This window comes from Notamacropus eugenii, chromosome 5 (genome assembly GCF_028372415.1).
Source record: "Notamacropus eugenii isolate mMacEug1 chromosome 5, mMacEug1.pri_v2, whole genome shotgun sequence".
Taxonomy (NCBI): domain Eukaryota; kingdom Metazoa; phylum Chordata; class Mammalia; order Diprotodontia; family Macropodidae; genus Notamacropus; species Notamacropus eugenii.
The window spans coordinates 170,491,644-170,635,822 of record NC_092876.1 but is presented as its reverse complement, the minus strand read 5'-3'; the positions used below and the strand labels follow the sequence as shown (position 1 = coordinate 170,635,822).

General features: G+C 36.5%; 8 protein-coding genes and 2 pseudogenes across 8 annotated transcripts; all 10 read right to left on the bottom strand.

The window, feature by feature from the left end:
- Nucleotides 1-482: 482 nt before the first annotated feature.
- Nucleotides 483-1,445, bottom strand: LOC140509019 (olfactory receptor 8G50-like). The gene has a single exon (XM_072616931.1). It carries the CDS (start codon nucleotides 1,413-1,415, stop codon nucleotides 483-485), a length of 933 nt encoding a protein of 310 aa, XP_072473032.1. The 5' UTR covers nucleotides 1,416-1,445.
- Nucleotides 1,446-15,133: 13,688 nt separating this feature from the next.
- On the bottom strand, nucleotides 15,134-16,065 carry LOC140507749 (olfactory receptor 8G1-like; annotated as a pseudogene).
- Nucleotides 16,066-31,702: 15,637 nt separating this feature from the next.
- Nucleotides 31,703-34,489, bottom strand: LOC140507748 (olfactory receptor 8G1-like). Its single transcript, XM_072615688.1, has 2 exons — nucleotides 33,581-34,489; nucleotides 31,703-31,828 (listed from the first exon to the last, which is right to left on the bottom strand). The coding sequence occupies exons 1-2, from the start codon at nucleotides 34,487-34,489 to the stop codon at nucleotides 31,703-31,705; spliced, it is 1,035 nt and encodes a 344-aa protein (XP_072471789.1).
- A 22,280-nt stretch (nucleotides 34,490-56,769) lies between these two features.
- On the bottom strand, nucleotides 56,770-57,693 carry LOC140509018 (olfactory receptor 8G50-like; annotated as a pseudogene).
- Nucleotides 57,694-71,590: 13,897 nt separating this feature from the next.
- LOC140509017 (olfactory receptor 8G1-like) lies at nucleotides 71,591-72,562 on the bottom strand. The gene has a single exon (XM_072616930.1). The coding sequence runs from the start codon at nucleotides 72,524-72,526 to the stop codon at nucleotides 71,591-71,593; it is 936 nt and encodes a 311-aa protein (XP_072473031.1). The 5' UTR covers nucleotides 72,527-72,562.
- A 16,170-nt stretch (nucleotides 72,563-88,732) lies between these two features.
- On the bottom strand, nucleotides 88,733-89,680 carry LOC140509016 (olfactory receptor 8G50-like). The gene has a single exon (XM_072616929.1). The coding sequence runs from the start codon at nucleotides 89,663-89,665 to the stop codon at nucleotides 88,733-88,735; it is 933 nt and encodes a 310-aa protein (XP_072473030.1). The 5' UTR covers nucleotides 89,666-89,680.
- An 8,835-nt stretch (nucleotides 89,681-98,515) lies between these two features.
- LOC140509015 (olfactory receptor 8G50-like) lies at nucleotides 98,516-99,451 on the bottom strand. The gene has a single exon (XM_072616928.1). The coding sequence runs from the start codon at nucleotides 99,446-99,448 to the stop codon at nucleotides 98,516-98,518; it is 933 nt and encodes a 310-aa protein (XP_072473029.1). The 5' UTR covers nucleotides 99,449-99,451.
- A 15,828-nt stretch (nucleotides 99,452-115,279) lies between these two features.
- Nucleotides 115,280-118,299, bottom strand: LOC140509014 (olfactory receptor 8G50-like). The gene is made up of 2 exons (XM_072616927.1): nucleotides 118,236-118,299; nucleotides 115,280-116,217 (listed from the first exon to the last, which is right to left on the bottom strand). The coding sequence occupies exons 1-2, from the start codon at nucleotides 118,294-118,296 to the stop codon at nucleotides 115,280-115,282; spliced, it is 999 nt and encodes a 332-aa protein (XP_072473028.1). The 5' UTR covers nucleotides 118,297-118,299.
- Nucleotides 118,300-125,890: 7,591 nt separating this feature from the next.
- LOC140509013 (olfactory receptor 8G50-like) lies at nucleotides 125,891-126,838 on the bottom strand. Its single transcript, XM_072616926.1, has one exon. It carries the CDS (start codon nucleotides 126,821-126,823, stop codon nucleotides 125,891-125,893), a length of 933 nt encoding a protein of 310 aa, XP_072473027.1. The 5' UTR covers nucleotides 126,824-126,838.
- Nucleotides 126,839-136,970: 10,132 nt separating this feature from the next.
- On the bottom strand, nucleotides 136,971-137,918 carry LOC140509012 (olfactory receptor 8G50-like). Its single transcript, XM_072616924.1, has one exon. The coding sequence runs from the start codon at nucleotides 137,901-137,903 to the stop codon at nucleotides 136,971-136,973; it is 933 nt and encodes a 310-aa protein (XP_072473025.1). The 5' UTR covers nucleotides 137,904-137,918.
- Between the last annotated feature and the right edge of the window lie 6,261 nt (nucleotides 137,919-144,179).

Genomic DNA, 144,179 nt, shown 5'->3' with positions numbered 1-144,179 from the left:
AACTGATGGGTATCCCTTCCATTTCCAATACTTAGCCACAAAAAGAGTTGATATAAATAATTTTGTACAAATAGGTCTTTAACTGATTTTTGTATATCTTTGGGATATACACCAAGCATGCATATAGATTTTTAAACTAGAAAAACTCTCTTTTTAAATATCAGAAGTAGTTTAATCAATGATTAACTTTCATAGGTACTGTACTAATTTGATATGCAAGATAGAGAGGTAGGACAAAAGTAGAAACAGAGACTCAGCCTATACTGGTTGGAGAAATGTTTCCAAAACAGCTCTGAGTTGGGCTTCTTAGTCTTTACAACTGTGGGAGTACAGTATTTGATTGATACAAAGCAAGTTATTCTCTTTGTTTCCCTCTATCTCTGTCTCTGTCTGTCTGTCTGTCTCTCTCTCTGTCTCTCTCCTTCTCTCTTCTTTCCTGCATACAGTATAGCCATCAACATATAATTGTAATATTTCTCCATTCACTGGAATGTTCCTTCAATAAATTTATTCAAGGCAATTTTGACATCCTTATTTCTCAGACTGTAGATGAGGGGGTTTACCATGGGCACAATGATAGTGTAAAACACAGCGGACACTTTTTCCTGATCCATGGAACTGACTGTAGATGGTTGCAGATACATGAATGAACCAGAGCCAAAGAAGACACCAACTGCTACAATATGGGAGCTGCAGGTCCTGAAGGCTTTTGATCCACCTTCAGTGGATTTAATTTTTAAAATGCTAGCAATGATGAAAACATAAGAGCAAATAATGATAAGTGTTGGAAAAAGCACATTAAATGAACTGAATGCCAGATTCAAGACTTCATTCATATAAGTATCAGAACAAGAGAGCTTCAAGAGTGGAAGGATATCACAAAAGTAATGATTGATAGCATTTTCCTTACAGAAGACTACTCTAAGCAAGCAGCCTGTGTGAATTGTGGCCCCCACCACGCCCAATGCATACACCCCACTTATCAACCCTAAGCACATCTGATAGGTCATGGTAAGACTATAAAGAAGGGGATGACATATAGCAACATAGCGGTCATATGCCATCACAGCCAACATTTGACACTCAGAAATTACAAAAATAATAAAAAAATATAACTGAGTAATGCACTCAGGGTAGGAGATAGTATTCTTCTCTGAGACAAAGTTCATCAGCATTTTGGGAGTGAGGATAGTTGATTGACAGAGATCAATGAAGGACAAACTACAAAGAAAATAGTACATAGGGGTGTGAAGATGAGAGCTGAATCTAATCAATATGATCATGCCCAGGTTCCCAACCACAGTGACCACATAGATGCTAAGGAATAGGAGGAAGAGGGGCAGTTGGAGCTCTGGTTGGTCTGTCAGTCCTATAAGGATAAACTCAGTCACTAGTGAGTAATTTGCTGTAGCCATTTTTTCTGAGTGCAGAGTAAGAGGAGACAAGAACCTATTTATGTAAAAGGGAAAAAAAAATCCTCATTATTACAAGTCTCAAATGAGAGATCAGACAGAACCTTAAAATTATAATATCTATTTTAATTTTTTTATCTTTACTTCCAAAAATACACCTTTAGACATCATGAACCTAAATTTTGGCAAAATATGTGTTCATCAGTTTTTTATGTTAATATCAAAATTTATGTATCATCTTGATCAACGTCTTACACAACAACATCAATGGTATGCATATCAAATTTAAACATGACAAAGCTTGAAGACACCATAAACTTGCAGTTTAATCAACACATTTTCTGAAAGCAACCTGACAGTTTTGGACAATGGACTGAATCTAATATGATGAAATTTAATAAAGATAAGTGTAAAATCATTCACGCCACTTACAAACATTAATTTCAAGGCCACAATAATATGGAGGCATGTTTGAAACAAGCAGATGCTTGTTTAGTAAAGATCTAGTATTCTTAATAGACTAGAAATTCCATATGTCTCATCTATATACTATGGCAGCCAAAAATTAGTGTAATCTTTGGCTACTTGAAGAGAGGTATAGATGCTGGGAATAAGGGGGTAATAATTGCACTGCATTCTACCTTGTTCAAAACACACATTAGAACTTTTGTCCAGTTCTGTTTGCCTTAATTGGGGATAGACCTTGACAAAGTGGAGAACATCCAGAAAAGGGCAATGAAGGCCATGAATGATCTGAACTTCATGCTGTAAAAGGACAATTTGAACAGCTTGTAAAATTTTAGCCTAGAGAGGGGAATGATCAATGGGATATGATAATTGTTTTCATATGTTTATAAGGGCTAGATATGAAAAAGAAATTCTCCTCCTTTAGTTTTTGCCTAAGAGCAATGCATGAAAGTTACAAAAAGACAAATTTAGTCTTTATGTGAGGGTGAAATGTACAAGAATTGTAAGGAGCCCACAGTAACCTGGGCTGTCTGGGCAGGAATAAGCTCCCTGTCAGTGCACATCTTCAAGCAAATGCTGAAACCACTACTACTGTAGTAGGTGTTGGGGAGAGGTTATGTGGTATGGTTTAAACTAGATGCAAGGTCCCTTCCAACTATAAAATTCTGCTCCTCTATAATTCTGAAGTGTAGTTGTTTATCCCACCGAAGTCTCTATTTTTTCAGGCACCTCTTTCCAGTCTTCAGTCCTGTGCCATTGTCAGAGATTAGGAGAATGGAATGTGGAGAAAAATTTCTTTGACAAAGTTCTGAGGTTCTATGAATTTCTGTGCAGGAGGCAGAATCATGTCAAATTAATCAAAGACTTACCCTCCTGCTTTGGATCTCACAGCCTCTTCACTCACTTCCTGGAAGATAAATGTTTTCTATGAAGGTTATTATGGTCCTTTCACAGAGTCTTCTAATCCTGTTAATGTGGATGGGTATTAGGGCATGTAATTTAGTCTCTGAAATGCTCTGGTAATAGGTTTGATCTGAAGACAATTATTTCTAATTGTGATTTTATCCAGAGCATCCTCTTCAGCCATAGGGAAAGAAAGTGTTTGTCAGTGTCAATGTAGATTCTGATGATGCAATTTAAGAAATTTATGGCTGTTTATAAGATTCTTGGGACTTCATTAGTAATTCACAGACAGAGGCTTCCACTGGGACTCATCTCACAAGGGAATTTACCTTTTCTGGGAAGAAACCAATGATATTATCTTCTTGCTCTCAATTCTTTCCTTTTGATTTTCCATACAATTGCATAATGACCTTTTCAGGACATGATTCCTAATCATTTACCTAGGAATTCTGGCATCTGGAACTAATTTATCTGAATTGTGGATTGGGAGTCTTAGCCAGTATCTAAGTAATGAATAATATTTTTCTTGATTAAAGTAGCTCAAATTCACATTCACAGAAATTGAAGAAGTTGTGTAACTGACAGGCTTAAGGATTTAAGGGAGCAATGAGAAGAGGTAGGAAATAAATATGAATGTCATGCACTGAACTTATCAGAGAAGAGATAAATTTATTGGAGAAGAAGATGAAATGGAGATCCATAGCTGTCAGCAACAAAGATTTTTATAAAATAGTTGATGAATGAGAGGGAGAGCCTGAAAGTTTGGATGTGGCAGGGCCAAGCAAAGAATACATTAAATTTTCCTTGTGCTGTGTATTAGAAGGTGTGTGAGAAGGTACTTAAATCCTTGAAAAGGCTGCCTAAAGATAACATGTCTTCAAGAGTATGATAGGTTTCAGTGAGCACCAGAAAATAGAATATAAATAGCAAGAAAGATTTAAGTTGTAGCAAATTTATTAATAATACAGAAAAGTTCTAGAGTGCACAGTGAAAAGGGAAGAGCTGTGATAGCTTAGGGATACATTAGCAGTAGGTGGCAGCACTTCTTTAAGGGCTAATTTCCCCTGTGACTATGTTTACTGATCTTTGGTGCCTAGTGCATCAGTGCTTTGGGAGGATGTTGTTCCTGTTGGTGAGCCCTGGTAAAGATCTATGGTGCTCAAGGTATCTTGGAAGATAGACTCACTTTTTGTCTATGTAAGGGAGCAAGTGGAGTGGGTGGTAAGATTATCTACCAAAAAAAAAAATCTAACAACAACGAAAAGAAAGAAATGTGTGCCTATTGAATGTCCGGACCTGGGAAAAAGCTCTGGTGTCCTTGTGCTAGTAAAGTTCCGAGTATTCTTTTCTGTCCCTGGCTAGGTAGAAGAAGATTAGATATATAGAACTAAAGGATAAAGGAGTATGTCTTATAACATTCTAGTAGACATAAGAATTTTTTTGAAATCACGAAAGCATTGTTATAATTATAACCTTAAAATAACAGAAGTTGTCATTTTCATGATGAGAATCGATACTGGTACTAGCATTGCATTCTCAGGAGGCCAAATGATCAATTGTTTCAGACACTATTGAGTGGATTTCTGGTGATCTGGTAGGCAATAGTAACCTTCTCCAAGTGTTGCTGTCAGAGCTCTGCCCAACATTCTGAAAAGGTTTTTTTTTTTTTTTTTTATGGAATTAAGCAACACCAGTTAATGATAGATTAATACGCTTTGAAGCCTCAGGCTCATTGTTTCCACTACTCTGTTTCTTAATACACTGTTGTCCTGGTGTTCCCAAGCTACCACTGAGAAACAATGGAGCCAGGAGGGAAGGACTTCAGTATAAATTCTGCAAATTCTATTCATCTTGGAAATTTTGATGTTGAGATTATAATTCAAAATGATGTGATAAAATATTGATTCTGTCTCAATAAAATTCTATCTCTGATATTATTCTAACTGCTCAAGAAGTGACTATCACCAGGATATATCTCTCTTTTATCCTTCCTTCATTTTTTTCCTATCTACTTTCATTCTCTGAATGCAAAAAAAAGTTTGATCCCATGCTTCTCTCTGCAAAATGAGTGACTCCATTGAGAAAGAAGCCATGATGATGCCTTATCGGTCTCAATTTGTACTTAGTCCAACAGACAGAATTAAGGTAGAGTCTTTCTTAATGTATTGAGAGCTAACACAGATATTTCTTGTCAGCCAAGGAAATGATAAATTTCTTTCAGAAGTTGAGTATTTGAAATTTACTTAGTGTTTTAAGGTTTTAAAGTATTAAGCTCTCTAAGCAAATGCTATTCTTATGCCTATTATACACATCAGAAAACTGTCATAGAGAGATTACATGACTTGTCAACATTTGGTAAGTGCTGAAGGTAGGATTCTAACCTAATTCTTTCTTAACTCCAAGGGCAAGCATGCTCTCTCTGCCATTTCATTTAGCCCTTTAGTCCATTTGATTATAAACTCCTTGAGAGTATGAAATGTCTTTTGCCTCTTTTTTTATTCTCAGCTCTTAGCATAGCACATGGCACATAGAAGGCACTTATTGAACATTTATTGATCAATTGATATTGACTCTTATAATTGTTGTGGATGATGGACCTGTTCTAACTTTATCCTATTGTTCCTCAATGATTATGGTTATTTTTCCTATTCCTTATAGTAAATGGATAGGTTCACATTTGGAGGCAAGTTAAAGAATAAGTTGTATTTTTTCTACATGATCCTACATGACCCTATTCTAAGGAATCTCCACCTATATAAAGGAAAGACCTCCAGTTTGTTGGAAGGGACAGAAAAAAATAGTCAGTGAGCCTATTATAAATAAAGCCTGAGGCTTAAAGTCTTTGACTTTTAAATCCTTTTTTTCCCTGATGCCCCTTTCATCTAAATTGTTACCTGATATATTATCCAAAATTCATTTCACCTCCTTTCATATCCCCAATTCACAAGCATGATCCTCTTTTAAATGATCTATTCTTGTTGTTGTTCAGTTATTTCAATCATGTCCAACTCTCTGTGACCCCATTTAATGTTTTCTTGGCAAAGGCACTAGAGTGGCTTGCCATTTCCTTCTCCAGTTCATTTCACAGATACAAAGAAGAAACCAAGGTGAACAAGGTTAAGCGACTTGCTAGTGTCATATTGAGAGTAAGTGTTTGAGGTCAAATTGGAACTCAGGTCCTTCTGACTCCAGGTCTCTTTGTCTATCCAGTGTACCACATAACTGCCCTATATGATCGTAGGGACTCAGTTTCATAAAAATTCAAAGGAAAGAGGGTGAAGAGTTTGCTTTCAGTTCTCTATAGTTCCTTTGATTCCTATGCAAATTAGCTCAAGAGCAAAACTCACAAAATTGTGATGGGTTGATGGTGACTACAAACTTTGTCTTAACATCTGGCAATCCAAAATCATTGCATTCCCTATATCTTTGTTTCAAATTTCATGAAAAAAGATAGTGTTCCCAGGGTCATCAGATTTAATGCAGGAAGTGATTTGGGAAGTCATTTATTTTATTTATTTTTTACATGTATATATACACACATATTTATATGTATAATAAACTTTTTATTTTAGAGATCACTTAGTTCAAACATCTCATTATATAGATGGAGAAAGTGAAACCCAGAGTTAGTGTTTTGCTTACACAGGGAGTAGATCATTTTCAAACCCAATATTTCAATAATTTTCAATTCAATTCTTCAATATGAAGAAATATCTGTTCTTCATAAATGGTTCTGGAATCAGTATGAATGCCAACTGCTCTAGTGTGTGTACTATGGAACTTTGGCCAGGATTTTGACTCCTCTTTCATGGAAGAAAAATGAAAAGCTACTGTTTGAAAGGAGTTCTGTGGTTGCTGTTACTATGTGATATAGTCAGAGTTTTGTCTTTAGAATATAATGTATTTTATTCCAGAAGTTGTTTTCAATTTGTCTCTGTGTTTCTAGTGCTAGCACGGAACCTTACATACAGAAATTACATAAAATGCATTTAGTTTATTGAATTAGTCACAATAACCAGAATTTTTGACTCTTTACTGTCTCATTTCCATTGACTATGATGAGGATAGCATGAAAATAACCTTTTTTATCAATTGGCGGAAGATAATGGATACCTACCTGATATAATTTCCAGTATATACAATATGCAGTCATTTATTCACCCCACCCTTTGTGGTCAGAAAGTACGTAGATCCTTTGTACCTTTCCTGTCATCTATTACAAGGCAGTGCTCTCTGTAAATAGTCAATAAATGCTTTTTGGAAGAAATCAATGAATAAGTTGAATAAATGAGTTTTCCTTTAAACCACCTCCAATGCTTTATTTGCTGAGAAGTGTTTTTTTCTTCGCATGAATTTAAGTCAACCTGCAAGTCAGTTTTGTTCTTTTCCCAACTACTTTTTCATTTATAACTCTGGGTTTCCAACATATAAAGTTTCAAAGTGAACCCGTGCTCATGGAAAGGTCAAGAATAAAAGACTAATCAAAGGCTAGAAGAGTTTCTTCTGACACATTTCTCACTGTCTCACTCATGTTGATATACATGTGTATACATTTATGTTTGTATAAGTATATTATATACGTATGTATTTGCTATGTGAATATGAATGTGAGTGTTTACTATGCATCTGTGTGTAAGCAAGAGTGTGCCAGAATCTTCATTAAAGGACTCTGAGTCAATTGTTCAATTTTTCTTGTGAGCATTTAAACTTCAGAAACTGAAAAATGCTACAAACCAGGGCATGATATATTATTTTGTTGGTTAAATAAACTTTAAAAAATGCTAAAAATTGCAGGTTAAACTTAAATGTGTGTCACGTATATAAATATGAGATCCAGTTTTTAATCATTTGCCTGTACCACACTGCATGCTTGTAAACCTATATGCAATGAATTATGTAATACTAGAGGAGAATATCTTCATGCCATAGAAGTGTAATAGACCTTAGATGACAGTCAGTCCAATCTTCTCACCTTATAAGTAAATGTATTGAAGCTTAAAAATATTAAGTTATTTGCTCACACTCACATAGGCAGCATAAAAGTTGTATTTATATAGAACTTTGATATCTTCAAGATATTTTACGTTTCTTGTATCATCTCATATTTATATCAATCATTCAAAATCAATGCAATTTTTATCCCTATTTTTTTTTGGTAAAGAAACTGAGTCAGAGCTTGAGCAACTTGACTTGGGTCAAACAGTTAGTAAGTCAAACAGGTGGTAGTTACAATCATAATTACAATCAACAAGCATTAATTAGCACCTATTTTGTATCAGACACAATGCCTAACAATGGAGACACAAAAACAATGAAGAAGTCCCTTGATCTTACATCCTGTTGGATGTGACAACACCCACGTATACAAAAAATGTAGGGATATGGATTGAACCTGTGATTTTACTGGTGTGTGGAAATCTGAAGGGAAGAAACTTCCTCTGCCAAATATGAGTTGACACCTTCTCTGTAATTGATAGTCTTAGAGAATTTCTCGGGGATATGAAAGGTTAAGTGATAGTCAGGGTCACAACATGTATCACTCAGAGGCATGATTTAAGTGCTGATTTTCCTAGCTTCCAGAAAAGCCTTGGTTTCATGTATACAGTGTGATTTAACCTGCATTATCAGCATTCATAGCACACACCTCCTCAAACTGTTCTCTCCAAAGTTAACCGTGATCTCTTAGATTTCTTAGACTCTTAATTGCTAAATCCAATGACCTTTTCTCAATCCTCATTTCTTTTGATCTCTCTACAGCTTTTGGCATTGTTAGGTGTGTTCCTCTTCTTGATATGCTCTTCTCTCTATGTTTTCCAAACAGTGTTCTCTTCTGTTTCTCCTCCTATAAATCAGACTGCTTCTTCACAGTCTGCTCAGTTAAATTATTGTCATGGCCTGCTTGGTGGATTTACTCACCTCAAATTTCCCCCCTTTTGAATTCATCACACATTTAACTAGTAAAGTGATTTTCCAAGACCCCAAGTCTGACCATGTCATTCATTTTCCCACTCCTACTCAACATAGTTGAGTTTTGTTCTCTATTATCTCCAGATTTGACATTCAAAACCCTTTATGACCTAACCCTGCACACCTCATCTTTCTTTTCTAGGTCTTCTTACACCGTGCCCAAGTCACACTCTTTGATACAGTGAAACTGGCATTATTTCTGTTCCTAAAACAAAATGTTGGATCTCTCAGTTTGGACATTTTCTTTGGCTGCTCCCATGCCTTGAATACTCTTACTTCTCATGTGTGCTTCTCGGCATCCTTCAAGTCCCAACTCAAATTTCATAATTTACATGAAGCCTTTTTCAGCTCTTCTTAATTCTAGATGGTGCATCTGATTCCTCCAGGTGCTAATACCTTAATTCTAGTGTCTTCCTGGTTCTAATTATTTTTATTTTTCATATATCTATATATATATGTGTGTTTATGTATATATATATGTACATATATATATTTTGTTTGTACATACTTGATTATTTTACATAAACTAATCTACTTATTCAATGCCATTCCATTCAAATTACCAAAAAGATGTTTTTATTAATCTATAAATAATAATAAAAGTCATTCTGAAGAAGAGAAGGTCAAAGATATCAAAGGAATTAATAAAACAATGTAAAGGAAGGGGGTTTAGCAGTACCAGATCTTAAACATTATTAAGTAGTAGTTTTCAAACCTATTTGGTACTGGCTAAGAAAGAGAAAGTTAGATCAGTAGAAGAGAGTTCATGTACAATACATAGTAGCAAACAATTATAGTAATCTTATGGTTGAGAAATGTAGAAAACTAAGCTTTGGAAATAACAATTCATTATTTGCTAAAAAAATTGTTGGGAAGGTAAAAAGCAGTCTGGCAGAAATTGGATATTGACCAATATCTTACACCATTTACAAAAATAAGGTCAAAGTGGATATATGACCTAGATACAAAGGAGATATCAGACTCATGGATAGGAGAACAATGGGTGAGTAAACAAGAAACAGCACTGTGAAATGTAAAATGGATAATTTTGGTTACATTAAATTAAAAGGTCTTTGTATAAATAAAACTAATGTTGCCAAGATTATAAGGAAAGCATAAAATTCAGAATAATTTTATAGTTTATTAAAAGAAAACTTCTCATATCTTAAATGTATAAAGAACTTTATTAAATTTGTAAGAATATGAGTCATTCACCAACTGATAAACGCTCAAAGGATATGAACAGTCAGTTTTTTGATGAAGAAATCAAAACTATATATAGTCATATAAAATGCTCTAAATCATTATTAATTAGAGATATGTAAATCAAAACAACTTTTAAATGTCATCTTACATCTATCAGGGTCAGAAGAGAAAAGTGACAAATAATAAAGTGACAAATAGTAAAGACAAATGAGGAGAACCAAGAGAACATTGTACACAGTAACACCAATATTTTTCTAAGAACAACTTTTAAAGATTTGTCATTTTGAGTATTATAAAAAGAAAAGTCAACTACAAAGGACCTATGAAGGAAGATGTTATCCACATCCAGAGAAAGAATTGGCAAATAGAAAAAGGTATAGTATGGGTTTACATATACACACATTATTGTATGTATGTATATTGTGTGTATGTATGTGTGTATATATATATTTTGTGTGTATATATGTGTGTGTAAACACATATATGTACTGAATATTTACATCTAATATTAGCCCTCTTGGGGGTGAAGGGAGGGAGAAAATATAAGAGAAAAAAGTACATAGCAGAGAATAAAAACTAAACTTGGAAAGAAGCACAGAAAAGCACGGCACCTTTGAAAAAGTTGCATAGTATTGTATAATTTATTTTTAAAAAGTATACAGTTTGAAATGAAAATTCATGACTTTATGTTGAATATTTTTTTATCTTGTGCTGTGTACATGGAAATGTTCTTCTTTTGTCTTTTTGTATTTAAATTGAAAATAAAGAAAAAAACAGACACTATACTAAATTAAACTTTAAGCCATACACAATTTAAAAAAAAAAACAGCACCATTTTAAATTTATTACACATCAGGAAGGCTATAAACAAACCTAAGACAATGGACTTCTTGGAACTGAAGCAAGGGTGCTTGAGGACACTCAATAATGATGCAGAAAACATTGGAACACTACTGATGAAATACACACATATACAAATACAGACACAAATATATATATACACATATATACATTAACATACAGACAGACAAGTTTATTTACTTTTTTGCAACATTTAACCATCAGTAATTATTGCTGTATTCCTATAAATGGGTTGCTACATAGAGGATATGTCATTTGATAATTGGAATATCAGTTAGTGATTCATTAAGGTAACAGTATTCCTCATTACATTAAAGGGAGTAATTGAAATGACCAAATTAATATTACCACCAGTTTCTACTGTAATGATTCTACACTGCAAATGGTTTTTGCTATACTGATGTTTATAATTAAGTCTGAATCTTCCTAATGCCACATTTCTATTTCTATTTTGTTAAACTCTGGAATACAGCTTTCCCTCTGAGTTTAAAGTTATAATTAATGGGAAAACCTGTTACCTACCAAACCTTTGCATCCTGGGAAAATTCCAGCACATCTGTTTTTATCTATAAAGGGCTAGAAACCTATCTGGTATATTTCCACAAGGTCTATTGTCCATCCTGGGCATTCCTTATAAAGTTAAGGAAGATTTTATCTCTATAACAAATGTTCCTAGGAGCCAGGGAGTATTCTATCTCTGACCTACTAAAAATGTTCCCAGGGTGTAGATACCATCAATACATCCCTCATTACTTAATGATAGAGAGGGTGATTTCTAGCTCTACATGAGTGTTAATCCTTCTTTCCTTGATGTAACAATCATGTTGTCCCCATTCCCAAGATTCCGTTTGTGCTGAAAACAATTGCATTGCTTTCCCCACCTACTCCAACTCTGTTCTCTGTTCTCTTGTACTTTCCCAATTTATATGGAAGCTAGGAAGCCCTACCTCATGTTCTTGATCATTCTGGGACGCCATTGACACATTTTATCGGTTATTGATAGCCAAACTAATAATTTGACTTTGTTTTGTTATTTGTGTTTCTGTTTACCTTAATTGTCAAATGTAACACTTTTAAGTGGACTACTCCATATTATGGTGGATAAAAGAGGTCACTGGAAGTCAAGACGTCAGGTTTAAAATCTGGCTTTACTACTGCCTAGCCATGTGACCTTGGGCAAGTAATTTCTACTTTTGGAGATACAATTTTCTGAGCTGCAAAACAAAAAAAAAATTAGACATCTTTAGTTTGTCTTGTATGTCCAACAATCTCTCTATAATTTTTCTTGTGAATTTACATTACTGAATCAAATATCTTCCCTCTAAGGGGAAATCTCTCTGCTAGTTTCAGCAATCTCCTCCCTTTTGTGGGGCATTCAGGCAAACTACATTACCATGTTTATTTTTCATAGTAACAAAAAACAGGAGAAAGTCAAGCAATGGGCAATAATACATAGTCAGCCTACTTCTCCTTAATTCTAGACAGAATATTCCCCAAAGCTTCTCTATGGCAAGTTTATCTTCATTAACTATAGGTGGTAGCAGCATGTCTGGTGTTTGCACATGTAGACAGGTGTCTCATTTAGCATTGTCGTCTTTTTAAGAAAAAAACAATTTCATTTTAGAGGAATTTATATTGATATAATTTTTTTACATTGCCTAGGTTTCCCCTAGATCCACTTCTCCTCCACTCCCAGAGAGCCAACCTTTATAACAAAGAATTTTTTCTAAAGTGTTGTTGTGTTCAAGCTTAAAATATGATGTACTAAAAAAATTTTAAAAACCTTTAAAAACAATATGGTGTACTGCAATATGGTGCTAACTGAGAAAGTTGGAAGACTAGATATTGTCTCTAGTCCTTAATAACCCTCAAAAGTTCCAAAAGAAAAGTACCATGTGACAAAAGAAGAATTATAGCAGTCTCTGCAGGCCTAAACAAGAAGCTTGACAAGGGACCAGCCTTATGAATTAGCAGTAGAAAATATTAATTCCTACCCTATTCATCTACCTCCATGCTCTGGTAGAGGGTACAACTGAACTCCCAGACTTGTGTTCTAGTATATGATAAATCATTTCTTGGATGTCATTGCCCTCTCTGCCAGCTTACCCTAGTTTCCCCTCATCCCAACGTTCCTTTGCAACAAGCCAAAATATTTTGACTCTGCCCTCTTATGCATTTTTTGTAGTAAGGTTAACTACTGTGGATTCAAGTCTTTCTATGCTGCAAATTATTTCTGCCGTGTAGACCATAAATTTTGTCATTCGGTCCCTTTTAACTGCTTTAAATACTGTGATTTCTCTCATGAGTTGTGAATATTTGCTATATAGTTCCATACTTCTTTGGGAATCCTCATAGTTCTTTGTTTTATCAGGTACTCATTCAGTTCCCTTTTTCTTACAACATGTAATTGAAATGTTAGCAGTTATCCAATATTTTAGTTTGTAGTCACACAAATAGATTTGGTGCCTAGAGGGCTTCTGTTACCTTGATTCCAATCTGTAATTCTGTGGGTCTGTATTCCTAGCACTGTAGTTAACAAGCTTCCAGTCAGTGTGCTTTTTGTCAACATTCAACCTGTAGACATAGTGCTCTCTATTATTATTATTAGTATTAAATATAACAGAGTAAGAACATTGCTGTCCTTCAAGTTAAACCTTGGGTAAACTGTCATATAAATCCAAAAGACATAAACTGAAGATCAGTTTTTCTATTGACATGTTTTGTGACTTTGGATAAATCATTTGTCCTTTTGGGGCTATGGTTTCTTAAACTAAAAAAAAAATGGGTTATACTATTAGGTTTGTAGCGCAATGAGATCATAAAAACAGGAAAAAGATCTCCAAGTAAACAATATTTACAGCAGCTCTTTTTGTGGTATCAAAGAATTGGAAACTGAGGGGATACCCATCAATGTTGGAATTGTTGAAAAAGTTATGGTATATGTATTTAACGTAATACTATTGTTCTGTAAGAAAAGAAAAGCAGATGGATTTCAGAAAATCCTGGAGAAACTTACGTGAACTATAGCTGAGTGAAGTGAGCAGAATCAAGAGAACGTTGTACACAGGAACAGCAACTTTGGCAATGGATGATCAATTATGATAGCCTTAGTTCTTCTCAGCAGTGCAGGGATCCAAGAAAATTCTCAAAGATTCATGATGGAAAAAGCTATCCACATCCAGGGGGAAAAAGTACAGTCTGAATTCTTGTGTTTGTCCTTTATTTTCAAAGAAGACCATGACATCAAAGAAATGATGCCATGACTTGCACTTGACTTTGTTTTGAGTGCTGGAGGGCTGCGTAAGTTCACCAATATAACTTTTTTCACCTGGGCCATCTGGATCCAGTAACCAGATATTCATCAGAATGACTAGAGACATTTTAGGCTAAGGCCTATTCAGGTACTGACTTAGAGGGAGGTAACACCCATTCAGTGAATAGGCCTCTTTAAAAAGTAGTCAGGGAATGGCCCCTTGGATGAGCAAAAGAAAAAAAAAACTAATCAAACTGGAAGGGAAAGGGAAACAGTTCCTGTTGTTAATCACTCTAAGCCAGGAGGGCCCAGAGAACAGTCATTAAGTAATATTACTATTTTCCTTTTTTTCTCATAGTTTTTCCCTTTTGTTCTGATTCTTCTTTTACAACGTGACTTATGGGGAAATATGTTTAACATGATTTTCTATATATAACCTATATCAGAATGCATGTTGGCTTGGGGAGGGAAGAAAGGAAAGGAGAAAAATTTAGAGCTCAAAATTTTACAAAAAATAATGTTGAAAACTATCTTTACATGTAATTGGGAAAAAAACATCTATTTATAAATAGTAGAAAAAATGAAAAGAAAAGAATGAGTTAGATTTATAAAAGTGTAAATTTTCTCACTCAGAATTCTCTTTCATTTATATTTTGAAATTTGGGGATTTAATTACTACTTATAATAGTAATCGTCCCAAAGATGGAAATCAAGAAAAATTCATTTCCATACAGATTTTTGAACTAGAAAAGACATATCTTTAAATATCAGAAGCAGGTTAATCTGTAATTGAATTTCATAGGTACTCTACCAATCTCAGATGAAGATACAGAGGTAATAAATAATTCAACAAAAGTAGGAAGAGATATCCAGCCTACAATGTGTGAGAAACGTCTCCAAAGCAACTCTGAGATGGACTTCTCAGTAATCAGCCCTATTGGGCAGAGTATCTAGTTGGTATAAATCAAAGATATCTCTCTTCTCTCACCCTCTTTCTCTCCTTGCTTTAGCATCACAGAATCTACGAACCCCATTACTCATTATTCTAATATTTCTGCTTTCACTAGCATACTCTTTTTTCTACCATTTGCTTCAAGGCAATTTTGACATCCTTATTTCTCAGACTGTAGATGAGGGGGTTTAGCATGGGCACAGCAATAGTGTAAAAGACAGAGGACACTTTCCCCTGATCCACAGAGCTGACTGAAGATGGTTGCAGGTACATAAATGCACCAGAGACAAAGAAGACACAAACTGCTACAATATGGGAGCTGCAGGTCTTGAAGGCTTTGGATCTCCCTTCAGTGGATTGTATTTTTAAAATGCCAGCAATGATCAAAACATAAGAGCAAATAATGATCAGAGTTGGGCAAAAGATATTAAATGTCCTGGAGGCCAGGTTCACCACTTCGTTGACATAGGTACTAGAACAAGAGAGCTTCAAGAGTGGGAGGAGATCACAGAAGTGATGATTGATAGCATTTTCCTTACAGAAGATCACTCTAAGCAGGCAGCTTATGTGAGCTGTGGCTACTACCAGGCCCAATGAATACACCCCACCCACCAAACATGAGCACACCTGAGAGGACATAACAAGATTACAAAGAAGGGGATGACATATAGCTATATAGTGGTCATATGCCATCACAGTGAGCATTTGACATTCAGAAATTAAAAAAAAGACAAAAAATAGAACTGAGTCATGCACTCAGGGTAGGAAATGTTGTTTTGCTCTGAGACAAAGTTCCCTAGCATTTTGGGAATGATGATAGTTGATTGACAGAGATCAATGAAGGACAAACTGCACAGGAAATAGTACATGGGGGTGTGAAGATGAGAACTTAGTGTAGTCAATATGATAATTCCCAGGTTCCCCACCACACTGATGACATAGATACCCAGGAACAGGAAGAAGAGGGGCAGTTGGAGCTCTGACTGATCTGTGAGCCCTATGAGGATAAATTGCATCACTAATGAGTAATTTGCTTCAACCATTTTTTTAGAGTGCAGAGTAAGAGGAGACCAGAACCTGTAGATAGGAGGGAAAAAAGGAAGTCCTTATCATCACAAGTTTCAGGTGTAGGCTCAGAGAGAACAAATGAAATTATAATGATTTTTAATTATCTTTTTCTGTCTCTATATAAAAGATAAAGATAATCACAATGATAAAATAAAGACTGTAGATAAAATGTACCTAAATTTTGGCAAAGTATTTGTTGATCAATATTTGAAATCAATATCAAAATTTGTGTCTCACCTTGATCAATATCTTACATAAAAGCATAGATTATATCCATGCCTAATTTGAAGGTAAAGCTAGGAGAGATGGCTAACTTTCAGTCTGATCAATATATGATTCAAATCATCACAAAAAGGACAATGGACTGAGTCTAATCAATGTAAAATCCTGCAGAGGACTTGAAGAGTTTTCAATACCACAGAAATATGGGGGTATCTTTAAATGTTAATCTGACAAAGGTTTGGGATTTTTTTGTTGCAGATAAGGTTTGGGATCCTTAGCAGACTGCAAACTGACAATGACACAATATAATGAGGCAGTCAAAATACTAAACATAATCTTGGAGGAAAGCATAGATTATAGGAATAATGAGTAGATAAGAGTGCCATACTGTATCTTGCTCAAACTACATCTTCAGTATTATTTCTGGTTGTTTCCCATAATTGAGGAAGGGGATTGACCAGATGGAAAACATCCAGAAAAGGGCAATGAGGGTCATGAATGATCTCAGTAGATGCCACATAAAGATGACTTAAATGGTCTGTAAAATTTTAGCATGGAGAGTGGAAGGATCAATGGGAAATGAGAATTGTTTCTAAGTTTGTGCAAGGGCTACCTGTATAAAAGGAATTTAACTTAGTTGAGTTCCACTTGTTTATTGCCCAAGAGCAATGCATGAAAATTCCAAAAATGTAAGTTTAAACTTCATGTGAGAATGAAATCCATAACAATTCTATGGAACCCAAAGGGACCAAGGCTGCCTGGGCAGGAGTAAGGTCCCCCTCAGTGTATGTCTTTCAAACAGAGACTGTATGACCACCAATGTTGTTGGGGGTGCGTTTGTGGAGGTGTGCTTTAGACTAAAATCAAGATCTCTCCTAACACTCAAATTCTGCCATTCCATAATTCTGAGTTGCAGTCACTCATACCTCCAAAGTCTCCTTCTATTTTTAAGCCACTTGTTTGCAGTCTTCAGTTCCATGTCAGTGTCAGTGATAGGTAGAATGAAATGTGGAAATGCCCTTTCTTTTGAAAATTTCTGAGGTTCCATGAATCTCTATTTAGAAAGAAGAAAAATGTCAAATTAATCAAATATTCACCATTTTTCATTGAATTTCAGAGTGCTTTTGTCAGTGTTCTGGCAGATAAACGTCTTCTATAAAGATTCTTATGATCCTGTCATAGAGACTTCTAATCCTTTTAATGTTGATAGGAATTGGGGCACAGAACTGAATCTCTGAAATGCTCTGGTAATTAGTTTGATCTAAAGATGATTATTTCTAATTGTGACTTTAGCCAGAGTGTACTCTTCAGCCTGGAGCAGGGGGAACAGTATTAATCAGTGGTAGCAGAGCTTCTGATGATCTATTTTTTAAGTATCCTGGGACCTCATTAGTAATACACAGACAGAGGTTCCCACTGGGACTCATGTCATAAGCAACCCATCTTTTCCATGAGGAATCCATTGATACTTATTTGAAACATCTCTATTGGGATATAGAAGGCAAGATTTGGTGAGGTACTCATCACCAATTTAGGGAGCACAGACATTTTCTTCCCTCAAGTCTAGTGCAAGTTCCCCTAACATCTGCAGGTGATCAATCTTTGTCTTTCAGGATGCAAGCTGAATAGAATCTGGATTTGAGGAAAGAGTTCCATCCATATTATTAAATTTTCCCAGTGGCCAGGTGCATTGGGGGTTGTGAGTCTGTCCCTGAAACATCTGAATTAGGCTTTTGTTACCAGAATATTTTGATATTTTGATTTTCTCCTGGAGGAACAGAGTTTGTTATATTGTCCAAACCAACCATGTATATTCTAGCTACTATGGGTATCACATTGGCTTTAAAGAGAGTCAGGACACAAACAAAAGTCTAATTTCAGAATAAAGAAAATGGCATGTGCACATGGAAGCCCCATGTCTTAAAAAGAAGGACTTTACATGCTAGATAGAAGTCAGGTCTTTTACAAATCCTGGGCTGGATTATGATGTAATCATTTTTAGATGTTCAGCTAGTTCTTATGTTTAGCATTTCTTGGGACAACACAGATATTCTTGGGTGCCATGGGAACAGTCATTGCCTCAAGCCTTGAGGACTGTGACCACCCTGCCAGTTACAGAAATCAAAGTTCTGTGATGGGAACAGTAGTACTGTACCTGTCAATGACAAGGAATAGGGATTGTGAATATGTGATAGATGGCCCTGGGAAATAAAGGAAACTGAATTCCTCAATGAACACCTGATGCTGACCTGAGCAATGAACTGCCAGAGGGTGATGTTACCCTGATTACAAAGGACTATTATGAGCCCAAGCTTTCTGGGCCTTAGCACTGGAAAACATGATATCTCCAAAGTATATTGATAAGTTCCAGCCCTTTATTTTAACTTTGTGTGTTTTTTTGTTTCGTACACAGCATATTGTTGGATTCTGGTTTCAAATCTGCTATCCATTTCCATTGTATAAGTTAGCTCATCCCATTCACATGCACAGTTATGATTACAAACTCTTCATTTCCCTCCATCTTACATTCTCCTGTTTGTCCATCTTTCTTTTTATTCAGGACCTCCTCATAAGTCTGTTTTCCAGCTGACCACTGCCTCTCTTAATCTGCCCTCCCATTTATCACCCCCCCCCATCTCTTTCACCCTTCTTCTCATTGTTCCCTTTTGAATAAGATAAATTTCTATACCCAAAGGAGTAACACTTTATGAAACATTTTATCTCAGTTTTCTTATCTGTAAAATGAGCTTGAGAAGAAAATGAGAAACTATTCCAGTATCTTTACCAATAAAATGCCAAATAGAGTCATAGAAATTCTGCAACACCTGAACAACAAAAATTTCCTATGTAGCTAGCAACTCTGAAGAACAAATGGAGATATGTATTAATTGCATTTTAGGTAACACTGTTGAGGGGAGTCTATCAGTGAGATTCTTCAGTCACTTTCTTTATTTGAGAGGTTGATTCATAGGGATAAGATGTTAGGTGATTGAGTGGGGAGGGGGGCATAAACCTTAGGGTTATGACTTGTTAATCTTATAGTCTTGGAGTTGGTTCAGTTCTATTCTGGTGGGGATCTTTCCCAGTAGTTAATCTCTTCAGACTCTCTTTTAGAGGCAGAAAGTCTCTATTAATTACTTCATATTTGCAGGTAGAGGTGTAGAGTGTGTTCAGGGAGGATCAGTACCTTTGGTGTGATAGCTACTGAGCACTTTCTGAGGTTCTTTTCACCTTTGATGTCCATCTGTTCTACCTCTCACCTGTGGCTCCAAGAAGCTGCAGCATGTGCAGTGTCCACACCCCAGTAAACCATTTCGAGAGACAGACAAAATCAGGTTGAGGGTAAGCAAGTGTTCTCAAACTCATTAATGAGTTAGGGGGGTGTCTACTCCATGCATGTGAAGACATCCTCTGGTAGAATGGGCGGATGAGAACAATTTGCTCCAACGACCACGAAGGCAGATGAAGCAGGCGATATGGAGTGCTCAGAGCTTGGTTAGACATGGAAGATGCCAAGGTCATCCACTGCATCCTGAGCCATTGCCAGGCATCTTGATTCTGTCCTGCCACTGGACTATGATGACTCTGGAGTAGAGAGTAAGGCTGACGGATTTGTGCAACTCTGCCTCACTTAAATCCAATTTATGCATGAATCAAAAGACATCACCTATACCATTTCACTATTATTCTTTAGTCCTGTGGCAACAGGCAAGTGATGAAGCAGCAGTTGTGGATGAACTGGGAGCTGTAGTCACAACCCTGTACACAGGCGGTCCAAGCCATAGGTTTTTTTCTCACTGGAAGCAGCAGTGGGATTCAACAGTCCCTTGGGTGTCTGAGCAGCCTTTTAAGGATTGCACTGCTCACCTCCTGGTGTGAGGAAGGGGCTAGAACAGGTGCCCTAAACATTGTCTGCTTATCCAACCCTGGCCTGATTACCACGGCAGATGGGGAATCCCACTGTGTGGTCAAAACACACACACACAAAATGTACAAAATGTATGAAAACATCTGCAAAGATGACTCCACTCACCATTGGCACATGGAATGTGTGTACACTAATATGCAACAGAAAATCCAGTAGAACTGAAAGAAGAACTGCTCTTGCTCAACAGGTATCACATCCAAATAGCAGCCCTGAGTGAAACAACGTTGTCAAATAAAGGCCAGTTTACTAAAGCTGGAACTGGATACACCTTTTTCTGGAGTAGGTGCAGTGAAGGGCAGTATCATGAAACTTGTGTGGGTTTTGCAATCAAAACTAATCTAATCAGCAGGGTGGTATGCCTGACAAATGGAGTGAATGACAGGCTCACGAAAATGTGATTACTATTCACAGAAAAATGCCATGCCACCATCATCAGTGCCTATGCTCCCATTATGACAAACCCTAATGAAGTCAAAGAAAAATTTTATGAAGACCTAGAGACCCTTATCATCAATGTGCCAAAAGAGGAAAAGCTTATAATTCTGGGTGACTCTAATGCTAGAGTAGGTTCTGATTACCAGACTTGGCAGGGAGTCCTAGGGAGGAATGGAGTTGGAAATAGCAATAGCAATGGTCATTTACTGTTAAAAACTTGTGCATCCTATGGCCTTCTCATCACCAACATTGTCTTCTGTTTACCTAAACGCAATAAAACTACTTGGATGCATCCTCACAGCAAACACTGGCATCTAATAGACTGTGCTTTTAAGGAGAAGATACAGACAAGATGTGAGAGTGACAAAGAAAATGTGTGGTGCAGAGTGCTGGACTGATCATAGACTTATCCTTTTCAAGTTAAATGTTTGCATTCATCCAAAACACCTCCCCCAAGCCAAAATGACTACCAGAAGAATTAATGTCAACAAAGTAGAAATCTTTGAGCATGAACAGTTTGTTGCTAACTTAGAGGGAACCGACACACATGTGGCAAAAGTGGAGCAGAAAAGGAGTGGGCAGTTTTCAGAGATTTGGTGTACAGCACGACTTTTGCTCATCCAGGTCAGAACTCACAAACACCAAGACTGGTTTGATGAAAATGATGGGGAAATTCAGAAGCTGCTAAATGAAAAACGAGAACTCCACAGGATTTACCAGCAGGACAGTTCATCCACCTCTAAGAAGGCAGTATTTAATTCCATCAAAAGCAAAGTACAAGCAAAGCTTAGAGAGATGCAAGATTCCTGAATCAGTAAAAAGGCAGATGAAATTCAGTTTTATGCTGATAGTAGCAATGCAAAACGTTTTTATGATTCCCTGAAAGCTATTTATGGTTCAAAAACCTATGGTGCTTCACAACTTCTCAGTGCCAATGGAGCCACATTGATTAGTGATAAGGACATGATCCTAGAGAGATGGGTTGACCACTTCCATAGTGTTCTCAACAGACCATCATCAATCAATGCTGAGGCCATTGACCATTTACCTCAGGTTGAAGTCAATCCTTCCTTAGCTGAAGTTCCACCTGAAGAAGAGGTTTTGAGGGCCATTAGGCTTCCTTTCAGGTGATAAAGCACCTGGTGCTGATTCTATTCCAGCTGAGATTTACCAGGTAGGGGGACCATTGCTCATACAAAAGGTGACTGAAATTTTCCAGGTTATATAGCAAGAGAAGGTTATCCCCCAGGTTTTCAAGGATGCCTCCATTGCCCATCTCTACAAAGGTAGAGGGAATAGATTGTCCTGCAACAATCACAGGGGAATCTCTCTCTTAGTCATTGCTGGCAAAATTCTTGCTGGAGTCCTCCTTAATAGACTGATCCTTCACCTGGAAGATAGTCATATACCTGAGAGTCAGTGTGGCTTCAGAACGCCGCAGCAAGAGGGATCCCTCTTTGTGATTTTCCTTGATTTTGTCCTTTGCCTGTATTTTCTTTTGTAATTATTAAATTATACGTAAGTTACACTTCTTTGTCTCTGAATTTAGTTTAGAAATTTAATCTAATGGATTAAATATAAAAATCCAGCTCGCCTGATAATCATTGATCCATTCTTGCCTTAAGGAATTTAGCTGACTTTAGGGCTATGGGTAAATACAAGGGAGTCAACCTGATGTATTTATATCATCAAGCTTTTAGCCTCTACATCTCACAAGTGGACTCAGACAATGAACTTTTCTTAGTCTCAAAAGAGAATAAGGAAGGAGCTCATTGCTAGCCCTATTGCCAAATTTACAAGAAATCATGTTATTCACTGTACCTCATCTCTGTAACCAATCATGTTGTCATCTCCCTGATTTGTTCTTCTGCTTTTCTCAAAACCTGTAAGGTGGATTATCTTTTTCAAGGTTTTTGGCACGAATGGAACCAACCCATTAATCCATTTATTGGTAGTCAGCATGGGGCCATTAAAAAATTTTTATCTTGCTTAAAGAATTGCCTCATTTTACCTCCTTGCTACATTTCAAATTTGATACTATGGTGTAGTGGTGTGATGGAACTAGTGGGTATGGTCCCCCCCACTGGTTAATTTCACTTTGAGGACTATAGGTGGAGATCTGGCTCTCTCCTCTATCTTAAATTCTACAGGTCTGACTCTGACCTCAAGGTAAGCATCTTTGTTCAGAAAATTTCAGCTTTTTGTCTGGAGTGCTGTTTGTGTTTACTGTGATAATATATTTTTCTGAATGTTTTATTAAATTTGCAACTTTATTAATTCAGAGTTAATTTTATATATATGTATATATAAATATACATCCATATCCATGTTTATGTATATATACACATGTGTGCATATACACATACATATATATGCTTCCATGTGTGTGCATGCACACACACATGTGCAGGGCTGGTTGGGTTGGGACATATTCTAGACCACAGTCACAGGAATTTTTACCTCCCAGACAGTGTGTGTGGGGTCAGGTGCTGTTTGAAGGAAGATCAAAGCAACCTCTTCTGATAAGGAATACCAGGGCCAGTTATGCTTTTGAGATGTGGTCCAGTGAGAGAAGGAATCAGCATGTTCTGGTTTGTGCAAAAGTAATAGAGTGGGAGCACTGCTAGATGTGGGCACTTACAAGAGGACAGAATTCTTGGTTTCAGTTCCAGGCCACAGAGAATAACTGAAGGAGGATGTGAGGCCAGAGGCACAATCTCACATTCCCCAGGATTAGAGGTGATTACAATAATAAGGTGCTATAAATAAAAAGAAAATGAGCAGCCCAAGGAGAAAAAGCTCAAACATAGAAAGTTACCATGGAAATAGAGGAGTCTGGGATTTGTTTTCAGAGGAGAATACTGAAGCAAAAAACAACCCAAAACTCTCCTACCCCAAAGAATAATGTCAAATAGTTACCTGCCCCAAAAGAATTCACAGAGGAACTTAAAAAAACTTTAAATTAGAATATAATAAGAAGAATACAAGGAAAATAAGAAGACTATGAAAAGAAAGTCATGCAAATGGAAAAGGAAATCCAGAATCTTAGGGGTAAAAGCCCCTTAAAATTAGAATTGGGCAAAGGGAAACCATCAAAGCTATAAGAAATCAAGAAATAATAAAACAAAATACAAAATATAAAGAATGAAAAAAAAAACAAAAGAGACCATGAAACATCTCATAAGATTCCAAATCTTTTGATCTGGAGAACAGAACAAGTGAAAACATATGAATAATTAGACTACCTGAAAGCTAGAATTAAGAAATGAATATTGGAGCAATACTACAAGAAAGAAGGTAAAGAAAATTGTCCTGAAACAATACAACAAGAGGGGAAAGTAGAAATAGAAAAAAAATCCACTGATCACTACCTGGAAGAGATCCTGCAAGGAAAACCCCACAGGAATATCACAGTCAAAATCTTCAAACTCTCAGCTCAAAGTGAACATATTAGGTACCACAAGAAACAAAATTCAAATACGACAGAAATGCAATTAGAATTATACAATACCTAGCAGTGGGTACACCAAAAGACTGCAAGTCTTGGAAACAAAATATCAAAGAGTGAAAAACTAGGGTTGTTGCAGAAAATATTATACCCAACAAGGCTAAGTAATCTTCAATGATAAAAAACGATATTCTATGAATTGAAAAACTTTCAGGATTCTGCTGTAAAAACCACTGAACATAATAGAAAATTTGATTTAAAATGTACAAGAGAAATGCAAGGTACACATCAAAGACTGAGGAACTCAATAAGGAGAGACTGTTTATTTTTTATATGAAGAAATGTGAAACATGAGTCTAAAATTTTTACTAGAAATTGGGTATTTTTTTTCATTTAACTCAACATTCATTTTCACAAAATTTTGGGTTCAAATTTTCTCCCCTTTTGTCCCCTCCCCCCACCCCAAAACACCTAGCATTCGAATTGCCCCTATCACCAATCTGCTCTCTCTTCTATCATCCCTCTCTGCTCTTGTCTCCATCTTCTCTTTTGTCCTTCAATGCCAAATAACTTTCTATACCCCTTTACCTGTATTTCTTACTTCCTATTAGCAAGAACAGTACTTGATAGTTGTTCCTAACACTTTGAGTTCCAACATCTCTTCCTCCCTCCCTCCCTACCCCTTCCCTTTGGAAGGCAAGCAATTCAATATAGGCCATATCTGTGTAGTTTTGCAAAAGACTTCCATAATAGTTGTGTTGTATAGGACTAACTATATTTCCCTCCATCCTATCCTGCCCCCCATTGCTTCTATTCTCTCTTTTGATCCTGTCCCTCCCCATGAGTGTTGACCTCAAATTGCTCCCTCCTCCCCATACCCTCCCTTCCATCATCCCCCCCACCCTTCTTATCCCCTTATCCCCCACTTTCCTGTACTGTAAGATAGGTTTTCATACCAAAATGAGTGTGCATTTTATTTCTTCCTTTAGTGGAATGTGATGAGAGTAAACTTCACGTTTTTCTCTCACCTCCCCTTTTTCCCTCCAGTTTTTTTTGCTTGCCTCTTTTATGAGAGATAATTTGCCCCATTCCATTTCTCCCTTTCTCCTCCCAATATATTTCTCTCTCACTGCTTGATTTCATTTTTTTAAGATATGATCCCATCCTCTTCAATTCACTCTGTGCACTCTGTCTCTATGTGTGTGCATGTGTGCATGTGTGTGTGTAATCCCACCGGGTACCCAGATACTGAAAAGTTTCAAGAGTTACAAATATTGTCTTTCCATGTAGGAATGTAAACAGTTCAATTTTAGTAAGTCCCTTATGACTTCTCTTTGCTGTTTACCTTTTCATGCTTCTCTTGATTCTTGTGTTTGAAAGTCATATTTTCTCTTCAGCTCTGGTCTTTTCATCAAGAATGCTTGAAAGTCCTCAATTTCATTGAAAGACCAATTTTTCTTTTTTTTTTTCTTTTTCTTTTTTTTATTATTATTTTTTAATGTTTAACAATCACTGCCATACAATTGAGATTTTATCCCCCCCACACCTACCCCCCACTAACCCCCTCCCTCCCCACGACTGCATACAATTCTGTATAGGTTGTACATATACTTTCCTATTGAGTATATTTTCACTATAGTCATGCTATGTAGTCAGACTAAAATAAATGAAAGAAATCATATAACAAATCAAAACATGATACGCAAACACATACACATACACAAACATGATCTGCTACATTTTGTGAATGACTTCCATATTTCTTTCTCTGAGTGTGGAAGGCATTTTGCCTTGAGAACCACCTTTGGGTTTGTTTTTTTTTTTTATAAGAAGTTTTTGCGTTATTACAAAATTCCAAGTCTACCAGAAAAAACTCTCGCACACTGTGGTCGTTGCTGTGCACAAAGTTCTCCTGGTTCTGCTCCTTTCACTCAGCATCAGATCATATAAGTCGTTCCAGGCCTCTCTGAAGTCTTCTTGTTCATCATTTCTTATGGCACAATAGTACTCCATTACATTCATATACCATAATTAATTCAGTCATTCCCCAATTGATGGACATCTCTTTCTATCTCTTGCTGTTGGACTTTGTTGCTAATATATAGGAATGCAGAAGATTTGTGTGGGTTTATTTTGTAACCTGCAACTTTGCCAAAGTTGTTTATTAATTCAAGTAATTTTTTACTTGAATCTCTGGGATTCTCTAGGTAAATCATCATATCATCTGCAAAGAGTGATAACTTAGTTTCTTCTTTGGCTATTCTTATTCCTTGAATATCTTTATCTTGTCTAATTGCTACAGCTAACATTTCTAGTAACATATTGAATAATAGTGGTGATAATGGACAACCTTGTTTCACCCCTGATCTTATTGGGAATGCATCTAGCTTATCCCCATTGCATATAATGCTTGCTGAAGGTTTTAGATAGATACTGCTTATTATTTTATGGAAAGTTCCTTTATTCCTACGTTCTCCAGTGTTTTTAGTAGGAATGGGTGTTGTATTTTGTCAAAAGCTTTTTCTGCATCTATTGAGATAATCATGTGGTTTTTGTTAGCTTTCTTGTTGATGTGATCGATAATGATAATAGTTTTCCTAATATTGAACCAGCCTTGTAATCTTGGTATGAATCCTACCTGATCATAATGTATTAATCTCATGATAAGATGCTGTATTCGTTTTGCTAAAATCTTATTTAAAATTTTTGCATCTATATTCATTAGGGAAATTGGTCTATAACTTTCTTTCTCTGTTTTGTCTCTTCCTGGTTTGGGTATCAAAACCATATTTGTATCATAGAAAGAATTTGGGAGGACTCCTTCTTCCCCAATTTTAGAAAATAGTCTATATAGTATTGGAATTAACTGTTCTTTAAGTGTTTGATAGAATTCACTTGTGAATCTATCTGGCCCTGGAGATTTTTTCCTAGGGAGTTCACTGATGGCTTGTTCAATTTCTTTTTCTGAGATGGGGTTGTTTAAGTATTCAACTTCCTCTTCTGTTAATCTGGGCAATTTGTATTTTTTAAAATATTCATCCATCTCATTTAGATTATCGAATTTGTGGGCATAAAGTTGGGCAAAGTAGTTTCTAATTATTTTAATTTCCTCCTCATTGGAGGTGAGTTCACCCCTTTCATTTTTAATATTAGTAATTTGATTTTCTTCTTTCTTTTTTTAAATCAGATTGACCAAAGGTTTATCAATTTTATTAGTTTTTTCATAAAACCAACTATTGGTTTTATTTATTAATTCAATAGTTTTCTTAATTTCAATTTTATTAATCTCTCCTTTGGTTTTCAGTATTTCTAATTTGGTATTTACTTGGGGATTTTCAATTTGTTCTTTTTGTAGCTTTTTCAACTGCAAGCCTAAGTCATTGATCTCCTCTTTCTCTATTTTATTTATGTAAGCATTCAAAGATATAAAACTTCCCCTAATAACTGCTTTTGCAGTATCCCATAAGTTTTGGTATGTTGTCTTCCTATTGTGATTCTCTTGAATGAAATTGTTGATTGTTTCTATGATTTCTTCTTTAACCCAACCCTTCTTTAGAACTAGATTATTTAGTTTCCAATTGATTTTTGGTTTCTCTTTCCATGGCCTTTTATTACATGTAATTTTTAATGCATTATGATCTGAAAAGGATGCATTGATTATCTCTACCTTTCTGCACTGGATTGTGAGATTTTTATGTCCTAGTACATGGTCAATTTTTGTAAATGTTCCATGTACCGCTGAGAAAAAGGTATATTCCTTTCTATTCCCATTTAATTTTCTCCAAAGATCTATCATATCTACCTTATCCAGAGTTTTATTTACCTCCTTAACCTCTTTCTTGTTTATTTTGAGGTTAGATTTATCGAGTTCAGAGAGGGGGAGGTTGAGGTCCCCCACCAGTATAGTTTTGCTATCAATTTCTTCCTTCAACTCCCCCAACCTCTCCTCTAAGAATTTGGATGCTATACCACTTGGAGCATACATGTTTAGTAATGATATTGCTTCATTGTCTATGGTGCCTTTTAGCAGGATATAGTTTCCATCCTTATCCCTTTTGATTAGATCTATTTCTGCTTTTGCTTTGTCTGAGATTAGGATTCCTACTCCTGCCTTTCTTAAATGAGCTGAAGCACAATATATTCTACTCCATCCTTTGACCTTTATCCTATGTGTATCCCCCCGTTACAAATGTGTTTCTTGTAAGCAGCATATTGTTGGATTATAGCTTTTAATCCATTCTGCTATCCGTCTCCGTTTTATTGGAGAGTTCATTCCATTCACATTCACAGTTATGATTACAATCTGTGTATTTCCCTCCAACCTCTTTCCCACCATTTGTGCTGTTAGCTCTCCTGTCTCCCTTCCCCTCCTCAATAGTATTCACCTCCTCAATAGTATTCACTTTTCTCCCCCTCCTCCTGCAGCCCTCCCCTCCTTCTTTTAGCCCCCTTCCCTTTTACTCCCCTTTACTCTTATTGCTTCTTTCCTCCCTTTTAGCCACCCTCCCCTTTCTTCCCCCTTCCCCTCCTACTACCTATAGAGCCAGTTAGGATTATCTACTTAAGATTATTGTTCCCTCCTTTAAACAAATCAGATGAGAGTACCTCTCAAACAATGCTCATCTCCCTCCCCTCCTTCCCTCTACTATAGTTTTGTACTTCTTCCTGTGATATAATTTGCCATTTTCTGCTTCCCCCTTTTCACACCTCCTATTACAATCCCTTCTCATACTTAAATCATATTTTTGACATGACATCATTTACTTTATACCCGTTCCCTCTACATATATCCCTTTTATCATAATAGCTGCACAGTTCTCAAGATTAAAAGGTATCATCTTCCCTTATAGGGAGGTAAACAGTTTGCCCTAATTGAGTAGTAAGTTTTTGTTTTTGTTTTTTCCCCCCTGTTTACCTTTTTATGATTCTCTGGAGACCTGCATTTGAAGATCAAGTTGCCTATTGAGCTCTGGTGTTTTGGTCAGGAAGCTCTGGAAATCCCTTATTTCGTTGAATGACTTTCTTCTTGCCTGAAATGTTATGCTGAACTTTGCTGGGTAGTTGATCCTTGGTTGAAGTCCCAACTCCTTTGCCTTATGGAATATTGGGTTCCAATTCTTTTGATCTTTTAATGTAGAAGCTGCAAGGTCCTGTGTGATCCTGACTGTATGTCCTTAATATTTGAATTGTTTCTTTCTGGCTGCTTGTAGTATTTTCTCCTTCACTTGATAGCTCTGGAATTTGGCAACGATATTTCTTGGGGTTTTGAGTTTGGGATCCCTTTCATGAGGGGAACGGTGGATTCTTTCGATGACTATTTTGCCCTCTGGGTCTAGTACGTCTGGGCAGTTTTCCTTGATGATTTCCTGGAAGATATTGTCCAGACTCTTTTCTTCATCATGGGTTTCTGGCAGGCCAATAATTCTTAAATTTTCTCTCCTGGATCTATTTTCCAGGTCAGTTGTTTTTCCAATTAAATATTTTAGATTTTCTTCTATCTTTTCATTCTTTAGATTTTGTTTGACTGATTCTTGTTGCCTCATTGAGTCATTAGTTTCTACTTGCCCAATTCTAATCTTCATTGTATTGTTTTCTTCAGTTAACTTTTGCATCTCCTTTTCCATCTGACCAATTTTTCCCTTTAAGGAGTTATTTTCTCCATTTAATTTTTGTACTTCTTTTTCCATTCAACCATTTTCCCAGTTAGGTTTTGTGTTTCCTTTTCCATTTGATCAATTTTCCCAATTAGGTTTTGGGTTTCCTTTTCTGTTTGATTAACTCTTCCTTTTAGGGAATTGTTCTCTCCAGTTAATTTTTGAACTTCTTTTTTCCATTTGTTCAATTTTCCTTTTCAGAGTGATGTTCTTATCAGTGAATTCTTTTTTTATAATTTTAAAATCATTGGCCAGTTTTTCTTTTATTTCCTTCTTCTGCTGTTCCAGGTAATCTAGTTGAGCTTGCGAGAAATTCATAGTCCCTTCTGAGGTTTCAGATGGAAGTACAGTCTCAGCTCTGACCTCTTTGGTGTTTGTGTTTTGGTCCTTATCCCCATAGAAAGATTCTATGGTTTTTTCACCTTTCGTCTGCCTTTTCCTGTTCATGATGTTGCCTGAGTGTTGTAGCTTCTGGTTCTTTCATTCAGAAGGTACAAATCTTTGTGTTGAGCTGATGTGTGTCAAGGCTAAAAGCAGGTTTTTGTTTTTTGTTTCCCAGATCAACCCTGGGGTTAGCTTGTTAGGTGTGTGGGAGGGGTGGTCTGGTCTCAGGAGATCTCCTCAGCTGACCTGAGGCAAAGGCAAGGTCAGGGGATGGTGATCCCAACTTCCCTATTGTCTTCTCTTTTCCCCTGAAGGGCTGGGGCACGCCTAGATGCTAATGCGTGTTCCCACCCCTCCTGGGGCTCATCTCCCGGCGCTGAGGCTTGCCTGGGTCTCAGTGCGAATTTTCTCTGCCCTGGGTCATCTGTCCTTCCAGATCGCCTCTGCCACACTAGGAAGAATCCCACTTTGCTATTTTTCTAGCCTCTGTTGTTATGAGACTATTTGCCCCCTTCTGCTGTTCCCGCTGATCCAGGATTTATCTGGGGAAATATTTTATGGTTCTTTCACAGTCATCCGGGGGGAGGAGAGAGCATTTACTGATCACTCTGCCATCCTGGCTCCCAGAATTTCAAGTAGGTGACTTACCGAAGTTTAGTCTTCAGGCTGAAGGTTTCAAAGGCTGCTGCGCTGATATCTGGTGCTCAGCGGCTCTCACTGGTTCGGTTTGGCTTGTCTCCTGCTCCGCTGGTTTCGCCCACCACTCTTGGGCTTCTCAGGTCCCTTCCACCCTGCTGCGCTGACTGTGCTGCGCTGTGCGCTGGGGACTTACCCCCGCAGAACAGATCCTTCCTGTGGACCTTCCAGTCTAACCTGGGCTCCGAATCTGTCAAAGTCTGTCACCCACTGGATTCCACACCTCCAAAGTTTGGTCAGATTCTCCTTTCAGAGACATCCAGAGGAGTTTGTCCAGGAGCTTAGGTGAGTCGTTGCTTTCACTCCGCCATCTTGGCTCCGCCCTCTGAAAGACCAATTTTTCCCCTGAAGTATTATACTCAGTTTTGCTGGGTAGGTGATTCTTAGTTTTAGTGCTAGTTCCTTTGACTTCTGGAATATCCTATTCCATGCCCTTTGATCCCTTAATGTAGATGCTGCTAGATCTTGTGTTATCCTGATTGTATTCCCACAATACTTGAATTGTTTCTTTCTAGCTGCTTGCAATATTTTCTCCTTGGCCTGGGAAATCTGGACTTTGGCCACAATGTTCCTAGGAGTTTCTCTTTTTGGATCTCCTTCAGGTGGTGATCTGTGGATTCCTTGAATATTTATTTTGTCCTCTGGTTCTAAAATCTCAGGGCAGTTTTCCTTGATACTTTCATGAAAGATGATCTTTTTTTGATCATGGCTTTCAGGTAGTCCCATAATTTTTAAATTGTCTCTCCTGGATCTATGTTCCAGGTCAGTTGTTTTTCCAATGAGATATTTCACATTATCTTCCATTTTTTCATTCTTTTGGTTTTGTTTTGTGATTTCTTGGTCTCTCATGAAGTCATTAGCCTCCATCTGTTCCATTCTAATTTTGAAAGAACTATTTTCTTCAGTGAGTTTTTGAACCTCCTTTTCCATTTGGCTAATTCTGCTTTTGAAAGCATTCTTCTCCTCATTGGCTTTTTGAACCTCTTTTGCCAATTGAGTTAGCCTATTTTTCAAGGTGTTATTTTCTTCAGCATTTTTTTGGGACTCCTTTAGCAGGGTGTGGACCTGCTTTTCATGCTTTTCTTCCATCTTTCTCATTTCTCTTCCCAGTTTTTCCTCCACCTCTCTAACTTGATTTTCAAAATCCTTTTTGAGCTCTTCCATGGCCTGAGCCCATTGGGTGGGCTGGGATACAGAAGCTTTGACTGCTGTGTCTTTCCCTGATGATAAGCATTATTCTTCCTCATCAGAAAGGAAGGGAGGAAATGCCTGTTCACCAAGAAAGTAACCTTCTATGGTCTTATTTTTTTTCCCTTTTCTGGGCATTTTCCTAGCCAGTGACTTGACTTCTGAGTATTCTCTTCACACCCACTTTGCCTCCAGATCCTCCCAGCCAGAGCTTGGGGCCTGAAATTCAAATGCTGCTTCCCAGCCTCAGGGCTTTTGGTGGGGGCAGGTCTGCTATTCAGTGTGAAATTAAGTTCAGGTGTTCAGGTGGGGACAGGGCTGCCTCACAGGACTCAGTTCCCTCAGGGGTTTATGTGGAGACTTTCAACAATGGATCCGAGCTAATGCCTGCTTGGGGAGCCCTGGTCTGCTGCCCCCTCCTCTTCTGCCTTCTGTGGGGGCCTGAGTTATGGAGGGACCCCACTCCCCTCTCAGCAAGCCAAGAAGACCCTCTCACCAACCTTTGGAGCTTGTGGGTGGAGGGACCTGTGTGGCTGCTGGAGATTCTGTCCCTGAAGCCTGCTTGGATTTGCTCCTCTTGGTGCGGTGCAGCCCAGGCAAGGCTGGGCTCAGCTCCAGGTCTGGGACGCGACAGACCTTTTGCAAGAGGTTTTCAGGGCTCTCTGGAACAGAAATCTCCTCCACTCTGTTGTTCTGTGGCTTCTGCTGCTCCAGAATTTGTTGGGAGTTCTTTACAGATATTTTATGGGCTGTGGGTTCGGAGCTAGCGTATGTGTGTCTTTCTACTCTGCCATCTTGGCTCTGCCTGTTTTCCACCTTCTAATTCTTTCACATTGATGACCACATAATGTTTAGGAGAGGATAAAAAGACCAAGAGTTAAAAGACGAAGTACAAGAATTTGGTTTGTTGTTAACTTGTTCTGTGACTTGGACAACTCACTTATCCTCTTTGTGGTATGATTTCTTCAACTGAAAAACAAGTGGGCAGATATTGCAATTCTTAAAATCCTCATCTAGGTCTAATATTATCTGTATCATTCATGTTGTGAAAGCTTGGAAATTTAACCTCTAGTTGTTGCAACCATTGCTCCACAGAAGGTTATCCATGATAATTACATTTCCATACATCTTTTTTAAGCTAGAAGAACCATCTCTTTCAATATAAGGAGTAGATCAATCCATGGATGACTTTCACAGGCATTTTGATATTCAAGTCAGAGTTATAAGAAGAATACAAGTGTGGGAAGAGAAATCCAGTTTAATATGGTTTAAGATATGTCTTCAAAGCATTTCTCACTTGGAATTGAAATTGATTATTTGTGTAGCATGTGATATCTACTTTGTACAAATGTCTCATTCTCTCTCTCCCTCTCCCTCTCCCTCTCTTCCTCCCTCCCTCCCTCTACCTCTCCTCCCACCTCTCTCCCTGTCTTTCTCTGTCACTATATTTCTCTGTCTCTCTCCTCAGAATTCCAACTTCCATTACACCAGTTACTCTGATATTGTTCCTTTCAAAAGAATGTTCTTTTCATCACTTTCTTCAAGGCAATTTTGACATCCTTGTTTCTCACACTATAAATAAGGGGGTTTAGCATGGGCACTACGATTGTATAAAACACAGAGGACACTTTCCTCTGATCCATGGAACTGACTGAAGATGGCTGCAGGTACATGAATACACCAGAGCCAAAGAAGACACCAACTGCTGCAGTATGGGAGCTGCAGGTGTTGAAGACTTTTGATCTTCCTCCAGTGGATTGAATTTTTAAAATGCTAGCAATGATAAAAACATAAGAGCAAATAATTGTTAATGTTGGAAAAAGGATATTAAATGTGCAGAGTGACAGAAGTACCACTTCATTGACATAGGTACTAGAACAAGAGAGCTCCAAGAGTGGAAGGAGATCACAGAAGTAATGATTAATGGCATTATTCTTACAGAAGAGCAGTTTAAGCAAGCAGCCTGTGTGAGCTGTGGCCCCCACCAGACCCAATGTATACACTCCACTCACCAACAATGAGCACACTTGATGAGACATCATAAGACTATAAAGAAGGGGATGGCATATAGCAACATAACGGTCATATGCCATCACAGCCAACATTTGACATTCAGAAATCACAAAAAAGGTAAAAAAATAGAACTGTGTCATGCAGTCAAGATAAGAGATGGTGCTTTTCTTTGATAAAAAGTTCACCAACATTTTGGGAGTGATGACAGTTGATTGAGAGAGATCAATGAAGGACAAACTGCAGAGGAAATAGTACATGGGGGTGTGAAGGTTAGAACTGAGTCTAATCAATATTATCACACCCAGGTTTCCCACCACTGTGATAATGTAAATCCCCAGGAAAAAGAAGAAGAATTGCATCTGGAGCTCCGGCTGGTCTGTTAGCCCTATGAGGATGAACTCAGTCACTAGTGAATAATTTCCTTTCTCCATTCTTTTTGATTGTTGAGTAGATTGAGGCAAGAAACTCTAAACATGAAGAAAAAACAGAAACAACAACAAAGAGGATGACCTCATTCTTACCAATCTCAAAAATAACTTCAGACAGAAGAATAAAATTGCATACAGTCATCTAATCTTTTTATCTAATTTTGTTTTCCTTCAAACAGCTAATGACTATCAACTTTCACAATTACATAATTCATGTATACCAGCCTGGTGGCAAAATCCATGCCTGATCTTCTCTCCAATATATCATGATGATTATTTTTATTCTTATAACCATTCATAGCTTCAAATTCCATTGCTTGCAACCTATGGTGTGTGCAGCAAATATTGAAGTGGGTATTACATGTATAAAAATCTTAGAGAATATTAAGGCTCTAATTCTCACAGATAGTAAAGCATAAAAGACATAACTTAAAATTAATTATCATTTGATGCCAATAATGGTAGTGGTTATGCTGAATTTTAAATAATGCCTTTCTACAGTTGTTATAATAGCAGTCAGGATAAGAAAGACAATGTTAATATCATCCATTGTCTTATACTCATGCAGTTCAGGAAGAGGTACATTTCTTTCATCTCTTCAATTGAGCTATTTGATATTAAATCTTGTAAATTCTCTCCATAGCTAATGAACTGTCCGGAAAATATGTTTGGAGGTTTCTAAATTGAGGACCGTGGACTCTGTCTCCTTTTTGATGATAGTGAGAAAAAAGTGTTAGAGAAACACAGTTATTGCTAAGACAAGCACTTGAAAATCAATGAACTGAGAAGGAAATCTGGTTGTCCTCTGTGGAGATAGTTCTTAAGGACTCAAAATAGATAGTTTTTTCTAGAACTGCATGTTAATATGATGTCCAGTGAGGAAACTGCTATAGTATGCAATAGGCCTAAATTTATCAAACATTTCACAAGAAGCCTATTGGAGAAAAATCTAGGGTTATGGATTGGACAGAATTGCAATTTAGTAGATGCACAAAAAGTGAACAAAATTTTTAAAAGTTACCTTGAAAGGCAGTCTCTAATAAAATGTGTCAGCAATTTTTGCTTGGTCTTGTTTGGTTATGTATGACATAAGCATAGATGATAAGTTTACCAAATCCAAACACTACTCAAAATTTGGACAGGTGAGTAACTTACAGCTGCTGTAAATTTATAGTTTTCTCTATACATGAGCCAACAGTATCATGACAGTTTACAAAACTGGGCTGAATTTAATGTGATGAAACTTAATAAAGACATCGTGATGTAAATTTTTGAAAGATAAAATGTGCATCAATAATCCAAACAGAGAGATATTTTTAAAAGTCAGTTTGTTTGACAAAGATGTGGGTTTTTTAGTTGACTATAAACTCAATATAATTAAGAAATATAATGCGGTAGCCAAAAAAGAAACAAGCAAACAAAAAAATGAATGTACTTCTGGACTACATGAAGAGAGTCTTAACTTCCAGGAATCAAAAGTGTGATCAAAATTGCTGCTGATATATCTTAAAGGTTTTATGATTGTTTCCAGTATTCCTGGGAATTCATTACTAATACGCAGACAGAGGCTTCTGTGATAGTTCTGTTGGTTCTACCATACTTTGCTTTGGTCAATCCACAATGGGGACATTTTATTCAGTTCTATTTGCCATAGTTTAGGAAGGACATTCACAAGTTGGAGAACATTCAGAAAAGATCAGTGATGATCACGAATGAATATGTGAATTAGTACATTGTAAGAATAATTTCAACTACTTTGCAAATTTTGAGGGGAAAAATCAGAGGAATATGGCAATTGTTTCCAAGTATTTTAAGGGCTCTAATGTTGGAAAGGGATTAGCCTTGTTCAGTTTGTCTCCAAAGAATAGAACCAAGCACAATGTATGAAAGTACAAAGAAACAAATTTAGATTTGATGTGAGCACATACATCTCGACCAAATATACACAACCCAAAGTGACGTCTGTTGCCTTGGTAGTAGTAGATTATCCCCTCAGAGCAGGTCTTCAAGACTACCACTGCTGTATGGGTATTGGGGGAAGCGTAGCGTATGGCTTGGACTAGATGGAAGTTCCCTAATAACTCTAAAAGATGACAGTTCCATCATTCTGAGCTTGAGTTCCTCACACCTCCAAAATCTCTGCTATCGAAACCACCTGTTTCCAGTCTTCAGCTTCATGCTTTGTCAGTGACACAATATGAAGATGCCTTTTACTTAGTAAAGTCCTGAGGTTCCATAAATCTCTGTTTAGAGGGAAGAACAATTTTGAAATGATCAAATACTTACCCTCTAGCATTGGATCTTAGAGTCTCTTTATGCAGAGTCCAGAAAGATCAATGTCTTATATTAAGGTTGTTACGGTCCAAGTATAGAGGCTTCTACAGCTTTTAGTGATGATGAGAATTAGGGCACAGAACTATCTCTGAAATGCTTTGGTAATTGATTTGATTTGTAGATGATTATTCCTAACTGCAACTTTATCCAGAGTATCCTTTTCAGATACAGGGAAATAAACAGTGTTTATCACTGTCAAGAGAGCTCCTGATGATGTTTCTTAAGATTTTATGGTGGTTGATAAGAAGCTTGGGACTTCATTAGTAATACAGACACAGGTTTCCATAGAGATTTATCTCATAAGGGATTCCCCCATTTTTTGGAAGAAGTCATTAATATTTTTCTCTACCTCTTAAGTTTTTTTTCATCTTAATTTTTTTATTATATTTTAATTTATTTTAAATTTAAGTACTACATAAAAAAAGCAAAAAATCATTTTGACATGCACAGCAGAACATAAGAGAGGATTCAACATAAAGCAATAGATTTCCATTTCAAGAAGAGATATGCAATGAATGTTACACATTATTTCTAAAACTGTCAGTCTTTACTTTCCTTCTATGTTTTCTTTTGTCCTGTGCTGTTCATCTTTCCTCTTTTTCTCCCCACTTCCTCCCCCACCTGAAGGTTATAATGAAATGTAGACGACATACACACACATGTATATATGTGTGTATATATGTGTACATACATATATGCACAATCACACACACATGTATATATGTATATGCACACACATGTGTGTCTGTGCCTATATATACACACACATACACATACATACAATTATCTATGTACTGACATATATCAGTTTACATAGATATGCACATATATACATGTGTACATTCAAATGCATATACTTATGACTGCATTATGCTTATATCCACTTGTCATCTGTTGGTTTTTAAGTGGATAGCATCTTCCTTCATAAGCCTTAATCTTTCCATATTTTTCTAAATGCACAAGGTCATCATTTCCTACACCATAAAAATATTACAAACTAATTGCATTCTATCTGGGAGATTCTTTATGAAATTTTCCCCCCTGATTTTTCTGCATTCCCTCTATTTTTTAATTTTCTTTTTTTATGTTTATTTATTTTTAGTTTTCAATATTCATTTCCACAATATTTTGAGTTCCAAATTTTCTCCCTGTCTCTCCCCTCTCCCACTCCATAACCCCTTGCATTCTGATTACCCCTTCCCTCAATATGCCCTCCCTTCTATCACACCCCTCCCTTCTCATATACCATTCTCTCTTTTCTTGCAGGGCAAGATAGGATTATCTGTATTTCTTATTTTCCACATGTATGTAAAAACAGTTCTCAACATTCATTCCTAATACTTTGAATTCCAGCTTCTCTCTCTTCCTCCTTCCCCACTCATCCCCACTGAAAAGGCAGGCAATTCAATATAGGATATATATAAGTGTAGTTTTGCAAAAGATTTCTATAATAGTTACATTGTGTAAGACTGACTATATTTCCCTCCATCCTATCCTGCTCCCCATTTATTCTATTCTCTCTTTTGACTTTGTCCCTCCCCAAAAGTGTTTACTTCTGATTACTCCCTTTTCCCATTTGCCCTCTCTTCTATCATCTCCCTCATCCCACTTGTCCCCTTCTCCACTAGCCTTCTGTAGTGCAAGATATACTTTCATACCAAACTGAGTGAGCATGTCATTCTCTCAAGCCAAATGCGAAAAGAGTAAGCTTCCTTTTTTCTGTCTCACATTGTCCCTTTTCTCCTCCACTAAAGAAGTTTTTTCTTGCCTCTTTGATGTGTAACAATTTACCTCATTTCATCTCTCCCTTTCTCCTTCCAAAATATTCCTTTCTCACCCCTCAATTTTATTTTGTTTTTTAGTTATCATCACTTCTTATTCGACTCATGCTGTTTTCTCCATCTATGTGGTGTGTGTGTGGGTGTGGGTGTGTGTGCGCGTGTGTGTGTGTAATTCTTCCAACAACCCAAGGACTGAAAAAAGTCTCACGAGTTACAAATATTATCTTTCCATGTAGGAATGTAAACAGTTCAACTTTAGAAAATCCTTTATGTTTTTTCTTTCCTGTTTACCTTTTCATGCCTTTCTTAATTCTTGTGTTTGAAAGCCAAATTTTCTATTCAGTTCCGGTCTTTTCATCATGAATACATGAAAGTCCTCTATTTCATTGAATGACCATTTTTTTCCCCTGAAGTATTATTTTCAGTTTTGCTGGGTAGGTGATTGGAGGGGATTGTATTTCCACAATACTCAAACTGTTTCTTTCTAGCTGCTTGCATTATTTTGTCCTTGACCTGGGAACTCTGGAATTTGCCTACAATATTCCTGGGAGTTTCTCTTTTTTGATCTCTTTCAGGAAGTGATCTGTGGATTTTTTCAACATTTTGCCCTCCGGTTCTAGAATATCAGGACAGTTTTCCATGGTAATTACATGAAAGATGATGTCTGGGCTCTTTTTTTGATCATGGCAATTTTTAAATTGTCTCTCATGGATTTATTTTCCAGGTCAATTGTTTTTCCAATGAGGTATTTCACATTATCTTCTATGTTTTCTTTCTTTTGGTTTTGTTTTGTAATTTCTTGATTTCTCATGAAGTCATTAACTTCCATCTGTTCCATTCTAATTTTTAAAGAACCATTTTCTTCAGTGAGCTTTTGAACCTCCTTTTCCATTTGACTAATTCTGCTTTTTAAACCGTTATTCTCCTCATTGGCTTTTTGGACCTCTTTCACCAATTGAGTTAGTCTATTTTTAAAGGTCTTATTTTCTTCAGCATTTTTTGAGTCCCCTTTAGCAAGCTGCTTACTTACTTCTCATGATTTTCTTGCATCACTCTCATTTCTTTTCCCAATTTTTCCTCCACTTCTCTTACTTGATTTTCAAAATCCTTTTTGACCTCTTCCATGGCCTGAGACCAATTGCGTATTCATTTTGGCAGTTTTAGACACAGAAGCCTTAACTTCCTCTGATGCTATGTTCTGTTCTTCCTCATCTGAAAGGATGGAATAAAATACCTGTTTAACCAAAATATAACCTTCTTCAGAAGTTTTGGACACAGAAGCCTTGACTTCCTCTGATGTTAAGTTTTGTTCTTCCTCATCTGAAAGGATGGAATAAAATACCTGTTCACCAAGAAAATAACCTTCTATAGTCTTTTTTTCTCCCTTTTGGGGGCATTTTCACTTCCAGTTACTTGACTTTTGAGACTTTTGTGAAGAAGAAAGTATATTCTGGGGACCTATAAGGTCTTAGTTCCTCCAAGGTGGCACAGTCCGGGGAGAGGTGTTTACTCCTCTCCTGACTTGCACACTGCTCTGGGAACAATCAAAATCTTTTCTGCTTAGAATCTGCAGTTGAATTTCTGCACCGTAGCAGCCTCCAACTCCACAGTCAGTGCTTCTCCTCACCCCTGGGTCGAGCTGAGGGATGAGAATCAGATCACTGCCTCAATTTCCCCAGGGGCTTTAGGTAGAGGTCTCCCAGGGCTGCCACTCAGGGCTGAGATTAGATAAATCCTTCAAGTCCCCCAAGGGCTCTAGGTGGAGGACTCTGAAAATGGCAGCTGCCAGAGCCTTTCCACTGACCTTTGAAGCTATCTGTGGCATTTGTGGGTTGAGGAATCAAGGAACTCCTGCCAGTGGCACCATGAATCCTGTTCTGGGTCCTGTCCCTGTTGCTCTATGCTGGTCTGTGCTCCATGCTGGTCTGCATGCCATGCTAGTCTGTGCTCACTGCTAGTCTGCGCTCTGCACTGGTCTGCATCTGTCCCATTCCCTCTATTCTTGTTAACAAAAGTTTTACTGATAGAAGAAATTTTAGTTTAAAATAATCAAAATTATTCATTTTATTCATTCAACACTACTCTCACTTTATTATATGGATTAAAGTCTGATCCTACTGAATCTAGTTCCATCAGATCTTTTCCCCCTGGTTTCCTTGAAGTCCTTGACACTTGCTCTTCCTGTTCAACCCTTAATAGTAAACCCTGATTATTTTTTTCTGGCTCATTAAGATATATATATATATATTTTTAGTAATTTAATTAGTATGATACTACATCAATAAATCAATTAGGTATAATTACCATTAAAAATAGATAAGCTTTACCTACCCATTCACAATAAATATTACTTCAATTATTTAAATCTACTTTCTATAAAAAGTCTTTATGTTTATAATCATTGAGATCCTGTGTCTGTTTTGGACGCATACTATCATATTTTTACACCATCTAGCTCTTTTATATGATCTACAATTATTATTAATAGGGCTGACACATAGTGTAGATTTCTTCTCCAGCTTTTTTACATAAAATCTACTCCTGATCTTTATATTATATTTGTGTATCTCATTGTTATATAATTTCCTGAAAGCAAGTTATTGTTGAATTCAAGTTCTTATCTGCTGTCAGTTTATGAGTAAATTCATCCCATTCACATTCTAAGCTATAATTATTTGTATATTTTGCTCCTTCCTATTTTCCTCACTCTCCTTTCACTCAATTCGTATCCCTTCTCACTTCTCTACTTTACTTCTCCCTACTAACTTGCTCTCTTATACTTTATCCTATCCCCTCCAATAATTCCTCTTTTATCCTTTTCCTATACCCCATCCCTTGGCCCTCTTATTTCTCTTCAAATTTAAAAGATTTTTATACCCTTCTAAATTCTATGTTGTTCCCACTTTTTCCCATTTCTTTTTTCTTCCAATTTCTGTTAATTTACACACCTTTCTATACCCCATCTTATCCTATTACTTATCTTGTCCTTATCCTTTCCCTCCCCCCATCCCTTTATCTAAATATTTATTTTTCAATTTAGAAGACTAGTATACCTTTGCAGATATATTGTTCCCTCTTTAACCAATTCCAGATGAGAAGTGGCTTTCAGAAATGTTCACACTCCTCCCCTATATATATATATACACATACATACATACATACATACATACATACATACATATATATATATACCTCCCCCTCTCTGAACTTGATAAATCTAACCTCAATATAAACAAAAAAGAAGTTAAGGAGGTGAATAGAACTCTGGATAAGTTAGATATGATAGATCACTGAGGAAAATTGAATGAGGACAGAAAGGAATATACCTTTTTTTCAGAGGTACATGGCACATTTACAAAAATTGACCATGTACTAGGACATCAAAACCTCACAATTCAGCGCAGAAAGGCAGAGATAATCAATGCATCCTTCTCAGATCATAATGAAATGAAAATTATATGTAATAAAAGGTCATGGAAAGAGGACAAAAAATTAATAGTAAACTAAATAATATAATACTAAAGAATTAGGGGGTTGAAAAACAAATCATAGAAACAATCAAGAACTTCATTCAAGAGAATGTCAATAATGAGACAACCTACCAAATCTTATGGGATACTGCAAAAGCAGTTCTTACAGGAAGTTTTATATGTTTGAATGCTTATAAGAATGAAATAGAGAAAGAAGAGGTCAGTAAATTGCGGATGCAACTGATAAAGCTAGAAAAAGAATAAATTGAAAATCCTCTAGGAAATACCAAATTAGAAATACTGAAAACCAAAGGAGAGATTAATAAAATTGAAATTAAGAAAACTATTGAACTAATAAATAAACTAATAAATGACTAAACTAATAAATAAAAAGAAAAACATTTTATGAAAAAACCTATAAAAATCAGTAAACTTTTGGTCAATTTGATTAAAAAAAAAGGAAAGAAAAAAATTAAATTACCAATGTCAAAAATGAAAAGGGGGAACTCACCTCCAACTAGGAGGAAATTAAAACAATGATTAGAAATGCCTTGCCCAACTGTATGCCCATAAATTCTACAATCGAAATGAGATGAATGATTATTTTAAAAAATATAAATTGCCCAGAGTAACTGAAGAGAAAATTGGATACTTAAATAATCCCATCTCAGAAAAAGCAATTGAACAAACCATCAATGTACTTCCTAGGGAAAAATCTCCAGGGCTAGATGGATTTACAAGTGAATTCTATGAAACCTTTAAAGAACAGTTAATTCCAATACTATTTAGACTATTTAGAGCAACCGGGGGAAAAGGAGTCCTCCCAAATTCCTTTTATGATACAAATATGGTTTTGATACCTAAACAAGAAAAAATCAAAAGAGAGAAAGAAAATTAAATTATGGATCAATTGCTCTAATGAATATAGAGGCAAAAATTTTAAATAAGATTTAACAAAAAGAATACAGCAATTTATCATGAGAATAATACATTATGATCAGGTGGGATTTATATCAAGAATTCAGGGCTGGTTCAATATTAGGAAAACTATTAGCATTATTGATCATATCAACAATAAAATGAACAGAAACCACAGGATTATCTCAATAGATGGAGAAAAAGCTTTTGAAAAAATTCAACACCCATTCCTGTTGAAAACAATGGAGAGCATAGGAATAAATGGAACTCTCCATAAAATAATAAGCGGTATCTACCTGAAATTTTCAGTAAACATTATATGCAATGGAGATAAGCTAGATGCATTTCCAAAAGATCAGAGGTAGGACAAAGATGTCCATTATAACCACTCAATATTACCATTATCATTATCACCATTCAATATGGTACTAGAAATGTTAGTTGTAGCAATAAGAGAAGAAAAAGAAATTGAAGGAATTAGAATAAGCAAAAAAGAAACTCAGTTATCACTTTTTGCAGATGTTATGATGATATATAGAGAGAATCCAAGAGATTCAAGTAAAAAACTACTTGAAATAATAAACAACCTTGGCAAAGCTTCAGATTACAAAGTAAACCCACACCAATCTTTTGCATTTCTGAATATTAGTAACAAAACTCAACAGCAAGGGATAGAAAGAGAAATCCCATTTAAAGCTAGGGTAAACACTATAAAATATTTCGGAGTCTACCTGCCAAATCAAATCCAGGGAGTATATGACCACAATTACAAAACACTTTTTCCACAAGTAAACTCAGATCTAAGTAAGTGGTCTATCTAAGTAAGTGATAAGATCTATCTCAGTTGCTCATGGGTAGGCCAAGCAAATATAATAAAAATGACAATTCTACCTAAATTAATCTACTTAATCAGTGCCATGCCAATCAAAGTATCAGATAATTATTCTGAAAAGCTAGAAAAAATAATATCAAAATTCATCTGGAAGAACAAAATGTCCAGAATAGCAAGGAAACTAATGAAAAAAATGCTAGGGAAGGTGGCCTACTTTTACCAGATCGCAATTGTATTACAAAGTAGCAATTATCAAAACCACTTGGTACTGTCTAAGAAACAGAAGAGTAGACAAGTGGAAAATCTCGGTACTCAAGATACAGTAGGCAATGAATATAGAACTCTACTGTTTGATAAACCCAAGAACCCCAGCTTCTGGGATAAAAACTCATTGTTCCACAAAAATTGCTGTGAAAACTGTATAACAGTGTGGCAGAAACTAGGCATAGACCAATGCCTGACACTGTACACAGCAATAAAGTCCAAATGGGTACATGATCTAGGTATAAAGATTAATACTATAAACAAATTAATGGAGCAAGAAATAATGTATTTATCAGATTTGTGGAGAAGGGAAGAATTTTTGACTAAACAAGAGACAAAAAGCATTATAAAATGCAAAATGGATAATTTTGATTACATTAAACTGCAAAGTTTTTGCACAACCAAGCCCAATGTAAGCAAGATTAGGAGGGAAGCAGAAAATTGGAAAAGAATTTCTGCAAAAATGTCTGTGATAAAGACCTCATTTCTAAAATAAATAGAGAACTGAGTCAAATGTACAAGAATACAAGTCAACCCCCAACTGATAAATGGTCAAAGGATATGAAGAGGCAGTTTTCAGAGGGAGAAATTAAAGCTCTCTATAGTCAAATGAAAAAATGCTCTACATCAGTATTAATTAAAGAGATGCGAATCAAAACAACTCTGAGATACCATATCACAACTATCAGATTGGTTAACATGACAAAACAGGAAGATGATAAATGGTGGAGAAGATTTGGGAGAGTTGAACACTAATTCATTGGTGGTGGAGCTGTGAGCTGATCCAACCATTCTAGAGAGCAAATTGGAACTATGCCCAAAGGGCTATAAAAAATGTGCATACCCTTTGACCCAGCAATACTGCTTCTAGGACTGTATCCCCAAGGGATCATAAAAGTCAGAAAGAGCCCCACATGTATAAAAATATTTATAACAGCTCTATTTGTGGTGGCCAAAAATTGGAAATCGAGAGGATGCCCATAAATTGGGGAATGGCTGAATAAACTGTGGTATATTAATAAAATGGAATACTATTGTGTTCTAAAAAGTGATGAACAGGAAGACTTCAAAAGACTTATATGAACTGATGCTGAGTGAAAGGAGCTGAATGAGGAGAACTTTGTACACAGCAACAACCACAGTGTGCAAGAAATTTTTCTGGTAAACTTAGTACTTCGCATTGCAATGCAAGGAATTAAAAAATTCCCAAATTTTCCCAAAATGCCTTCCACACCCAGGGAAAGAAATATGGAGTTTGATTGCACATTAAAGGAGATCATTTTCTTTTGTACTATATTTTGGTTTGTTTTATGATTTTAATTCTTCTATGTAACAAGACTAAAGTGAAAATGTATTTAATAGAAATGTATGTGTAGAACCTATATAAAACTGTATGCCAATGGGGATGTAGTCAGACACACTGAGATTTCACTTTATCATGGTGGTGTCATTTTAGTCCTCTTTGAAGATGAAGGACAATAACCAGCCAACCAACCATTTACAGGTGTGACTAGAGGTCTCCATGGTGGTAGAGTTTTCTTGCAACAGAGAATTAGGTTTAAGAGTCTACATTTACCCCACTCAGTAGTCTCTATTTTTTGACTTCAATGGTTACTTTTATAGTAACTTACAGAATGCAGGTTTTATCCATTTTCTTATGTTATTACTTATTTTTATATTCTTCATAGCACCAATCTCCTGCTTCATCAGGCTCTTTTGAGGACGGAGGAGAGGAGGCCCTAGAGAAATCTCTTCTCACCTGTATGTTAATCACTTCTAGACAGATTTATGTGGACCCACATAATGTACATAGGCACATAAAAACCCTCTACATAGTAGCAAATCCGTAGAAATAGAGCAACAATTCATGATAGATAATTTTTGTAAATCACATATGTGTGTGTGCACCTATACATATAAATATATGTGTATATATATGTATGCATGCATACATATAATCATGAAATTCATGATATATATATATATACACACTCATATATATATATATATACACTCATAAGTAAATCGACATATACGTAGATATCCATAAATATGCAGATTATATCTCACTTACTTAAACACATATGTGTAAGACTGCATGACTACATTATGTTTATTTCTACTTGTCATCTGTTTTGCTGTAGGTAGATAGTATCTTCCTTCATAAGTCCAAGTCTTTCCATATTTTTCTAAATAAAGCAGCTCATCATTTCTTTCTCTTTCCATGGCCTTTTATTACATGTAATTTTTAATGCATTATGATCTGAAAAGGATGCATTGATTATCTCTACCTTTCTGCACTGGATTGTGAGATTTTTATGTCCTAGTACATGGTCAATTTTTGTAAATGTTCCATGTACCGCTGAGAAAAAGGTATATTCCTTTCTATTCCCATTTAATTTTCTCCAAAGATCTATCATATCTACCTTATCCAGAGTTTTATTTACCTCCTTAACCTCTTTCTTGTTTATTTTAAGGTTGGATTTATCTAGTTCAGAGAGGGGGAGGTTGAGGTCCCCCACTAGTATAGTTTTGCTATCAATTTCTTCCTTCAACTCCCCCAACCTCTCCTCTAAGAATCTGGATGCTATACCACTTGGAGCATACATGTTTAGTAATGATATTGCTTCATTGTCTATGGTGCCTTTTAGTAGGATATAGTTTCCATCCTTGTCCCTTTTGATTAGATCTATTTCTGCTTTTGCTTTGTCTGAGATTAGGATTGCTACTCCTGCCTTTCTTACATGAGCTGAAGCACAATATATTCTGCTCCATCCTTTGACCTTTATCCTATGTGTATCCCCCCGTTTCAAATGTGTTTCTTGTAAGCAGCATATTGTTGGATTATGGCTTTTAATCCATTCTGCTATCCGTCTCCGTTTTATGGGAGAGTTCATCCCATTCACATTCACAGTTATGATTACAATCTGTGTATTTCCCTCCACCCTCTTTCCCACCATTTGTGCTTTTAACTCTCCCGTCTCCCTTCCCCTCCTCAATAGTATTCACTTTTCTCCCCCTCCTCCTGCAGCCTTCCCCTCCTTCTTTTAGCCCCCCTCCCTTTTAGTCCCCTTTACTCTTATTGCTTCTTTCCTCCCTTTTAGCCACCCTCCCCTTTCTTCCCCCTTCCCCTCCTACTACCTATAGAGCTAGTTAGGATTATCTGCTTAAGGTTATTGTTCCCTCCTTTGAACAAATCAGATGAGAGTACCTCTCAAACAATGCTCATCTCCCTCCCCTCCTTCCCTCTACTATGGTTTTGTACTTCTTCCTGTGATATAATTTGCCATTTTCTGCTTCCCCCTTTCCACACCTCCTATTACATTCCCTTCTCATACTTAAATCATATTTTTGCCATGACATCATTTACTTTATGCCCGTTCCCTCTACATATATCCCTTTTATCATAATAGCTGCACAGTTCTCAAGATTAACAGGTATCATCTTCCCTTACAGGGAGGTAAACAGATTGCCCTAATTGAGTTGCAAGTTTTTGTTTTTGTTTTTTCCCCTCTGTTTACCTTTTTATGATTCTCTGGAGACCTGCATTTGAAGATCAAATTGTCTATTGAGTTCTGGTGTTTTGGTCAGGAAGCTCTGGAAATCCCTTATTTCGTTGAATGACTTTCTCCTTGCCTGAAATGTTATGCTGAACTTTGCTGGGTAGTTGATCCTCGGTTGGAGTCCCAACTCCTTTGCCTTACGGAATATTGGGTTCCAATTCTTTCGATCTTTTAATGTAGAAGCTGCAAGGTCCTGTGTGATCCTGACTGTGTGACCTTGATATTTAAATTGTTTCTTTCTGGCTGCTTGTAGTATTTTCTCCTTCACTTGATAGCTCTGGAATTTGGCAACTATATTTCTTGGGGTTTTGAGTTTGGGATCCCTTTCCAGTGGGGAACGGTGGATTCTTTCGATGACTATTTTGCCCTCTGAGTCTAGTACTTCTGGGCAGTTTTCCTTGATGATTTCCTGGAAGATATTGTCCAGACTCTTTTCTTCATCATGGGTTTCTGGCAGGCCAATAATTCTTAGATTTTCTCTCCTGGATCTATTTTCCAGGTCAGTTGTTTTTCCAATTAAATATTTTAGATTTTCTTCCATCTTTTCATTCTTTAGATTTTGTTTGACTGACTCTTGTTGCCTCATTGAGTCATTAGTTTCTACTTGCCCAATTCTAATCTTGATCGTATTGTTTTCTTCAGTTAGCTTTCGCATCTCCTTTTCCATCTGGCCAATTTTTCCCTTTAAGGAGCTATTTTCTCCATTTAATTTTTGTACTTCTTTTTCCATTCGACCAGTTTTCCCAGTTAGGTTTTGGGTTTCCTTTTCCATCTGATCAATTTTCCCTATTAGGTTTTGAGTTTCCTTTTCCGTTTGATTAACTCTTCCTTTTAGGGAATTATTCTCTCCAGTTAATTTTTGAACTTCCTTTTCCATTTCTTCAATTTTCTTTTTCAGATTGATGTTCTCATCAGTGAATTCTTTTTTTATGGTTTTAAAATCATTGGCCAGTTTTTCTTTTATATCCTTCTTCAGACGTTCCAGGTAATCTAGTTGTGCTTGCGAGAAATTCATAGTCCCATCTGAGGTTTCAGATGGAAGTACAGTCTCAGCTCTGACCTCTTTGGTGTTTGTGTTTTGGTCCTTATCCCCATAGAAAGATTCTATGGTTTTTTCACTTTTCGTCTGCTTTTTCCGATTCATGATGTTGGCTGAGTGTTGTAGCTTTTGGTTCTTTCAGTCAGAAGATACAGATCTTTTAAGTTGAGTTGATGTTTGTCTAGGCTAAAAGCAGGCTTTTTTTGTTGTTGTTGTTGTTGTTTCCCAAATCAACCCTGGGTTTAGCTTGATAGGTGTGTGGGAGGTGTGGTCTGGTCTCAGGATATCTCCTCAGCTGGCCTGAGGCAAAGGCAAGGTCCGGGGATGGTGATCCCAGCTTCCCTATTGTCTTCCCTTTCCCCTGGAGGGCTGGGGCACGCCTAGAGGCTAATGCGTGTTCCCGCCCCTCCTGGGGCTCGTCTCCAGGGCTGAGGTTTGCTTGGGTCTCAGTGCGGATTTTTCTCTGCCCTGGGTTGTCTGACCCTCCAGATAGCCTCCACCACGGTAGGAAGAATCCCCCTTTGCCACCTCTCCAGCCTCTGGTGTTATGAGACCACCCGCCCCCTTCTGCTGCTCCCACTGATCCGGGATCAATCTGGGGAAGAATTTTATGGTTCCCTCATGGTCATCGGGGGGGAGGGGAGAGCACTTACTGATCACTACGGCATCCCAGCTCCTGGATGTTCAAGTAGTGACCCACTGAAGTCCCGTCTTTAGGCTGAAGATTTCAAAGGCTGTTGCGCTGATATCGTTGGCTCGGCCTGGCTTATCTCCTGCTCCGCTGGTCTCGCCCGCCACTCTCGGGCCCCTTGGGTCGCCTCCGCCCTGCCGCGCCGACCGCGCTGCGCTGTGCGCCGGGGTCTTACCCCAGCGGAACAGATCCCTCCCGTGGACCTTCCAGTCCAGCCTGGGCTCCGAATCTGTCAAAGTCCGTCTCCCACTGGATTCTACACCTCCAAAGTCTGGTCAGACTCTCCCCTCAGATATATCCAGAGGAGTTTTTCCAGGAGCTTAGGTGAGTCGTTGCTTTCACTCCGCCATCTTGGCTCCGCCCCCAGCTCATCATTTCTTACACCACAGGAATATTCCCTTCTAATTTCATTCTATCTGGAAGATTCTCTATGACTTCCCCTCCCCCAATTTTCCCCCATTCCTGCTATTCATGGCAACAGTAATTTTACTGATAAAGCAAATTTTAATGTAAAATACAAAAATTATTCAGTTTATACTTCATCACTGTTCTCACCTTATAATATGGATTAAGGTCTGATACTACTGAATTTAGTTCCTTCAGGTCTTTTACCTTTGGTTTCCTTGAAGTTCTGACTCACTGAGATAAATTTTAGTAGTTTAATTGGTATGATATTGCATAAATAGATTAATTAGGTTAAACTGCCATTTTAAATATTATATTAGCTTTGCCTACCTATGCACAATAAATATCACTTCAATTATTTAGATCTAAACTATTATTTAAGGTGTTTTGTGTTTATATTCATTTAATTCCTGTTTGTGTTTTGGTAGGCATGCTATCATTTTTTAATACTGTTTAGCTATTTCATATGATCTAAAACTATTATTAATATGACTTGCACATGGTTTAGTTTACATTTTCTCTTTTGATTAAATTTGATTTTAGCTTCAGCTTTTTCATGATTACTCTCTGTTTCTTTTGACATAATAAATTCTCCTCCTGATCTTTGTATGCTTATATGTATCTCATTTATATAGCATTTCCTGAAAGCAATATATTGTTGAATTCAAATATTTAATCTACTGTCAATTTTTATTTTATAGGTAAATTCATCCCATTGACATTATAAACTCTAGTTATTTGTATATTTTCCTCACTATCCTCAACCAATTCCTTTCTCTCCTCACTACCGTACTTTAGTTCTCCCTGCTACCTTGCCCTCTTATTCCCTAATCTAACCCATCAATTATCCTCTACCCTCACCCTATCCCCTTACCCTCTTATTTCTTTCCAAATTTAAAAGATTTTTATTCCCTTCTAAAATATGCATACATATACATATGCATATATGTGTGTGTGGGGGCATCATACACTGTTTTACCATTTCTGTTAAACTACACACCCTTCTGTGCCCCATCTTATCCTATTCCATATCCCCCACTTATACTCTCCCTCCACCCCACACTCTTACCTTCATATTTCTTACTCAGTTTAAAAGAATTTTATATTCTTCCAGATGTATATGTATAATTCCCTCTTTAATCAATTCCCTCCCCCATCTTATTCCTCTGAGTCAGTTTTTCCTCTCACACTTGATTTGTATGAAATAATTACTCTTTTTCGACATCATTTTGCTTTTTATAATCACATCATATTCCAGTCTACTTCACTATTTCTTTTGAATTACCCAATTATTAACGACAATCTTAAACATATTGTTTACATTTCCGTGTTTGTAAAGTAAACAATTTATCCTTATTGAGTTTCTTATAATTAGTCTTTGATGTTTACCTTATATTTCTCTTGGATGTTGTCTGTCATATTTTCTACTAAATGTTGGGGCTTTTTTGCAATAAAATCCTGAAAACCTTTGAAGTCATTGAATTCCATTTTCTCCATTCATTTTCATTTCATTATTTCATTCAAAAAACTAATTCATTTTTTTCATTGCTTAACTTTGCTGAGTATGATATTATTGGCTGTAACCCCAGTTCTTTGGTTTCTCCATGTAAAACATTCCAAGATCTGCAGTCTTTAAAGGTGCCTGATGCTAGGTCTTATGTAATTCTAATTGTGGTTCTCCCATATTACATTTTTTTTTCTTGTTGTGCATAATATTTTCTCTTTGAGCCAGGAGTTTTGGAATTTGAAAATAATATTCCTATAGGTTTTCCTCGCAGAATCTCTTTCAGATGGTTATCAGTGGATTTTTTTCTGTTTCTTCTTTTGACACTTGTTCTAATGTTTCAGTACAGTTTTCTTTAATTATTTCTTATATATTGTGTGAAGATTATGTTTTTGATTGTAACTTTTGGTGGTCTGATTATTCTTATATTTTCTCTCTTGACCTTTTCCTTAGAGAAGATGTTTTTTTCTTGCAAGATGCTATGCATTCTCTTTTTTTTACATTCATTATATTTTGTTTTATTATTTCTTGGTCTCTTATAACTTCACTGGTTTTCTCTTGTCCAATTCTAACTTTTAAGGAATCATTTTCTTCAAGATTCTGGATCTACTTTTCCAGTTGGCTCATTTTCTTTTTAGAATATTCCTGTTTTCTTAGATTCTTCTTAGTTTTATCTTCAATTTTTCCTTTATGTCTCTTATTTGATTTTTGAATTTTGTTGTGTTTTTCTGTGAATTCCTTTTGGACTGGTGACCATTTGACATTACTCTTTCGGGGAAGGAAAGGCATTTTTTGCTTCAGAATTGCTGTCTAAAGACCAGCACTATTTTCTCTATCTCATAGTTATTGTCCATGGTTGAGTTCTTTCCCCTTTGTCTGCTCATTAAAAAAATAACAGCTTATTATTGTAATCACTGTTTAATACTGTGATGTGGTAGATTGTGCCTCTGCCCCATATCCCTCATACTGTTATTTTCTGAGTTTTGTCTTGGACCCATACTGTGTGCTTTCCCCTTCAATTCACAAGTGGGGCCTCCTAGGACACTATGGAAGTTCTCTTGTTACCTGAGAATGCTCCAGTGACTACAACCTTCAGTTGTCCCCTGTGACCTGGCACCAAAACCAAGAACTCAACTTTCCTTCAAGTGCCCACAGCCAGCAGCATACCTGCCCTTGCTTCTAAACTCACTGGTTGTGTGCTGATTTCTTTTTTCCCAGGACTACATCATGGCAGCACATCTAGGCTTAGCATTCCTTGCCAGCAGAGACTCCCTCAATCTCCTTCTCCTCAGACATCTGATACTCCACACTGTCTAGGAGGTGAAAATTGCTGCCACTGAAGTTGAGGCTACCTTTCAACCTAGCTGCTGTTTAGGAACTGGGTCAACTCAGAGCACTAAAAGTTTATGATGGGGAGAAGAAGAGGTATAAGAAGTGTAAAAATCAGATGCTGAACTTATTGGGAAAGAGATAAATAAAACTAGAGTTCCATAGCTGACAAGAATAAGGGTCTTGAGAAGATAGTACCTGAGTGAAAGAGATAAATTAAATATGTTAAGGTGGCAAGGCCAAGTAAAGAATATACTAAGTTCTCTTCTTGATCCTGTATGTGAGAGAGCACTCATAACCTTGATAAGGGTGTCCAGAGAGATGGTTTCTGTACAAGAGTGCTAGTTTTCAGTAAACAGCAGCCAATGGATGAAATTATGAAAAGCAAGCTTAGGATAAAAGGGATAATAGAGAAGGGTTCTAGAACATGTAGTGAAAAGGGGTGAAATGAGATAGCTTTTGGCTTAGTAAAACATGTCCAGCAGCACTTCCTTAGCTGGTGATCTCTCCTGTAAATGCATTTATTGATTCTTGGTGTCTAGTATATGAGCCTTTTGTTGAAGCAGTACATTAGAAGGACATTGTTTCTAGAGGTGTGCTGCCACAGAGAGCTGTAGTTCTCAATGTCCCCTGGTATATCTTGGGGTATTCATCAATATTTTTTAAGCAAGGGAGTAAATAGGCTGAGTGGCAAGTTTTGCAACCCCAAAAAGGTGTGTTTCCTACACATTAAGACCTGGGACAAAGCTCTGACATCCTTGTATTTATATACATCAGGGTGTTTTTGTCTATCCCTGGCTAGATAGAAGATTGATTAACCAAAGCTCAAGGAAAGTGTCTTATTCCGTAATAGAGATTAAAAAATTGCCAATTATTAAAGTATTATTATACCCATAGAAACAAAAATAGCAATAGTTTGAAGTTTTATGATGAGAATCAACAGTGATACCCACAATTATATTCCTCATACTTGGAACTGCTGAAGAAAAGGTTCAATGGCCAATTGTTGTCAGCATTATAGAAAGAATTTTTCATTCAGTGATTTGTTCAGGTATGCTGCTTATCCAGCTGCTACTCTCAGAGCTCTGCACAGCCTGCTGAAAACATTCTTTATGGGTCAATATTTCTTGAGGCTTCACCTACTTGCCCATTTGTTCTCACAACTGATTCTTACCAGGTCGTTTTCCTGTGGTACCTAAGCTACCAAACTGAGAAACAATGGATCCAGGAGGGGAGGACTCCATTGATATACAGGGAATAACACTGTGTTAGGAATTCATGTTACTCAGAAATAAATCTGGTGAGGCATATACAGGGGGAACATAAGTGAATGATTCAAATTATATCAGTTTCAGCATAACTGATGTCTTTGGTTGATTTCATCAGTGAAACTGCTTTCTCCATTGAGTTGAATTCTTTTGCAGTTACATTCTTTTTTCTCCTGTGCTCTCTACTGGATATCTATTGACATTCTATTTATAGCTCTTTTCTTATACTTTCCTTTGAGCTGTTTTCTTCTGAGTATCTCTATGCTGCTCTCTGCTACCACTTCATGGACTCCAACATAGGAAGAGAGTTCAGTGTTTGTAGTCATAGTTCCAAAGTTATTTATAGGTACCTACAGCCAGGCAACCAGCAAAAGTCAGCAAACCTCAGACCCCAATACTCCTTTTCTTAAATTTGCTTTCTCCTTGTTTCCCTTTAGAATCCTTTCATCTAAGCATGTGTCTAATTTATTTTTCATTTTAGCTTTTGTAATATCCCTGTTTAAATGATACTAGGAACTCTTCTAAAGAAAACTGCAAATACACAGCTTCAAAGATGAGAGGGTGAAAAGTTTGAAGAATTCTGGTGTGGATAGAATTTCCATCGGTAGACAGTATGCACAGAAATTATAGAACCTCAGTGTTGGATTTGACCCTAGGATTATCTATTCTAACTTCTGTACTCAGGCAGAAAAATGATCCACAAAATTCCTACCAGGTATTTATTTGACCTTTGTCATAATACTTCAGTTGATGATGCCCTCACAACCTCCAAAGGCAGCCCCAGCATTTGCAGGAGTGTGAAAGGGAGAATTGCATAAAATGTAATTCTTTTCCATGTCCATAGTTTCTATCTACTGGAAAATGGCCAGAGGAAATCACACTGAGAGATGGAGTTCATTTTTTTTTCTTTCTTTTCCCAATTTTAAAAACAGTTTTATTTGAAGTTTGATTATCAAATTCTATCCTTCTCTCTCTCCTCCCCCCACCCTTCCTGAGATTGTAAGCAATCATATAAATGTTAAACATGTGCAGTTATGTAAAGCATTTCAATATTAGTCATTTTGCACAAAATCATTCAAGTAAGAGAAAAAATGAAAATGAAAAATAGCATGTTTCATTCTATATTTAAGCACTATCACTGTTTTCTCTGGATGTGGATATTACACTTCATCATCAGTCCTTTGGATTGTCTTGGATCATTGTGCTGCTGAGAATAACTAAGTCATTCATGGTTCTTCATTGAACAATATTGATGTTGCTGTGTATAATGTTCTCCTGCTTCTGTTCACTTCAGTATGCATCAATTGATGTAAGTCTTTCCAGATTTTTTAAATCACTCAGCTTACAGTTTCTTATCACACAATACTATTGCACTGCAATGATATACCATAGTTTGTTTAGCCAGTCTTCAACTGATGGGCATCCTTTCAATTTCCAATAGTTAGCCACGAAAAGAGCTGATATAAATATTATTGTACAAATATGTCCTTTACTGTTATGTCCTTTACTGTTTTTTGAATGCCTTTGGAATATAGCCTAAGCACTAACATAGATTTTTAAACTAGAAAAATCTCTTTTTAAATATCAGAAGCAGTTTGATCAATGATTAACTTTCACAGGTACTCTACTAATTTGGAATGCAACTTGTAGAGGTATTAAATAATAGGACAAAAGTAGGAACAGAGACCCATCCTACACTGGCTTGAGAAATTTTTCAAAAGCAGGTCTGGATTGTGCTTCTTAGTTTTTATAGGTGTGGGGCAAGAGTATCTGATTGGTACAAAGCAAAGTTTCTTTGTGTCCCTCTGTCACTGTCTCTGTCTCTGTCTTTCTCCTCTCTTCGTTTTTTTTAAAATATTGTACTTTTTTTAATGTTCTACAATCACTACCATAAAACTTAGATTTTTACCCCCCCCCCCCATCATCCCCCTCCCTCCCCAAGACAGCATACAATTCTGTATAGGATCTACATATACTTTTCTACTGAATACATTTTTACTATAGTCATGCTGTGTAGACGAATTAAAATAGAAGAAATTGTATAACAAATAAAAACATAATACACACACACACACACACACACACACACAGACACATGTTCTGCAACATTCTGTGAATGAATTCCATAGTTCTTTCTCTGAGGGTGGAAGGCATTTTGCCTTAGAAAACCATTGCGTTATTACGAAGTTCCAAGTGTACCAGAAAAAACTCTCACACTGTGGTCATTGCTGTACACAAAGTTCTCCTGGTTCTGCTCCTTTTGCTCAGCATCAGATCATATAACTCCTTCTAGGACTCCCTGAAGTCTTCTTGTTCATCATTTCTTATAGCACAATAGTATTCCATTACATTCATATACCATAATTTATTCAGCCATTCCCCAAGTGATGGGCATCCCCTTGACTTCCAGTTGTTGTCAATACAAAGAGTGGCGCTATAAATATTTTTGTACATGTGAGACCCTTTCCCATTTTTATGATCTCTTGAGGATACAGTCCTAGTAGCGATATTGCTGGGTCACAGGGTATGCACATTTTTGTAGCCTTTTGGGCATAGTTCCAAACTACTCTCCAGAATGGTTGGATGAGCTTAAAACTCCACCAACAATGAACTGGTTTTCCAACTCTCCAACATTTATCATTTTCTTGTTCTGTCATGTTTGCCAATCTTATAGGTGTGATGTGGTACCTCAGAGATGTTTTGATTTGCATTTCTCCAATCAAAAGTGATTTAGAGCATTTTTTCATATGATTATAGATATCTTTAATTTCTTCCTCTGAAAATTGTCTGTTCATATCCCTTGACCATTTATCAATTGGGGTCTCTCCCCTCTTTTTTCCTGCATGCACTAAAGTCATTAACTCATTATTCTAATAGTTCTCCTTTCACTGGAATGTTCTTTTGATAATTTTGTTCAAGGCAATTTTGACATCCCTATTTCTCAGACTGTAGATGAGAAGATTTAACATGGGCACAATGATAATGTAAAAGACAGACGACACTTTTCCCTGATCCATGGAAATGACTGAAGATAGTTCCAGGTACTCCAGAGCCAAAGAAGGCACCAACTGCTACAATATGAGAGCTGCAGGTCCTAAAGGTTTTTGATCTGCCTTCAGTGGATTGAATTTTTAAAATGCTAGAAATGATCAAAACATAAGAGCAAATAATGATGAGGGTTGGGAAAAGGATGTTAAATGAACTAAAGGCCAAATTCAAGACTTCATTGACATAGGTACTAGAACAAGAAAGCTTCAAGAGTGGAAGGAGCTCACAGAAGTAATGATTAATGGCATTTTCCTTACAGAATAGCACTCTAAGCGAGCAACCTATGTGAGCTGTGGCCCCCACCAGACCCAATGCATACACCTGATGTGTCATGATAAGCACACCTGATAGGTCATGAAAAGACTATAAAGAAGGGGATGACATATAGCAACATAGTGGTCATATGCCATCACAGGCAGCATTTGACATTCAGAAATTACAAAAATGACAAAAAAATAGAACTGAGTCATGCACTCAGCATAGGAGATAGTATTCTTCTCTGAGACAAAGGTCACCAGCATTTTGGGAATGGTGATAGTTAATTGACAGAGATCAATGAAGGACAAACTACAAAGAAAATAGTACATGGGGGTGTGAAGGTGAGAACTGAGTCTAATCAATATGATCAGGCCTAGGTTCCCAACCGCAGTGACCACAAAGATGCTAAGGAATAGGAGGAAGAGGGGCAGCTGGAGCTCTGGCTGGTCTGTCAGTCCTATAAGTCTAAACTCAGTAATCAGTGAGTAATTTGCTGTAGCCATTCTTTTTGAGTACAGAGTAAGAAGAGGCAAGAACCTGTTTATGGAAAAAGGAAAAAAATCCTCATTATTATAAGTCTTAAGTGAGAACTCAGAATAGTAAATTATAATATCTATTTTAATTTTCTTTTTTTGGGGGGGGGTCTTTATTTCCCAAAACACAGCTATCGGGCAAAGTTTTAGATACCATGTACCTGAATTTTGGCAAAATATTTGTTCATCAATTTTTGATATTAATATCAAAATTTATCTGTCATCTTGACCAATATCTTACATAACACATCAGTGGTATGCATATGAAACTTAAACATGACAAAACTTCAATAGATCACTAACTTGCAATTGGATCACAACATTTTCTAAAGGTAACATGACAGGTTTGGATTATTGGTTGAATCTAATATGATGAAATTTAATAAGGAAAAATGTAAAATCATTCACAATTATTAAAAACATTAATTTCCAGACCACAACAATATGGAGGCACATTTGAAAATCTACTTGTTTCAGAAAGATCTCGTATTCTTAATAGGCGATGTATTCCACATGTCTAAGCAATGTATTATTGCAGTCAAAAATTAGTGTAATCTTTGGCTACTTGAAGGAAGGTGTAGATTCTGGGAATAAGGAGGTGATAATTGTACTGTTCTCTACCTTGTTCTAAATACACATTAGGACTTTTATCCAGTTTTGTTTGCATTAACTGGGGATAGAGGGGATAGACCTTAACAAAGTGGAGAACATCCAGAAAAGGGCAACGAAGGTCAGGCATGATCTTAAATTCATGTCGTAAAAGGAGAATTTGAATGGCTTGTAAAATTTTAGCCTGGAGATGGGAAGGACCAATGGGACCCGATAATAGTTTCTATGTGTTTATAAAGGTTGGATATGAAAAAGAAATGGTCCACCTTTAGTTTATGCATAAGAGAAATGCATGAAAGTTGTGAAAAGACACCGTTTAGGCTTTTTGTGAGATTGAAATGTACAAGAATTGTAAGTAACCCATAGTAACCTGGGCTGTCTGGGAAGGATTGAATTACCCCTCAGTGATGGATGACCACCACTACTGTAGTGGGTGTTGGGGAGAAGTTATGTGGTATGGTTTAGACTAGATGCAAGTTCTCTTCCCACTATAAAATTCTGCTGTTCTATAATTCTGAGGTGTACTTACGCATGGCACCAAAGTCTCTATTTTTTCAAGCATCTCTTTCCAGACTTCAGTTCCATGCCATTGTCAGAGATAGGGAGAATGGAATGTGGAGATGCCCTTTCTTTGGCAAAGTCCTGAAATTTCATGAATTTCTATTTAGGAGGCAGGATGATGTCAAATTAATGATAGGCTCACCCTCCTGCATTGATTCTCACAGCCTCTTCACTTACTTCCTGGAAGATAAATGTCTTCTGTGAATGTTGTTTTGGTCCTTTCATAGAGACTTCTAATCATTTTAATGTTGATGATAATTAGGGCACAGAATTTAGTCTCTGAAAAGCTGTGGTAATTGATTTCTTCTGAAGATGATTATTTCTAATTGTAATTTTATCCATAGCATACTCTTCAGCCATAGGGGGAAAAAAAAAACCTGTTTGTCAGTGTCAATGGAGTTTCTGATGATGTATTTTAAGGATTTTGTGACTGTTCATGAGATTCTTGGGACCTCATTAGTAGTTCACGGACAGAGACTTCCATTGAGACTCATCTCTTAAGGGATCTACTTTTTCTGGAAAGAAGTCATTGATATTTTCTTCTTACTCTCAATTCTTCCCTTTTTTTCTCTTCAATTGCATGATGAGCTTTTCAGGATATGATCTCAATGCTTTACCTAGAAATTCTGGCATCTAGAACTAATTTATTTAAGTCGTGGATTGGGAATCTTAGGCAGTATCTAAGTAATGAATGATGTTTTTTATGATTAATGTAGTTCAAATTCATATATCACAGAAATTGAGAAAGTTGGGTAACTGGCAGATCTGAGGATTCAAGGGAGGGATGAGAAGGGGTTGAAAATAAGTATGAATGTCATGCACTGAACTTATTGCAGAAGAGATAAAGTGAACTGGAAATCCACAGTCGTCAACAACAAAGATTTTATAAAATAATTGATGAATGAGAGGGATTGCCTGAAAGTTTGAAAGTGGCAGTGCCAAGAAAAGAATATATTAAATTTTCCTTGTTCTGTGTTTTAGAAGGTGTGTGAGAAGGTACTTACATCTTTGAAAAGGGTACCCAAAGACAAGGTGTCTTCAAGGATATGATAGGTTTCAATGAACACCAAAAAATAGAAGATATATGACAAGAAAGATTTAAGTTAAAGCAGAATTTATTAACACTAGAGAAGAGTTCTGGAGTGCACAGTGAAAAGGGAAGAGCTGTGATAGCTTAGGGATACATTAACAGTAGTTGGCAGCATTTCTTTAACTGCAGATTTCCCCTGTGAATGTGTTTACTGAGCTTTGGTGCCAAGTGCATCAGTACATTGGGAGGATGTTGTTCCTGTAGGTGAGCCCTGGTAAATGTGTTCAAGGTATCCTGGAAGATACGCTCACTTTTTGTCTATGTAAGGGAGCAAATAAGTTGGGTAGCAAAGTTATCTACCAAAAAACCTAACAATAACAACAATGAAAAGAAAGAAATGTATGTCTATTGCATGTCAGGACCTGGGACAAAGCTCTGTTGTCCTTGTGCTAGTAAAGATCTGGATGCTCTTGTCTATCCATGGCTAGGTAGATGAAGATTAGACATGTAGACCTAATGGATTAGGGAGTCTTTCTTACAAGGCTCTAGTAGAGATAAGAATTTTGTTTTGAAATCTTGAAGCCATTGTTATAATTACATCCTTAAAAATAATAAAAGTTGCATTTTTATGATGAGATTTGTTACTGGCACCAATATTGCATTCTCAGGGTGCCAGATGAGCATTTGTCATAGACACTATAGAGGGTATTTCTGATGATCTGGTAGGCTATGGTAACCTTATCCAGTTGTTGGTCTCAGAGCTCCACCCAATAGTCTGCAAAATCTTTTTATGGACTGAGGAACACCAGTTAATGGTGGATTAATACCTTTTGAGGCCTCAGGGCTCATTTATTTTCACAACTCTGTTTCTTAATACACTGTTTCCCAAGTGGTCCTAAGTGACCAAAGTGAGAAATGATGGAGACAGGAGGAAAGGACCTCAGTATAACTTCTACAAATTCTATTAATCTTGGAAATTTTGGTGTTGAGATTATGATTCAAAATGATGTCATAAGATATAGATTCTGTCCTGATAAAATTCGATCTCTGATATTCTTCCAACTCCTCAAGAAGTGGCTAACACGAGCACATATATTTAATCCTTTTTTCATTTTTTTTCCATCTGCTTTCATTCTTCAATGAAATTAAATTTGATCCCATGCTTCTCCGTGAGAAATGAGTGACTCCAGTGAGAAATGTCATGATGATGCTTCCCAGGTCTCATTACTACTTTGTACTGAATCAAACACACAGAATTGAGATAGAGTCCTTCGTAACATATCGAGAGTTCTCTCTTAACTCCAAGGGCAAACGTGCTTTCTCTGCCATTTTCTCTTTAGTTCTTTGGTCCATTTGATTATAAACTTCATGGCCAAAAGGTGCCTTTTTTCCCTTAGGTTTACTGGCTCCAGTTCTTGCTCAAAGATCAAGCTTTAAACTCAATTCACTCTGGAGTTCATAGACTGGACATATCTCCACCCACCTAGCACAGAGTGGGTGTAATCACTAAAGTAATTGTTTTTCTTTTACCTTGGAGACCTGAGGGTCTTCCTCTCCCTGTTTGATTTATTTTTGAGGGCTAAATGGGTCATCCCTTGAGTAACTTAAAGAAACCTATTCATTGAATGGGTGTATCTCACTCAAAGTGAGAATGTGATAGGACCTTAGCCTGAAAAGGCTAGGGTTTTGCTTTGCATCTTGGGCCAACTTCAGTCGTTCTGATGCTTATCAGGCCGCTGGACCCAGATAGCTCAGGAGAAGAAAGTGAGGTTGGGAACCTTGCACACTCCTCCCTCACTCAAATCAAAGTCAACTGCAAATCATGTCATCATCTTGATGTCATGGTCCTCTTCAAGAACAAAAGACAAAGAAAACAATTTAGAGCTAATACAGGTATTTCATGCCAGCCAGAGAAATGGTAAATTTCATTCAGAAGTTAACAGTATTTGAAATTTATTTAGTGTTTTAAGGTTTATAAAACATATTCACTCATTAATTCTTCACCCTAGTTCTCTAAGTAAATGCTATTGTTATGCCCACTAAACCCATCAAAAAATACTGACTTGGAGAGATTAAATGACTTGTCCACATTTGATAAGTGCTGAAATTAGGATTCCAATCTAATTCTCTCAGCTCCAAGGGCAAACATGTTTTCTCTGCCATTTTCTGTTTATTTCTTTAGTCCATTTGATTATAAACTCCTTGAGGGTATGAAAAGTCTTTTGCCTCTTGTTTTATCCACAGCTCTTAGCATAGCACATGGCACATAGGAGGTGCTTAATGAACATTTATGCATTCAGTGATGTGTTGATATTAACTCATAACTGTTGTGGATGATGGACTTCTAGTTTTATCCTATTGTTCCTCAGTGATTATGGTTCTTTTTCCTATTCCTTATAGTGAATGGGTAGGTTCACATTGGAGGCAAGTTAAGGAATGAATTGAACATTTTCTTCATGATTCTGCTCTCAGAAATCTCCACCTATAAAAAGGAAAGATCTCCAGTTTGTTGAGAGGGACAGCAAAAAAGAGTCAATGAGGGTATTATGAATAAAGCCTGAGGCTTAAAGTCTTTGACTTTTGAATCCTTTTTTTTCCTGTTGTCCCTTTCATCTAAATTGTTACCTGATATATTATTCAAAATTTCTTTCAACTCCTATCATGTCCAAATCACAAGCCTGATTCTCTTTAAAATTATCTATTCTTGTTTTTGTTGAATTATTTCAGTCATGTGCAACTCTCTGTGGCCTCATTTAATATTTTCTTGGCAAAGGCACTAGAGTGGCTTGCCACATCCTTCTCTAGTTCATTTTACAGATAAAAAAAAACTGAGGTGAACAAGGTTAAGAGACTTTCTAGGGTCACACTGATAAGAAGTGTTTGAAGCCAAAAAGAACCCAGGTATTTTTGACTCCAGGTCTCTTTGTCTGTCCAGTATATCATATAACTGCCCCATATGATCCTAGGGACTCAATTTCATAAAAATTCAAAGGAAGTGGTGTGAAGAGTTTGCTTTCAGTTCAGTTCCCTATAATTCCTTTGATTCCTATGTAAATCAGCTCAAGAGCAATACTCACAAAAACGTGATATGGTTGGTTGTGACTATAAACTTTGTCTTAACCTCTGGCAATCCAAAATCATTGTATTCCCTATACCTTTGTTTCAAATTCCATGAAAAAGATAGTGTTAATGAGAAGTCATTTATTATATTTATTTTTAATATTATATATATACACACATATTTTATACATAATAAACTATTTTTATTTCAGTTATCCTTTAGTTCAAACATCTTATATTACAGATGGAGAAAGTGTAACCCAGAGAGTTAGAGTGATTTGCTTACATAGGAAGTAAATCATGTTGAAACCCAGGTTCTCTGTCTCAGAAGTTTTCCCATTATATCTGTGTCTGGGATCAGCATGAATGCCAACTGCTCTAGTGTGTGTACTATGGAACTTTGGCCAGCACTTTGCCTCCTCTTTTGTGTAAGAAGTCTGCACAGCTACTGTTTGAAAGGAGTTCTGTGGTTGCTGTCAAAATGTGATATAGCCAGAGCTGTGTCTTCAGAATATAACGTTGTTTTTTTTATTCCAAAAGTTGTTTTTAATTTGTCTTTGTATTTCTAGTGCTAGCACAGAGCCTTATGTTCAGAATTACATAATATATATTTAAAGTGTTGAATTGAATTAGTCACAATAACCAGAACTTTTGACTCCTTACTCTCTCTCACTTATTTCCATCGACTATGATGAGGATTGCATGAAAATACCCTTTTTTTTCAATTGGCTGAAGATATTGGATACCTAACTGATATAATTTCCAGTACATACACTATGCAGTCATTTATTCATTCCACCCCTTGTGGTCAGAAATTATGTAGATCTTTTATGCCTTTCCTGTCATATATTACAAGGCAGTGCTCTCTGTAAACAGTCAATAAATGCTTGTTGAAAAAATCAATGAATAAGTTGAACAAATGAGTTTTCCTTCAAATCACCTCCAATGCTTTACTTGCTGAGAAGTGTTTTTTTTTCTTCCCAGGGATTTAGGTTAAGCTGCAAGTCAGTTTTGTTCTTTTCCCAACTACTTATTAATTTATAGCTCTGGGTTTCCAACATACGAAGTTTCGAAGGGAGTCAGTGATCATGGAAAGGCCAAGAGGAAAAGACTGATCAAAGACTAGAAGTGTTTCCTCTGACACATTTCTTACTGTCTTACTCTTGTTTATGTAGATGTGCATATATTTCAGTTTGTATATACACATATACATATATGTATGTATATATATATATATATTTCTGTATGTGAATGAGAATGTGAGTGGGTATTATGCATCTATGTGTAAGCAAGGGTATGCTAGAACCTGCACTAAGGAATCTGAACCAATTGTTCAGTTTTCCTTGTGAGAATTTAAACCTCAGAAACTGGCAAATGCTACAGACCAGGGCATAATATATTATTTTGTTCATTAAACAGACTTAAGAAAATGTTAAAATTGCAGGTTAAACTTAAATGTGTGTCATACATATAAATATATGAGCCAGTTTTTAATCATTTGCCAGTACACCATGTATTGCGTGTGTGCATACCTATATGCAATGGATTATGTAGTATTAGAACAACATAGCTTCATATCCCTAGAAGTGTAATAGACCTTAGATAACATTTAGTCCAACTTTCTCATGTTGTAAGTAAATGTACTGAGGCTTAAAGATATTAAACAATTTGCTCACACTCACACAAGTAGAAAGCATAAAACCTGAGAAGTATTAACAGCACCAGCACTACCAACAATGCCTTGTATTTATATAGAGCTTTACTATCTTCAAAACATTTCCTATGTTATCTTATCTCATCTCATCTTTATACCAATCATTCAAAATCAATAAAAATTTTATCTCTATTTTTTTTTTTTTGGTAAAAAACTGAATCAGAGAGAGGTTGAGCAACTTGGCTTGGGTCAAACAGTAAGTGGAACAGCTGGTAGTTATAATAATAATAATAATCGACAAGAATTAATTAGCATCTATTTTGTATCAGAAAAATGCCAAACAATGAAGCAGTCCCTTGAGCTTACATTCTAGTGGATGTGACAACATTCATGTATATACAAAATATAAGGATGTGGATTGAACCTATGATTGTATTGGTATATGAAAATCTGAGAGGAAGACACTTCCTCTACCAAATATAGGAAGAAACTTCCTCTACCAACTCCTTCTACTTAGAGAATTTCTTTGGGACATAAAAGGTTAAGTGATGGCCAGGGTCACAACTTGTATCACTCAGAGGCAAGATTTAAGCCCTGGTTTTCCTAGCTTCCAGAAAAGGCCTGCTTTCATATTTACAATGTGATTTAACCTGCATTATCAACATTCATAGCACACACCTCCCCCAACTCTTCTCTCCAAAGTTAACAGTGATCTCTTAGATATCTTAGACTCTTAATTATCAAATCCAATGACCTTTTCTCAATCCTTAGTTCTTTTGATCTCTCTACAGCTTTTGACATTGGTAGGTGCATTCTTCTCCTTGATAAACTCCTCTCTATTTTTTTCAGGACAGTGCTCTCTTCTATTTCTCTTCCCATAAATCAGACTGCTTCTTTTCAGTCTGATCACGTAAATTATTGTCAAGGCTTGCTTGGTGGGTTTGTTAACCTCAAATTTCGTCCCATTTTAATCCATCATACATTTACCTGGCAAAGTGATTTTCCAAGACCCTAAGTCTGACTATATCACCATTTCCCCACCCCTGCTCAATAGATTTGAGTTTTCTTCCCTATTGCATCTAGATTTAAATTTTAAAAAATTCTTTTTTTTTTGTCATTCAAGCCCTTTGTTACCTATTTCCCCACTCGCCGTCTTTCCATTTTAGGTCTTCTTACACCTTCCTCAAGTCACACTCTTTGACACAGTGACACTGGTATCACTCCTGTTCCTAAAACAAAATATTGGATCTCTCACCTTTGGGTATTTTCTTTGGCTTCCCCCATGCCTTGAATACTCTCACTCCTCATGTGTGGTTCTTGGCATCTTTCAAGTCCCAACTCAAATTTCATCCCTTACATGAAACCTTTTCCAACTCTTCCTAATTCTAGATGGTACAGCTGATTCTCTCAGGTGCTAATACCTTGATTGTAGTGTCTTCTTTGTGATGATTATTTTTGTTTTTCCTATATATAGCTTGTTTGTACATATTTGTTGACTATTTTACCTAAACTAATCTACTTATTCAATGCCATTCCACTCAAATTACCAAAAAATTGATTTTATTGAGCTAGAAATAATAACAGCAAAAGTCATTTGAAAGAACAAAAGATCAATAATATCAAAGGAATTAATTAATGCAGTATAAAGGAAGGAGGTTTAGCAGTACCAGATCTTAAATATTATAAAGCAGCAATTTTCAAGACTATCTGGTACTGGTGAAGAAATAGAAAGCTAGATCAGTACAAAAGAGTTTACGTACAATACACAGTACCAAATAATTATAGTAATGTTATGCTTGACATGTAAAAAATTAAGCTTTGGGGATAAGAATTCATTATTTCCTAAAAATTGTCAGGAAAGGTAAAAAGCAGTCTGGCAGAAACTGGGGATAGACCAATATCTTACACCATTTACAAAAATAAGGTCAAAGTGGATATATGACCTAGATACAAAGGAGATATCAGGTTTATGCATGGGAGAACAATTTATGAATAAACAAGGGACTGCACTGTGAAATGTAAAATGGATAATTTTGATTACATTATTTTAAAAGTTCTTTGCACAAATAAAACCAACATAACCAAGATTAGAAGAAAAGCAGAAAATTAAAAAAAAAATTTCATAGTTTCTTAAACTTCTCATATCTTAAATGTATAAAGCTTTGTTAATCTTTTTTAAGAATGAGTCATTCCTCAAGTGATAAATGATCAAATGATATGAATAGTCAGTTTCTTCATGAAGAAGTCAATACTTATATATTAATATAAAAATGCTCTAAATCATTAATTAGAGAAATGCAAGTCAAACCAGCTTTTAGATGTCATCTTACACTTATCAGGTCAGTTAAAATTATAGACAAGTAAAGTGACAAACAATGAAGACTGAAATAGCAGAATCAAGAGAACCTTGTATACAGTAAAAACAGGATTATTCTAAGAACAACTTTGCATGACTTAAGTCATTTTGAATATTATAAAAATAAAAATCAACTACAAAGGACATATCAAAGAAGATGCCATTCACCTCCAGAAACGGAATGGAAATATAGAAGAATGTACGGTATCGTTCTACATATACACACATGGTTATACATATGTATATTGTGGGTATGTATGTGTGTGTGTGTGTATATATAGTGAGTATATATGTTTGTGTACATACACACATGTAATGAATATTTACATCTAATGTTAACATTCTCTGTAGTGGGGAGAGGGACAAAGAAAAAATAAGAGGAAAAAATGTGCATAGCAGAGAAACAAACTTAGAAGCACAGAAAGGCAGGGTAGCTTTGAAAAACTTGTGTAGTATTTATTGCATAATTTATTTTAAAAAGTAGACAGTTTGAAATGAAAATTCATGTCTTTATATTGAATACTTTTTTATCTTGTGCTGTGTACATGGAAATGTTCCTCTACTGTGTTTTTGTATTTAAGTTCAAAGTGAAGGAAAAAAAAAAACCCAGAATGTATGTAAATTTAAACTTCAAGCCATATATAAATAAAAGAGAAACCCAACATTTTTAATTTATCCCAGGTCAGGAAGGTGATAAACAAGACTAAAACAATGGGCTTCTTAGAACTGAAACATGGGTGCTTGGGGACATTCAATAATGATGGTATGCCAAATCAGAAAACAATGGAACATTACTCATGAAATACACACACACACACACACACACACACAAACACAAGCATATATGCACATATATATATATATATACACACACACATTAAAATATAGATAGGTGTATGTGCTTTTTTTGCAACATTTAACCATCAGGAATTATTGCTGTGTACCTGTAGATGAGTTGCTACACAGAGGATTCATCATTTGATAATTGAAATATCAGTTGGTGATTCATTGAGGTAACAGTATTCCTCACTGGATCAAAGGGAGGAATTAGGAAGACCAAATTAATATTACCACCAACTTCTACTGTATTGATTCTACACTGTAAATAATTTTATGCTGTGCTGATGTTTATAATTCAGTCTAAATCTTCCTAAAGCCACATTTCTATTTCCTTGAGTTAAACTCTGGAATACAGCTTTCCTTCTGAGTTCAAAGTTATAATTAATGGGAAAGCCTGTTACCTACCATACCTTTACATCTTGGGAAAATTCTAGCACATCTGTTTGTTATCTATAAAGGGCTAAAAACTTATCTGGTGTATTTCCACAAGGTATATTGCCCATTCTGGCCATTGCTTGTAAAGTTAAGGAAGATTTTATCCCCATAACAAATGTTCCTAGGAGCCAGGGAATATCTAATCTCTGGTCCACTAAAACTGTTCTCAAGTTGCAGATCCCATCAATCCATCCTTCATTCCTTAATGACAGAGAGAGGTGATTTTTAGCCCCATATGGGTGCTAATCCTTCTTTCCTTGATGTAACAATCATGTTGTCCCCATGACCATGATTCTGTTTACCCTGAAACCAATTGCATTGTTTCCCCCACCTACCCCAACTCTGTTCTCTTGTATTTCCCCAATTTATATGAAAGCTAGGAAGCCCTACCTCATGTTTTTGGTCATTCTGGGAGACCACTGACATATTTTCTTGGTTAGTATTAGCCAAACTCATAATTTGATTGTGCTCTGACCTTTGTTTCTCAGTTTATCTTAATTTTCAAATGTAACACTTTTATGTGGACTACTCCAAATTTTGGTAGATAAAAGAGGTGAGTGGGAGTCAAGATATCTGGGACTAAGATCTGGCTTTACTACTGTCTAGCCATGTAGCCTTTGGAATTAATTTCTACTTAAGGAGATACAATTTTCTCAGCTGCAAAACAAAGAAAATTAGACATCTTTAGGTTTTCTTGTATGTCCAACAAGCTCTCCATAATTTATCTTATGAATTTGCATTACTGAAGCAAATATCTCCCCTCTAAGGGGAAATCTGTCTGCTAGCTTCAGCAGTCTCCTCCCTTTTGTAGGACATTCAGGCAAACTGTATTACCATGTTGATTTTTCATATTAACAAAAAGAGGAGAAAGTCAGGCACTTGGTAATAATACATAGTCAGTCTACTATTCCCTAATTATGGACAGAGTATTCCCAAAGCTGCTCTAGGGCAAGTTTATCTTCATTAACTGGAGTTGGTAGCAGTATATCTGGTGTTTGCACAGACAGATGGGTGTCTCATTTAGAATTGTTTTCTTTTTAAATTTTTTTTAAAAATTAATTTTTTTTAGAGAAATTTATACTGATATAAATTGTTTTGACATTGCCAAGGTTTTCCCTATATCCTTCTCTCCTCCACTGACAGAGAGTCAACCTTTATTATAAGGAATTTTTTTCTAAAGCCCTATTGTCTTCAGCTTAAAATATGATGTACTGCAATATGGTGCTAACTGAACAAGCTAGAAGATTAGATTTTATCTCTAGTCCTCAATAACTCTCAAAAGTTCCAAAAGAAAAGTACCATGTGATAATACAAGAATTATTGCTGTCTCTGCAGGCCTAAACAAGAAGCTTGGCAAAAGACCAGGCTTATGAATTAACAGTAGAAAATAATAATTCCCACCCTATTCATCTAACTCCATGCTCTGGCAGAGGGCACAACTGAACTTCCAGACTTGTGTTCTAGTATATGATGAACCATTCATTTCCTGGATGTCATTGCCATCTCTGCCAGCTTACTCTGGTTTCCCCTCATCCCAATGTTTCTTTGCAACAAGTCAAAGATTTTGACTCTGCTCATCTATGTGTCTTTTGTGGGAAGGCTCACTATTGTGGATTCAAGTCTTCCTATGCTGCAAATTATTTCTGCTATGCAGGTCATAAATTTTCTCATTTATTCCCTTTTAACTGCTTTCAATGTTGTTATTTGTCTTATGAGCTGTGAATCTTCTGCTATATAGTTCTACCCTTCTTTGGAAATCCACATAGTTCTCTATTTTATCAGGTATTAGTTGAATTCCCTTTTTCTTATAACATTTAATTAAAATGTTAACAGTTATGCAATATTTTGGTAGCTGTATTCCTTTCAGTTTATACTCACACGAACAGATTTTGTGCCTAGAGGGCTTCTGTTACCTTGATTCCAATCTATAAGCCTGTGGATCTGTATTCTTAATACTGTAGCTCACAAACTTCCAATCAGTGTGCTTTCTGTTAACATTCATCTTGTAGAAATAGTGCTTGCTATTATTATTATAAAATGCAAAATAAAAATAATATTGTTGTCCTCTGAGTTAAACCTTGGGTAAGCTGTCATATACATCCAAAAGACATAAATTGAAGACCTAGTTTTTCTATTGCCTTGCTTTGTGACTTTGAATAAATCATTTGTCGTTTTGGGGACAAAGATTTTTAAGCTTCCTGCACTTAAAAAAAACAACTTCTACTACAAAGTTTGTATTACTACAAGATCATAAAAACAGGAAAAGGACCCCCAAGTAAACAGTATTTATGGCAACTCTTTTTATGGTTTTGAAGAATTGGAAACTGAGGGGATGCCCATCAATAGTGGAATGGTTGAATAAGTCATGGTATATGAATTTGAAGCAGGCAGATTTCAGAAAAAACCTGGAAAAGCTTACATGAACTAAAACTGAGTGAAATAAGCAGAGTCAAGAGAATACTGCACACAGTAACAGCAACATTGTGCAATGATAAACTCTGATTGATTTAGCTCTTCTCAGCAATGCAGGAATACAAGATAACTGTAAAAGTTTCACAAAGGAAAAGGCTAGCCACATCCAGAGGAAAAAAAGCTCTCAAGTCTGAATACATATTGAAGCCTACTATTGTCATTTTTTTTTTGTTTTTTGCTTTCTTTTTCATGGTGTTCCCCTTTTGTTCTGATTGTTCTTTCACAACTTGACTTATGGTGAAATATGTTTAATATAACTGTACATGTATAACCTATATCAGACTGCTTGCTGGATTGTGGAGAGAATAATTTAGAGCTCAAAATTTTACAAATATGAATATTGAATACTATCTACTTGGTATTGGAAAAATGTTTATTAAGTAAAACAAGAAAGAAAGAAAAAGAAAATAAAAAATGAGTAAGATTTACAAAATTGAAAATTTTCTCACTCCAAATTCTTCCTCATTTATCTTTTTGCCCCAAAGATTGATATCAAGAAAAATTCATTTCCACACAGATTTTTGAACTGGAAAAACCATCTCGTTAAATATCAGGAGGATAATGTATAACTTAATTTCATCAGTACTCTACTAATCTCAAATGAAAATAAAGAGGTATTAAATGATTCAAAAAAAGGAGAAAGAGATATCTAGCTTACACTGTGTGAGAAATGTCTCCAAAGCAGTTCTGGGGTGGGCTTCTCAGTCGTCATCCCTGTGGAGCAGAATATTTGGTTGGTACAAATCAAAGATCTCTCTCTCTCTCACTCTCCTCCCATCCTCTTTCTCTCTTTGCTTAACATCACAGAATCTACTACCCCCATTAACTCACTATTCTGATATTTCTGCTTTCAGTAACGTGCTCTTCTTTCTATCACTTGTTTGAAGGCAAATTTGACATCCTTATTTCTCAGACTGTAGATGAGGGGGTTTAGCATGGGCACAGCAATAGTGTAAAAGACAGAGGACACTTTCCCCTGATCCACAGAGATGACTGAAGATGGTTGCAGGTACATAAATGCACCAGAGCCAAAGAAGACACAAACTGCTACAATATGGGAGCTGCAGGTCTTGAAGTCTTTGGATCTCCCTTCAGTGGATTGTATTTTTAAAATGCCAGCAATGATCAAAACATAAGAGCAAATAATGATCAGAGTTGGGCAAAAGATATTAAATGTACTGGTGGCCAGGATCACCACTTCATTGACATAGGTACTAGAACAAGAGAGCTTCAAGAGTGGGAGGAGATCACAGAAGTAATGATTGATAGCATTTTCCTTACAGAAGATCACTCTAAGCAGGCAGCTTATGTGAGCTGTGGCTGCTACCAGGCCCAATGAATACACACCACCCACCAAACATGAGCACACCTGAGAGGACATAATAAGATTATAAAGAAGGGGGTGACATATAGCTACATAGCGGTCATATGCCATCACAGCAAGCATTTGACATTCAGAAGTTCCAAAAATGACAAAAAAATAGAACTGAGTCATGCACTCATGGTAGGAAATGTTGTTTTGCTCTGAGACAAAGTTCCCTAGCATTTTGGGAATGATGATAGTTGATTGACAGAGATCAATGAAGGACAAACTGCACAGGAAATAGTACATGGGGGTGTGAAGATGAGAACTTAGTGTAGTCAATATGATAATTCCCAGGTTCCCCACCACAGTGATGACATAGATACACAGGAACAGGAAGAAGAGGGGCAGTTGGAGCTCTGACTGATCTGTGAGCCCTATGAGGATAAATTGCATCACTAATGAGTAATTTGCTTCAACCATTTTTTTAGAGTGCAGAGTAAGAGGAGACCAGAACCTGTAGATAGGAGGGAAAAAAGGAAGTCCTTATCATCACAAGTTTCAGGTGTAGGCTCAGAGAGAACAAATGAAATTATAATGATTTTTAATTATCTTTTTCTGTCTCTATATAAAAGATAAAGATAATCACAATGATAAAATAAAGACTGTAGATAAAATGTACCTAAATTTTGGCAAAGTATTTGTTGATCAATATTTGAAATCAATATCAAAATTTGTGTCTCACCTTGATCAATATCTTACATAAAAGCATAGATTATATCCATGCCTAATTTGAAGGTAAACTAGGAGAGATGACTAACTTTCAGTCTGATCAATATATGATTCAAATCATCACAAAAAGGACAATGGACTGAGTCTAATCAATGTAAAATCCTGCACAAGACTTGAAGAGTTTTCAATACCACAAAAATATGGGGGTATCTTTAAATGTTAATCTGACAAAGGTTTGGGATTTTTTTGTTGCAGATAAGGTTTGGGATTCTTAGCAGACTGCAAACTGACAATGACACAATATAATGAGGCAGTCAAAATACTAAACATAATCTTGGAGGAAAGCATAGATTATAGGAATAATGAGTAGATAAGAGTGCCATACTGTATCTTGCTCAAACTACATCTTCAGTATTATTTCTGGTTGTTTCCCATAATTGAGGAAGGGGATTGACCAGATGGAAAACATCCAGAAAAGGGCAATGAGGGTCATAAATGATCTCAGTAGATGCCACATAAAGATGACTTAAGTGGCCAGTAAAATTTTAGCATGGAGAGTGGAAGGATCAATGGGAAATGATAATTGTTTCTAAGTTTGTGCAAGGGCTACCTGTATAAAAGGAATTTGGCTTAGTTGAGTTCTACTTGTTTATTGCCCAAGAGCAATGCATGAAAATTCCAAAAATGTAAGTTTAAACTTCATGTGAGAATGAAATCCATAACAATTCTATGGAACCCAAAAGGACCAAGGCTGCCTGGGCAGGAGTAAGGTCCCCCTCAGTGTATGTCTTTCAAGCAGAGGCTGTATGACCACCACTGCTATTGGGAGCAGGTTGCGGGAGTGTGCTTTAGACTAACTTGAAAATCCTTTCCTGCTCTCAATTTCTGCCATTCTATAATTCTGAGCTGCAGCCAATCATACCTCCAAAGTCTCCTTCTATTTTTTAAACCATCTGTTTGCAGTCTTCAGTTCCATGTCAGTGTCAGTGATAGGTAGAATGAAATGTGGAAATGCCCTTTCTTTTGCAAATTCCTGAGGTTCCATGAATCTCTATTTAGAAAGAAGAAAAATGTCAAATTAATCAAATACTCACCATTTTTCATTGAATCTTAGAGTCCCTTTGCCAGTGTTCTGGCTGAGAAATGTCTTCTGTAAAGTTTCTTATGATCCTGTCATAGAGCCTTCTAATCCTTTTAATGTTGATGGGAATTAGGGCAGAAAACTTAATCTCTGAAATGCTCTGGTAATTAAATTGATCTAAAGATGATTATCTCTAGTTGTGAGTTTATCCAGAGAGTCTTTTTCAGGTATGGAGGGGAAACAGTGTTCATCAGTATTATTAGAGCTTGTGATGTTCTGTTTATAAGATTCCTGGGACCTCATTAGTAAAACACAGACAGAGTTTCCCACTGGGACTCATATCATATGGGACCCCTTTTTTTCTGGGAAGAAGTCATTGATATTTTCCTCTTGCTCTCAATTCTTTCTTTTTTCTTTACTTTCCAAGTGAATAATGATCTTTTCTGGACATGATCTCAGTGCTGTACCTAGGAATTCTGGCATCTGGCACCAATTTATTTGAGCTGGAAGTTATGAGTCTTGAAGGAATATCTAAGTAATGAAAGTCTTTCTCATAGTAAAGTAACATATTAAGAGGCCATAGTAGTTGAAGAAGTGTGTTCAAGGGATGTTTCACAAGAGGTAGAGAAGAAGTGTGAAAATCTGATAGTGAATTCATTGGAGAAGAGATAAAGTGAACAGAAGGTCCATAGTGAAAGCAAGACATTTATATATGATACTTGCTCAGCGATGAGGATAAACTCGAAGTTTGGAAGTGGTAGGACTAAGTAAAAAATATATTAACTTCTCTTCCTGATCTTGTGTGTTAGAAGGCACTTAACTCCTTGAAAGGGGTGCCCAAAGATACCCTGTGTTCAGGAGCACGGCTAGGTTACAGTAGGCACCAAAAACAGAAGTAATATAAGCTGAAAAATTTAGGTTGAAGTGGAATTCATTAATAATCGAGAAAAGTCCTAGAGTGCACAGTGGAAAGATGATCTGGGTTAACTTAGCGACAGATTAGCAATAGCTCGCAACACCTCCTTAACTGCTGAATTCCCCTATAAATAAGTTTATTGATCTTTGGTGTCTAGTGCATGAGTCTTGTTTATAGATTATGCACTGGGATAACTTTGTTCCTGCAAATGATCCCTGGTAAAAAGCTGTAGCTGTCAAGATACCCAGGTATAGACAGAGGGATGGGAAATTCCTTTCAGCAGCTAATAATTACTGACATTTTCTTGGTGTTTTAATGTTTACAAAGCATACTGACACACATACATATACACACATGTATATGTGTATATATATATATGTACATGTGTGTGTGCTTTATTTTTCACAACAGTTCTGTAAGTAGCTGTTGTTGTTATGCCTATTACACACATTAAGAAATGCTATCTTGGAGAGATTAAATGGCTTGTCTATGTGTGCGCCTTTGAGAAATGCTGAAGGTAGGATTCTATCTTAGATCTCTCAACGCCAGGGCAAGAATGTTTTCTCTGACATTTTCCTTTTAGTCCTTTAATTTATTAGATTGTAAGCTCCTAGAGGTCAGAGAATCTTTTTCCTCTTTTTAAAATCACCAGTCCTTAGTATAGTATTCAGCACATAGTAGGTGCTCAAGTTGTGGATGTTGAGCCTTATCTAACTTTAAACCATGGGTCCTTGATAATTGCTTCTTTTACCTGATTCCTTATGGTGAATGGGCAGTTTCAAGCTTTGCTGTCAAGTTAAGGTGTGAGTTGAAATTTGATCTTCATTTTCCTGTTTTCAGGAATCTCACATAAAAAGGAAAAATCTCCAGTTCAAGGTAGGAAGCAATTGAAGCTAACCACTTCACTTCCTCTATACATATAGGACCCTCATGAAATAAGCCTCATAAAACAATTCAGCGTAGAGATGAATTACAATAGGACTGGAGTTCTTGTTGTTCGGTCATTCAGTTGTATTCAGCTGAATGACCCCACGGACCACAACACTCCAGGTCCTTCTATCCTCTACTCTGTCTTGAAGTTTGTACAGGTTCATATATGTTGCTTCCATTATACTATATATCCATTTTATCCTCTCCTATCTCCTTTTCCTTTTGCCTTCAATCTTTCCCAATATCAGTGTCTTTTAATGTTTTCATTATGTGGCCAAAGTATTTAAGCTTCAGCTTCAGTATGGAGCCTTCCAGTGAATAGATTAAAGTAATATAAGGATTGACTTATTTGATCTCCTTGCTCTCCAAGGGACTCTCAAAAATCTTCTCCAGCACCACAATTTCAAAGCGTTGATTGTGTGGTGATCAGCTTTTCTAATAGTCCAACTCTCACAGCCTTACATTGCTACTGGAAAAAACATAGGTTTGACTATATGAACCTTTATCAGGAACATGTTGTATCTGCTGTGCCATTCAGATTTGCCATAGCTTTCCTTCCAAGGAACAAGCATCTTTTAATTTCTTCACTACAGTCACCATGTGCAGTCATCTTTGAGCCCAAGAACATAAATATCTGGCACTGCTTCTTTTTCTTCTCCTTCTATTTGCAATGAGCCATGTACAGCATTTCCAAAAGTCTTACATAGGTGTCAACATTTGACATCTATGTATCAAGTAAAATGATAGTGCTGTGAATTACTCCAATCTGGTCAGGAGCGATATACAATACATGATGTTTATTGTAAAGGTAGGTGTAAATGTCTCGTTCCATGGATAGTAGTGTTGGACAAGACTGAAGGAAACTATCTGCCCAGAGCTGTTCATACTTACAAGGTTTACCGGAAGGTCCCCCAAATTCAGATCATTACTCCTCTTGGGCAAAGTCAAGTGGGCTTCCCCATATCACTAGCAAGTCAGCCTCAGTGACCAAGCTGGCTGGTCTGCTCTGGCTAAGGCTGGTTAACTGGTAGACAAAACCATGGCTTTTTTTTTAATGCAGTTTTTAGAAGCATATAGCTATGTATAAGAGGAAGAGGTTGGAGCTTTACCTGGGGTACACACACAGTGTGAGTTTATTCAGTGCCTTGGGGCTGCCTAAGCTTATCTTTATGCACCTTAAGCCTAGAGTGTGTAACCACCAGGTGTGACTATGACACATATCCTTTTTTATATAAAGAAAAGAGTTATTCTGAGGTACCACATCATACATATTGGAAAGGTGGGAAAATTGGAACACTAATGCATTGATGGTGGAGTTTTAAACTGATCAAACCATTATGGATAGTAATTTGGATCTATGCCCAAAGGGCTATAAATTGTGCATACCCTTTGATCCAGCAATACCACTTCTAGGTCTATGTTCCAAAAAGATTATAAAAATGAGAAAAGGACCCACATTATCAAAAATATTTATGGCAGCTTTTTTTGTAGTCCTAAAGAATTGGAAGTTGAGGGGATGCCCATCAATTAGGGAATGGCTGAACAAGTTGTTGTTTATAAATGTAATGGAAAGCAATTGTTCCTAAAAAATGATTAGCAGGTGGACTTCAGAAAACCTGGAGAGACTTACATGAACTGACGCTGAGTGAATTGAGCAGAACCAGAAGAATATCATCCATAGTAACAGCAACATTGTGTGATGACCAGCTTTGATAGACTTAACTCTTCTCAGCAATGCGAGGATCAAAGACAATTCCAAAAGACTCATGGTGAAAAATATTACCCACATACAGAGAAAGAGCTATAGAGCCAGCAGATCAAAGCATATTATTTTCTCTTTTTTTTAAGTTTCTTCTTCCTTGTGTTTTTCTTTCTGGTTCTAGTTCTTCTTAATAACATGCCTAATGTGGAAATATGTTTAAGACTGTACATGTATAGCCAACATCAGATTACATGCTCTCTTGGGGAAGTAGGGTGGCATGAGGAGGAAATATTTAGAACTCAAAATCTTATAGAAACAAATATCAAAAACTAAAACCAAATATATAAAATTTTAAAAAATAAAGGAATTATTTTGCTAAGGGAAGGGCACATGCCTTGTATTTACACTCATAATATGGGGGCTTTAGGAATCTTTTTTGAGAGGTGGTTGTAAGTTTCACATAGGACAAAGCAGGATATTTACAAGTGTAATTTTGATGAAGGACAAGAGGGGAAGTTAAAATTTACCCACCAAAGAACCAATCACAGAAAGGGAAAATGTTCCTTAGGTGAAATCATTAAGTGATCAGCAAACACTGGAGCTAAAGCTAAAGCTGAAATTTTGTAAACATACAAAGTAGTAACTCAAAAGATAGGACTAGGGTTCTAGGTAGTCTCAGCTTAAGTAAGTAGGGGTAATAAAACTGAGCCAGAAATTCTCTTATTACTTGTCAGTGAACTACCTGAGTTAACATTTGTTGATTCAATTACATTCTTCATGCTGAGGCTGTGATATAACTAGCTATCTTAAGGAAATAACAGTCACAAAACAAATAGAGAAAACCCATTTTCTCACTACATAATAAAGAAAGAAAATGCAGATAAAATATGTTTTTCTGAATAAGAAAAGTAAATCCATTTTTGTGACAAAATTGACCATGACACAAATATCTGAAACTAAGTCAAAAGATCCTTCTACTTATAGTGTTAATCTAAGGCCACAACTCCTTGAAGGACAGAAAGGTAGATATTCACTACCAGAAAAAAAAAAAATCATTTAAATATGTATTTTTTAAAACTGCTTTAAAAAAAATAGAAAATATACAAACTTTACCTTCAGGCCATTTAGATTTTAGAAAGCAAATTCCAGTTTAAATATGTTCCAAGCTGGGAAGAGTATGAACACCTTAAACAAATGTCTCTGAGAATTAAAGGCTGGGTGCTTGGGGACATTCAATACTGATGATATGCCTATCCAGAAAGCAATGGGATACTCCTAAGGCAAAAAACTACAGATTCTCAGTTATACAATTAAAAAATGAATTAGTGTTCTGACTCTTCCACATCTTCTCCAACATGCATGATTTTCCTGTTTTGTCATGTTAGCCAGTCTGATTGGTGTGATATAGTACCTCAGAGTTATTTTGATTTGCATCTCTCAGATCAACAGTGATTTAGAGCATTTTTTCATGACTATAGATAGCTTTAGTACTTTCTTCTGAAAACTGCCTATTCATATCTTTTGACCACTTATCAATTGGGAATGACATATTCTTGTAAATTTGACTCAATTCTCTATATTTATTTTAGGACTGAGGTGTTTATCATAGAAACTAGTTGTAAAAATTCTTTCTCAATTTTATGCTCCTCTCCTAATCTTGGCTGCATTAGCTTTGGGCAAAAATTTTTCAATTAAATGTAATCAAAATTATCCATATTGCATTTAATAATGTCATCTCGTTTGATCAAAAATGCCTTGATTCTCTATAAATTTAACAAAAAAAAAACCCGATTCCTTGCTTCCCTAATTTGTTTATAACATCAGCCTTTATGTGTAGATTGTGTATCCATTTGGATTTTATTCTGTTATTTGGTGTCAGGCATTTGTCTATGCCCAGTTTCCACCACACTCTTTTCCGGTTTTCCCAGCAATTTTTTCTTAAACAGTCAGTTCTTATCCCAGAAGCTGGGGTCTTTGGGTTTATCAAATAGTAGATTGCTATATTTGTTGACTACTATGTCTTGTGTACCTAGCCTATTTCACTGACCTACCCCTCTATTTCTTAGCCACTACCAAGTGATTTTGACGATTGCTGCTTTATAATACAATATAAGATTGGGTATGGTTGGGCCACCTTCCCTAGTATTTCCTTTTATTAATTATTCTGGACCTTTTGTTCTTCCAGATGAATTTTAATATTATTTTTTCTAGCTCTATAAACTGTTTTTTGGAAGTTTGATTTGTATGGTCTGTGAGTAAGCACCCCAACATACATAGGGGGGTCTGCTACAACAGGTTCTTTGATTCCCTTCTCTAAAAGGAAAGGCAACTTTTGAGATGTTAACAATCACTTTAATTAAGCACAGGTATCAGAAAAAATCAAAATCAAAATTTCAGAGAAATAAAAAATCAACAGACAGCACTTCCAAAATGCCTGACCATTAACATGCATATACCTTTACCAGAGAGGGAAGAACCAACATCTGGATTTTCAAAGCTGTGGGAGATGCTGAAGAGAGTGGGTCTGCTTAGCCATCTTCCCAGCTTCTCATCTGGCACTCAAACCTTGTTCCAAAATCTAAGCCCCAAAGTAAAATGTCACACTTTTCAAAGAGAGAGGGCATGACGCTCGGACCTAGTGCATCAATAGAATAAAGAAAAGATGAGACCTTCCTACAAAACAGCTCCCCTAATCAAGCTTCCCTCAATGGACAGGTCCATCAGTGGGTGGGGAAGGTCTTTTTTAGTCACATTTGAATAGAGGCATTATACTTCTTGATTGTACTAAAACAAAAACAGCAAAAGATCCTACTTTGATTGGCCTCACATATGGCAATGAATAAGTAAATTAATCTGGATAGAATTGTCATTTTTATTTTATTAGCTTGACTTACCCAAGAGCAACTGATGTTTTTCCAGTTATTTTTAACTGACTTTATTTGTGTGAAAAGTGTTTCATAACTGGGTTCATATAGTCCCTGGGTTTTTTTTTGGCGGGTAGTTGTTGAGGATCTGTGACCTGATCTAACCATTCTGGAGAACAATTTGGAATTATGCCCAAAGAGTTATAAAAATGTACATACCCTTTGACCCAGCAATATTGTATCTAGGGCTGTATCCCAAAGAGGTCATAAAAAATGGGAAAAGGACCCTCATGTACAAAAGTATTTGTAGCAGCTCTCTTTGTGGTAGCCAAAAACTAGAAATCAAGGGGATGCCCAGCAATTAAGGAATGGCAGAAAAAGTTGCGGTATATGAATGTAATGGATTACTATTGTGCTATAAGAAATGCTGAACAGCAGGACTTCAGAAAAAATGGAAAAAATTATATGAACTGATTTTGAGTGAAGTGAGCAGAACTAGGAGAACATTATACACAGTTAGAGCCATAGTGTGTGAGGACTGTATCTAAAAACTTAGCCCTTCACAGCATTGCAAGAACCTACAGCATTTGCAAAGCACTCATAATTCAAAACGCCATCCACATCCAGAGAAAGACCTATGAAATTGGAATGTAGAACAGAGCAGACTATTTTCTCTTTTCTTATGTTTTGTTTTGGTTTTTCTCATGGTTTCTCCCAATCATTTTAATTTTTCTGTGCAATATGACTAATGTGAAAATGTGGACAATAAGAACGTATCTGTAGAACCCATATATGATTGCATGCTATCTTGAGTAGGGAGGAAGAAAGAAGGGGGAGAATGTTTATGAGCTATGGAAGTGATTGTTGAAAACTGAAAACAAATAAGTTAATTATAAAAACATTAATTTGAGTATCCCCCAAGGGAAAAAAAAAAGAATTGAAAAATGCCGAAGGCTTTAAAAAATTCTCTCTCTCTCTGTCATATATATGTATGGATGTATACATAGATATGTAATTAAAAAAATTATTTATCAGGAATTATTACTTAATTCTTGTGTATTTGCTATATAAGATGTGCTTTTATGTGTTGCCTATGTAGGTTACGTGGGTCCATATAGGTCTGTCTAAAATTGGTTCACATGCAGATTTAGAAGAGATCTCTCTAGGGTCTCCTCTCACTTTTCATCAAAAGAGACTGATGAAACAGGAGATTAATGCTATGAAGGCAATGTATAAGAAAATGGATAAAACCTGTATTCTGTGAGTTGGAGGGGACCATCTCCCACCATAATATTAACCATAGAATTCAAAGAAATAGAGCCTAATGAGTAGTGTGAATATAGACTCTAAGCCTAATTCTTTGTTACAAGAAGACTCTACCATCTTGGAGACCAATAGTCCCACCTGTAATTATGTTGTAATTAGCTAGAGACTTTCAGTCTCAAAAAAGATGGTCTGATGAGATTAACTACTAGAAAAGATCCCCACCTAAACAGAACTGATCTGAGGACTCCTGAGACTATAAGATTAACAAATTATAACCCCACCCAACCACCCAAAATCTTATGCCTATGAATCAACCTCTCAAATAAGGAAAGTGGCTGAACAATTTCACTGATAGACTCTCCTCAACATTGTTGCCTAAAATGCAATAAATACATATCTCCTTTTGTTCTGCAGAGATGCTGCCCAAGTAGAAAATTATTGTTGTTCAGTTGTTTCAGACTTTTCATAATCCTATTTGGTGTTTTCTTTACAAAGATACTGGAGTAGTTGATCATTTCCTTCTCCAGGTGATTTTACAGATAAGGAAACTGAGACAAAGAGTTTCATAAAGTGATACTCATTTGGCTCTAGAAATTTATCTTATTCAATAGGGAATTAGGAGGGGAAGTGGATAAGAGATGGGGGGGAGTGATAAAAAGAAGGGTAGATTAAGGGAGGCAGTGGTCAGAAGTAAAACAGACTTTTGAGGAGGCCCTGAATAAAAAGATAGATGGATAAACAGGAGAATGTAGGATGGAGAGAAATGAAGAATTAGTAATCATAACTGTGAATGTGAATGGGATGAGCGAATTCATACAAGGGAAATGGATACCCAAATGAATTAGAAACTTGAATCCAACAATAAGGTGTATATGAAATAGAAAGATACACAAAGTTAAAATAAAGGGCTGGAGCTTGTCAAAATATTTTGCAGATACTTTGTCTTCCAGTGTTAAGACCCAGAAAGGTTAGAATCACAATAAATCCTTTGCACTCAGGATGATATCACCCTCTGGTAGTTCATTGCTTAGATCAGCAATAGTTGTTCATCGAGTATTTCAGCTCCTTTTGTTTCCCAGGGTCATCTATCATATGTTTACAATCCCTTTTCCTTGTCACTGACAGGCACTGGACTCCTTTTCCCATAACAGAACTCTGATTCTGTACTTGGCAGGGTGATCAGAGTCCTCAAACTTGAGGCAATGACTGTTCCCATAGGACACAAGAATATCTGTATTGTCCCAACAAATGCTAACTATAAGAACTGCCTTCATACCTAAAAAATGATTATGTCTTAGTCCAGCCCAGGATGCATATAAGACCTGCCTTTTGTTTAGCATGTCTTAGTAGGTGGGGCTTCCATATGCCTATGCCATTTTCTTCACTCTGAAATTAAACTATTGTTTGTGTCCTGACTCTCTGTAATGCCAATGTGATACCCATAGCAGTTATTATGAATATACATGGGTGGTTTGCAAAATATAACAAACTCTGTTCCTCCAAGACAAAAATCAAAATATTTATTTGAAACATCCCTATTGGGATACCAGAAGGCAAGATTTAGTGAGGTACTCATCATCATTCAAGGGAGCACAGACATTTCTCTCCCTCAAGTCTCCCCTAGAGCAAGTTCCCCTAGGCAAGTTCTTCACTCATCAGGTTTCTCTCTCTTCTTGCTTTTCTCTCTCTGCCCACCCCTTATCCCTCCAAGTAATACAATATATACTGCTTCCAATCAAAGACTGGGCACTTGATTGGCTTAGAGAAGCTTGGAAACCAGTACTTAATTGGTAAGGTGAGGGAATCCATATGGTCCAGAGCCAAATTGGCTCTGCCCCAGGGCTCCATATGAGGCCTACTAATGGGAAGGGAAGATCTTATATCTCACATTATCTTCCATTTTTTCATTCTTTTGGTTTTGTTTTATGATTTCTTGGTTTCTCATAAAGTCATTAGCCTCCATCTGTGCCATTCTAATTTTGAAAGAATTATTTTCTTCAGTGAGCTTTTGAATCTCCTTTTCCATTTGGCTAATTCTGCTTTTGAAAGCATTCTTCTCCTCATTGGCTTTTTGAACCTCTTTTGCTAACCTTGAGTTAGCCTATTTTTCAAGGTGTTATTTTCTTTAGCATTTTTTTGGATCTCCTTTAGCAGGGTGCTGACCTGCTGTTCATGCTTTGACTGCATGTCTCTCATTTCTCTTCCCAGCTTTTCCTCCACCTCTCTAACTTGATTTTCAAAATTCTTTTTGAGCTCTTCCATGGCCTGAGCCCATTGATTGGGCTGGGATACAGAAGCCTTGACTTCTGTGTCTTTGCCTGATGGTAAGCATTGTTCTTCTTCATCAGAAAGGAAGGGAGGAAATGCCTGTTCACCAAGAAAGTAACCTTCTATAGTCTTATTTCTTTTCCCTTTTCTGGGCATTTTTCCAGCCAGTGACTTGACTTCTGAATATTCTCCTCACACCCACCTCGCCTCCTGATCCTCCCAGCCAGAGCTTGGGGTCTGAGATTCAAATGCTGCTTCCCAGCCTCAGGGCTTTGGGCGAGGGCAGGGCTGCTATTCAGTGTGAGATTAAGTTCAGGTGCTCAGGTGGGGGCAGGGCCGCCTCTCAGGCTCAGTTCCCTTAGCGGGTTTATGCAGAGACCTTCAACAATGGATCCAGGCTGCTGTCTGCTTGGGGAGCCCTGGTCTGCCGCTGCCTCAGCTTCTGCCTCCTGAGGGGGCCTGAGTTATGGGGGCACCCCACTGCCCTCTTGACCCGCCAAAGATACCCTCTCACCAACCCCCGTCACCTGTGGGTGGAGGGACCCCCACGGCTGCTGGAGATCCTGTGTCTTAAGCCTGCTCAGATCTGCATCTCTCGGTGCCGAGGCCATGGCAGGGCTGGGCTGGGCTCCGCGTCTGCAGCGTGACAGACCTTTTGCGAGAGGTTTGCAGGTCTCTCTGGAACAGAAATCTCCTTTGCTCCACTGTTCTGTGGCCTCTACTGCTGCAGAATTCGCCGTGAGTTCCTTTTTACAGATGTTCTATGGGTTGTGGGTTCGGAGCTATGTGTATGTGTGTCTTTCTACTCCTCCATCTTGGCTTTGCCCGGAAAATCTTATATCTCAATAACATTACACTTTCCTTTCTCTAAATTGCTCTGTTTATTTGGCTCCAGCCACTCACAAATTAGAGGATGATTCCTGTCCAGTTGACAAACTGTATCAATTATTCTTTAGTTGAAGTAAAAAAGGCAGGATTAGCAATCATGATCTCAGACATGATTAATTAAAAAAGAGATAATCAGGGAAATTATATTTTGCTAAAAGTTACCATAGACAATGATGTAATACCAAAAATTTTTATAGCAAGTTTCTCTGATAAAGGCTTCATTTCTCAAATACATGGTGAACTAGGTCAAATTTATAAAAGGAATAAGAGCCATTCCCTAGTTGATAAATAGTGAAAGCATATTATTGGACAGCTTTCAGAAGACAAAAATCAAAACTTTCATATGAAAAAGTGCTCTAAATCATTATTGATTAGAAAAGGCAAATTAAAACAACTCTGAGATATTACCTCACACTTATAAGAAATGATAAATGTTGAAGAGGATGAGAGAAAATAGATATATCAATGAACTGTTGATTTAATAGTGAAGTATTCCTACTATTCTGAAGAAGAAACTGAAGCTAAGCTCAAAGGAGTATAAAGCTGAACATATCTTTGGTCTGGTAATACCACTACTATAACTGAATCCCAAAGAGATCAAAGAAAAGGAAAAATATCTATATGTATTAAAATATTTATGGTAGCTCTTTTGTGGTAGCAAAGAACTGGAAACAGGGAATGCCCATCAGTTGGAGAATGGCTGAACAAATTGTGGTATATGATTGTGATGAAATACTATTGTGTTATAAGAAATGAAGAGTGGGGTGGTTTCAGAAAAGAACAACAATATATAAACTGATGCAAAATGAAGCAAAAAGAATTGAAAAATCATTGTGGACAGTAACAGCAATGTTGTAATGAGGATCAACTGTAAAAGACTTGACTATTCTGATTAATTCAATGATCTAAGACAATTCCAAAGGACTCATAATGAAAAATTGCTATGCACCACCAGAGAGAGCTGAAAGTGTCTTGGACACCCTTGGGGAACTCTCTGAGAGCCACTTATTCAAAGCAAAGCACCAGAATTGTTGAGGAGGGAAACATTTCTGTATTATGCTTAAAATAAGATTGTTTAGAATCAAATGTTTATTCTATCCATCTGATTGGCTCTCTGCTTCTTTTCTTGATATTATATATATATATATACATATATATATATATATACATATATATATATTACTTTCATATCTCCCTCTATTACTCACACAATATCTCCACACATGAATACATTTGAATTTTGACCTTGTTTCTTGGGAATAGTATTCTATCTAATTTCAATGAAAACTAGAAATTTCAGGCTTGAACTCTATGCTCCATCATATTTCCCTAATTTTTCACATATTAATATCTTAGAGTATTATCTTACTTTATAGTTATGTATCAATTTTTCAAGTACTCTTCATATTGGCAAATTAGACAACATATAACACTACAGGAGGTAGAATGAAAATCTCTATCTAGTCAGCAAAATTCTAATTGTTGACAGAGAAATTAGAAAAGCAATTCTAAAATTTAATTAGGTGGTGAGTCATATACTCCCCTTAGCTAGAGAGGATGGGGAAAGAAGGAGAGGCCATAATTTAGAGTTTGTCATTTTTTTTTATTCTTCTTAATGGGAAGTCAGACCCCACCTCCCATTCCTGTCCTCGATAGTACAGACAGTGGCAGAGCCAAGGACTCAGGAAGTGGCTCCAGAGGCTGCTAAGCCTCAACATTCAGCTGCCTCCCATCAAACCTCCTGCTTGAGTTACCATTCCGTCTTCCCTTTGCACAAACCCCATACCACTGACATATTCTGTTGCTTCTGATGTTGCTCCAAACATTCCTAAATTTGTCATATACTTTATCCCACAGCTTACAATCCTGAAACATTTCTTAATTCAGAGCTCATGACAGTTTTAATTCTTTAATTCAACAATTAGTTGTCATTATTTATGATATCATATAAAGAATAAACTGTTGGTCTCCTCACAGTTAATCCTTGAGTTAAGTGTTATGCACAAATATACACAGCATCCATGGAAAGAGGGGGCACAGATTATCCTAGCAGTGAGGTATTCTTATAAGGAAGTTATGTACCAAAGACAATGTACAACTTTTAAGCTCGAGGGCTCAGAAATATTTCTGTAACCAAACTTCCTGTTAACTCCCTTTCTCATAGAACACCTACCATATAACAAATAAAAATTTTTAAAAGAAGGAGCGAGGGGAAAAATTAGCAAAACTAATCAATACATTGAAAAAATTCTGAAAATATTTCCCCTTTTCGACACCTGAGGTATGGTCAGCTTTAAAACAACAAGTGTAGCTGATTCTTTTATAGTTGTTTTTGATTCTAAGCTTGAGAAAGTTCCTTTAGATGTGGGAGATTTGGAACACTAATTCATTTTTGGAGGAACCGTGAGCTGATCCAACCATTCTGGAGAGTAATTTCGAACTATGCCCAAACAGCTATAAAAATATACACTCTTTGACCCAACAATATCACTTCTAGAGCTGTATCCCAAAGAGATCACAAAAATGGGAAAAGGTCGCACATGTGTAAAAATATTTATACTAGTTCTTTTTGTGGTAGCCAAAAACTGGAAATCGAGGGAATGACTATCAGTTGGGGTAATGGTTGAATAAGCTGTGGTATATAAATGTAATGGAATACTATTATACTGTAAGAAATGGGAAACAGGTGGACTTCAGAAAAACCTGGAAAGCCTTATATGAACTGATACTGAGTGAAACGAGCAGAACCAGGAGAATATTATACACAGTAACAACCACAGTGTGTGAGAGCTGTTTCTGATAGACTTAGCCCTTCAGAGCAATGCAAGGACCCATATTCCCAAAGGACTCATAATGCAAAATTCCATCCGCATCCAGAGAAAGAAGTATGGAATTAGAATGCAGAATGAAGCAGAATATTTTCTCTTATGGTATGTTTTGTTTTGTTTTTTTCTCATGGTTTTTCCCATTCGATGTAATTCTGCAGTGCAACATGACTAATGTGAAAATGTGTGTAATAAGAATATGTGTGTAGAACCCATATAAGATTGCATGCTGTCTCAGGGAGGGAGGGGAAGGACGGGAAAGAAAATTTAAAACACATGGAAATGAAAACTGAAAACAAATGAATTAATTAAAAAAAAAAATAGAAAGAACTTTTAACAGGACAGGAAGACAGTTGAAAGAAAACTTTCCAGAGACACTTCTCACTACCTGTATGAGGCCATCTTAAAAACTTGTGAGAAGATTAAAGAACTTTATATTGTGATGTTAGACTGTTGGAGAGAGAATGGATCCTTAACATTTCCTTTGCACGTTCATTCACATTTAAGGCTATAATTGTATTTACCTCCATTAGATTCCTCTGTATAGATGACTATGTGATGCTTTGAAGTAGAAATAAAAAGAACGATCAAGAGATTTGGATTCAAAACCTGCTTTTGCTCTTGATCAGTTCTGTGACTATAAGCAAAACATTTATCCTCTTTTAGGTATAGTTTCCTCAGCTGAAAAGCAAAGGGGTTGGACTTGTAAAATTTAAGTCATCTTCTAACCTTAGAATTCTCTGTAAAATTCTTCATGTGAAACCTTGGAGATTTAACTGCTAGTTGCAGGAATCATTGCCCCACAGAGAGGCATCTAGGAAAAATATTTTTCCACAAAAATTATTAAAATAGTAAAACAAACACTGTAAATTTAAGAAACAGGTCGATCCATGATTGAAATTCACAGCCCATCTGGAATTCAAGTCAGAGAGGTAATAGAAATGTAAATGTGAGAAGAAAAATGTAGCCTGCTGATTTGAGAAATATTCCCAAAGTAGCTCTGAGTTGGGCTTCCAATGGAGTATAGGTGTGGAACAGAATATCTGCTTTGTAGAAAACTCTCTCTCTCTCTCTCTCTCTCTCTCTCTCTCTCTCTCTCTCTCTCTCTCTCTCTCTCTCTCTCTCTCTCTCTCTCTCCCACTCCCTTTCCCCTTTGCTTTGCTTCCATCCATACCCTAACAACATCCAATAAACCCATTAATCTAATATGTCTCTTTTCACTGGAATGTGCTTTCTATAACTTTATTCAAGGCAATTTTGACATCTCTATTTCTCAAACAGTAGATGAGGGGGTTTAGCATGGGCACAATGATAGTGTAAAACACAGAGGACACTTTTCCCTGATCCATGGAGCTGACTGAAGATGGCTGCAGGTACATAAATGAAAGGGAGCCAAAGAAGACACCTACTGCTACCATGTGGGAGCTGCAGGTCCTGAAGGCTTTTGATCTGCCTCCAGTGGACTGAGTTTTTAAAATGTTAGCAATGATTAAAACATAAGAGAAAATAATGGTTAATGTTGGGAAAAGGATATTCACTGTACTAAATGACAGAAGTACCACTTCATTGACATAGGTGCTAGAACAAGCAAGCTTTAAGAGTGGAAGGAGATCACAGAAGTAATGATTAATCACATTTTCCTTGCAGAAGAGCACTCTAAGTAAACAACCTGTGTGAGCTGTGGCCCCAGTGAGGCCCAGTGCATACACCCCACCCACCAACCTTGAGCACACTTGATAGGACATGATAAGACTATAACGAAGGGGATAGCATATAACAACAAAGCGGTCATATGCCATCACAGCCAACATCTGACATTCAGAAATGGCAAAAAAGGCAAAAAAATGGAACTGAGTTGTGCACTCATGGTAGGAAATGGTGTTCTTTTCTGATAATAAGTTCATTAGCATTTTAGGGATGATGACAGTTGATTGACAGAGATCAATAAGGGACAAATTACAGAGGAAATAATACATTGGGTTATGAAGATGAGAACTCAGCCCAATAAGGATAATCATGCCCAGGTTCCCCATCACAGTGAATACATAAATTGCTAGGAAGAGAAAGAAGAGTGGCAGCTGGAGCTCAGGCTGGTCTGTCAACCCTATGAGGTAGAACTCAGTTACTAGTGAATAATTTCCTTTCTCCATTCTTTTTGAGTATAGAGTAAGAGTCTGTATATGAGAGGAAAAATAGAGAGACTTCATTATTACAGTTCTCAAATTATGCTTCAGATACAGCAGTAAAATTATAATTTAAATTCTTCTGATTCTTTTTTCTCAGCTTTTTTTTTTTCTACCACAAACTAAAGACAGTCACCGTCACAGGAATGAGGCACATAAGCCATTCTACAGGAAGGAGCTATGCTCGAACTTCTCTCCTACATACAATGATCATAATATATTTTATTCATTTAGCTATTTTCAAAGATATTTGATCACAACCTAAAATCTATGCAAAAATATTTAAATATTTGTTGGATATATACAAATGTTAAAGAACATTGATGCTTAAGTTCCCATACCTAGTAAGCATAAGAGATCTGTCCCAAAAGCAGCTACAACCTGGGAGTAATTCATTCTACCTCTTTAGTTTTTATCTTGCTCTATTCACAGTCCAGTGACATTTGAACAACTCATTGACTACCTTTGGAGTCTTCCAAGTTGGGAACCATGGTCTCTGTCTCCTTTTCCAAAAGGAAAAGGGTCTCAGAGAGTTAAATCATTGGTTGCCCGGGGCACATAATTTGAAATATATGTTCTGGGAAAGAAAACTACTTTTCTTCCGGGGATAATTCTTAGTTCCTCAAAACATTTTTTACTGAAATGGCAGATTATTATGATGGCCAGTCTGACAAATGATGTATGCTTATTGAAAATACATTTTGGCAAAATGTCAAAACTATAATATGGAAAACATAAAGCAATAAGGAATGGAAAAAATGGTAATTTCATGGGTTTGCAATGGGTAGAATGATTTGCAAGGAGTTGGCATTAATGATTCAATATCAACTTAAAAGAACATCTTAAGTAGTGTGCCTTAGTGTTTTGTGTTCAATCTTTTGCTATTGAATATGTTACTAAAAACTTGTCTCCTCTGCCAATTCAATTTACCCTGGGAGTTAGGTGCTATTATTATCCACATTTCATAGGTGGATTTCAAGGTCCTGGTCATGGTCCTGTGGTAGAGAAGAGTACTTGTCATACCTCAGCGACCAGAGCATAGGCCAGGAGAGCAGTGACCATACCTTTCCTTGGATCATGCCACTTTGGAAGAACTAAGTGCTTGCAGACCCCCAGAACTAGCTCTGAAAAAGCCCTGGCAGAAATGGAAGTCTATTTTGGAGAATTATGGGAGAATATGGGGCTAAGATGTCTACTTTGCTTCCCTTACAGTGACTCATAACTATAACCCCTCAACACATGTGGTCTCTTTCTCTACTTAGGGTGCCATGTCCTCATGTATGGGTGCTCTGTTTATAAGAATATAATGTTTGGTTGCTTAGATTTGGTAAGCTTGTGTGCTAGATTTTTGTTGCAAAAGCTGGAAAAGTTTACTTTTGTCCTGTGCAGTATATTTTCTCTGGACTAGCCCATTGTGTTTCAAATGGAACTACTAGACTACTCCTTTGAATCCAAATCACCCCAGTTCTCATTGAATGTCCAATAATAACCTAGGCCAGGCCTCTTAGCTCATGATATAGGTTTGGCTGGCTTAGTATGAGTGTAAATAGCAACTATTTTCTATTGCTTCAGAAAAGTTGGAGGACCTTTCCCCTCCCAAACTGATATTTTTGCAATGGTAAATTAAACCACCTTTAGTCTCAATTCTTACCTAGCCTATGGTCATTGAATGGGCCCTTCAGAAATACTGGGGCCTGGGAAATGACATTAATTTTTAAAATACAAGGTCATCCACTGTATGATTTTGCTCTTAAGCATTTTACTTTTATGGATCCAGAAGAAAGAATGAGGATTCAGACTTTACACAGCTCTGACTCACCTAAATATGAATCACACACATGTCAGGACACCACTCTTTTGATCTCTTTTGTCCTCTTTGAAAAAAAAAAAAGATGAAGAAAACAAGAAGAGATGATACGTTTTTGAACACGAGAACAAGCTTGGAGACATAATGAACTCACAGCATAACAAACACACAATCTAAAAATATCAAGAGAGATTAGGACGATGGGTTTAATCAAATATGATAAAATTTAATAAAGATAAATGCAAAATCTTGAATGGTAGTTAAAAGAATGATCTCTAAAAGTGTAAAAATATGAAAGTCAGCTTAGAATTCAGTTTGTTTATCAGAGATCAAGGATTTTAGTAGACTACAAAGTCAATATAACTGAGCAATCAGTGGTGGTAGTCAAAAAATAGTTATGGAACCTTGTGTTCTGTGAAGAGAGATATGACTTCCAGGAATAAGGAAATGATAGTTCTACCACACTTTACCTTTTTGAAACCCCGTGTGAGGTATTTTGTCTGGTTCTCTTCCCATAATGGAGGAAGGATATTGACAAGGTAGAAGATATCCTGAAAAAGGCAATAAGGGCCATTAATGATCTTGAGCACATATCATATAAGGATAATTTTAGTAACTTGTGAAAATCTAGCAAGAAGAAGGGAAGAATCAGAGGGAAATGATACTCATTTCCTAGCATTTTAGATGTTATTAAGTGTAAAAGGAATTATATGTAAGTTTGTTTCAAAAAAGGAAGATCCAACAGTAATGTATAAAATTGAAAAGAAGCAAATTTATACTGGATATGAGGATAAAATCTGTAACAATTATGCATAACTCAAAGGGAAAGGTATTACCATGGTTGTAATGGGTTTCTTTTGCATTGAGATCTTCAAACTGGATTGCTATTACTGCAGTAGGTGTATTGAAGGGAGGTAATGGGGTAGGATTTGAACTAGATGGAATGTTTCTTCCAATTCCAAAAATGCTGTAGTTCTATTATACTAATGTGGAGTTCTTACTACCTCCAAAAATCTCTTTCTCTTTTTTGAGCTACTAGTATCCAATTTTCAGCCTCATGCCATTATCAGTGATGGGTTTAATTAATGTGGACATGTCTTTTCTGTTGCAAAATCTTGAGGTTTCATTCATCCTTATTTAGAAGGAAAAATAATGTCAAATTAGCCAACTACTTACCCTCTAGCATTAGGTTTTAAAACTTCTTGGCCCAAAGTATATTACTTCTATAAAACTTATTATAGTCATGGTTGGAACCTTCTAATCTTTGTTAATGTTGATGTGAATTAAGAGATAGAACTCCGTCTCTGAAAAGCTCTAGAAATTGATTTGATCTGAAGATTATTATTTCTAATTGTTAACTTTCCCCGAATTGTTTCTTATTGCAACTTTAACCAGTGTCCTTTTCAGCTATAGGTAAAAAAATGTTGTTCATTTATATCAACAGAGCTCCTGATGATGTAACTTAAGGCTTTTATGGATGTTTACAAGATAGCTGGGACCTCATTAGTAATACACAGACAAAGGCTTCCACAGGGACTCATCTGAAAAGTAATTCCCCTTTTCTGGGAAGAAGTCATTAATATTTTTCTCTCCTTCTTAATTCTTTAACTTTCATTGACTCCCTGTGTGCACAATAAACTGTTTAGAACATGATCCCACCAGACATAGGAATTTGGGCACCTTGAACCAATTTATTTGTGTTGATGGTTGGGAGACTTTATAAAAAGTATAAACAATCCACATGGATGGCTTTGTCTGAAATCATAGGTCTTGGTAGCTGAGAAAGTCTGGTAACTGAGAAGCCTGAATGTTCAAGGAAGGGAGGTGAAGGGGTAGAAAAGAAGTGTGAACATCAGATTCTGAACTTATTGAAGAAGAGGTGGATTGAACAGAGGCCAGTGGTTGATAGCAAGAAGGATCTCAATAGCACAGTTTTTAAGTAATAGGGAGAGGTTAAATGTATAAAAGTGGCAAGGCCAAGAAAATTTTCTTTCAGCTTCCCTTCTTGAACCTGTGCATAATAGGGGATGTGAGGAATCACATACAGTCCAGAATAGGTTGCTCAGAGATGTCATGTCTTCAGAAGTAAGCTAGGTTTGAATGGATCACCAAAAAATGGGAGAAATATGAAAAGAAAGTTTTAGGATAACAGTTTATTAATAATAAAAGTGTTTTAGGGTGCACAGTGAAAAGAGACGAGCTGGAATAACTTAAGGCTAGGTTAACAGCATTCAGAAGAACTTTCTTATCTGTTGATCTCACCTGATGATAGGGGTGTTTGTGTGTGTGTGTGTGCATGCATGTGTGTGTGTGTGTGTATCCTTGGTGCCTAGTGCATGAGTCTTTTGCCCAACAAGAACATTGTCAGGAATAAAGTTCCCGATAAGCCATGGTAGAGAGCTGTGGTTGTCAAGGCACCTTGGAGTATATATATATATATATATATATATATATATATATATATATATATATATATATATATATATATCAATCAACTTTTTTTTTTCTCAGCAAAGGAACAAATAAGTTGAGTGGTAAATCTTGCTACCAAAAATGTGTGTGCCTCCTGCACTTCAGAATCTAGGACAAAGCTCTGGTGTCTTTTGCTAGTATATATCTCAATATTCTTGTCTATCACTGACTAGACAGAAAATTGTTAGATATAAAAATCAAAGGATTGTGGAAAGTTTCTCATAAGAACATAAGCAGAGATAAGAAAAAAATAGAAATTATGAAAGCATTGTTCTAATCACAGCACCAAAATAAAAATACCTTGCATTTTTATGATGAGAATTAACAGTGACACTCTATTGTATTTTTCATGTCTTGGGATGTTGAAGAGGAGGCCTTCTAACCAATTGTTGGGTATATTATAGAGGGGATTTTTATTTCAGTCTTTTGGTCAGCTGTCTTAAGATTTTCCATTTGCTGTTCTCAGAGCTGGCCTTGTAGAAAACAGAAACCAGAGAAGCTATATAGGATCAAGAATATATCAGACAACACACAGAAAAAACTGATTTCACCACCCTCTCCCCCCAGAGCAAGTTATCTGATCTCAACTAAGAGAGAACCCTGGATCTCACTCAAGGAGATATTGCCTAATGTCTCTAGAATGGTATGCTGGGGCTCGGGAAATAATTAAGGTGCAGCTTTTCTTTGCTTCAGCTTCCTCCCAGAGTCCTTGTCTCTCCTTAGGGAACACACTTTGAAAAGATTCTGGAACCAGGTTTCTCTCTTGAAAATGGAAGACCTAGATCTCTGCTTTCCCAAACTCTTGACTCCTTGATGACACAGCCCCTCTTTTCCTTCCCTTAGAAATGGAGCACAGAGTAGTTAATCATTATAAGGGAGGAGTCTTGAATCCCTAGTGATTAAATATAACTATAAAACTTTTTGGAAATTCACATGTGAAATAATTCGAGCAGAAATCAGGTATATTTGCTGTGTAAAGTACTGTGCTGAGGACAGAAATGAATGAATGAGTGAAAAATTACTTTTTAAATGAATACTATGTGCCAGTGACCAGGCTAAATTCTAGGGCTACATACATATAAAGCAAGGGAGACTTCCCTATAAGGAAATTCATATTCTAAAAACTATTCATAGCCAAAAACTATAGGATTGCCCAGTGAGGATCCAGTTGATACAAGAAATTATAGGGATTATAGGTGGAATTTTAGGGCAACTGATTGAAAATTCTACCTGGGAATAATAACCATTCTGATTATTATTCTAAGAGGTAGAGGCAAAAAGTGTGTGTATGTGTGTGTGTGTGTGTGTGTGTGTGTGTGTGTGTGTGTGTCTGTGTCTGTGTCTGTGTGCAGAATTGCTGCATGGCAGGAAGATAGTTGAAGAGCAACATCAGTAAGCTCTCATCTTCCAGGAGCCCAGGACTCCAGAGCAGGAAGTGGAGGGATGGGTCTGACAAAGAGCTAGAGAGTGGATCCAAGAACCAAGGCAGGATAATCAATGACTAGAGATAAAAAATGAAATCATTCTTTCCCTCAAGGAACTAACATTCACAACAATACAGTGTTGCAATATAATATCCATAATAATATAGAATATTCACTAATGGAAGGTCATTTCATTGCAAGGGATTGTGTCAGATTTTCCATGGTTCACTTACTATAGTATGACAGTCCGTTTTCTTTGAGAGCTTGTACAAGGAAATAGATATCTGGTGCTGTGAATCTCAAAAGATTTTGGTGTTAGGATTCTTATATTGCTAAATATTGAGTATTCCAAATAACTTTCATTTATACGAATTACATCTATATTTGTCACATTAGTAATTCTAGCATCTTAGTATTATTATGAAAATAATATTGACTTCATGTACACCATGGTGAGTGGGTGACTGTTTTTCATTTGTCTTTTTATTCTCAGTGACTAATACAGTTATGTTACATTCATTAGGGACTCACTAAATGTATGATGGATTGGATTGAATTGATCACAGGAACCAGGACTTTTGACTACTGTGCTGGAGAAATAAATGAATGACTGAATGAGTAAAAATTATTTATTACAATTTATTACAATCATTATTATTCATGACAATATTGATTATGAGTACTATTAATAATAATAATTACAATTTACAGTCATGGGAATTCACTTTGCAAGTGATCCATTCAGATTTTGTGAAGATCAGCTTCTGGTAGTAGTATAGCAATGTGATGGTCTCTTTGAAAGATTGTATTGAGAAATCTACATTAAGAATTCTACAGCAGTGGTTGTCAGTATTTGTTTTCAAGACTCCTTTATACTGATAAACAGTGAGTGCCCCAAGAGACTTTATTTGGTGGGTTATATCAATATTTACTATGTTAAAAATAGTAGAAGAAGAAAGGGACTTGGAGACTCCTAGGGATTCCTATACCACCCTTTGAGACCCACTGATCCAAAGCAAAGCACCAGAACTTGAGAAAAAACGTCTGTTATGTTTAGGGTAAGGTTGGTTAGAATCAAAAGTGTATTATATCTATATTTATTTTCTATATATGTACATTATATATAATATCTGTATTACTGCTACAATAGTTCCCTTTTCACAATCAAATATATGTGTATTTTAAACATGTGTGTGTGCATGTGTGTGTGTATATAGTATTTTATGTATCTGCTAATATCAAGGAGAAAGGTAGAACAGGGTTACAAAATGAATTAAGAGAGAGTTTAAAGGAACTGAAGTAAACTGAAATTTTTATATATTTAAAAATCAACCTAAACTGTAATTTCTGGATGAATATCTACCTACATGGAAAACTGCAAATCAAGGAAAACTTTTGTTTCTCCAAGAAATTAAGAAGCATTTCCAAATCCTAACTTTAAGTTCAATTTTTCTTCAGAAGGACATTACTGATAATATAGAGTGAATAGCATTCACTCTACTAATCCTAGTCAGTCCCCACCCAAACTTGCAAAGAATTAATCTACGGTAGGGAAGCCCATTGTGTTCCACTCAAACTTGGATGGAGATAGATTCTTTAGTCTAGGAACCAAATGGGAGTGGTCAGGTATAGCTGGGAGTGGTCTGATATAGAGATATTTTCTCTGTCCAGAGGTGAAATGATAATGAAATGGCATTAGCCTCTTTGGAAGAGTATATAAACTGTGAAGCCTAGCCCCAAATGGAGCCCAGTTTATACTACTGCTCTACAAATGTGCTTCTCCCACTTTGAGAGAAATGAATATATGTATAACCTAATCCTCTTTTTCTTTCTTACAACAAACTCTAGAGGCTGACAGCTTAGAAGGAAGGCAAGTATGAAAGGAAATTTCCAACTTTTAGACTTCAGGGCCTTGAAATCCTTTCTGTAATTAAACTCTCAGTTATCATACCTAACATTATATTTCTCAGAGCCATTCCATATGAAAAAAAACACTTTTTAAAGAAAAGAAAGAAAAAGAAGAGAGGGGATAAAAATCAGCAAACCTAATCAACACAATGAAAAATTTCCAAAAATATCTACCATTATCCACAACTGTGTCACGGTCAGCTTTAAAATGTCCAGTTTAGCAGAATTCTGCCTCACCATTCATGGTCTTGTAACTGCTATCGGTGCTGAGCTTTAGAAAGTCTCAGAGTTTTCCAGAGCAAGGAACAAAACACAAGGTCTGCTCCTCACTACCTTACGAGACCATCTATTACCATGTTATAGCTTGAATTCTTAACCAAACCTTTACATATACATCCACATTCAAGACTGTAATTGTGTTTTCCTTCAATCAATTCCTTTGTCTAGATCACTGTAATGATGTGCTGGAGAAGAAAAAAGACCAAAAATAAGACATTTGGATTCAAGACCTGGTTGTATTCATTTCACCCTGTTCAGTCATTATTAGCAAGTCATTTATCCTTCTATGGGTGTAGTTTCTTTACTTGAAAAACAGTGACTTGAATTTGTAAATCATTAAATCCTATTCTAGTCTTGGCCTTGTCAGTAACATTCATCTTGTGAAACCTTGGAGATTGAACTACTAGTTGTGAAAATCATTGGCCCACAGAGGGACCTCTAGTAAAAGCGTATTTATATACAGATATTTAAAATGGCAAAGGCAACTCTTTAAATATAAGGAACAAGTCAGTCCATGTTTAAATTCTATGACCTATCCATAATGCAAGTCAGAAATATTATAGGAGGATAAATGTGGGAAGAGAGAGATGTACCCTATTGGTTTCAGAAATGTCCCCAAAGAAGCTCTGAGTTGGGCTTCTAATGTATCACAGGAGTGTGACAGAGTATCTAGTTTGTAGAAAGCTCACTTTCATCTTCTCTCTCCTTCTCTCCCTTTCTCTCTCTCTCTCTCTCTCTCTCTCTCTCTCTCTCTCTCTCTCTCTCTCTCTCTCTCTCTCTCTCCTATCTATCTATCTATCTATCTATCTATCTATCTATCTATCTATCTATCTATCTATCCCTATCTCTTTCTTTTCCCTATACTTTACTCAACAGCATAACAACATCTACTAAACCCATTAACCCATTATTCTAATACTTCTCTTTTCACTGGAATGTGCTTTCTATAACTTTATTCAAGGCAAGTTTGACATCCTTATTTCTCAGACTGTAGATAAGGGGGTTTAGCATGGGCACAATGATAGTGTAAAACACAGAGGACACTTTTCCCTGATCCATGGAGCTGACTGAAGATGGCTGAAGGTACATGAATGAAAGGGAGCCAAAGAAGACACCTACTGCTACCATGTGGGAGCTGCAGGTCCTGAAGGCTTTTGATCTGCCTCTAGTGGATTGGATTTTTAAAATGGTAGCAATGATAAAAACATAAGAGCAAATAATGATTACTGTTGGGAAAAGGATATTAAATATACTGAATGACAGAAGTACCACTTCATTGACATAGATACTAGAACAAGCAAGCTTTAAGAGTGGAAGGTGATCACAGAAGTAGTGATTAATCACATTTTCCTTGCAGAAGAGCACTCTACGCAAACAAATTGTGTGAGCTGTGGCCCCAATGAGGCCCAATGCATACGCCCCACCCACTAACCATGAACATGCTTGATAGGACATGATAAGACTATAATGAAGAGGATGGCATATAACAACATAATGGTCATATGCCATCACAGCCAACATGTGACATTCAGAAATGGCAAAAATGGTAAAAAAATAGAACTGAGTTGTGCACTCATGGTAGGAAATGGTGTTCTTGTCTGATAAAAAGTTCATTAGCATTTTAGGGATGATGACAGTTGATTGACAGAGATCAATAAGGGACAAATTACAGAGGAAATAATACATTGGATTATGAAGATGAGAACTCAGTCCAATAAGTATAATCATGCCCAGGTTCCCCATCACAGTGAATCCATAAATCACTAGGAAGAGGAAGAAGAGTGGCAGCTGGAGCTCAGGCTGGTCTGTCAGCCCTATGAGGATAAACTCAGTCACTAATGAATAATTTCTTTTTTCCATTCTTTTTGAGTATGGAGTAAGAATCTGTATAAAGGAGGAAAAAAAATAGAGACTTCCTTATTACAAGTCTAAAATGACACCTCAAATAGAACAATAAAATTGTAATTTAAATTTTTCTGATTGTTTTGTCTCAGCTTCTTTTCCTACCAAAATCTAGACTGTAACCTTCACAAGAATGAAGCATATAAATCATTCTATTGGAAAGAGATATTCTTGAACTTCTCTCCTACTTACAATAATCATAATATTTTTTATTCCCACAGCTATTTTGGAAGATGTTTGATTACACAACTTAAAAATATTTTAATATGTAAAAATATTTAAGTACATATTGAATATATACAAATCTTAAAGAATATTGATGCTTACGTTCCCATGACCAGTGAGCAAAAGAGGTCTATCCCAAAAGTAACTGTCACCTGAGAGTAATACATTCCACCTCTTGGGTTTTTGTGATGTTCCATTCACAGCCCAGTGGGCTTTGAGCTGTCCACTAAGTACCTTTGGAGCCTGTCACCTTGGAATTATCGTCTTTTGTCTCCTTTTCCAAGAGAAGGAAAAGGGGTCTCAAAGACTTCAGTAATTGCCAATGGCACATAATTTGAAAGCTGTGTGCTGAGAAGGAAATCTGGTTGTCTTCTATGGAAATAGTTCTTACTACCTCAAGGCAATTTTTATTAAAATGACAGATTACTATAATGGCCAATCAGACAACTGATGTAGACTTATCACAAAAAAATTTTGACAAAATATTTGTCTAAACTGTAGTATGGAAAACATAAAGCAATATAGACTGGACAGAAGGCCAATTCAATGGATTTGTAATAGGTGGAATGATTTGCAAAGAGTTGGCATTAATGATTCAATGTCAACAAAAGTAGAGTACTTTAGAAATTTTTGCTCAATCTTTTCTTATTTAACATGGTAGATACAAACATGTCTCCTCTGCTAAGTCTCTTGACCCTGGAAGTTAGGTGCTGCTATTATACACATTTTGTAGGAGGGATACAGGGTCCTGGTCCTGGTCCTATGGTAGAGGAGAGTACTATGACCATACATTTCCTAGAATAATGACATTTTGAAAGAACTAAGGGCTTGCAGACCTTCCAGAACTAGCTCTGAAAAAGCACTGGTAGGAATGGAAGTCTGTTTTGGAGAATTGTGAGGGAATATCCAAATTACCCCAGCTCTCATTGAATGTCCAGTATTAACCCAGCCTAGTCCTCTATGACTCATTGTTTAGGTTTTCATGGCTTAGTATGAATGTAAATAGCAACTGTTTTCTATTGTGTCAGGAAAGTTTGAGTGTCTTTCCACTCTCAGACTGATATTTTTGGGATGGTAAACTAAACCATCTTTTGTCTCAATTCTTACCTAGCCCTTGGTCATGGAATGAGTGCCTCAGACCAACTGAAGCAAGGGAAATTACCTTAATTTATAAAAGTCAAGGTCATCCACTGTATGACTTTTTTCTTAACCATTTCACTTTGATGGATTTTGAGGAAAGAATGAGGCTTCAGACTTTGCACAAATCTGGCTCACTTCAATCCAATATCCATACCTGTCAGGACAATCACTCTTGAAGTCTTTCATGTTCTTTGAAACCAAAAATTGAACAAAATAATAACAACAGATTCTATGTTTTGGAATATGAAATCAAGCTTGAAGACATAAATAACACACAGTGTAACAAACACACAATCTGAAAATATCATGATAACTTAGGACAATGGAATTAATCGAACATGACACAATTTAATAAAGACAAATATAAAACTTTGAATGACAGTTAAAAGAATCAGTTCTATAAGTATGAAAAATATGGAGGCAAATTTAGAAGTCAGTTTGTCAGAGATCAATAATTTTAGTGGACTACAAACTCAATATAACTGAGCAATTTAAGGTGGTAGTAAAAAAAAAAGTTATGGAACTTTGCATTCCATAAAGAGAGATATGGCTTCCAGGAATAAGAAAGTGATAGATACATTTTTCAAACCCCATGTGAGGTATTTTGTCTTGTTGTCTTTCCCATAGTGAAGGAAGGAAATTGATAAGTTAGAGAATATCCTAAGAAAGGCAATAAGATACATAAATGATCTTGAGCACATATAATTTAAATGATTTGTGAAAATCTAGCAAGGAAAAGGGAAGAATCAGAAGAAATGATAATCAATTCCAAGTATTTTAAATGTTACCATGTATAAAAGGAATTGTATTCAAAAGCTTGTCTCAAGAAAGGAAGATTGAAGAGTAATGTGTGTAAAGTTAAAAGAAAGAAATTTTAGCTTCTTACACAGATAGAATCTATAACAATTTTACATAACCTAAAGAGAACTGTATTGCCATGATATTAATGAGTTCTTATTAAGTTGAGATCCTCAGACTGGATTACTATCATTGCTGGAGGTTATGGGATAGGGTTTGAAGTAGATGAAATGTCCCTTTCAATTTTCAAAATGCTGCAGCTCTATAATTCTTAAGTGGAGTTTCTGATACCTCGAAAAAATCTCTTTTTATTTTTTTAAGTCACTGGAATCCAGTTTTCAGCCTCATGCCACTATCAGTGATGGGTTTGATTAATGGGGAGATGTCTTTTCTGTTACAAAGTCCTGAGGTTTCATTAATCCTTATTTAGAAGGAAAATAATATCAAATTAATCAACTACTTACCCACTAGCATTGGGTGTTAAAACTTCTTGATGCAATGTATATGACTTCTATAAAAGTGATTATGGTCATGGCTGGACCCTTCTAATATCTGTTAATGTTGATTGGAATTAGGAGATAGAACTCAGTCTCTGGACAGCTCTAGAAATTGATCTGAAAATTATTATTTCTAATTGTTACTTTAACCTAATTGTTCCTAATTGTGACTTTACCAGTGCCCTGTTCAATTATCGGCAAGGAAATGTTCGTCAATGCCAACAGAGCTCCTCATGAAATAACTTAAGGCTTTTATGGATGTTTATAAGATAACTGGGACCTCATTAATAATGCACAGACAAAGGTTTCCACAGGGACTCATCTCAAAAGTAATTTCCCCTTTCTGTGAAGAAGTCATTAATATTTTTTCTACTTATTAATTCTATCACTTTTATCAGAACATGATCCTACCAGACACAGGAATTTGAGTACCTTGAACAAATTTATTTTTGTTGATAGTTGGGGGATTTGGGATAGCATCTAAAGTAGAAACAATCCACATGATTGACATTGTCTGAAATTAGAAGTCGTGGTAACTGTGGAAGTTTGGCCACTGGGAAGCCTGAATATTCAAGGAAGGGAGGAGAAGGGGTAGAAAAGAAGTGTGAAAATCAGATTCTGAACTTACTGAAGAAGTGATAAATTGAACCAAAGCCAGTGGTTGATAGCGAGATGGAGCTCGGTAGTATAGTTGTTGAGTAACAGGGATACATTAAATGTATAAAGGTGGCAAGGTCAAGTAAAATCTCTGCCAGCTTCTCTTCTTGATTCTGCATAAGCAGGTATGTGAGAAATCACACACAGCCTAGAACAGGTTGCTCAGAGATGTCATGTCTTCAGAGGTAAGGTAGGTTTGAGTGATCACCATAAAATGGAAGAAATATGAAAAGAAAATTTTAGGGTAAGAGAAGTTCATTAATAATAAAAGTGTTTTAGGGTACACAGTGAAAAAGGAAGAGCTGTGACAACTTAAGGCTAGGTTAACAGCAATCAAGAGCACTTCCTTAGCTGTTGATCTATCCTGATGATAGATGCATGTGTGTGTGTGTGTGTGTGTGTGTGTATGTGCATGTCAGTGCATTTATCCTTGATGCCTAGTACATGGGTCTTCTGTCCAAGAAGTACATTGGGAAGACTTCCTTCCTGCAGATGAGCCACGGTAGAGAGCTGCGTTTGTCAAAGTACCTTGGAGTATGCATCAGCTTTTTTTCTAAGCAAAGCTCCAAGTAGACTGAGTGGTAAATCTTGCTACCAAAAATGTGTGTTTCTCCTGCACTTCAGAACCCAGGACAAAGCTCTGGTGTTCTTCTGCTAGTACACATCTGAGTAATCTTGTCTATCCTTGACTGGGTAGAATATTGTTAGATATAAATTCAAAGGATTGTGGAAAGTTCCTCGTAAGAACATAAGTCGGTATAAGAAAAAAATAGAAATTATGGAGGCATCGCTCTAATCACAGCACCAAAATAACAATACCTTACATTTTTATGATGAGACTCAACAGTGACACTCACTAGGGCAATCCTAATGCCTGGGACTGTTGAAGAGGAGACTTGATGACTAATTGTTGGGGATATTATAGGCTGATTTTTAACCTCAGTGATTTGGTCAGGTGTCTTAAGATTTTCCATCTGCTGGTCTCAGAGCTTGGTTGCTAGCAAACAGAAGTCAGAGAAATTATACAGAATTGATAATATATCAGGCAATACATGCAAAAAAAATGATCTCATTTCCCTGGAGCAAGTTATCTGATCTCAACTAAGAGATCTTACTCAAGCAGACATTTCCTGATGTCTTTAGGATGGCAGGTTGGGTTTGGGGATATTATTAAAGTGCAGCTCTTCTGTATATCAGCTTCCTTCAAGAGTTCTTGTCTGTGTTTAGGGAACCTATGCTGAAGAGAATCTAGAAACAAGTTTTCTCTCTTAAAGTTCTCTCTTAAAGATCTCTCCTCTCTCAAACTCTTGTCAACTTGGTCACACAGCCCCTCTTTTCCCTCCCCTGGAAGTGATACACTGAATAGTCAGTCACAACAAGGGAGGAGTCTTGAGTCCCTACTCATTAAATCTAACCATAAGCCTTTTTGGAAATTCACATGTCAACTAATTTGAACAGAAATCAAGTATGTATACTGTGCACTGTGCTAAGGACAGAAATGAATGACTGAGTGAATGAACAATTACTTTTTAAATGAATACTATGTGCCAGTGAACAAGTTAAATTCTTGGGCCACATATAAAAAAAACAGGGGAGATTTCCCTATAAAGAAATTCATATTCTAAAGAGGGAAAATAACCAAAATTGTAGAATTGTTCAATGAGGACCCAGTTGATCCAAAAAATTATAAGGATTTTGAGTGGAATTATAGGACAACCGATTGAAAATTATTTCTAGAAATAATGACCATTCTGATTATTATTCTAAGAGGTAGAGGTGAAAAGAGTGTGTGTGTGTGTGTGTGTGTGTGTGTGTGTGTGTGTGTGTGTGTGTGTGTAGAATTGCTGCAAGCAAGGAGATAGACTGCATCGAGATGGGTCATTGAAGAGCAACAGATAGTGGGCTCTTATCTTCCAGGAGCCCAGGTCTCCAGAGCAGGAAGTGGAGACAAGAGTCTGACTAAGAGCTAGGCAATGGATCAAAACAGGAGGAAACCATGGCAGGAATATCGGTGGCTAGAGGTCAAAAAGAGGAAATCATTCTCAAGGAACTTACATTCACATCAATACAGTATTGCAATATGATAATAGCAATAATAATATAGAATTTTCACTAATGGAAAGTTATTTCTTTGCCAGGGATTGCTTCAGATTTTGTATGGGCCACTTACTTTAGTGTAACAGTCTATTTTCTTTGAGAGCTTGTATGAGAGAATAGATATCTAGGACCATGAAACTCAAACGTTTTGGTGTTAGGTCTCATTTATACTGCTAAATATTGAGGATTCCAAACAACTTTCATTTATGTGATTTACATCTATGATTACCACATTAATAGTTAAAACATCTTAGTATAATTTTGAAAATAATTTTGACCTCATAAACACTATGGGGAGTGGATGGCTGTGTTTCATTTGTCTTTTTATTCCCAGTGACTAATACAGTATGTTACATTCAGTAGGGATTCACTAAATGTTTGATGGATTGAATTGAATTGATTACAGGAACCAGGCATTTTGAGTACTGTAATGAAGACAAAAATGAATGGCTGAACAAGTAAAAATTATCATTACAATAATCATTATTACTTATTAAAATATTTATTATGATTACTATTAATAATAATAATTGCAATTTCCATTCTTGGGAATTCACTATACAAGTGATTCATTCAGATTTTGTGAAGACTAGCTTCTGGTAGTAGTGTAGCAATCTGATGTTGTCTTTGAAAGCTTACATCGAGAAATCTATATTGAGAGATCTACAGCAGTGGTTCTCAAATATTTGTTCTGAAGACTCTTTTACACTGACAAATAATGAGTGCCCCCAAAACCTTTTATCTGTTGGTTATATCTGTATTTACCGTGCTAGAAATAAAAATACTGTTGTATTATTATGAAAATAGATGTGACTTCATGGACCCCATGAAAGGTGTCAGAGGCTCCCAGGGATTCTGATACCACTATTTGACACTCACTGATCCAAACAAAGTACTAGAATTGTTGATGGGGAAAATTTCTGTGCTATGATTAGGGTAAGGTCTCTTGGAATCAAAAGTTTATTCTGTCTATTTATCTACCTATCTATCTATCTATCTATCTATCTATCTATCTATCTATCTATCTATCTATCATCTATCTATCTGTCTGTCTGTCTGTGTCTATTTGTTTATCTATATTTTTTATCTGTACATGTACATTATACATAATATCCATATTACTGTTATAATATTTCCCTTTTCACATTCAAATATATGTACATCTTAAATGTGTGTATAGTATTTTATATATCAGGCAATTTCAAAGACAAAGGTACAAAAGGGTTACAAAATGAATTAAGAGAGAGGTTAAAGGAACTGAAGCAAACTGAAATTTTTATATACTTTAAAAACCAAACTAAACAATAATTTCTGTGTGAATATCTACCTATAAGCAAAACTGCAAATCATAGACAACTTTTGTTTCTCAAAGAAATTAGGAAGCAATTCAAAGATGTATCTTTTAGTGTAAAAGATGAGAAGATATAACATAGAGTTTTAAGGACTCTTAAATCGCAAATCACAGTTTTGTTAGTTGGGTCAGTCTTTACTGAGTGAGTGAAGTTCAGGCATGGCAAACTCTTTCTTGGTCATATCCCTGTCCAGGAATTTCCTTGTTGGCCCTAAGATAAGGGGAGAACTTGGACAGAATGCTGAGAATTTGAGCAATGGTGGGAAGGAGAGCCCCTGGGGATATTAGGAACATGCTCCCAGGTCAAAAGGACTATGCTGATTGCTGGGACCCAGGAACTTTAGTCCCAACAGTGGTCAGCATTTTCCTAAACTATCTGCTGTTGGGATAGATAAATGACCTCTAGGTTCTTGTTTGTCCTGGAAGTTTTAATGAGTTTATCAGGGAGGAATTTAACCCTTAAAACTGGCTAGGAATCAGAAGTTTTTGACCAGGTCTGAATTCAAATTTATAATTGATGTGCACTAAGCTTTGTTAAAGGTTTTGTCTGTGTGTTTGTAAAGTGTTTCATTAAATTGTAAATGTAGCCAGCCAGCAAGGCTTCCCCATTATCTTTCCCTTCTCCTCCCTCCCCGAAGCAGTTTCAGAGGAGTGAGTGGAGCAGGAAAGAGAGAGAGAGGAAAAAAGAAGCTTTCTTTCTGCATTTCAAGAGCTGGCCAAGTTTTTGAATGTGAAAAGAAAGCCAGGCTATTCCCTCCCTCACCTAAGGAGTGTTTCTTTTGTATCAGCAAGTAAAAAAAAAGAAGGAATGAGTCTCAGACAGTATTCAGTGAAAAGTTGAGTTTTGATTTGATGATATCTCAAAGCTAAAATCTGTACTTTATGTTTGAATTGGGTCAATGTAACTGATACCAGACAGTGTGTTTAAAATTGCAAGTTCCCTTTGGAATTTCATTGATTTCTTTTGGAGGCATTGACTCTCTCCAGATTCTGAAGGATGAAGGCAAGGAGGGTAAGTATTTAGGTAGTCAAGTATTTAATCTTTTGAAACTATGAAGGCTTCTGCCTGGGAAGACTGACATCTCCCTATCAGCATGCTCAGGTCTCTCTCTGCCAGTTCAAAAGCCCCATCTTAGAATACTGGCATATTTTAAGTTAACCTGAGTAGAACAGGTGTAATTTCAAACTCTTTGTAAAACTTTAGATGCTTTTCCTAGTATATAGCCTTAAATTCCGAAGGTAAAAATTTTTGGGTGAAACAGCAGAGTATCCATGTGCTCTTTACCAGGGGAGGATACCTCTACCACCCCTCAATCTGATTTAAAAGCAGGAATGAGATTGGGAGAGCTCCTTGACTGATGAGCCTAGAAAGAGTGTTAGGGGAGATGGAAGACACAGTTTCAGCTCTTTAAGGAAGTAGGGTAAAAAGGGACAAGGCCATTCAGAGTTTACAACGACCAACATGTGTTCTTTCAAGGGAAGATTTCTTTTAATTCACAAGAGTATTTGACTGAAGAAAAGAAAGGAGAAAATGTTCATCATTAGTGATTATAAATCCAAATTTGATATGATTCAAGTCAAAATCTTTCCTGAAGGAATAACAGAGCAGTTTCTGAGAATGCTCTTCCTATCAGGATTAAGCAAAAAATGACATTATTATTTGGCATTTATTATTATAAAGTACTTGACACAAGGATGGGCATATATTAGATGCTACATTAATGTAATTGTTCTTTTGTTGTTATTCAGTCTTTTCAGTCATCTCTGACTCTTCTTGACCCCATTTTGTGGTTTTCTTGGTAAAGAAACTGGAGTGGTTTGTCATTTCTCCACTTCATTTTACAGAGATTGATTGGGTTAAGTGACTTGCCCAGGGTCACATAGCTAACAAGTATTTGAGGCTGAATTTGAACTCACAAAGATGAGTTTTTCAGATTTCAAGCACCATCCTCTATCCATTATGCTACCTAGCTGCATATACCTGAGAGCCAGTGTGGCTTCAGAAAGAACCAAGGAACAGTTGATATGGTGTTTGCTGCCTGACAACTCCAGGATAAATACCAGGAGCAGAAGAGAGGTCTGCACACAACATTTTCAGATCTGCCCAAGGTGTTTGACACTGTTAGTCATGAGGGTTTATGGAAAATTATGTCAAAATTTGACTGGCCAGAGAAGTTCATCAGTATTGTATGTAAATTTCATAATGGTATGTTTGCCTGAGTTTTGGATAGTGGACAATGCTCTTATGCCTTCTCAGTCACTACTGGAGTGAAACAGGGCTGTGTGCTTGCTCTCATGCTTTTTAGCATAATGTTTTCAGTCATGTTGTCAAATGCTTTCAATGAGGGTGAATACAGCATCAGGGTCAACTACCACACAGATGGTAAGTTCTTCAGTTTGAAAAGGCTACAGGCCAAGACCAAAGTGGAGGGAGTGTTGGTGCATGATTTTCTGTTTTCAGATGATTGTGCACTCAATGCAGCCTCTGAAGCTGAGATGCAACAAAGTATTGATCAATTCTCTGCTGCCTATGCTTATTTTGACCTAATAATTAACACCAAGGAAACACAGGTGCTCCATCAATCACCACCACACCATTCATACATGGAACTATCAATTACAACAAATGGAGAAATTTTGAATGCTGTGGATATGTTCACTTACCTTGGTAGTGTACTTTTCAGGGATGTACACATTGATAATGAGGTTGATACATGCATTACCAGAGCTATTTCAGTGTTTGGGAGGCTCTGAAGAAAAGTGTGGGAGAGAAGAGGTATTAGACTGACTACCAAACTCAAGGTCTACAGAGCTATTGTGCTGACCTCATTGTTCTATGCCTGTGAAGCATGGAAAGTCTACCAAAATCCTTCCTTGAACTGAACTGCCAAGCATTGAAACTATGCTTTAGAAAGCACAACTCCAATGGGCTGGCCAAGTTGTTTGAATGCAAAATATATGCTTGCCAAAAAGATTGTTTTATGGAAAACTCACATGGGGCAGACCACCACATGGTGGTCAGAAGAAGCAATACAAGGACACTCTCAAGGTCTCTCTCAAAAACTTTGGATTTGACTATGCCACATGGGAGACACTGGCACAGGACCACTCAACATGGCGTACCCACATCAGAAAGGGTACTGTGCTCTATGTGCAAAGCAGAATTGAGACAGCACAAAGTAAATACAGGATGCACAAATTTGGGATATCTACCCCAAATATTCACACAGACTATCTGTGCCAAACGTGTGGTAGAGTATTCTGAGCTCATGTTGTTCTGATCAGTCACAGCTGCACACTGATATCATGGTGATATGATTTTTGTCTTCTTTGCAAACAAAGGCCAACAACTATCAACCAATGTAATTGTTACACCATTTTTAAATCTGGATTTTGTTATGTATAGATTGGGGTTTTACAAGAATGTGATAGAAATATTTATTATTTGAAATTTATATTTGGTCATAAATAAGCAGTGAAAATACCAGTGTTTGCTATATCATGGTAGATTTTCCCATTTGAAATCTTGACTAAAAGTTTAATTTCTTAAATATTGCATTCTTCCAGATTAAGTGTAATTAGGAGTGAATGAACAATTTTGTCAAACATCAGCTTGTAAGGTTAGCCATTAACTTCTTTCCTTTGTTTAAGCTAGAACAAGATTCCAGTACAGAGAGTTAGAAAGTATCAATTTATGAGCTATCTTGTCTTATGGTTAATTTGATTCAATAGTTAATAGCTCAATCAAATTTGAGATGATTGTATCCGAAAGGGTGCCAAGCCAATATTTATATACTATTTAAAAATTTGTGGGACTACAATTTACCATTATTTTAAGCTTTGATTACAGAAATAAGTTGTCTGAGTTATCATGAAGCCAACTGACACAGCCTGCAGGGTGAAATATTTGGGGAGAGTTTTGAAGACCCTGAGACAGGACTCCTAAGCTCTGCTTTCAGCACCTAGTGACATCGTGATTGGCTGTCTGATACTGATTCATTGCTACAATCAAGTAGAGCTAAGGAAGTCTTTCCTTCTGTTAAGATACATGACATTCTCCCTCTTTTTCTTTTATAGCAGAATTTCTATAATAAAAAAGTTATATTAAAAGATTATCAAGTTCATAGAGTGAGTTCACATGGTGGTAAGGAGATGAATTTCTTGTCCAAGGTGATGTGGAAATGTATTCATCTGAATGGGTAATGGCTTGTTTTAAGCATGTAATGAGATTGTCAATAAAGTAATTTATCTAAATGTTTTTATATTAGGAATTGCATTGTTAAATTAATGATGAATTGGTTTAAAAGCTGTTATGAATTCTGTGTTATGAATTCATTGTAGAATTCTCATGGAGAAAATTAGAATCCTTGAAAAAATACATATATTTTTATATATGGGTGTGATTTTCAAGCTTATTTCATCTAAGGATGTATCAAGTATGTGAAAAAGTCTATTTCTGCTATTAAGAAGAAAGTTTTAACTAAAATTGTTTTTACTATAAATCAAGCATTTACAAAAGTATGTTTGTGAAAGGAAGCTTGGTAAATGTGCAAAGGCCTTGGTTTTAGATCTTTGCTTGAAATTTTTTGTCAATTAGGTTCAAGAGAGTTTTGTGATAAACTGAAAACTGTTTTTAAGAGAAGAAAATATTTGTTGTATGAAGAAATGTTTTGTAAAACCTTTTGTATGAATTTTGGAAGGCCTACAAAGTTTATATTTGTAAGCTAATTTGTTACGTAAAGGTTTTATGGGGGTTGAAAGACAAGGGACAAGGTAAAGGAGACCATGAGTTTTATGGCTCCAGAAAGCTGTGTGATAATTTTAAGACAAAAAACCTCCTGGTCCCATCCCCCTTTCCTTTTGAAGTTCAGTCATTACTACAGAAGGACTTCTTAAGATCTAAGCTGAACTCAGAGCTGCTCAGAGAAAATATGTTAACTTTTTCCTATTGTTAGAGCAAAGGAGGAGTGCCATTCCCACCCTGGGCCACTAAGGCTAGAAAAGCCTGAAAAGCTTCACCCAAGTGGCTGTGGTATTCGAGGCTTCTAGCAAGCAGTGGCCCTTCAGACTAGGTGAGCTTGTTTTGTTAAAGCTAAAGTCTCTACATAAAGTGTAAACTTATTGTATATTGAGTTCCTAAATAAGGAACTTGTTTTGGTGCTAAATGATCTCTAGTGATTAGTTTTTAGGACAAATTTAGGGTCTAAATCTAAGTCTTGATAAAATTTTTGACTTGTGAAACCTGCCATCTAATGGGACCATACTCAGAGCGAAATGTGACTGTTACAGGCAGAAATTTGCCTCAAGAAACAATCCTGTCTTCAACCTGGGATGGAAGACTACTGGCTCAGTTTCCCCATTGTGTTCCTCTGAAAATGAATGTTTTCTCATTTGAATATTTTTGAGTCTGATTATAAAGTGGAAATGATATTTAATTAGTCCTTGGCTTTCATCTTCACGGCATGTTTCTATAATCAAAGCAGATAGTTTAAGATGTAAGTACAATGCAAGTAGTGGAATTTTGCTGTTTTCAATTAATTGGGTAAATGGGGAGTCTGGTACAGTTTTGTGAAAGATAAAATGATTCTTTCTGAATATTCTGGGAATAACCAAAAGAAAAAAGTATAAATGTGATGTTGAATCATTGCAAATCCTAGAACAAGACGAGGATTTAAAGTTAACTGTAATGGTATGGAATTATTGAGGTAAGGGGTATTTGGCATCCAAAAATAGTGACATGCTGAGTCCTGCTCCAATGAATTCAACCCAAGTCTTCTTTCAGCTAAAGAAGGTTGAGGTTTGTCAAGGTTTCTCAATATTGGGTGGACTATTAGGGAATCTGAACATTTGTGATGCTACTCTAAGTGGGCCAGATATAGTGAGCACTTTCAGGGAAACAAGATGTATCTTATCTACAGAGGAACTGAGGAAGGAGTTCAAGGGTGACCCCAGGTGGTCTGGGGGGTTCCACGGATGGTCTTGATGGGAGTGGCCAGTAGCCTGGAGATTTAGATTGATAGGATCAAGAGTGGGAAATAGAACAGAGATTTGGGCATAGTGATAGGGAAAAGTTTATGTGCCTCAGGAGAGCCATTTCAAGTGGAGAAATGCAAGGAGGTTTCACAGTGAGGTTTTCCAGGATCCTTTTAGACAAATGGGACTAAAACTTGTTTGAGGTAAGGGACAAAAGTCCCTACTTGGAATAAGGTCTTTATAAGTTACAAAGACTACATAGGTAAATACAATTGACTGAATCAAATTACTGAGACTAAATAAGATACATTTTCAGTTTGGGGAAAAGAATTACAGTGTAGTTTCTTAGAGGCAGGTAACCTCTGAAAATATTTTGCATTGACGGAAAAGTTAATGTTTCTGTTTTAATTTCAATTCACTTCATGAACATAAGTTAAAGTTAGTGTTCAAACTTATCATGCACATAACTCATTCTTTTAGACTGAGCATGGTTAGAAAGAGATAGAGAAGCTTAGGAAGCAGATGTAAATCTATTAGAGCGGTAACTTATGAGGATTTTTATTTCATCAGGAACCAGAACCAGTACAAAAAGGCATGAAAGCTACTTAAGACTTGCCTTCTTTAAAGATGTTCCTCCCTAATGTGAAATTATAGTCATATCTGAAATTGATTATTGGAACTTGTTATTTTTAGATTTTATCAGACTGTTAACTGACTATTCTTCTGAGTCTAACTCCAGGTGTGGATAGCAAGAAAGGCTGTCTCACTACCAGACCAGTCCTAGCTATCCCTGATCACTCCCAGTCTTTGGCTCTCTAGACAAGAGTCTGTCACCACCCAAGTTTCAGTAGAACAGAATGGGTTTCCCTACTTTACTCTAATGCTTTGCAAATTTTGGGTGGGTACTGACTAGGATTAGGAAAATCAATGCAATTTCATTATCACCAATGTCCTTCTGAAGAAAAATTGAGCTTAAAGTTTGGATTTTGGAAGTAGGAGCAGGGGGCTCTGAACTATCCTAGGATATTTCTTATTAATGATCAGTTTGTTATAGTATTTTGGAGGGACTTCTCAGTTCAACAAATGAATTTGCAAGGGTCTCAGGTATTTCAAGGTTGTAGGATGCTCATTTTGCCTCCTAATTGGCTGATTCTGATTCCCAAGTTGGTTCAGCTCCTATGGAGAGTAAGGAAACTCAAGCAGATCAAGGTGGTTAATAAAGTCAGTAACCATTTTATTTTCACAATTTCCACAATGTACACCTCACTGCCATTGTATTCTGGTCTATCTGTTTTCATTGTCTATATGTATGTGTGATGTTCCACTCAAGGTTTAACTTTGAGAAGAACAAGATTTAGCGCTTGCTATAGTATCTTAAATAATAACCAAAACTATGTCTATGTTAGTGGAAGGGATTAAAGTTGTCTTAAGTTCTGAGTCAAGTACTGCCTCAGGAGTGTGAGCTGAGGGAGAGATAATGAGACAAATGCACACATGGTTGGAGAAGGTCAGAAGATACTGAATATGGTAACAGTGTGTGCTTTATATAAGGAGGAGATAGAATCGCAGCTAGTATGGAGGATTTGATAGCAGGGAGTTGAGTGTTGTCAGTAGTTTCTGGGACAGCTTCCTATGCTTTTCCTTCTGCCACTGTCTCTACCCACATGGACCAGGATGAGAGGGTGATGGCTGACTTATACTTGGGAAAATAGATGACAAATGTCTAACCCCAAAGACAGCTCAGTTTGTACTACAACTCTAAAAATGTGCTACTCCCACTCTGAGAAGGTACATACAACCTAATACTATTTTTCTTTCTTAGAACAAAGTCTAGAGGCTGACAACTTAGAAGGAAGGCTTGTATAAAGGAAATTTCCAATTTTTATGATTCATGGTCTTGAAATCCTTTCTGTAATTAAACTTTCCTTGAAATCAGGTCTAGTTCTACTTCTCATGAATCCATCTTATGTAAGAAATAGCACTTTTTAAAGAAAAGAAATAAAAAGAAGAGAGTATAAAAATAAGCAAACACAATGAAACACAATGAAAATTTTTCAAAAATATCTACTATTTTACTATGTATTGTCAGTTTTAAAATGTCCAATTTAGAAGAATTCTGCTTCATCATTCATACCCTTATAGCTGCTATTAGTGCTGAGCTTAAGAAATTCTTAGGTTTCCCAGGACAAGAAGGAAATCATGGTGTCTATCTGTATCCCAGAAATGCTTCTCCTTACCTGTATTAGGCCATATGTTATGGACAATGGCTCTTTACCACGTTTACACATTCATTCACATTTAAGATGTAATTGTGTTTTCCTCCATTCAGTTCTTTTGTCTAGATGACTAAATGGTGTAAAAGAAAAAAGGCCCACAATCAAGACACTTGGATTCAAGACCTGTTCTGTTGTAATTAGCAAATCAAATGGCTTGATAAATAAGTATCCTTGTTGGGTGAAATTTCTTTACCTGAAAAACAATGGTTTGAACTTGTAAACTTGTGAACTTGTAATTCATTATATCCTCTTGTACTCTTGGTATTCCCAATAACATTCATCTTGTGAAACACTGGAAATTTAACTGCTGGTTCTTGGAATCATTGGTCCATAAAGGGACATCTGGGAAAAGTGCATTTATATACAGATATTTAAAATAGAAAGTCAACTCTTTGAATATCAGGAGCAGGTTAGTCCATGCTTGAATTCTACAACCTATTTGGAATGCAAGTCAGAGAGATAACAGGAAGAAAATGTGGGAAATATATCCTACTGATCTGAGAAACGTCCCCAAAGTAGCTCTAAGTAGGGCTTCTAATAAACTGTAGTTGTGAGAGAGCATATCTGGTTTGTAGAGAACTCACTTTCATCCTTTCTCTAAATAATTCTCTCTTCCTCTCTGTCTCTGTCTCTATCTATCTATCTATCTATCTATCTATCTATCTATCTATCTATCTATCTCTATCTCTCTGTCTCTCCCTTTTCCCTTTATTTCCCTCTACACCAAAGCAATGTCCACAAAACTCATTAATCTGTTATTCTAATGTTTTCCTTTTCACAGGAATGTTCTTTCTATAACTTTATTCAAGGCAATTTTGACATCTTTATTTCTGAGACTGTAAATCAGGGGGTTTAGCATGGGCACAATGATAGTATAAAAGACAGATGACACTTTTCCCTGATCCATGGAACTGATTGAAGATGGCTGCAGGTACATGAATGAAAGGGAGCCAAAGAAGACACCTACTGCTACCATGTGGGAGCTGCAGGTCCTGAAGGCTTTTGATCTGCCTCCAGTGGATTGAATTTTTAAAATGCTAGCAATGATAAAAATATAAGAGAAAATAATGGTTACTGTTGGGAAAAGTATATTAAATGTACTGAATGAGAGAATTACCACTTCATTGACATAGGTACTAGAACAAGCAAGCTTTAAGAGAGGAAGGAGATCACAGAAGTAATGATTAATCACATTTTCCTTGCAGAAGAGCACTCTAAGCAAACAACTTGTGTGAGCTGTGGCCCCAATGAATGCCAATGCATACACCCCTCCCACCAACCATGAGCACACTTGATAGGACATGATGAGACTATAATGAAGAGGATGGCATATAACAACAAAGCGGTCATATGCCATCACAGCCAACATTTGACATTCAGAAATGGCAAAAATGGTAAAAAAATAGAACTGAGTTGTGCACTCATGGTAGGAAATGGTGTTCTTTTCTGATAATAAGTTTATTAGCATTTTAGGCATGATGACAGTTGATTGACAGAGATCAATAAGGGACAGATTACAGAGGAAATAATACATTGGATTATGAAGATGAGAACTAAGCCCAATAAGGGTAATCATACACAGGTTCCCTGTCATAGTGAAAACATAAATTGCTAGGAAAAGGAAGAAGAGTGGCAGCTGGAGCTCAGGCTGGTCTGTCAACCCTATGAGGATGAACTCAGTCACTAGTGAATAATTTCCTTTCTCCATTCTTTCTGAGGTTAAAGGAAGAATCTCTATACAACAGGAAAAAAATAGAGAGTCTTCATTATTATAAGTCTGAAATGATGTCTCAAAGGTAACAGTAAAATTATGATTAAAATTCTTCTGACTGTTTTGTCTCAGCTTGTTTTTTCCTACCAAAAACTAAAGACTGTCCCCTTCACCAGAATGAGGCATGTAAACCATTCTATTGGAAAGATATATTCTTGAACTTCTCTCCTACATAAAATAATCACAATATTTTTGATTGATGTAACTATTTTGAAAGATGTTTGCTCACAACTTAAATCTAGGTAAAAATATTTGTGTGTATTGAATATATACAAACCTTAAAGAATATTGATGATTAACTTCCCATGGCTAGTGCATATAAGAGATCTATACTGAAAATGACTGTCTCCTGAGAGTAATACATTCCACTTTTTGAGATTTCATGATGCTCTATTCATAGCCCAGTGGCCTTTCAGCTATCCACTAAGTTCCTTTTGAACCTGCCACCTTGGGATCTATGGACTCTTGTCTCCTTTTCTAAGAGAAGGGAAATGGTTCTCAGAGAGTTCTGTCATTGCCAAAGGCACATAATTTCAAAACTATCTGATGGAAAGGAAACCTGGTTGTCTTCCATGAGACTAGTTCTCAGTACCTCAAGACATTTTGTTACTAAAATGGCAGATTACTATCATGGCCAATCAGACAGCTGATGGGGACTTATCAAAATAAATTTTGACAAAATATTTGTCAAAACCATAATATGGAAAACATAAAGTAATATGGACTGGGCAAAAGCACAATTTCATGGATTTGCAATGGGTGGAATGATTTGCAAAGAGTTGGCAAAAATGACTTAATGTCAACTTGAAAGGATATCTTAAGAAGAATATATTAAAGATTTGTGCTCAATCTTTTGCAATTGTACATGTTGAATAAAAACATGTCTCCTCTATCAATTCAGTTGACCCTGGGAGTTAGATGCTACTACTATCCACATTTTATAAGTGGGATGCAGCTTCATGATCATGGTCCTATGGTAGAAAAGAGTACTGTGACCACATCTTTCTTAGGATCATGCCACTTTGGAAGAACTAAGGGCTTGCAGATCTTCCAGAACTAGCTCTGAAAAAGTACTGGTAGGAACAGAAGTCTGTTTTGGAGAACTGTGAGGGAATGTCCAAATCAGCTCTCATTGAATGCCTAATAATAACCCAGCCCAGGTCTCTATGACTCACTGTTTAGGTTTTCATGGCTTATTATGAATGTAAATAGCAACTGCTTTCTATTGCATCAGAGAACTTTGAAGATCTTTCCCCTCCCACACTGATATTTTTGTGATGGTAAATTAAACCATCTTTTGTCTCAATTCTTACCTAGCCTTTGGTCATGAAATGAGTCCCTTCCACAAAGTAGGTCATGGGAAATTACCTTAATTTATGAAACCCAAGGTCATTCACTATATGACTTTTGTCTTAACCATTTTACTTTGATGAATTGGAGGAAAGAATAAGATTTCATAGTTTGCTCAAATATTTACCTATCTCTCAGGACAATACTCTGGATGCCTTTCAACCTCTTTGAAACCAATAGGTGAACAAAACAACAACAGATGCTATGTTTTTGAATGTGAGACTAAGCTTGGAGATATAAATAACACAAGTTTAACAAACACATAATCTAAAAATATCATGATAAGTTAGGACAATAGGATTAATTTAACATGGCAAAATTTAATACAGACAAATGTAAAACCATGCATGATAGTTAAAAGTATCAGTTCTATAAGTACAAAAACTATGGAAGCAAATTTAGAAGATAGTATGTTTGTCAGATATCAAGGATTTTATTAGACTTCAAACTCAATATAACATAACAATCTAAGGTGCTAGCAAAAAAAAATGTTATGAATCTTTGCATGTCATAAAGAGAGATATGACTTCCAGAAATAAGGAAGTGATAGTTCTACCACACTTTGCCTTTTTGAAATCCCATGTGAGGTATTTTGTCTGGTTCTGTTTACCATAGTGAAGGAAGGATATTGACAAGGTAGAAAATATCCTGAAAAAGACAATAAGGGCCATAAATGATCTTGAGAACATGCAATATAAGGATAATTTGAATGACTTGTGAAAATCTAGCAAGAAGGGAAGAATCAGAGGCAAATGATAATTATTTCCTAGCATTTTAAAGGTTATTATGTGTAAAAAGTATGTGCAAAACTTTGTCTCACAAATAGAAGATCCAAGAGTAATGTGCAAAGTTGAAATGAAGCAGATTTTGGCTTGATACGAGCATAAAATCTGTATTAATTATTCATAAGCCAAAAAGAAGTGTATCACCAGGTAGTAATGGGTTCCTCTTAAGTTGAGATCTTCAAACTGTATTACTATCACTGCTGTAGGGGCATTAAAGGGAGGTTGTGGGAGAGGGTTTGAATTAGATGAAGTATCCCTTCCAATTTCAAAAATACTTTGTTCTATAATTCTGAGGTGGAGTTCTTTATCACTCCAAATATCTCTTCCTATTTCTTAAGCTGCTAGTATCCAGTTTTCAGCCTCATGCCATCATCACTGATGGGTTTAACTAATATGGAGATGTCCTTTCTGCTGCAAAGTCTTGAAATTTCATTAATCCTCATTTAGAAGGAAAAGTAGAGTCAAATTAATCAACTACTTACCCTCTAGCACTGGAGGTTAAAGCTTCTTGATCCAGTGTATACGACTTCTATAAAAGTTATTATAGTCATGATTGGAGCCTTCTAATCTTTGTTAATGTTGATTGGAATTAGGAGATAGAACTCAGTCTCTGAAAAGCTCTAGAAATTGATTGGATCTGACGATTATTATTTCTAGTTGTTACGTTAGCCTAATTGTTCCTAATTGCAACTTAACCAGTGCCTTCCTCAGCCATAGGTAAAGAAATGTTGTTCATCCATGTCAACAGAGCTTCTGATGATGTAGCTTAAGGCTTTTTTATGGATGTTTATAAGATAACTGGGACCTCATTCATAGTACACAAACAAAGGCTTCCACAGGGATTCATCTCAAAAGTAATTCCCCTTTTCTCGGAAGACGTCATTAATGTTTTTCTCTCCTTAATTCTTTCACTTTCATTGACTCCCTGTGTGCACAATAAACTGTTTAGAACATGATCCCATCAGACACAGGAATTTAGGCACCTTGAACCAATTCATTTGTATTGATGGTTGGGAGACTTGGGATAGCACCTAAATTATAAACAATTGAAGTGGTTAAAGTTGTCTGAAATCAGAGGTCATGGTAGCTGAGAAAGTTGGACAAGTGGGAAGCTTGAATGTTCAAGGAAGGGAGGAGAAGGGGTAGAAAAGAAATGTGAAAATCAGATTCTGAACTTATCGAAGAAGGGTTAATTTGAACTACAGGTCCATGGCTGACAGCAAGAAGGATCTCAATAGCACAGTTGCTGAGTAAAAGTGATAAATGAAAGGTGCCAAGGCCAATTAAAATCTCTGTCAGCTTCACTTCTTGATCTACTGCATAAGACAGTATGTCAGAAATCACATACAGCCTAGAATAGGTTGATCAGAAATGTCATGTTTTCAGAACTAAGCTAGGTTTGAGTGATCATCATAAAACAGAAGAAATATGACAAGAAAGTTTTAGGATAAGAGGCGTTCATTAATAATAGAAGAGTTTTAAGGTGCACAGTGAAAAGAGCTGATCTGTGATAATTAGGGTTAGGTAAACAGTCTTCAACAGCACTTCCTTAGTTGTTGTTCCCTCCTTTTGATAGGTGTGTTTGTGTATGTGTATGTGGACATATGAGTGTGTGGATATATCCTTGGGGTCTAGTACATGGGTCTTCTGCTGAAGAAATACATTGTGAGGACTGTGTTCCTGCAGATGAACCATGGTAGAGAGCTATGGTTTTCAAGGTACTTTGAAGTATACATCAGGTTTTTTTTAAGCAAAGGACCAAGTAGGCTGAGTGGTAAATCTTGCTACCCAAAAATTATCTGCCTCCTGCAGTTCAGAAACTAATACAAAGCTCTGGTATCCTTTGACTGGTATACATCTGAGTGTTTTTTATCCTTGACTGGGTAGAAGATTGTTAGATATAAATTCAAAGGATTGTGGAAAGTTCCTCAGAAGAACGTAAGTAGAGATAAGAAAAAATAGAAATTATGAAGGCATTGTTCTAATAACAGCACCAAAATGATAATTCCTAGCATTTTTATGATGAGAATGAACAGTGGCACTCACTATTATAAACCTCATGGCTGGGCCTGTTGAAGAGGAGGCCTGATGACCAATTGTTGGGAATATTGTAGGGGAATTTTTACTTCAGTGATTTGGTCAGATATCTTAAGATTTTCCATCTGCTGCTCCCAGAGCTTAGCTGGTAGCAAACAGAAATCAAAGAAAGTATACAGAATTGATAATATATCAGACAATAGTCAGAAAAAAATGATCTCATTCCCCTGGAGCAAGTTATTTGGTCTCAACTAAGACAGAGCCCCAGATCTCATTCAAGTAGACATTCCTTGATGTCTCTAGGATGGCATGCTGGGATTAGGGACATTATTAAAGTGCAGCTCTTCTTTACATCAGCTTCCTTCAAGAGTCCTTGTCTGTCTTTAAAGAACCCACCCTGAAGAGATTCTGGAACCATGTTTTCTCTCTTGAAGATGGAAGACCAAGATCTCTCATCTTCCAAACTCTTGCCAACTTGGCCACACAGCCCCTCTTTTCCCTCCCCTGAAAATGGAGCACTGAGTAATTAATCACCACAAGGGAGGAGTCTTGAGTCCCTAATGATTAAATCTTGCCGTAATACTTTTTGGAAATTGACATGTCAACTAATTTGAGTATAGATCAACAGTGTATCCTGTACAACGTACTGTGCTGAGGATAGAAATGAATGACTGAGTTAATGAAAAATTGCTTTTTAAATGAATACCATGCATCAGTGACCAAGCTAAATTCTGGAGTCACATATATGTAAAGCAAGGGAGACTCTCCATAAAGAAATTCATATGAAAGACAACCAAAAATTGTAGGATTGACCAGTGAGGACCTAGTTGATCCAAGAAATTACAGAGACAACTGGTGGATTGTAGAAGAACTGATTGAAAACTCTTTCTAGGAACAATGACCACTCTAATTATTATTCTTTGAGGTAGAAGTGAGAAGTGTGTGTGTGTGTGTGTGTGTGTGTGTGTGTGTGTGTGTGTGTGTGTGTGTGTGTAATTGCTACATGGCAGAAAGACAGTTAAATTGCATTGAGATGGGTTATTGAAGAGCAGCCAATAGTATCTTTTATCTCCTAGGAGCCCAGGTCTTTAGAATAGGGAGTGGAGGCATGGTTCTGACTGAGAGGTAGACAATGAATGAAATGACCATGGCAGGAAAATCAATGGCTAGAGATTAAAAAAATGAAATCATTATTTCCCTCAAGGAACTTACATTCACAACAATAATGTATTGCAATATAAGAATAATGACACAGAATTTTCACTAATTGAATGTCATTTCTTTGCAAGGAATTCCTTCAGATTTTGTATGGATCACTTACTGTGGTGTGACAGTCTGCTTTCTTTGAGAGATTGTACCAGGAAATAGATATCTAGAACTGTGAAACTCAAACTTTTCAGTGTTAGGACTCTTTTATACTGATAAATATTAAATTAAATTAAATATAAACTCATTCATGTGAGTTATTTCTATATTTACCACATTAGAAATGAAAACATCTTAGTATTATTATGAAAATAATTTTGACCTCATAAACAAAATGGTGAGTGAGTGGCTATTTTTATTTGTCTTTCTATTCCTGGTGACTAATACAGTATGTCACATTCAGTAGGGATTCACTACATGTTTGATAGATGGGATTGAATTGATCACAGGAACCAGGACTTTGGTCTGCTGTGCTGAGGACAAAAATGAATGCCTGAATGAGTAAAAATTATTTATTACAATAATCATTATTATTTATTGCAATAAATTTTATGATTACTATTAATAATAATAAATACAATATCCAGTCATGAGAATTCTCTCTGCCAGCAATCCATTCAAATTTTGTGAAGACCAGCTTCTGGTAGTAGTGCAGTAATCTGATGGATTCTGAAAGCTTGTCCTAAGAAGTCTATATTGAGAAATCTACAGCAGGGGTTCTCAAATATTTGTTCTCAAGACTCTTTTATACTGACAAATGAGTGCCACAAGAAGCTTTTATTTGGTGGATTGTATCCATATTTACTGTGTTAGAAATGAAAATATTACTGTATTATTTTGAAAATAGAATTGACCTCATGGAACCCATGAAAGGCTGTTTAGACTCCTAGGGATTCCTATACCACACTTTGAGACCCACTGATCCAAAACAAAGTACCAGAACTGTCAAAGGGGGAAATTTTCAGTGTTATGTTTAAGGCAAGATCAGTAAGAATTAAAAGTTTTCTCTATCTATCCATATTTATTATCTATATGTGTACATTATATATGACATCCATATTACTGATAAAATATTTCCCTTTTCCCTTTCAAATATATGTATATTTAAACGTGTGTATGTGTGTACAGTATTTTATGTATCAAGTAATTTCAAGGAAAAAGATAGAACAGTGCTAAAGAGTAAATTAAGAGGAAGGATAAAGGAACTGAAGCAAACTGAAATTTTTATGCATTTTAAAAACCAACCTAATCAATAATTTCTGGATAAATACATACCTACATGTAAAACTGAAAAGGAAAGACAACTTTTGTTTCACAAAAAAATTAGGAAGCAATTCAAAGACATATCTTTTAATGTAAAGCATGAGAAGTCATAACATAGAGTTTTAAGGATTCTAAGATGAGACTCCCATTAGTCGCAAATCACTAAAACAAACAAATGAAATAACTTCCTACATTCTCAGAACCAACAGTTTTTAGAATGTATTACTTTCCTTACTTTTCTGTAAGCACGTACACAATAAACTTTAATCTATGGTTTGTGACCGAGTTTCCTAGGTGCAGTCTTCTATTTAATTTCAAATAGAATCATAAATGTGAGACATTAGCATCATGTTTCCCTAATCTCCCCATACTGATCTTTTCACAGGATTATAATACCCTAATACTATCTGACAATCATGTATTACAAGATGTTCAACTACTTGTCACACTGCAAAATTAAACAACACACACCTAAAGAAGACTTAATGTGAATGAATTTATCAACACAACAAAAATTGAAATTATTTATAGAGCAATTAGGAAAGCAGTTCCAAAATGAATCAAGCTTTGGAATGATCGTCTGCCACCCTCAGGCACGAGAGTATGAGGAAAGAAAGGCATACTATACTGCAGCAATTGTCATCTGTTCTCAAAATTGAAAAGTCAGCCATCACCCTCTCATCCTGGTCCTTGAGAGTAGAGACAGTGGCAGAGGGTAGGGCTTAGAAAGCTGCCCCAAAGGCTGCTGTTAACACTCAGCTCCCTGGTATCAAATCCCCCACACTAGCTGCAATTCTATCTCCTCCTTATGGAAAACACACACCATTACCATATTCAATATTTTCTAATCTTGCTCCAACGATGTGCGCATTTGTCACATCATCTATCCCCAACTCACACTCCTGAGGCAGTACTTGACTCAGAACGTATGACAATGTTAATCGCTTCCGCTAATATGGACATAGTTTTGATTATTATTTAAGATACTCTAGCAAGAGCCAAATCTTGGTCTTCTCACAGTTAAACCTTGAATGAAACGTTACACACACCATAAACAATGAAAACAGATAGCCCAGAATATAATGGCAGTGAGGTGTGCATTGTGGAAATTGCAAAAATAAAATGGTTAGTGACTTTATTAACCACTTTAATCTGCTTGAGTTTCCTTACTCTCTAGAGGAGGCTAAACTGACCTGGGAAACAGAATCAGCCAATCAGGAGGTAAACAGAGCATCCCTCAACCTCAAAATACCTGAGACCCTTGCAAATTCACTTGCTGAACCCGGAAATTCCTCCTACATGCTATAACAAACTGATTATTAATAAGAAATATCCTAGGAGGTTTCAGAGCTCCTTGCCCTGACTTCCAAAATCCAGATTTTATGTGCAATTTTCTTCAGAAGGAGATTGCTAATAATGGAATTGCTTTGACTGTCCTAGTCATAGTCAGATCCCACTCAAAGCTTGCAAAGGATTAATCTAAAGTATGGAAGCCCATGGTGTTCTACTGAAATGTGGGTGGTGACAGATTCTTTTGTCTAGAGAGCTAAAGACTGGAAATGGTCAGGTATACCTGGGAGTGGTCTGGTATAGAGATATTTTCTCTGTCTGGGGGTAAAATGATAAGAAATGACATCAGTCTCATTTGAAGGGTATATAAACTGTGAAGCCTAACCCCAAAGGGAGCTCAGTTTTGACTATATGTCTACATATATGCTCTGCCCACTTTGAGAGAAATAAACACTCATAAAATCTAATCCTGTTTTTCTTTCTTAGAATAACCTGTGGAAGTTGGCGGCTTAGAAGGAAGACATGTATGAAACCTAACTTATAACATTTAATTTCAGGGTCTTGAAATCCTTTGTGTAATTAAACTTTCAGTTATTAGGTCTAGCTCTACTTCTCATCAACCCTTCCCATGTAACAAAAATACTTTTTAAAGAAAGGAAATAAAAACAACAGAGGATAAAAATCAGCAAACCCAATAAATGCAATGAAAAATTTTGCAAAAATCTATTATTTTCCACATCTGTGTCATTGTCTCTTTAAAACATACAGTTTAGAAGAATTGTGCTTCACGATGCATGCTTTTATTGGTGTTATTGGTGCTGAATGATGGAAAATCTCAGTTTTTCCCAGGGCAAAAATATAATCATGCTATCTATCTGTATTCCAGAAACCCTTCTCCTTACCTGTATGAGGCCATATGTTATGGTATGACAGAATGGATCCTTAACACCTTTACACATTCATTCACATTTAAGGTTTTAATTGTGTTTTCCTCCATTCAGTTCTTTTGTCTAGATGACTACATGTTGCATTGGAGAAGAAAGAAGGCCAAGAACTGAGAAACTTGGATTTAAGACCTGGGTTTGCTCTGGGCCTGTTCTGTGATTATTAGCAAGTCATTTATCCTTTTGCAGGTATATCCTTCAGTTGAAAAACAGGACATTGAATTTGTAAATTATTAAATCCTCCTTTAATCTTGTCATTCTTAGTAATATTTTTCTTATGAAACTTTGGAGATTTAACTGCTAACTGTAGGAATCATTGGCCCTTAGAGGGACATCTGACAAAGATGCATTTATATACAGATATTTTAAAACAGCAAAGCCAACTTTTTAAATATGAAGAGCAGATCAGTTCAAAGTTGAATTCTACAGCCTATCTGGAGTGCAAATCAGAGAGATAATAGGAGGATAAATGTAGGAAAAGAGATGTAATCTACTGGTTTGAAAAATGACCCCAAAGTATCCCTGAGGGGGGTGTCTAATGAGCTGCAGGTGTGAGACAGAGTATTTGTTTTGTAGAAAACTCACTTTCACCCTCTCCAAAAAAAAAATCTCTCCCTCAATTTCTCTCTCTCTCTCTTTGTCTGTCTGTCTCTTTTTGCCTCTCCTTTTCCCCTATACTTTGCTCCACAGCATAACAACATCCACTAAACCCATAACCCATTATTCTGATATTTCTCTTTTCACTGGAAAGTTCTTTCTACAGCTTTATTCAAGGCAATTTTGACATCCTTATTTCTGAGACTATAGATTAGGGGATTTAGCATGGGCACAATGATAGTATAAAACACAGAGGACACTTTTCCCTGATCCATGGAGCTGACTGAAGATGGCTGCAGGTACATGAATGAAAGGGAGCCAAAGAAGACACCTACTGCTACCATATGGGAGCTGCAGGTCCTGAAGGCTTTTGATCTGCCTCCAGTGGATTGAATTTTTAAAATGCTAGCAATGATAAAAACATAAGAGCAAATAATGATTACTGTTGGGAAAAGGATATTAAATGCACTGAATGAGAGAATTACTACTTCATTGACATAGGTGCTGGAACAAGCAAGCTTTAAGAGTGGAAGGAGATCACAGAAGTAGTGATTAATTGCATTTTCCTTGCAGAAGAGCACTCTAAACAAACAACCTGTGTGAGCTGTGGTCCCAATGAATCCCAATGCATATACCCCTCCCACCAACCATGAGCATACTTGATAGGACATGATAAGACTATAATGAAGGGGATGGCATATAACAACATAGCGGTCATATGCCATCACAGCCAACATGTGACATTCAGAAATGCCAAAAAAGGCAAAAAAATAGAACTGAGTTATGCAATCCTGGTAGGAAATGGTGTTCTTTTCTGATAAAAAGTTCATTAGCATTTTAGGCATGATGACAGTTGATTGACAGAGATCAATAAGGGACAAATTACAGAGGAAATAATACATTGGGTTATGAAGATGAGAACTCAATCCAATAATGATAATCATACCCAGGTTCCCCATCACAGTGAATCCATAAATTGCTAGGAAGAGGAAGAAGAGTGGCAGCTGGAGCTCAGGCTGGTCTGTCAGCCCTATGAGGATGAACTCAGTCACTGATGAATAATTTCCTTTCTCCATTCTTTTTGAGTGTAGAGTAAGAATCTGTTTATAAGAGGAAAAAGTAGAGAGACTTCATTATTCCAAGTCTCAAATTATGCCTCAAATAGAATAGTAAAAGTTATCATTTCAATTCTTCTCATTGTTTTGTCTCAGCTTTTTTTCCTACCACAAAATAAAGACTCACTTTCATAGCAGTGAGGTATGTAAAGCATTATATTGAAAAGAGCTATGCTTGAGCTTCTTTCTTACACACGATAATCATAACACTTTTATTCATATAGTTGTTGAGAAAGATGTTTGATCACAACCTAAAATTTATATAAAAATATGTTTGTATTGAATATACAAATCTTAAAGAATATTGATGCTTAAGTTCCCATAGCTAGTAAGAATAAGATATCTATTCCAAAAGTAACTGTCTGGTGAGAGTAATACACTCTACCTATAAGGATTTTGTGATGCTCTTTTCACAGCTCAGTGGCCTTTGAGCTGTCCACTAAGTACCTTTGGAGCCTGCCACCTTGGAAACTATGGACTCTTGTCTCCTTTTCTAAGAGAAGGGAAATGGTTCTCAGAGAGTTCTGTCATTACCAAAGGCACATAATTTCAAAGCTATCTGATGGGAAGGAAACCTGTTGTCTTCCATAAGACTAGTTCTTAGTACATCAAGATATATTTTTAATAAAATAGCAGATCACTCTGATGGTCAATCAGACAACTGGTGTAGACTTATCAAAATAAATTTTGACAAAGTATTTGTCAAAACTATAATATGAAAAACATAAAATAATATGGACTGAACAAAAGAGCAATTTCATGGATTTGCAATTGGTGGAATGATTTGCAAAGAGTTGACACAAATGATTTAATGTCAACATGAAAGGATATGTCTCCTCTGCCAATTCAGTTGACCTGGGAGTTAGGTGCTACTATTATCCACATTTTGTTAGTGAGATACAGGGTCCTGGTCATGGTCTTAGGGTAGAGAAGAGTACTGTGACCACATCTTTCTTTGGATCATGCCACTTTGGAGAACTAAAGAATTGCAGACCTTCCAGAAGTAGCTCTGAAAAAGCACTAGCAGAAATGGAAGTCTGTTTCAGAGAACTGTGAGGGAATATCCAAATCACTCCAACTGTCAATGAATGTCTAATACTAACTCAGCCCAGGCCTCTATGATTCACTGTTTAGGTTTTCACAGCTTATTATGAATGTAAATAGCAACTGTTTTCTATTGTGTCAGGAAAATTTGAGGGTCTTTCCCCTCCCAGAATGATATTTTTGTGATGGTAAATTAAACCATCTTTTGTCTCAATTTTCATCTATCCCTTCATCGTGGAATGGGTCCCTCAGACAAACAGTCGCATGGGAAATTGCACTAATTTATAAAAGGAAAAGCCCTACACTGTATGACTTCTGTCCTAACCATTTCACTTTGATGCACTTGGAGGAAAGAATGAGGCTTCAGACTTTGCACAAATCTGACTCACTTCAATCCAATTTGCCTACCTGTCATGAAATTATTCTATGGATGCCTTTAATCACCTTTGAAACCAAAAAGTGAACAAAATAACAGCAACAGATGCCATGTCTTGGAACATGAGACCAACCTTGGAAACAAATAAATCATAGTTTAACAAATACATAATCTAAAAATATCAAGATAAATTAGGACCATGGGATTAATCTAATACGACACAATTTAATAAAAACAAATGTAAAACCTTGTATGAGAGTTAAACAAATCAGTTCTAAAAGTACAAAAAATATGGGGTCAAATTTAGAAGACAGTTTGTTTGTCAGAGATCAAGGATTTTAGTACACTACATGCTCAATATAACTGAGCAATCTAAAGTGGTAATAAAAAAAAAGTTATAGAACCTTGTATTCCATAAAGAAAGGTATGACTTCCAGGAATAAGGAAGTGACAGTTCTAACACTCTTTACCCTTTGCAAACCCCATGTGAGGTAGTCTGATTCTTTTTCCCATAGTGGAGGAAAGATATTGACAAGGTAGAAAATATCCAGAAAGAGGTAATAAGGGTAATAAATGATCTCAAGCATATGTAATATGAGGATAATTTGAATGACTTGTGAAAATCTACCAAGAAGAAGGGAAGAATCAGAGGGAAACAATAATCATTTTCTAGCATTTTGAAGGTTATAATGTGTAAAAGGAATCATATGCAAAAGTTTGTCTCACAAAAGGAAGATCCAACAGGAATGTGTAAAGTTGAAAAGAAGCAAATGTTGACTTGATATGAGGATAAAGTCTATAACAATTTTACAAAAGCTAAAGGGAATTGCCTTGCCATTATAGTAGTGGGTTCCTCTTAAGTTTTGATTTTCCAGCTTGATTACTATCACTGCTGCTTTTGTATGGAAGGAAGGTTATGGGATATGGTTTAACTAGATGAAATGTCCCTTCCAATTCCAAAAATGCTCTAGTTCTGTACCTCTGAAGTGGATTTCTTCATACATCCATAAAAATCTATTTGCATTTTTTTAAGACATTAGTATTCAGTTTGTAGCCTCATGCCATCATCAGTGATGGGTTTCATTAATGTGCAAATGTCCTTTCTTTTGCAAATTCTTGAGGTTTCATTAATCCTTATTTAGAAGAAAAAAACATCAAATTAACAAACTACTTACCCTCTAGCTTTGGGTATTAAAGCTTCTTGACCTAAAGTATATGACTTCTATTAAAGTTATCATTCTCATGGTTGGAACTTTCTAATCTTTGTTAATGTTGATTGGAAATAGGACATAGGACTCCGTCTCTGAAAAGCTTTAGAAATTGATTTGATCTGATGATTATTATTTCTAATTGTTGCTTTCATCTAATTTTTTCTAATTGCCACTTAACCAGGGCCCCCCTCAGCTACAGGTAAAGAAATAGTGTTCATCTATGTCAACAGAGCTCCTGATGGTGTAACTTAAAGCTTTTATCTATGTTTATAAGACATCTGGGACCTCATTAGAAATACACAAACAAAGGCTTCCACAGGGACTCATCTGAAAATTAACTCCCCTTTTTTGGGAAGAAGTCATTAATGTTTTCTCTCCTTTATTCTTTCACTTTCATTGACTCCTTGTGTACACAATAAACTGTTTAGAAGATGATCCCAGCAGACATAGGAATTTGGGCACCTTGAACCAATTTAGTTGTGTTGATGGCTGGGAGGCTTGGTATAGCATCTAAAGTGGTTAAAATTGTCTGAAACCAGAAGTCATGGTAGCTGAGAAAGTTGGGCAAGGGGGAAGCCTAAATGGTCAAGGAACCGAAGAGAAAGGGTAGAAAAGATGTATGAAAATCAGATTCTGAACTTACTGAAGAAGGGTTAATTTGATCTGCAGGTCCATGGTTGACATCAAGAAGGATCTCAATAGCTTTGCTGCTCAGTAACAGATGTAATGTATAATGTTCTAAGGCCAATTAAAATCTGTCAGCTTCTCTACTTGATCCTGTGCATAAGAGAGCATGTGAGAAATCACATAAAGCTGAGAATAGTTTGATCAGAGATGCCATGTCTTCAGAAGTAAGCTAGGTTTGAGTGATCACCATAAAATGGAAGAAATATGACAAGAAAGTTTGAGAATTAGAGGAGTTCATTAGTAATAGAAGAATTTTAAGATGCAAAGTAAAAAGAGATGATCTGTGATAACTTAGGGCTAGGAAAATGATGTTCAGCAGCGTTTCCTCATTTGTTCTCTCCTTTTGATAGGTGTGTGTGCATGTCTGTGTGTGTGTATGTGTGTGTGTGTGCGTATCTGTGCACATGATTGTGTACATATATCCTTGGTGCCTAGTACGTTGGTCTTCTGTCCAAGAAAAGCATTGTGAGTACTGGGTTCCTACACATGAACCATGGTTGAGAGCTATGGTTATCAAGTTATTTTGGAGTGTAAGTCAGCTTTTTTTCTAAGCAAAAGAGCAAGCAGGCTGAGTGGTAAATCTTACTACCAAAATCTGTCTGCCTCCTGCAGTTCAGAAGCTAATACAAAGCTCTGTTGTCCTTTCCCTAGTATACATCTGAGTGTTCTTGTCTATCCTTGACTAGGTAGAAGATTGTTAGATATAAACCTGAAAGAGCTGTGGAAAGTTCCTCAGAAGAACATAAGTTGATATAAGAAAAAATAGAAATTTTGAAAGCAATGTTCTAACCACAGTACCCAAATAACAATTATTTGCATTTTTATGATGAGAATGAACTACACTCGCTATTGTATACCTCATGCCTGGGGCTGTTGAAGAGGAGGACTAATGACTAATTGTTGGGGATATTATAGAGGGACATTTACTTCAGTGATTTGGTCAGGTCTCTTAAGATTTTCCATCTGCTGCTTCTAGAGCTTAGCTGGTAGCAAACAGAAATTATACAGCATTGATTATACATCAGACAATACACTGAAAAAAATGATCTTACTCCCCTGGAGCAAGTTATCTGATCTCAACTAAGACATAGCCCCAGATCTCACTCAAGCAGACATTCCCTGATGTCTCTAGGATTGCATGCTGGGATTGGGGATACTATTAAGCTCTTCTTTATATCAGCTTCCTTCCAGAGTTCTTGTCTGTCTTTAGGGAACCCATGCTGAAGATATTCTAGAAACATGTTTTCTCTCTTGAATGTGGAAAACCAAAATCTCTTCTCTCCCAAACTCTTGCCGACTTGGTTGCCCAGCCCCTCATTTCCATCCCCTGGAAATGGAGCACTGAGTAGTCAATCACTACAAGGGAGGAGTCTTGAGTCCCTAGTGATTATATCTCACTATAATACTTTATGGAAATTCACATGTCAAGAATTGGAGCAGGGATCAAATATGTGTTCAGTACAAACTACTGTGCTGAGGACAGAAAAGAATGAATGATTGAATGAAAAATTACTTTATAAATGAATACTATGTGCCAGTGACCAAACTTAATTTGGGTCCCACAAATATGTAAAGCAAGGGAGACTTCCATCTAAAGAAACTCATATTCTAAAGAGGGAAGACAAACAAAAATTGTAGGATTGACCAGTGAGGACGCAGTTGATCTAAGAAATTATAGGGAATGTGGGTAGAAATATAGGGCAACCGATTGAGAATTCTTTCTAGGAATAATGACCATTCTGATTATTATTCTTAGAGTTAGAGGTGAAAAGTTTGGTGTGTGTGTGTGTGTGTGTGTGTGTGTGTTTGTGTGTGTGTGTGTGTGTGTGAAATTGCTACATGGCAGGAATGTAGATTGCATGTAAATGAGTTGTTGAAGAGCAACCTATAGTAAGCTCTCATCTCCCAGGAGCCCAGGTCTCCAGAGCAGGAAGGGGTCTGATTGAGAGGTAGACAGTGGATCAAAGCACTACGGCATGAAAATCAGTGACTAGAGATTAAAGGATGAAATCATTCTTTCCCTCAAGGAACTTATATTGACAACAATACAATATTGCAATATAATAATAATGATATAGAATTTTCACTAATAGAAAATCATTTCATTGCAAGGGATTCCTTCAGATTTTGTAAAGGTCACTTACTCTGGTGTGACTGTGTTTTCTTTGAGAACTTGTACCAGAAAATAGATATCTAGAGTTGTGAAACTCAAAATTTTTGATGTTAGGACTCTCTTATACTGTTAAATACTGAATATTCCAAACAACTTTCTTTCATGTGAGTTATTTCTATGTTTACCACATTAGAAATGAAAACATCTTAGTGCTGTTATGAAAAAAATTTTGACCTCATAAACAAAATGGGGAGTGGGTGGCTGTTTTTCATTTGTCTTTTTATTTCCAGTAACTAATACAGTAAGTTACATTCAGGAGGGACTCACCATTAAACATTTGATGGATTGGATCGAACTGATCACAGGAAACAGGAATTTTGACTGCTGTGTTGAAGACAAAAATGACTGACTGAATGTGTAAAAAGTATTTATTAAAATCATCATTATTATTTATTACAATAATTTTTATGATTTCTATTAATAATAATAATTACAATTTCCAGTCATGTGAATTCTCTTTGCAAGTGATCCATTCAAATATTGTGAAGTCCACTTTCTTCTTATAGTATGACAATCTGAGGGTTTCTTTGAAAGCTCATCTTGAGAAATTTATATTGAGAGATCTACAGCAGTGGTTCTCAAATATTTGTTTTCAGAATTCTTTTATACTGACGAATAATGAGTGCCCCAAGAAACTTTTATTTGGTGGGTTATATCTATACTTATGGCCGTACAAATTAAAATAGTGACTTCATGAAATCCATGAAAGCTCATGGAGACTCCCAGGAATTCCTGTACTACACTTTGAGACACACTGATCCAAAGCAAGGCACCAGAACTGTTGAAGGGGGAAATTATCAGTGTTATGTTTAGTGTAAGATCTGTTACAATCAAAAGTTTACTCTATCTATCCATATTTATTATCCATATATGTACATTATATATAACATCCATATTATGCAATAATATTTCCCTTTTCACATTCAAATATATGTATATTTTAAATATGTTTATGTGTGCATATTATTTTATGTATCAGGTAATTTTAAGTAGAAAGGTACAACAGGGTTACACAATGAATTAAGAGAGAAGATAAAGGAACTGAAGTAAAAAGAAAATTTTGTATATTTTAAAAACCAACATAAACAATTGTGTTCATCCTTCATTGCTGATGAAGACCATGCCATCAGAGAAATGATGACATGACTTGTATTTGACTGTTCTGAGTCAGGGAAGACTGTGCAGGTCACTAACCTCATTTTTCCTAAAGAGCAATCTGAATCCAGTGACCTGATATCTCTTAGGATGACTGGACATGACCCAGGATGCACTGAGAGACCTTGGGCTCTTTAGGTCAAAGTCTTTGGAAGTACTGCCATAGGGTGAGGCAACACCCAATTCATTGAATAGGCCTATTTGTGATGTAGGCAGGGCATGGAATCTTTAATGTAGGCAAGAAAAAGAAATACATCAGGCTGGGTGGGAAACAGCAACAGTTACTACTGATAATCACTCTAAAGCTAGGAGATTCAGAGGAGTCCTTAGGCAGGGGTCCAGTGGAGTCTCAGTTTTAGAGTGCAGTATGTTTAAGGTTTTGGGAAAGGACAGGACAGGAGCCAGTAAAACCCAAGCCAACTGGGCAACTTTTGGCTATCCAAATTTACCTTCCTTTGGAGAGGAGAAGGAAGGGGAGGGGGAGGCAGACAGGAGAAGAGGAGTTGAGTTACCCAGCTAGCTGGGTCCCCATTCAGCCAGCAATTTCTGGATGAATATCTCTCTACATGCAGAACTGCAAATCAAAGACAACTTTTGTTTCTCAAAGAAATAGGAAGCAATTCAAAGATATATCTTTGAGTGTAAAGCATGACAAGACATAACACAGTTTTAAGGACTACAGGATAAAACCCCCACTGGTTGAAAATCACTAAAACAAACAAATGAAATAACTTATAACATTCTCAGAACCAACAGATTTTAGAACACAGTTATTACTTTCCCTTCCTTTCTGTAAGCACATACACAATAAACGTTAATCTATGCTTTATGACCTAGCTTTCTAGGTGTAGTATTCTATGTAATTTCAACTAAAACTATAAATCTGAGACATTAGCATCATGTTTCCCTAATTTCCCCATGCTGACCCTTTCATAGGGTTATAATACCCTCATATTATTTCATAATCATGTATCACAAGTTGTTCATTTACTTGTGACATTGAAAAATTAGACAACACATACTTCAAGAAGAGGTATTGTGAATGGATTTATCAACACAACCAAAAAATTGAAATTATTTATAGAGAAATTTAGTATAACAGTTCCAAAATGTCTCAAGCTCTGTAATCATCTTCTTCCACCCTCAAGCATGAGAATATGAGGAAAGAAAGGGATAACATACTTCACTGTTTCTCATCTATTCTCCCAATTGAAAAGTCAGCCATCACCCTTTCCTCCTGGTCCTTCACAGTAGAGACAGTGGCAGGGTGTAGGGCTTAGGAAGCTGCCCCAAAAACTGCTGACAACACTCAGATCCCTGGTATCTAATCTCCCATACTAGCTAGCATTTTTTCTCCTCATAGAAAACACACACCATTACCATATTCAATATCTTCTGATCTTACTCCAACCATGTGTGCATTTTTCACATCATCTATCCCCCAGCTCATGCTCCTGACACTGTTAACCCTTTCCACTAATGTAGATGCAGTTTTGGTTATTATTTAAGATACTATAGCAAGAGCCAAATCTTGGTCTTCTCACAATTTAACCTTGAGTGAAACATTACTCACACAGACAATGAAAACAGATAGCCGAGAATATAATGGCAGTGAAATGTACATTGTGGAAATTGTCAAGATAGAATGCTTAATGACTTTATTAACCACATTGACCTGCTTGAGTTTCCTTACTCTCCAGAGGATGCTGAACTGACCTGGGAATCAGAATCATCCAATAAGGAGGCAAACTGAGCATCTCACAACCTGGAAATACCTGAGATCCTTGCAAATTCACTTGCTGAACCTAGAAATCCCTCCAGCATACTATAACAAACTGATTATTATTAAGCAATACCCTAAGGAGGTTCAGAGCTCCCTGACCCTTCTTCAAAAATCCAAACTTAAAACTTAATTTTCTTCAGAAGGAGATTACTGATAATGGAATTGCATTGACTCTCCTAATCCTAGTTAGACCCCACCCAAAACTTGCAAAGGATTAATCTAAAGTAGGAAAGCCCACTGTTCTACTGAAACTTGGGTGGTAACAGATTCTTTTGTCTAGAGAGGCAAATACTAGAAGTAGTCAGGCATATAGAGATATTTTCTCAGTCTGGGGGTAAATGATAAGAAATGACATCAGCCTTTTTTCAAAATGTATATAAAGTGTGAAGCCTAACCCCAAAGGGAGTTCAGTTTTGACTATATGTCTACATATTCTCTGTCCACTTTGGGAGAAATAAAGAATCAGAGAATCTAATCCCGTTTTTCTTAGAATAATCCATGAAAGTTCATGGCTTAGAAGGAAGACGTGTATGAAACCTAACCGAAAAATTTTAATTTTAGGGCTTTGAAATTCTTTCTGTAATTAAACTTTCAGTTATCAGGTCCAGCTGTATTTCTCATCAACCCTTCTCAGGTAACAAAAACACTTTTCAAAGTAAAGAAATAAAAAGAACAGGGGATAAAAATCAGCAAACCCTATAAATGCAATGAGGAATTTCCAAAAATATCTATTATTTTCCACACCTGTGTTATTGTCAGCTTTATAATGTCCAGTTTAGAAGAATTCTGCTTCATTGTGCATACTCTTATAGCTGCTATTTGTGCTAAGTGATAGAAAATCTCAGTTTTGTCCAGGGCAAGTATAAAATCACAGAGTATATCTGTATTCCAGAAACATTTCTCCTTACCTGTATGAGCCCATATGTTATGGTATGACAGAATGGATTTTTAACACCTTTACACATTCATTCACATTTAGGGTTTAAATTGTGTTTTCCTCCATTCAGTTCTTTTGTCTAGAGGACTACGTGGTGCAGTGGAGAAGAAGTAAGGCCAAGAATCAAGAGACTTGTATTTAACACCTGGGTTTGCTCTGGGATTGTTCTGTGACCATTAGCAAGTCATTTATCCTTTGGTAGGTATAGTTTCTTCAGCTGAAAAACAGTACATTGTATTTGTAAATTATTAAATCCTCCTCCAATCTTGTCATTCTCAGTGATATTCTTCCTCTGAACTTTTGAGATTTAACTGTTAAATGTAGGAATCATTGGCCCATAGAAGGATATCTGACAAAGATGCATTTATATACAGATATTTTAAAATAGCAAAGCCAACTCTTTAAATATCAGGAGCAGGTCAGTTCATGGTTGAATTCTACAACCTATCTGGAGCACGAGTCAGAGAGGTAATGGAAGGATAAGTATGGGAAACAAGATTTAATCTACTGGTTTGAGAAATGACAGCAAAGTATTTCTGAGGTAGGCTTCTAATGAACTATAGTTGGGAGACTGTATCTGATTTGTAGAAAACTCACTTTCACCATCTCTCTAAAAATAATTCTTTTTCTTTCTGTCTCTTTGTCTCTGTCTCTCTCTGTCTCTCCTTTTTCCATATACTTTGCTCCATAGCATAACAACATCCGGTAAACCCATTAACCAATTATTCTAATATTTCTCTTTTCACCAGAATGTTCTTTCTATAACTTTATTGAAGGCAATTTTGACATCCTTATTTCTGAGACTATAAATCAGGGGGTTTAGCATGGGCACAATGATAGTGTAAAATACAGAGGACACTTTTCCCTGATCCATGGAGCTGACTGAAGATGGCTGAAAGTACATGAATGAAAGGGAGCCAAAGAAGACACCTACTGCTACCATGTGGGAGCTGCAGGTCCTAAAGGCTTTTGATCTGCCTCCAGTGGATGGAATTTTTAAAATGCTAGCAATGATAAAAACATAAGAGCAAATAATGATTACTGTTGGGAAAAGGATATTAAGTATACTGAATGAGAGAATTACCACTTCATTGACATAGGTGCTGGAACAAGCAAGCTTTAAGAGTGGAAGGAGATCACAGAAGTAGTGATTAATTTCATTTTCTTTGCAGAAGAGCACTCTAAGCAAACAACCTGTGTGAGCTGTGGCTCCAATGAACCCCAATCCGTACACCACACCCACCAACCATGAGCACACGTGATAGGACATGATAACACTATAACGAAGGGGATGGCATATAACAACATAGCGGTCATATGCCATCAAAGTCAACATTTGACATTCAGAAATACCAAAAAAGACAAAAAAATACAACTGAGTTGTGCACTCCGGGTAGAAAATGGTTTTCTTGTCTGATAAAAAGTTCATTAGCATTTTAGGCATGATGACAGTTGATTGACAGAGATCAATAAGGGACAAATTACAGAGGAAATAATACATTGGGTTATGAAGATGAGAACTCAACCCAATAAGGATAATCATACCCAGGTTCCCCAACACAGTGAATCCATAAATCACTAGGAATAGGAAGAAGAGTGGGAGCTGGAGCTCAGGCTGGTCTGTCAGCCCTATGAGTTTGAACTCAGTCACTAGTGAATAATTTCCTTTCTCCATTCTTTTTGAGTGTAGAGTAAGAATCTGTATATAAGAGGAAAAAATGGAGAGACTTCATTATTACAAATCCAAAACGATGTCTCAAATAGACCACTAAAATCAATTCTTCTCATTGTTTTGTCTCAGCATTTTTTCCTACCACAACATAAAGACTGTCACTTTCACAGAAATGAGGTATGTAAAGCATTTTATTGGAAAGTGCTATGCTTGAGCTTCTTACTTACATACAATAATCATAATATTTTTGTTCATATAGCTATTTTGAAAGATATTTGATCACAACCTAAAATCTACGTAAAAATATGTAAGTATGTATTGAATATACAAGTCTTAAAGAATATTGATGATTAAGTTTCCATAGCTAGTAAGAATAAGATATGTATTCCAAAAGTAAATGTCTGCTGAGAGTAATACATTCTACCTCTAAGGATTGTGTGATGCTGTCAACACCCCAGTGGACTTTGAGCTGTCCAGTAAATGACTTTGGAGTCTGTCACCTTGGGAACTATGAACTCTTATCTCCTTTTCCAAGAGAGGAAAAAGGTGCCTCAGAGAGTTCAGTCACTGACAAAGGCATATAATTTGTAAGCTATGTGCTGGGAAGTAAATTTGGTTGTCTTCCATGAGAGTAGTTGTTAGTACCTCAAGACATTTTTATATTAAAATGTCAGATTACTATGATGACCAATTAGACAACTGATGTAGATTTACCAAAATAAATTTTGGCAAAATATTTGTCAAAATTATAATACGGCAATTTCATGGATTTGCAATGGGTGGAATGATTTGCAAAGAGTTGGCATGAACGATTCAATGTCAACTTGAAAGAATATCTTAAGAAGAGTGCATTAGAGATTTGTGCTCAATCTTTTGCTATTAACCATGTTGGATGAAAATATGTCTCCCCTCTAAGTTCAGTAGACCCTGGGAGTTAGGTGCTACTATTATCTAAATTTTATAGGTGGAATACAGAGTCTTGGTCATGGTCCTATGGAAAAGAGTATTGTGACCACACCTTTCTTAGGATCATGCCACTTTGGAAGAACTAAAGGTTTGCAGACCTTCCAGAAGTGGCTCTGAAAAAACACAGTAGGAATGGAAGTCCGTTTTGAAGAATTGTAGGGGAACATCCAAGTCACTGAAGCTCTCACTGAATGAATAATAATAAGCCAGCCCAGGCCTCTATGACTCATTGTTTACTTTTTCATGGCTTATTATGAATGTAAATAGCAACTGTTTTCTATTGTTCCAGGAAAGTTTGAGGGTCTTTCCCCTCCCTGACTGATATTTTTGTGATGGTAAATTAAGCCATCATTTATCATAATTTTAACTTATCCTTTCATCATGGAATGAGTCCCTCAGACACATTGTGGCATGAGAAGTTATCTTAATTTATAAAAGAAAATGTCACACACTGTGTGACTTTTGTCTTAACCATTTCACTTTGATGCATTTGGAGGAAAAAATCAGGCTTCAGACTTTACACAAATCTGCCTCACTTCAATCCAATTTGTCTATCTGTCTGGAAATTGCTCTATGGATGTCTTTAACATCTTTGAAACAAAAAGTGAGCAAAATAACAACAGATACTATGTTTTGGAACATGAGACCAACCTTGGAGACAAATAATTCATAGTTTAACAAACACATAATCTAAAAATATCATGATATGTTAGGACCATGGGAATTAATTTAATATGACACAATTTAATAAAGAAAAATATAAAGCCTTGTATGAGAGTTAAAAGGATGAGTTCTAAAAGTATAAAAAATATTGGGTCAAATTTAGAAGATAGTTTGTTTTTCAGGGATTAAAGATTTTAGTAGACTATAAATTCAATATAACTGAACAATCTAAGGTGGTAGTAAAAAAACAAGTTACAGAAGCTTGTATTCCATAAAGAGGGGTATGGCTTCCAGAAATAAGGAATTGATACTTTACCTTTGCAAACCCCATGTGAGGTAGTCTGGCTCTCTTTCCCATAGTGGAGGAAGGATATTGACAGGGTAGAGAATATGCAGAAAAAAGCTAATAAGGGCCATAAATGATCTTGAACACATGTCATATAAGGAAATTTGAATGATTTGTAAAAATCTAGCAAGAAGAAGGTAAGAATCAGAGGGAAACAATAATCATTTCCTATCATTTTAAAGGTTATTATGTGTAAAAAGAATCATATGTGAAAGTTTGTCTCACAAAAAGAAGATCCATCAGTAATGTGTAAAGCTGAAAAGAAGCAAATGTTGACTTGATATGAGGATAAAGTCTATAACAATTTTACAAAACCTGAAGGGAATTGTCTTGCCATTAGAGTGGTGGGTGCCTCTTAAGTTTTGATCTTCCAGCTTGATTACTATCACTGCTGCATTTGTATTGAAGAGAGGTTGTGGGATAGGGTTTGAACTAGATGGAATGTCCCTTTCATTTCCAAAAATTCTCTAGTTCTTTACCTCTGAAGTGGATTTCTTCATACATCCAAAAAATCTCTTCTCATTTTTTAAGACATTAGTATTCAGTTTGCAGCCTCATGCCATCATTAGTGATGGGTTTAATTAATGTGCAAATGTCCTTTCTGTTGTAAATTCTTGAGGTTTCATTAATCCTTATTTAGAAGAAAAAACATCAAATTAACAAACTACTTACCCTCTAGCTTTGGGTATTAAAGCTTCTTGACCTAAAGTATATGACTTCTATTAAAGTTATCATTCTCATGGTTGGAGCCTTCTAATCTTTGTTAATGTTGATTGGAAATAGGACATAGGACTCAGTCTCTGAAAAGCTTTAGAAATTGATTTGATCTGATGATTATTATTTCTGATTGTTGCTTTCACCTAATTTTTCCTAATTGCCACTTAACCAGGGCCCCCCTCAGCTATAGGTAAAGAAATAGTGTTCACCTATGTCAACAGAGCTCCTGATGGTGTAACTTAAGGCTTTTATCTATGTTTATAAGACAACTGGGACCTCATTAGTAATACGCAGACAAAGGCTTCCACAGGGACTCATCTGAAAATTAATTCCCCTTTTCTGGGAAGAAGCCATTAATATTTTCTCTTCTTTATTCTTACACTTTCATTGACTCCCTGTGTACACAATAAACTGTTTAGAAGATGATTCCAGCAGACATAGGAATTTGGGCACTTTGAACCAATTTAGTTGTGTTGATGGCTGGGGAAGCTTGGGATAGTATTTAAAGTGGCTAAAATTGTCTGAAATCAGAGGTCATGGTAGTTGAGAAAATTGAGCAAGTCAGAAGCTTGAATGTTCATTGAATGGAGGAGAAGGGGTACAAAAGAAGTGTGAAAGCTAGATTGTGAACTTATTGACGAAGGTGTAAATTGAAATAGAGGTCCATGATTGACAGGGAGAAGGATCTCAATGGCATTGTTGGCTGAGTAATAGTGAAAGATGTAATGTATAAGGTACCAAGGTCAGCTAAAATCTCTGTCAGCATCTCTTCTTGATCCTGTGCATAAGAGGGTATGTGAGAAGTCACATGCAACCTATAATGGATTTATCAGAAATGCCATGTCTTCAGAAGTAAGCTAGGTTTGAGTGATCACCATAAAATGGAAGAAATATGAGAAGAGAATTGGAGAATAATTTTACTATTATATATTAATAATAATATTATTAACTAATAATAGAAGAGTTTTGAGGTGCAAAGTGAAAAGAGATGATTTGTGATAACTTAGGGCTACATAAATGGTATTCAGCAGCATTTCCTTAGTTGTTGTTCTCTTCTTTTCATAGGTGTGTGTGTGTGTGTGTGTGTGTGTGTGTGTGTGTGTGTGTGTGTGTGTGTATGTATCTGTGCGCCTGAGTGTGTGCATATATCCCTGGTGCCTAGTAAATGGGTCTGCTGTCCAAGAAAAACATTGTGAGGACTCTGTTCCTGCAGATTAATCATGGTAGAGAGCTATGGTTCTCAAGGTACTTTGGAGTATGCCAGCTTTTTTCTAAGCAAAACACCAAGTAGGCTGATTGTCTGCCTCCTGCTGTTCAGAAGCTAATATAAAGCACTGCTGTCCTTTGCCTAGTACGTATCTGAGTGTTCTTGTCTATCCTTGACTAGGTAGAAGATTGTTAGATATAAACCTGAAAGAACTGTGGAAATTTCCTCAGAAGAACATAAGCTGATATAAGAAAAAAATAGAAACTTTGAAGGCATTGTTCTAATCACAGTACCCAAATAACCATTACTTGCATTTTTATGATGAGAATGAACAGTGACACTCACTATTTTATACCTCATGCCTGGGACTGTTGAAGAGGAGACCTGGGGATCAATTGTTGGGGATATTATAGGGGGACTTTTACTTCAGTGATTTGGTCAGATGTCTTAAGATTTTCCATCTGCTGCTCCCAGAGCTTAGCTGATAGCAAACAGATATCAGAGAAATTATACAGAATTGATAATATATCAGATAATACACAGAAAAAAATGATCTCACCTCCCTGAGCAAGCTATCTTACCTCAACTAAGACAGAGCCTCAGATTTCACTCAAGCAGACATTTCCTGATATCTCTAGGATGGCCTGCTGGGATTGGGGATATTATTAAAGTGCAGCTCTTCTTTATATCAGCTTCCTTCCAGATTTTTTGTCTGTCTCTGGGGAATCCATGCTGAAGATTTTCTAGAAACATGTTTTCTCTCTTGAAGATGGAAAACCAAGATCTCTTCTCTCCCAAACTCTTGCCAACTTGGTCACACAGTCCCTCCTTTTCCTCCCCTGGAAGTGGTGCACTGAATAGTCAGTCCCAACAAGGGAGGAGTCTTGAGTCCCTAATGAGTAAATCTCACCATAATACTTTTTGGAAATTCACATGTCAAGAATTGGAGCAGGGATCAAATATGTATTCAGTACAAAGTACTGTGCTGAAGACAGAAAAGAATGAATGAGTGAATGAAAAATTACTTTATAAATGAATGTTATGTGCCAGTGACCAAGCTAAATTTGGGAGTCACAACTATGTAAAGCAAGGGAGACTTCCATCTAAAGAAATTCATATTCTAAAAAGGGAAGACAACCAAAAATTGTAGGATTGACCAGTGAGGACCCAGTCGATCCAAGAAATTATAAGGTGCCAAGCCTAGAGGCCTGTATTGGGCTACCCGAGTCTTTCTTACCTGTCCAGGTCTTCGGCTGGCCACGCCGGATGCACGTATGAGAGAAAGGACGTTCCAGAGTCAAACAGGGGTTGAGCTTTATTACAGGGTTTCGGTTACAAGTGCAGGGGAGTCTTCTTTCTTAGGACGAAGAGGGGGAGATTTCCTAAGGAGGCTAAACTTAAGGGATTGGAAGTAGAAGTACAAGCGGGGAGAGAGGGGGAGGGGAGAGAGGAAAGAAAAGAAGCGGAGCCCTACTTTTCTCTTTGGCTCCACACGTGCTAAGAGAGAGCTTTCTGGCTTCCTCAATCCTACTTAATCTTCAGCCACACAGTTTGCATCTCAATACCATGCTGTTAGGTAACTAGGTGTGCTCCAATCCGGGACGACCTCGAGGGCAGGGAGACTTCACCCATCAGGTATCTCCGGGGGAGAGGCGGAAATACCCGAGCTAGCCGAGCTAGCTCGGTCTGACCTTCTCGAACCCCCGCTGTTCATGGAGGGCCTCGTAAGACTCTAAGATTTAGAAGTCCCACTTTTACCCACCCGAGACTGTCCACACGGATTTGAGCTTCCAGTCCCAACAATAAGGAATGTGGGTGTAATTATAGGACAACTGATTGAGAATTCTTTCTAGGAATAATGACCATTCTGATTATTATTCTTAGTAGTAGAGGTGAAAAGTTTGTGTGTGTGTGTGTGTGTGTGTGTGTGTAATTGCTACATGGCAGGAAGATAGATTGCATTGGGATGGATTGTTGAAGAGCAACCTATAGTAAGCTCTCATCTCCCAGGAGCCCAGGCATGGGTCTGGCTAAGAGGTAGATAGTGGATCAAAGCAGCATGGTATGAAAATCAATGACTTTAGATTGAACAATGAAATCATTCTTTCCCTCAAGGTACTTATATTCACAACAATACAGTATTGCAATATAATAATAATGATATAGAATTTTCACCAATAGAAAATCATTTCTTTGCAAGACATTCCTTCAGATTTTGTTAAGGTCACTTACTCTGGTGTGACAGTGTGTTTTCTTTGAGAACTTGTACCAGAAAATAGATATCTAGAGTTGTGAAACTCAAAATTTTTGATGTTAGGACTCTCTTATACTGTTAAATATTGAGTATTCCAAACAACTTTCTTTCATGTGAGTTATTTCT

Coding starts and splice junctions, on each gene's coding strand:
- LOC140509013 (XM_072616926.1), bottom strand. CDS start 126,823: ATGGAGAAAGGAAATTATTCATCAGTGACTGAGTTCATCCTCATAGGG.
- LOC140509016 (XM_072616929.1), bottom strand. CDS start 89,665: ATGGAGAAAGGAAATTATTCACTAGTAACTGAGTTCTACCTCATAGGG.
- LOC140509015 (XM_072616928.1), bottom strand. CDS start 99,448: ATGGAAAAAAGAAATTATTCATTAGTGACTGAGTTTATCCTCATAGGG.
- LOC140509017 (XM_072616930.1), bottom strand. CDS start 72,526: ATGGTTGAAGCAAATTACTCATTAGTGATGCAATTTATCCTCATAGGG.
- LOC140507748 (XM_072615688.1), bottom strand. CDS start 34,489: ATGGAGAAAGGAAATTATTCACTAGTGACTGAGTTCATCCTCATAGGG. Junction 31,829..33,580: donor TCAAAATTGCCTTGAAGAAA/GTGATGAAAAGA, acceptor AGGTTCAAAAAG/CCAATGAGGAGAAGAATGCT.
- LOC140509014 (XM_072616927.1), bottom strand. CDS start 118,296: ATGGCCCTTATTGTCTTTTTCAGGATATTTTCTACCTTGTCAATATCC. Junction 116,218..118,235: donor AATATCCTTCCTTCACTATG/GTAAACAGAACC, acceptor CTTTAACCTCAG/AAAGAATGGAGAAAGGAAAT.
- LOC140509019 (XM_072616931.1), bottom strand. CDS start 1,415: ATGGCTACAGCAAATTACTCACTAGTGACTGAGTTTATCCTTATAGGA.
- LOC140509012 (XM_072616924.1), bottom strand. CDS start 137,903: ATGGAGAAAGGAAATTATTCACTAGTGACTGAGTTCAAACTCATAGGG.